At 38.5% G+C, this 116,241-nt stretch overlaps 6 protein-coding genes across 12 annotated transcripts; all 6 read left to right on the top strand.

The window, feature by feature from the left end:
• The first annotated feature begins 5,857 nt into the window (after positions 1 to 5,857).
• matr3l1.2 (matrin 3-like 1.2) lies at positions 5,858 to 22,935 on the top strand. The gene is made up of 21 exons (XM_053235429.1): positions 5,858 to 5,994; positions 9,801 to 10,756; positions 11,195 to 11,256; positions 12,004 to 12,042; positions 14,399 to 14,499; positions 14,819 to 14,877; positions 15,030 to 15,143; positions 16,369 to 16,494; positions 16,830 to 16,985; positions 17,103 to 17,227; positions 17,320 to 17,869; positions 18,271 to 18,391; positions 18,653 to 18,672; positions 19,495 to 19,617; positions 20,380 to 20,508; positions 20,595 to 20,717; positions 20,807 to 20,937; positions 21,417 to 21,732; positions 21,843 to 22,020; positions 22,361 to 22,476; positions 22,591 to 22,935. The coding sequence occupies exons 2-21, from the start codon at positions 9,977 to 9,979 to the stop codon at positions 22,642 to 22,644; spliced, it is 3,423 nt and encodes a 1,140-aa protein (XP_053091404.1). The 5' UTR covers positions 5,858 to 5,994; positions 9,801 to 9,976; the 3' UTR covers positions 22,645 to 22,935.
• Positions 22,936 to 28,961: 6,026 nt separating this feature from the next.
• Positions 28,962 to 44,867, top strand: LOC113528874 (matrin-3-like). 4 transcript variants are annotated; one of them, XM_026917658.3, is made up of 22 exons: positions 28,962 to 29,149; positions 30,977 to 31,038; positions 31,127 to 32,014; positions 32,438 to 32,499; positions 32,669 to 32,707; positions 33,022 to 33,038; positions 33,469 to 33,575; positions 33,877 to 33,938; positions 35,547 to 35,585; positions 35,679 to 35,710; positions 35,812 to 35,867; positions 36,120 to 36,239; positions 36,588 to 36,712; positions 36,843 to 37,563; positions 39,786 to 39,867; positions 39,980 to 40,011; positions 40,193 to 40,387; positions 42,960 to 43,081; positions 43,406 to 43,703; positions 43,834 to 44,011; positions 44,307 to 44,422; positions 44,540 to 44,867. In XM_026917658.3, the coding sequence occupies exons 3-22, from the start codon at positions 31,235 to 31,237 to the stop codon at positions 44,591 to 44,593; spliced, it is 3,237 nt and encodes a 1,078-aa protein (XP_026773459.3). In that variant the 5' UTR covers positions 28,962 to 29,149; positions 30,977 to 31,038; positions 31,127 to 31,234; the 3' UTR covers positions 44,594 to 44,867. The 4 variants fall into 4 exon arrangements, with proteins under 4 accessions (XP_026773459.3, XP_026773461.3, XP_026773458.3 ...); XM_026917660.3 differs by having other exon boundaries at positions 28,963 to 29,149; positions 40,244 to 40,387; XM_026917657.3 differs by having other exon boundaries at positions 28,963 to 29,149; positions 39,974 to 40,011.
• Positions 44,868 to 46,172: 1,305 nt separating this feature from the next.
• On the top strand, positions 46,173 to 83,632 carry LOC113529108 (serine-rich adhesin for platelets-like). The gene is given in 44 exon segments (XM_053235281.1): positions 46,173 to 47,840; positions 47,929 to 48,816; positions 49,731 to 49,792; positions 49,951 to 49,989; positions 52,097 to 52,113; positions 52,529 to 52,635; positions 52,988 to 53,049; positions 53,521 to 53,559; positions 53,654 to 53,685; positions 53,769 to 53,824; positions 53,906 to 54,016; positions 54,110 to 54,225; positions 56,126 to 56,252; positions 56,611 to 56,735; positions 56,893 to 57,613; positions 63,077 to 63,158; positions 63,264 to 63,301; positions 64,051 to 64,184; positions 64,462 to 64,759; positions 64,867 to 65,044; positions 65,384 to 65,499; positions 65,613 to 65,664; positions 69,166 to 69,250; positions 70,548 to 71,376; positions 73,883 to 73,944; positions 74,130 to 74,168; positions 74,509 to 74,525; positions 75,449 to 75,555; positions 75,858 to 75,919; positions 76,387 to 76,425; positions 76,520 to 76,551; positions 76,637 to 76,692; positions 76,770 to 76,889; positions 77,235 to 77,359; positions 77,742 to 78,639; positions 79,448 to 79,529; positions 79,641 to 79,678; positions 79,865 to 80,059; positions 80,225 to 80,356; positions 80,865 to 80,998; positions 81,281 to 81,326; positions 82,721 to 82,805; positions 82,911 to 83,032; positions 83,158 to 83,632. Coding segments are annotated over 43 exon segments (6,639 nt in total). The 5' UTR covers positions 46,173 to 47,840; positions 47,929 to 48,036; the 3' UTR covers positions 83,200 to 83,632.
• A 928-nt stretch (positions 83,633 to 84,560) lies between these two features.
• tmem216 (transmembrane protein 216) lies at positions 84,561 to 86,927 on the top strand. 2 transcript variants are annotated; one of them, XM_053235430.1, is made up of 6 exons: positions 84,561 to 84,900; positions 84,984 to 84,997; positions 85,114 to 85,207; positions 85,916 to 86,008; positions 86,126 to 86,327; positions 86,552 to 86,927. In XM_053235430.1, the coding sequence occupies exons 1-6, from the start codon at positions 84,612 to 84,614 to the stop codon at positions 86,565 to 86,567; spliced, it is 708 nt and encodes a 235-aa protein (XP_053091405.1). In that variant the 5' UTR covers positions 84,561 to 84,611; the 3' UTR covers positions 86,568 to 86,927. The 2 variants fall into 2 exon arrangements, with proteins under 2 accessions (XP_053091405.1, XP_026774148.3); XM_026918347.3 differs by having other exon boundaries at positions 84,869 to 84,997.
• A 695-nt stretch (positions 86,928 to 87,622) lies between these two features.
• Positions 87,623 to 108,222, top strand: shtn3 (shootin 3). Of its 3 annotated transcripts, none has more exons than XM_026917496.3 (18): positions 87,625 to 88,159; positions 88,308 to 88,366; positions 89,564 to 89,624; positions 96,479 to 96,573; positions 96,707 to 96,869; positions 98,720 to 98,817; positions 99,110 to 99,191; positions 99,594 to 99,688; positions 99,929 to 100,075; positions 101,833 to 101,986; positions 102,775 to 102,934; positions 103,924 to 103,994; positions 104,105 to 104,208; positions 104,340 to 104,354; positions 104,781 to 104,843; positions 104,956 to 105,076; positions 105,601 to 105,844; positions 106,623 to 108,222. In XM_026917496.3, exons 1-18 carry the CDS (start codon positions 88,138 to 88,140, stop codon positions 106,765 to 106,767), a joined length of 1,899 nt encoding a protein of 632 aa, XP_026773297.1. In that variant the 5' UTR covers positions 87,625 to 88,137; the 3' UTR covers positions 106,768 to 108,222. The 3 variants fall into 3 exon arrangements, with proteins under 3 accessions (XP_026773298.1, XP_026773297.1, XP_026773296.1); XM_026917495.3 differs by having other exon boundaries at positions 87,625 to 88,165; XM_026917497.3 differs by lacking the exon at positions 104,340 to 104,354 and having other exon boundaries at positions 87,623 to 88,165.
• Positions 108,223 to 109,998: 1,776 nt separating this feature from the next.
• thoc3 (THO complex 3) lies at positions 109,999 to 113,573 on the top strand. Its single transcript, XM_026917564.3, has 6 exons — positions 109,999 to 110,234; positions 110,666 to 110,822; positions 111,447 to 111,651; positions 112,322 to 112,483; positions 112,619 to 112,719; positions 112,926 to 113,573. The coding sequence occupies exons 1-6, from the start codon at positions 110,055 to 110,057 to the stop codon at positions 113,087 to 113,089; spliced, it is 969 nt and encodes a 322-aa protein (XP_026773365.1). The 5' UTR covers positions 109,999 to 110,054; the 3' UTR covers positions 113,090 to 113,573.
• Positions 113,574 to 116,241: the final 2,668 nt, after the last annotated feature.

Raw genomic sequence — 116,241 nt, 5'->3', positions numbered from 1 at the left:
ACACTTGACTTATGCTGTAGGCTGTCTAGTGAATTTTTAGAGTAACCACGTAATAGGCAGCATACGATCTAGCAGCTCATTCTGTTTGTTCAACTGTGTATGAAGTAATATCATTAACCAAAGTTGCCAGATTTCAGCCAAATTGCCACCTGAACTACATCTGAAAAATTACACAAAGACCTGAAACTAGTCCAGACAATTTTGGCATTAGATGGAAGACATTATCCACTCCACAATCTCCCTTTCCCTTTCCCAATCTTTGCAATATATCTTACAATAGAAATGGTTTTGTACGTCATAGACACACATAGACACATGTCTACACACTTATACTTTGCCTTTGTTTGCAGAAATGTATTAGATATTTCAGGTTATTTGCTATAAAACAAGATCTGGGCTGCTGAAGAGTACTTTTAAACTAGCCAACCTGGCAACCCTGTCATTAACCATCCTGTCTCCTGCTCCTCCTCAACTAGACTGAGACATGAGGCAGCATGACTCCTGCCCCAGTGGGCTTTTATTTAGCCCTTGTTGCAGTTTCTCTTTTTTGGCCACTAATTTAAAATGTATGCATTTGTGAATTGTTAATATTTGTTGAGTGGCTGATATAAATGGTAAGCTTTGCTCCACCTGCCCCTGTGGTTGAGCCACCATTGCTTCTATCTCTATGAAGAGAAGTATAAGATTTAGAAATGGACAATATGCTGGAAAGGTTTCAATTCACCTATGCACTGTCGATGAATAGTGGAACTGCACAGGAACCACCACAAACTGCCTCAATTCCAGTTGTTCCTGCCCTTATTGTTGTGGAGGATGTCACTGAGGGAGTTCAGCAAAACAAGTCATCATGCTGTGTTGTATGGTCCCAAGACAGTATTCTGGTCTACTACTGAATTAACTGTTGTTGTTCATCCTTTGTGGGGCAAAGATGACCATGATTTCTTTAGGTTAGAGAAGTGGCTAAAGAGGCCAGGCTGAGTCAAAGTCATGACTTGCTTCATCAATATATACTCTAAATGTATTTGTAATTTGTTTTGCTGTCATATACAGTAACTTCAACATCCTCTGAGAACACAAAACAAAATTTACAGCTGACAACAGACAATAATTGATATGAGCAGTAACTTTTGCCACCATGCAGCAATAGACATTTAGGAATACTCTGCAACACCACCCGTTTGACAGTGTCAGACTCCATACTTAAATTAAACAGACATGTACAGAAACACTATGACCCAAGTGCACTCACCCGTTTTCTCTCTGGAACATTCAGATCTGAAAATGTGGATCTGCTTACAATAGGATAAACTTTTTTCTCTCATGAGAAATTAGAGTGACTCTTATCTCATTTGAGATCCCTCCTCTTTGTGTTTTTCCTCCTCTTCTGCTTTCTCTCTAATCTCCTCTTCCTACTGCCTGTCCTCATCTCTCTCTTCCTCTTCTTCTCTGTTCCACTACTCTTCGCTCATCCTTTTCTAACTGCCATACCTTCTCTTGTTTTTACGCCACATATCCTCACCAATTTTTCTTGTTTGTTCAGGCATCAGTGAATGACACCCCCTGTTAAAATTGCGGGGTTTTATGATGTAAAAAAATGAAACCAAGATAAATTATGTGACATGGCAACCAACAAAATTCAAGTGAAAAACAGAAATGTTTTGGGAAGGGGATGGGGAGTGTACAATAACCTGGTTGCATAAGTGATCACACACGTTTATAATGGGGCATATGACTATCCTCAGACTGTGGTCTGCAAAGATCTTACAAGGCAAGTCAAAAGGTATTGGAGAGGGGTACAAAAGAATTTCCTTAACATTAGATGTACCATGGAGCACCATGAAGGCTTTCATCAACAAGTGCAGAAAACAACACACCACAGTGACACTACCAAGAACGGGACATCCCTCCAAAATAGATTAAAGGACGAGAAGAAAACTTACCAGGGAGGCTGCCAAGATACCTACAGCAACATTGAAGGAGCTCTCTGCATGTGACAACAATCGCTCATATTCTTCACATGTCTGGGCTATGGTGTAGGGTGGCTAGATTGAAGCCCATTCTCATCCAAGCTAGCCTAAATTTTGCCAAAATATGTTGCAAAATGTGTTATCTTCTGGTGAGACCAATGTAGAACTTGTTGTGCATAATTCTAAAAGATATGTTTGCTTTGAAAAAAGACAGCTTATCACCCAAAGAATACCATACCCACAGTGAAGCATGGTGGTGGCAGCATGCTTTGGGCCTGCTTCTCTTCAGCTGGGACTGGGGCTGTAGTCAAGATAGAGGGAGAGATAGCTCCAAATACCAATCTATTTTAGCACAAAATCTGCAGGCCTCTGTTAGACAGCTGAAGAAGAAAAATGTTGACCTTCCAGCACAATAACAACAACCCAAAGCAAAAAGTGCAGTATTACAAGCAAAAAGTGCTTTAAAAAAATAATAGTTAAGGGATGTACACACTTATGCAACCAGGTTATTGTAAGTTATTTTCCTTTTTTTCCTTAAACATTTCTATTTGTTTTTCATTTGAATTTTGTTGGTTGCTATATCACACTAAAGGTGGAAAAAGATCTGACAAGACTTTTTTATGTACTGTATATTTTTGTGATTTTTGTCAATCAAACCTATCAAAAAGTCACTACGTATTTTATAACCATACCAAAGGTTTTTGGTGGCTGGGTTTTAAAAACATTGACACTTGGCGTATGGTGTTTCGCATGTAGTGTCTTTGTAATTTGTTTGAAATCACTGAATATGTATAATGAGGTCTGGTAAAGGTTAAGAAGAACTGTTACCATTCTTAACATTCTCACGGACCACTGCACAACTCTAGATGTCTTTATTTACACATCTTGCCAAGTCTTGCCATGATTAAACAGAGAAAAGGGGAGGGCAGAGCTAATTGACACCTTTATTAATATTGTGCAATTTAATAATAGGTGACACAACTCTCCTCTAACAAAACCAGGCCTTGTGGCAGTTATTTGAGTATATGAGTCATTCAAGATGAGGATTTTCAAGGCTGTATACTGTGTAATCTGCTGCCATGGCCTACAGGCAACCTACCCAGGAACCTATTATCTTCACATAGTTTTAGATCTGAGGTGCGAGCACTTTTGCAGAAAGTCTGTGGGCATATAAATGACTCCCTGCTGTTATTTCCACATCTTACTTCCACAATTTTAAAGTCTGCTGTTTAATCAATGAAATGCATCACATTTATAATTCTGATTTTGTAACTGCCTGCTACAACAGATATTTTTCCTAGGAGGAGAACTGCTGGAGCACAAAGACTGTAGACGGTGAGTAAACATTTTATTTAAGCTTTCATCTTTAGATAAATCAGCTCGATCCACACGCATCAACTCTGTTCTGAAATAGACATTTTCATGTGTTTTTAATGTGTGGTGTAACCTGTCACTATTTACAATCAGACCTAGGTGTTATTGAATGGACAGCAGGTTTTATCATCAGATTTATAACATGCAGATGTTATTTTTATAGCCTGGACTCTCCTCCTGCTCTTGTTTTAAGATAGGATGCACAGGATAAAACCCCTGAGGAATGATAATCTGCAGAAGAACCCCTTAGGCCTGAACTTGCTAAGGGTTTTGGCATTCGTCTGAGAGAGAAAAGACATTTTTGACAACTAAATTGCTTCTTCTTATTCTGCCAATCATAAACACTTCCCTCCGCTGGTCCAGAGGACCCTCACAGGTCAGCTGGTTGAAAATGTTCTTCTTGGATTGCTCTGAAGTAGTGTTCTAACCTGGTTTATTTATATTTCTAACCTGGTTTATTTATATTTCTTGTTTATTTGTTTTTTAAATACGTTTGTATACTTTGCAGGAATTTGAACAGATTTCCAGTATAGTTAATTCTGCACTGATTATAGATTTTATTTTATAAATATACTTAATAAATAAATGAATAAATAAATAAATATCTTGTTGAATCTTTTACTCTTTTCCATGTAAAGCACTGTGAGATACATTTTGAATACATTTTTGATTAACAACAATCATCAACATCTTCATTGTGCTTTACATGAAATATTAAAGATCAGACAACGAATGAAACAGTCCACAATCATAAATAATACGTATAAGGATAAAATGACAAGAACTTGAAAATAAATGAATACCAAAGTCACAATGAAGATAAATGGTAAAGGACAGTAGTACAACAGGTAATAAATAACAACATTAATAAAACACGATTAATAAAACAGTCAAAAGGTATTAACGAAAATCTCAGTGGATTTATTACAGTCATACATGGTATGCTTAATGACAGGAACTATGCCTAGGCCAGGTTAAACAGGCAGGCCTTTATTCTGGATTTAAAAGAAGTTGTGTACTTAATATCCTCTGGAACAGTATTCCAATGTTAAGGGCCAGTATAACACCAGCTGAGGTGCAGCTGATCCTAGGAATTAATAGTAAACCTGCCTCAGCTGAGCAAAGTGCTCGAGATGGGTTATTTCAGAAGATCAGTGAGAAATGCCAGAGCTAAACCATTTAGTACTTTACAAGTCATAAGCAAAAGTTTGTGGTCTTAACAGGCAGGCAGACAGCGTAAACTGAATAAAACTGGAGTAAAATGTACTTCTTCTCATTATTATCATTATTATTATTATTATTATTATTATTATATGTAGTTTATAATACTCTCTATTTACATTTTTTGCAATAATGAAAGAGGAATAATGAACTATTCTACACAGTGATGTACGTTGTGTGCAGAAAGAAAGCCCTCGTCTGCCCTCTGCTGTTTCATTCTGTAATTACAGCTTTGAAAACGGGATTAATCAAGCAATATTAAACATTTCGCTCCTTGTATATCCGCTAATAATTACGTGTCAAGTCTGTAATATATTGTAAGAAGTTGTAAATGTTGTGTTAGATGAGTCTGAGAGTGCTGACATGACTGTTATGGTTGATTGGGTGTGAATTAGAAAGGACTACACACCAACCATTACCCTGTTAGCATGACTTAATTTTAAATCTATTCTGATGTTGAAAGGTTGTTAACAAGAAGTGCAGAAAAATATGAATATGTTTTATAATATTCTTCATAGTTGGTTTGACTAGTTTAACTGTATATAGAATAGAATAGAATAGAATAGAATAGAATAGAATAGAATAGGTCCTCAAAAAGCTGCTAAGATTCCTCTTTTCAAGCTATCATCTATATTTCATCTATATTTTGTCTAATAGATTCTATTCTATTCTATTCTTCTATTTTATTCATTATATTCTGCTTCTATTATTTTCGGCTTTTATTATATTATGTTTTATTATGTATCACTGCTGCATTGTGGGACGAGGCACTAAGCAAAAACATTTCACTACATTAATACATCACATGCATATAATGTATGTGACAAATAAAGAGCCTTGAACCTTGAACCTAGAATAGAACTCTGCAACAGACTGGCATCCCATGCAGGGTGTATTCCCACCTCGACACCCTGTTCTCTCCGGATAGACTCTGGATCCGCAGTGACCCTGGTCAGGATAAAGCGGTTACTGAATAGAATAGAATAGAATGGAATAGAATAGAATAGAATTCTGCAGTAGACTGACATTCCATCCATGATGTATTCCCACCTCGTACCCTGTGCTCTCAGGACCAGAGTAAACCAGCTACTGAAGATGTATGAAAGACTAGACTAGACTAGAATGGAATAGAATAGAATAGAATAGAATAGAACCTTGTGATGGACTCCAATCCCATTCTGGGGGTATTCCCACATTATGTCCTGTGTTCTCTGTATCCACAGCAAGTGAGTGAGTGAGAATAGAATAGAATAGAATAGAATAGAACAGAACAGAGGGCCGGTACGCTAGGGGGCAGTGTGCGCCTCTGACTGGGAGAAAAGAGTCGCAGATGTAAAACCGGGTGACCGGAAGTGAGTCAGTCAGGTGATCTTTTCAAGCCCGACTAAAACATTTTCAACGCTTTTGCAGCGTGTAAGGGCATATTAAAACAGTAAGTACTTCGCGTTAATTATTTTATCATTGACATACGGATAAGTACTTTCTTCTCCATAATAGATAAATAAATAAAAATTATGCATGAAGGCATAGTTATGATTTGCATTTGCAAAATGTTTACCCTTTTTTCGGTCCGCCATTTTTTTTTCCCTATTAGCATGCTAGGCTTGACTAGCCAGTTGAAAAGCTTAGCATTGTGGCAGTGCCACATTTTGCATAGTAATGCATAACAAACCACTTTGTTAATAAGTTAATAATTGTGTTATTACATAAGCGCCAACCTTTAGTTAGATGCAATCAGCCTGCTAGCTAACATGATCATTGTCTTTTTTAACAGTCCATTCAGTGAGCTAGACTAGGCCTTTCTCTAACATGTCAGACTCGGCTCTGAGAGAGCTGGCTTCTGCTTAAACTGTTCCACTTCATTTTTATCTGTGGAGATTTATCCAAACATGTGGCAGTTTATACATTTATTCAAGTTTATTCAGCTTTCTTCACATGCAGCAGCAGCTGTCCCTGGCTGAAGGCCAGAATGTCACACTCGCAGCACGTGAATCTCTCCTCACATCCTACAGCTTTACAGCTAAAAACATCTCCCACACACACAAAACATTAACCTCCTCTGTCTTTTTACTTCCATCTCACATTTCTGTTCCTCACCAGATTTGGTCCATTCTTAACAACAAAACTCAGAGTGCAGTGGATTTCAGGTGGCTCTCTCTGCACTCGGGCTGAACTGGCATCCCAGCTGATTGGCATGAATTTCCAGCTGCAGTAAACAGTGCAGTAAACAGTGCAGTAAACACCATGCTGGAAAGAAATGTTAGATATCATGTTAGCCGTCTTGGCTTTTCTCAGCAGCTACAGCTGACAGACCAGTGAGGATAATCTGCATTTAAAGGTGCTATAGTCAGTTTTTTTTAGCTCTTACTAGTACAAATGATGTGTAAAATTATGTAGAAAAAGCAAAATTAGTTTGCTCTAAGGTTCTGAATATTTGTATTTAGATTAACCTCTTGTCAGTCATTTTATAGACACACCTCCAACACCCCTTCACATCCTCAGAAATCATTGAGTTGAATTTTGCATGTTTGTAGACTTGTAACTTGGCTTTCAAGCAATTGAGTAGCAGTAGAGTGTGCTTAAAAGTTATGCCAATCCTGATGTTATGATGGTAACTCTAGTTAGTATACTAATTCCAGTGAAACCACCATAAGTTTTAAGGGCGGAGCTTTGTGTACATGGGTGGAAATGGAGGCGGGATCAGTGAGAAAAAAAATTCTGATCTTACTCAGCTCAACCCACTTAACTGCTAGAGACCTATTTTTCACAAATCTTACCTAATGGACCTTTAAGATGAAACTGAGTCCTTTACAAGTGTCGTAAGAAACTGCTGGATGTTACATTACTGCCAAACGTCAAGAGCACAACAGTTTTAAGTCAAGCTGAAAGAACGCTTTTAGATAATGTTCCTGGTGATACGCTGGATTCAACAATATCAGTGCCTTAAATGACAAAGTTTCTTGTTCTCCTGAGTCCTCCACCAAAACGAAATGAAATATCTTGCTATTTTGTGACTGTCATAATGCACACATTACTAAAATTGACCAATAATATGATTCATACTTCATCTCCAACGCTAAGTCTGTTACACTTGGTAATACATTACGGAAGACATTTTTGTTTTTCCTCTCACATGCATTTCCTCAACCTTTTCCTGTAATAGTCATTTCTTTTCTCTTTCTCCAGTGGATTTTCAGTGTAACAACCAGGATTTGAGTGTATTAAAGGTGCATTAGTCAAAAATGGAGCTCTAGTGGTTAGACCTTTTTTTTTTTTTTTTTCCTCTCCACTCAATGAATCTGCCTCCCTGCCCCGCCCATGTACACAAAACCACACCCCCAGAATCTACAATTCAGTTAGATGGGTGAAGTTATTAAAATTTTAGCCTGACCTGAGGTTTTGCCCACTCTGCCATTCAGCTTCTTGATATCCAAACTGTAAACATGTGAAGTTCGACTTATACTGATTTTTGAGAGAAAGGTGGGGTCTCTAATTTTTAAGTCAGATATCTGGTGAACTTCTCATTCAGGACAAGGAAGTGTCTCAACTTGCCATTCATGTTACCTGTCAATTCAGAAGGCTCTGCCATTTGCACTAGTAGTTACGCTGCATTCGACTTGCCTTGTAAGAGGTAATTTACAGGTGAGAATGATGTTATTTTTGACCTCAGCACGTTTGACTTCGAAGCGGGGGGGAAATGGACACCTCCATGTTTGTCTTTTGTTTGCTAACTGATGAGTGATGTATATTTTCCTCCTCAAACAGTGAACTGTATAGTCAATGGTTTAGATTTAACAAGATTTAACAATATGTCTATATGTTGACTGATCTAAAGCAGTATTTCTAAAACATTTTGTAGCCAAGGACACCTTTAACGCTTTCTTTGGCTTTTCCTGGTCGGAGGTTGGGAATTACAAGTTATGACTTTGAGTGGAATGCAGCATTCCAGAGACAACTAGATAGCTTAACCTTGTCATCTTCTCCCATGAAACCACCAGCAACAACATGATACTTGCCAACGAAAGAGTTACCAGCCCCTTTTGGCAGTAGAATCATGCCATAAAAACATTACTAGCATAAAGAAATGAGGAACAGAACTGCTGGCTCACTTCAGAAACATTTAGGCTTAACTGCCTATGATAAACCAGTTACTGAAGACGAGGGAATGAATGGAATGCTAGTGCATATTTAGTGAATGTACAACAGGGTGTGTGTTCATCACTGTTTCACTTTCTTTTTGTCTGATATTCTGTTGAAATTTTTTTTTTTGGTCCTTTGGAAGCATTTTAATTCACCTGAACTTGTTCACCGATCACCTCTCGCCAAAATTACGCCGGTGGAGTGAAATTTGCAGGTAGCCAGTAAGGCACAGTTTGTCACACATTCAAGTGTTGTGGAAAATGCGTAACTCTCACTTCAGTTAATGAACATTATGAACTTCCCAGTGGATGAGATCCAGTCGGTCAGCCAATTTACCCAAAGCCATGTCTTCAGAATAGTTTTTCTGCAGCTAGACGAAGAAGCTGAATTCTGTGATTTTTGTTCTTGCCATTTATTCTGTTCATTTGCTACTTAGTTAAAAGAAGTCTGTTCAGAAGAATTCTAAAAAAAATCCCCCAATATGAAAGCTGTTCTTTTATTATTATATTTAAGGCATACATTAGTTCATTAACTTTCTCTGGGCGAAGAAACCTAATTGGATTTTGATCTAGTGAAGTAATTCCATGTGCTTCTTTCACATGCTGTTTCTAAATCATCTGCTTAGGGATTATGTGCAATATCACAGACTCTCTTGTTCAAATAAAAGGACACCCCTCCTGGAGTCAAAGCATGTAAAGCACTTTACATTGTTCTGTCTTCTCCTGACACATTTCTACTCAATTGAAGTCGATTGTCATTCCCGTGATTCTAATATTTAAAAAAAAATTAAGCTGGTTCATGCCTCCGTGGTTTTCCTGTCCTGGCTGTGATATGCAATGCTTTCTTTCATTCCTGGTCATTTTAAGGATGTTCATAGTTCTGTATCTTAACAGTTCTCTATGATGATCTTTTGCTCAACTCTGTCATAAAGTCCATATAACTTTTTCTGTAAACCTTGATATTTTGGGGCATGTTGCAATGTATTGTATTGTCAGATGTTACTTCTTTTCACTGTCTAAATTTCACTGACTTGTTTAGCTGTGGCACTGCTAACAAATAGAATAGAATAGAAATCATTGCTCCATTATCTTTCTGCAGACCCGTTTCATTCTGTCATAGAAGAGGATCTGTCCATTCTCACCGTTGGCTTATCTTTGACATTTGGAATTTTATCCACGGACCGTCCTTTTTTGGGACAAATCAATCAGCTACATCGTTCTTTACTTTTATTGCCTGTCTGAGGTTGTGTCGCCTCTTCCTGTCATTTTGAAGCCATGTCTCAGAAGCTGACACCAGATAGCGCTCAGAAAGGCTTTGCCGTAGGCCGGGGGCTCTTGGCCGCTGCCGAGACTCTGAACTTTAGCATGGGCGAGTCCCGGCCTGATCCCTACGGCTCCTCATCCCAGCAGCATGGAGGATTGATGGGATTGGGTGGAGTAGACAGCCAGGATTCCCAACTGGCCCCCCGTCGTGTGGGCAACCCTCTCAGCAATACCATGAAGCTTTTTGCCAGCCTCGGTCTCTCTCCCAATGACTTGGACGCACTGGCCCAGGTGCCTGAGGAAAACATCAGTGTGGAAACACTACCACATCTTATCATGCAGCTGAAGAACCGAAAGGCTGAGGCCAGTCGACATCTGACCAGTGACCTGCTATCTCAATCACTTTCCCCAGACCCCTCTTACAGAGGAGGTCGAGATGAGTGGAGAGATGTGCAGGGAGGAAGACTGGACCGTTCCGCAGCTTCCGCAAGTCAGAGCCGCACTTCTCAGGCTGATTTTGGCTACAGTTCTACTCAAGATTTATCCTCTCGCAGCTATGATATGGTCGATTATGGGAGTGGTGGTAGCAGTCGGGATCGCCAGTATTCCGAGCTTTCCACTGATCGCTATCGTGGCTTAGGCACGACCTCATCTTCAACGTCTGATGATCTCTTTATGCAGCGGCGGATGGGATCCCCATCTCAGGGCAAAATTCAGGATTTCTTGGGTGTCATGCCGCACATGTTTCCCCATGTGTGCTCCCTTTGTGACTTTGATGTGCATTCTTCCATGGTGAGTAGTTCAGAACAGTTTCTTTTACACATCAACTTTTTTCCCCTCCTGAACATATCAGCCACGTGATGGAGAACACCTGTGTCCAAAACCGTTTGTTCAGTTTGCTCATCAGTACATCTTGGTGTTTGTCCAGTGTGTTTAGTGTGTGGTCCCCATTTAGAGCTTATAGTAGTCCATATTCACTACAGATCTTTGCTACAATGATTAAAGTAACTGTAAATATTGCATTTAAAAAATATTTAGTAATGGGATAGATGTTATCAAATATCCACTTTAATTTAAATCCATTGTCTTGTTTGGGAGGTCAACATGTATCAGAGCACATTCTTAAGCATTTTTTACTGTTGATTTAGAGAAAATTAAATTTAATTTCTATCAGCTAGACAGCATTATATTTCAATTTAAAAACAAAAAAAAAACTTGGTGTCTTTGCAGGAATGGACTCAGCACACAACTGGGATGCGGCATGCAGAAAACCGGAGGGTCCTTCTGCAATTGTATGTCCACCACGGTGTCCTTACGTTTCATTTACCTTTAATTTGTATTTTAGTTTTAAGTTATGACTGAGTGATTAAACGACGGAGCTGAGTATAGTTGTCTGCTACTGATACCATTATATATTAAGCTTCCTGGGCAAAAAATTAGTCACGTGTCAATTCTTTCCTAATATTTGGTTACGAGTCCCCTCGCCAATCGTGTCAGGTAAGGATTCCACCAGTACCTTGACATGGTCCGTGCCAATTTTAGCTCATGCTTCCCTTGACTGCGTGCAGTTCTACTGAATTCCTGGGTGACATTTGGTGTTTCAGCTGCAGTTCCAAGTAATACCACATGAGATTGATGTTTGGCGATTCGCAGACCAAAGTGCCTCTGTGTTTCATTACCCTTCTTAAGAAAAAGTCACACATAAATTTGGCCCTATGCACCCTACAGTCTTCCTGGAGCATGGGAGTTTGAATGTTGTTCTGCTTGGACATGAAGCAATAACCCAAATCTCAGAGTCGGGCCAACAAACAGACCATTGGGTTTTAAGCTAAGTTACATTTCTCCTTTTGCACAGCCTGTTGATATTGTACAACAAGGCACTGCTGTTGGTGAATGTGACTCATTTTTTTTGTCTGGGAAGCTTATGATTTCTGATTTTGTATCAGGCATACAATTATACATTATTCTTCCTTCATACAAATATTTATCTTCCATCACTGCAAGCAACTCAAATGTTTTTTGCTTTTCTCTTTCTGTAGGTATCCAGATTGGGACCCTCAAATGCCCTCTGGCCGAATGTATGTAATTCATATGTTTATGTGTGTATGTATATATGTGTGTGTGTGTGTGTATATGTGTATATATACAGTCAGGTCCATAAATATTGGGACAGTGACACAGTTTTGGTCATTTTGCCTCTGTACACCACCACAGTGGATTTGAAATGAAGCAGTCAAGATGTGACTGAAGCGTAGACTTTCAGCTTTAATTCAAGGGGTTTAACAAAAATATTGCATTAACCGTTTAGGAATTACAGCCATTTTTTACAGAGTTCCTCCATTTTCACAGGCTCAAAAGTAATGGGACAAACTAATATAATCATAAATATTAGGATTATTTTTATTACTTGGAGGTAAATCCTTTGCAGTCAATGACTACCTGAAGTCTGGACCCCATGGACATCACCAAATGCTGAGTTTCCTCCCTTGAGATGATTTGCCAGGTCTTTACTGCAGCCATCTTCAGTTGCTGCTTGTTTGTGGGTCATTCTGCCTTCAGATTTGTCTTCAGTAAGTGAAAAGCAGCTCAGTTGAGTTGAGGTCAGGTGACTGACTCGGACATTTAAGAACATTTAATTTCCAAGCTCTTGGGCTGCTTTCACAGTATGTTTTGGGTTGTTATCCGTCTGTACTGTGAAGCGCTGTACTATCAGTTTTGCAGCATTTGACTGAATCTGAGCAGAAAGTATAGCTCTGTACACTTCAGAATTCATCCTGCTACTTCTATCAATGGTCACATTATCAATAAACCCCAGTGACCCAGTTCCATTGGCAGCCAAACATGCCCATGCCATAACACTGCCTCCACATGTTTGACAGATGATTTGGTATGCTTTGGATCATGAGCCCTTCCTTTCCTTCTCCATACTTTTCTCTTCCCATCATTCTGGTACAAGTTAATCTCGCATCAGAACTGGTCAGGCTTTTTTTTTAGAGGTTTTTTAGCAAAGTCTAATCTGGCCTTTGTGTTCTTGAGTGTTACCAGCGGTTTGCATCTTGAGGTAAACCGTCTGTATTTACATTCATGAAGGTGGCTCTTGATTGTAGACTTTGACAATGATAGGCCTACCTCCTCCAGAGTGTTCCTGACTTGGCTAGATGTTGTGAAGGGGTTGTTCTTCAATAAGAAAAGAATTCTGCTCATCATCCACTTTAGTTGTTTTCTGTGGTCTCCCAGGCCTTTTGGTGTTGCTGAGCTCGCCAGTGCATTCCTTCTTTTTAAGAATGTACCAAATTGTTGATTTGGCCCTCCTAAAGTTTCTGCTATCTCTCTGATAGGTCTGTTTTGGTTTTTCAGCCTAATGATGGCCTCCTTCACTTGCATCAACACCTCTTAGGACGGCATATTGAGAGTTCCCATGAACAGCTACCAAATGCAAATTCAACACTTGGAATCAGCTCCAGACCTTTTATCTCCTTAATTTATCATGATATAAGGAGGAAACAGGCCACAGCTGGCCATGAAACTGCTTATCAGTCAATTGTCCCATTACTTTTGAGCCTGTGAAAACTCTGTAAAAAATGGCTGTAATTCCTAAACGGTTAATGCAATATTTTTGTTAAACCCCTTGAATTAAAGCTGAAAGTCTACGCTTCAGTCACATCTTGACTGCTTCATTTCAAATCCACTGTGGTGGTGTACAGAGGCAAAATGAGCAAAACTGTGTCACTGTCCCAATATTTATGGACCTGACTGTGTGTATATATATATATATATATATATACACACACACACACACACACACACACACACACACACACACGCACGGGTGACAAATTAAAGGAAAAAACTTTGGCTCTGTTATGTTGTTGGTGCATTATGTTGGCATGGTTTTGATCCACATTTCCACATTTAAAGGGAACCATCACTTCAAATCAATACAGTTCTTCTTACTAAAAACCTTTGATGAGAAGTGATCCTGTGATGAAACATTTCTATCCCGAAGGGCATGATCTCAGGATGACCTATGGAGTCATTTCAGGATGACCCTGTCCCCATCCACAGGGTGTAAGGGCTCACTGAATGATTTGATGAGTATGAAAATTGTTATGTTATGGCCACTTGATCATCTATGGGAGAATTTCTGTGTTACACAGCACTCTACGTTACCATCATAAAAATAAAAAAAACACCAACTGAGGGAATAGCTTTAAGAAGAGCAGTGTTCGTCCTTCCAGTACACTTTTAGAGACATATAGAATCAGGGCCTAGATGTATTGAAGCTATTCTGTATACTTGTGGACCAACACTTTACTAAGACATGTCATGGTGTTTTTCCTTTAATTTGTCACCAGTCAGTATAGGTACTAGCATAAATATTTTCAGTACAGAGCTTTTTTCCAGTGTTCAGAGCATTTACATTATCTCTCTCAGGTCAGACTCTCTCTCTCTGAGCTCAAAGAGCCGATCAGATGGACTACTGGGCGCTGCTCCATCTTCTATGAGGCAGCGAACAAGCATGAATTCAGGCTGGGGTAATTAGTCTGTATACAGTTTTGGTTTTGTTGTTTATTACTGGTTTTATTTAATTATCTATACTACATGTAATCATGTTATGAACCTATAAGTCTATTCAGGAATTTATACATTTTTAAGTACCCCCTGTCACAGTATTGTATTTTTTTGTGTGTGTGCAAAGGATTGAAGTGTGTGACATGATTGGTCAGAGAATATTATGACATAATTCATCCAGAAATTAATTATATGTATAGACAAGATGTGTATGGATCCTGACTGATGTTTTTTATTCTGTTGGTGTTGGGTAAATTGACTAAGGATTTCTCTTTTTTTAAGGATCTACTTCAAGCATGAGTATGTCAAGCAAAACATCGTCATATTCTGTGACACCAAAGGTAATAATGCTGTACAAATTGCTGCTGAGATAAAACAATCAAGCTTCATCTTAGACATTATCAAATAATTATTATTATTTTGTGCTGCTTGTATTAAAATAACATTGTTTTTCTTTACAAACCTTTTATTTTTTTCTGTTTTTGTATTTCAGATCAGAAGCAGGGTGGTGGTGGTTAAATACGATGAGAAGCCAAAGTTATCTGCTCTGTTTGCTTTAGCCAGTCGTTTTGGTGCCATCCGTGAACACCTTGTACTCAAGAATAAGGTAACAAACGCCATTTAACTTCTCCCAGTTTTTACACTTCACTTTGAATTACTGGCTTTATCTACATTATGTTGTTTGATTTAAGTAACTCGTCTGTATTTGGCACATGTCTAAAATTAACATACAGAGAAAGCGACTGTGTCACAGACAGTGACCAATCAACGTGCAGCAGCACTGACACAAAGGCTGCACACCCACATGCAGTGCATACTATATGAACCAATGCCTGATGGTGCACTATTTCACATCCAGTAGGCTGTCCTGTGATTTGGGATTATAGATATAGTTCTCTAGTGAGCCTACAGTAAGAGCAAGCTCAAAAATATGAGAGAAAAGAGCCTGGACAAATATTGCCTTAAATCTGTAAATAAAATGTTCAGATGATCCGTAACCTGTGTGTGTGTGTGTGTGTTCATTTTCAGTGATCCTACAACTGCTCTGTCACCATCTTATGCTCACAGAGCAGCGCAACAGTGTGTTAGGACACATCGATTGCACATAGATTAATTAATCTTGTGGTTTAATGACATGAGATTATGAATCAGCATATTCCTGCCAGACTGAGTTTTAAAGAAGATATCTGCTTGTATTGATTTGTATTGATTTTGTTACTGTTGAACAGGTTTTTAGTTAGGTAATTTACCATTATACTCGCATCAGCTAATGAATATTAATGACGATTGGTGTATGCTGGCGTGTACTTATAAATATTATTAACTCAGTTATTAACAAAGCCAGTAAAAAATATGCCAGAAGTATATACTTGACTCAGTTTTTCCACTTGAGAGGCTGGAAGCTACCTTGTCTGTTAAGATGCAGATGCTAAAATAGTCCACATGCATGCTTTCTAATTAATTGCCAGACATAGCATTTTTTTTTTCTTTTCTAGAATGGGAAGAAAAAGTTGTACGTAAGCTTTTCTAGTGCCTGCTTTTTCCTCATAGTTGCCTGGTAGTTATTGTAAAAGCCCATTTAGACATGGCAGTATCTACCATTGACATATGGTTTGTGAAAAACATGTTCAATTGAATCGTATGAGATTTGTTTCATAGACATTCAAGAATAATTATATGTTTATTTAAATTAGAGTAAAATTTCTCTCTTGATGACATTTTGAAAGTTATTGTCATTAAAGAATTAAATAGAGTATGCAGTCTTTTAGAATTATGAATATTATATTTTTGCTGTCTTTGCTTCAACATTGGCACTGTTGTTTCTCTGGTAGGCCTTTCTGGAGCTTACGACACACGAGGAAGCTCTTGCAATGACCAATCACTACCAGAATAAGCCTGCCACTTTGCATGGGAGAGAAGTGAAGATTTACTTGTCCAAGGAGCTGCTGGTGATTGAAGTAAGACCACAATCTGAACTAGTTAAAAGAAAAAAAGTTCATTATCATAATTCGTTTGATGATATTTGAAATACAGTAACTGAGCACAGACATTGTAATTCAGTAGCTGTAGGCATGCAGTCTGTTACATGTTTAATTAGCATTTTGTTTACGTTTGAATGTAATTTAGACAGTGAAGCTTAATCTTTAAAGCAATAACATGTATAAAATTATAATAAGGAAATTGATTGTATAGAGATGACCCAAAAAAAACAATGTGAAGACTATAAGAAGGTAGTGAAGACTGCATATGTTAAAATATTTTGACCGTAAATGCAAAACATGTTTCACCTTAGAAAAACGACAGACCAGATAGAGAGAACAGAAATCGAGATTCTGGTCCAGTGGTGTTCTTTTCCAATTTGCCAAGAGAGACTGAGAAGAAGGCGGAGTTGCTCACAGTAGCCCGCAGATTTGGCACCGTTGTGAACCATCTTTTTTTAAATGATCAGGTAAAATTTACAATGAGTCCTATCTTCTAATGGTCAGTGTTTTAGGCTTCAGTGTAATGATTCATATTGTCAGGCTTCTGACAGTGTACACTGAAATTTCTAATTTCCTTGTCACAGGCATTTGTGCAAATGAGCAACTCAGAGGATGCAGAGATGTTAGTAAAGTACTACACTATCCATCCACTGACTATTAGTCGTAGGACCATCCATATGAACATCTGCACCAAGTACAAGACCTTAACGTGAGTAACATATCTGTTTAAAGTAGCCTTGTCTGTAACAAATCAATTGAGAAATCAGACAAAAATGGCCTAAAATCTGGAATGTGTTTTAGGGTCATACCTGGTAAAGGAGAACAGTTAAAAGAGGAGCCGGAAGAATCTGGTCAGAAGAACAGCAGCAGCAGAACAAGTTCCAAAAGCTCATCCAAGCCTCAGAGAAGCTCAAGCTCCAGAGCCAAGGAGAGCTCATCCGAGAAGGCACAGGAGTCGAAGTCTAAGGAGGGTGAAGAGGAGGTCCGGGCTGAAGCAGGCTCTGGTGATGAAGGCCAGGGTGTTGTGGAAGCACATGATGAAGAGGAAGAGGCCCTTGGTGAAGATCAGGTGACAGAGGAATCTGTGACCGCACAGCCAGATCAGGAAGCTGCCATGGAGTTTGAGGATTCGGCTATGGAACAAGAAGAAGAAGGAGAAGAAGAAAATGCACATGATGGTGAGGACACAGAGATTCCAGAAGAGGAGGCATTTGAACAAGAGCATCAGACAGAGCAACCAGTTGAGCATGAGGAAGATCAGAAGCAGGAGGACAACACGGAACTCAAAGAAACAGATGGGCAGGATGATGTGGAGCAGGACGAGGGTGCTGCAGATGATTCTGTCGAGCAGGTGAGTGGAAAGATTAGTTAAATTGTATGTTATCAAGAAAACCAAGTTAAACATTGTTCCAACTAGAATCAGCTGTGCAGCGTGCTTAAGTCTAAATTCAATCATCACAACATTTCTGGATCCGCAACTGGACACAGCTCTCCGTCAACAAATCACAATTCACCTCGTGGCCAGTCAGTGCACAAAGTATGTCTGTATGTGATGTTTACCCATTATCCCTCTCTCTGCGTCATGACGCAAATGCGCATTAATGCAGAAGTATAAACCTGGCCTTAGACACACTGCTCTGCACCCATCACAGCTCACACAACACATTGTTGAGCCTTCCTGTTTGTCATCAAATGCTATGGTGTCAAAATTCTTAACGGAAGTCATGTATGTCTCCGTCTGTGTGATAATAGGAGGTGCCTGAAGAATCTGATTTCCCTGAAGACTTGGATGAGTTTGTCACTCTGGATGAGCTGGCAGAGGAGGATGAGGCTGAACGGCATGATTCGAGATCTAGAGAGAGAGCTTCTTCAGGTTCTGCTTCTAAATGTTTAGTTTGCCTAGCAGAATTCAGTAGCAGAAATAGATTATTTTGGCTAATTAATGTTTTTCAACAGGAAATGTGTGGTGTTTAATGTTTGGTGCCCAAATAAGCTGCCTATCTGCAGAGTGTTGTAGATTCTGTGTTATGTGTTATCTGATTATGTATTATTAGCAAAACAATCTGGGCAAATGAATATGAATATATAAAGAGCTGTTTCAAATCTAAATGTAAATTTTCTTATCTGCTTTTAGGTAGATCCAGGGAGAGTGGAGTAAGTATTCACTTTTTAACAATAACTTCAAGTGTTTGAAGTTATTCAAGCTTATTTGACTTTCTTTAACATTGTGTTAGACTTGTCTTACAAGAACCATGATAATCTGTGTTTTACATTTGAATATTTAAAGTAGTTTGGACAAAAATAACATTTAGACTTATTTTACCACTTATCTTAAATTTAGGCGATCAGTAAGGTCATGTCTGGTGTCCAAGTCTCCAAGTTTCATTATGCAAAGCTATTAAGTTGATGTAGCTAATAAATAAGGGAAACTTGTAGCTGTCAATTTAGAATTATTCGGACAGCATGTCTAAATGAAACAAAATAGATATCTTATTCATAAAATAGCAAAATGAAGCCAGTATATGTGTTCAGAATGATTCCAGCTTCTAAATCTTTAGGTATATGACTTACTTTTTTCACCTTTATAGCTTTATAGTGCCTTAAACGATATTAGGAAGTATATTCAAGATTAATTAACAAACAAACTCATTATTTTGAGGCCAATATGTGATCATGTTCAGAAGGCTTTAACTTGCCTTACTTCGTAGCTAAATTTACCTTGTAACACCCTTGAAAAATACCAAACATGCCTGGGTTGGTTGATTACATTTAGGTTAAGGGGAAATTTAAATGTATATAAATATAAATGTAACTTTTTGGACAGATTCTGGACATTGATCCAGTTCTAAATGTTATGTAACGACTGTTGTAAATGTTATAAAACATCTAAGTGGAGTGTCAAGGCTTTTTACCTGTATGTGAATTTCTTGGACTTTCCTGAGGAAACTGCTGTAATAAGCCATATTTCTTTTACAGGGGTTGAGAGTTGTCAACGTGGTTGGATTTAAACGTAGCTATGGGTATCTGGATGAGATTCTGGCCCTGGCAAAGCCCTTTGGGAAAGTTGTACGACACTTGGTTCTGCATTCCAGACCCGAGGTGAATTTTCTTACCTTTCTCATCTTAGTAATATTCTGTAATTAGGGTTTTTGTTTTTACTTACTCATACTGTTGCCTGTTAATGCCTGCCATCCATTTAGATTCCTAACAAGGTTGTGTCTGAGTATACATTTAAGACAAAAAGTTTAGTAGAGTTGCATGTCGATCAATAGCAGATAAAGATTGAGCCATGCATAACTATATGCACAGAAAAGGAATTATGCTATAAACCAGATCATAATCATTGTGGCTTAAAGTTTAATGAAAGTTGAGTGGGGAGTGTTCAGCTACAATCATAACTCATACCATCTTATGTAAGATTCCCTGTATACATTATGCTATAAACCAGATCATAATCATTGTGGCTTAAAGTTTAATGAAAGTTGAGTGTAGCTGAACACTCCCCAATCATAACTCATACCATCTTATGTAAGATTCCCTGTATATGGGTCAAAGATGGGTGGTGCCCAAGCTGATCATTTACAGAAAATAATAATATTCATATAATTCCACTCTTTGTCTACAGAAAAAAAGTACATATTAAAGTAGGAAAAAGGTTTAATCAGAATAACTGTCTGTATTACTATTTTAACATCAATTAAAAAACTATTTTCAAAAAGTTTTTCAAAGCCCTTTCTGTTTTTCATCTATTTACTAATAAAGCTCTTATTTGTACTGCTTCAAAGAGTTTTATGTCAGGCATTATTTCCCAGAATATTTACAGGTTTGCTTATGTAATTTGTATCATGTTTTATTGTTAAGGCCTTTCTGGAATTTAGCAGTGAACAAGAAGCCAGATCAATGGTTCGTTTCTACAACGGAAATGTCATCCCTTCTGTGTGTGGAAAAACAGTCAAAATTTACCATTCGATGACCTACGCGACCATCCAGGTGAGCAACATTATTCTTCTGCACAGTGAAACAATGCAGCTAATTAGAAGAGAAATGTCTGATATGTTTTTCCCTAAACGTGACAGAGTGGCAAAGTCGTCTACATTGGGCACATCCCCCCATTTAAATCATCAGACGCATCCTTCCTGAAGGTTGCAGAGCCGTTTGGGAAAGTCAGACGTTACTATTTGAATCGGTCACGCTGTGAGGTAATTGCCTAATCAATGTAATGCAGAATGTCTAATACCTTATTATTCACTATTCACTTGGCATAATGTTTTGGTTTGTTTGCTTTCAGTGCTTCATTGAAATGGAGAGGGGTGAGGACGCAGAGAGATTTGTGGAGTCTGCTCGGCTGAATCCGCTCAAATTTGAAGGCAAACGCTTGCTTGTATACATCAGCAGGAAGTACAAACAACTCAAACATGGGTTAGTGCTTTCTTTCTATTATTCTAATTAATTGGTCATGTTTTGCTGAAATGCTGGTTATGTCTGTACACAAAGATTTTCTCCAATCTGATTGAATTCATCCTGATTGCTGATTCGCAATGAATTGTATGTATCTTAAACTGGATACACACTGTAAAAATAAATAAATTGACCACTGACAGGTGAAGTGAATAACATTGATCATCTTGGGATATATCTTGGGATACATACATACATACATACATACATACATATCTATCATATATATCAAAGCACACACATTCTGTAGCTACTCGCTAAAGATTTTTGCCCATGTCCAAATGTGTATCTTGTACATTTATCCTGGACACTCTGTAGACAGTCTCCATTGTTTTGCACATTACATTTTTAATCCACTGCATGTGTGTGTATATATATATATATATATATATATATATATATATATATATATATATATATATGACTCTTTCACATGGCAGACACAGACCCCCAACCTCAGAAGACAAACGGCCAGCCAAGAGGGAGCACTCTGAGGAGAGAGAGGAAAGCCAGAGCAGTTCCTCAGCAAAAACTACCACTGTGAAGGAAGAGGAACCCCCATCCAAAAAAGCTAAAGAGGAGAAGCCTAGTGAGGAGAAAGCTCTGAGTGTACCGGAGGAGGAGGAGGAGGAGAAGGAAAAGGAGGTGGAAGTCAAATCTGAGCCTTGTGAGAGTGTAGCTGAAGTGAACAATGAGCACACAGAGGAACACAACACAGATACAACAGAAACTCAGAACGTGGAACTCAAACCACCGGTCAGCTTTCAGTGTCCTTTTTTTTTTCTTATTTGTTTCTGCATGTGTTGGAAACGGTTCAGCTTCCTGTTAACTTTGCTTTTAACTTTATTTCTGTCTGCATTGAGCAGAAGGTTGAGAATGACATTGATGTTCCTCCTACTGAGTCTTCATCTGTTGCATCCTCTGCTGGTGTGTCTGAGAAGAGCCAAGAGCCAACTGAAGCCCCCACGCCTCCAACTGAGTCTGTCAGAAAACCTGAAACCATTATAGATGCTCTTGGCCCATATGAGCCAAACGTCCCTGTAGGTAAGTCATCATTTTAGAGTCAAAGGCAAAATTAAAATGAGGGCCTGATCCTGATTATGGATAAATTACAGTGCCTTGGATAAGTATTCACCCCCTTGAACTTTTCCACAAGTTGTACTACTACAACCTGGAATTTAAATAGGCTTAATATACAAAATTTGAAAATTGCAAAAATATTCAGAAAGCAAAATAAGCTGAAAAGTATCCGATTTAGTCTGATCCAGAATGAGGAAACATTATTAGGTGAAAATGTGCCTGAACTACATTTTTTTCCCCCCTCTGTTTGTGCATAGAGAAGTGGTGCTGATTAATCACTAACAACAGTGCCCTATTATTTCAGGTGTGGAGTTTGTGAAGATGGGCTACTACTGTAGAGTGTGCTTCCTTTTTTACTCCAATGAAGACACTGCTAAAAAGGTTCACTGCAGTAGCCAAGCACACTACGAGAAACTCAAGGTGATTTCATATGGCTTACATGTTTTAATATGTGATAAATCTGTAATAAATACAAAAATATACAAATCCAGGCTGTATTCTTTCAAATTCAACTTGTTTTGTTCTGCTTTCTAGAAACACTTGGAAAAGGAGAAGGCCAAAGCACAAAGTAATCGTGAGAAAAACTGAATATGGAGGAGTGTAATTGTACAGTATTTGGTTGTGCATGAGCCTTAGTTTGCTTAGTCTCTCCTACTGGAGGATTGATTTTAGTGTCTTTTTTTTTTTTTAGGTTGATTCTATCATTTACCCATTTACTGTTTTTCTTACATGTGTATTAGAAAATTTGCCCTATTCTCAGTAGAGGAATATGGCTGTTTGCTTGTTGTGAATTATTATTATTATTATTATTATTTTTTTTTTTTTTTTTTTTTGGTGGTGTTCAACTTGTTAACATTAAAAACATTCCTCACACTGGCCGTTTCCTGGTTGTGATGAATTCATGTCTCCTGTCATTTTAAATGCGATGGATATTTATTAAAATGGCAGGTTTTTGTTAAGTAAAATGTTAAGTAAGAATGACACTAAAGATAGAGTCATTCTTACTTAACAACAAGATAACACATTGTTAAGTAAGAAATCTTTCCCTAAAATATATGATTGTTTTTCAGTTAATTTTAATAACAATGTTAATGTTGTAGTTTCACATCAGTGGTGGGAAAAGTTCTGACATGATTTATCTTGGTTTAATTTTATTCATCAAAACATTTTAACAGGGATGTGTAGAATCTTTATATCCATTGTATTTTTGCATTGCTTTATTCATTTTAGTCATTTCAGAAACTCTAGTGCAGAGCAGATGACAGGTAATTCCCTTTCTTACTAACCATTAACTGAAATATATGGTTTTCAGGTCAGATAAAATGTTTATGTACAGTGCTTTCTAGTGCTTTACAAATTTTTCTCAGTTTCTCAAACGTTCTTACAAATATTTATTTTCCTTTGAAATACTGGTTTTAAATGATTGCAGTATGAAAATTCTCCCACTAACTAATCATTAAACATCTTTATTGTGTGCTGCAACAGCCCTTACAACAGCAAAAGATTACAGTAACTAATCCTGATGAACATTTATTCACTCAATGATACCAATTTTTCCCTTTCTTTAGTATCACCATACAAAATTTACCATGATCATTTTTGGTGAAGAAAAAAGTTTATAAGGTGCTCTTTTAGTTTTATTTATTATTTCAGTGCAGGGTTAAAGCATAGTCAGAACGGTCTGCAATAGTAATTTCTTGTGTTACAATACACTGTATATTAATTTTGGGACACCACGCTTGTTAAAATGTTTTCAATATATAGGTGTTTTCTTTGTACATTGTGGGCAAAAAATAGCATCATATTCAAGACTAGCCATCACCCAAGTGCTCTGGGGAATTTTTTGGCCTTCTGTGTCAAACCACTTTTGGTTCTCTTTCATCATGTGTTCGAGATCCACCTATGGGAAGGGCATCCATACCTGACCTCTTCAGAAGCATCCATTTCCACCAAGGCTGGCTTTGACATACAGGAGCACAAGTCCAATGCCAGGTAGAGGCACGCCCCTTACCTGAGTGCATAAAGGACCTGCACATGCTACTCTTCCCCCATTGACATTTGCTTCTTGTGACCTCTGGTTTTGTGTGCACAGCTCGCTGGATTACTGACTTGCACTTTTTTGTCTGCAGGAGGACAAATCCCTTGGATCAGCCTCCACTAGACGTGTTTGTCTTGCTAACCAGGTTAGGTGGGGATGCCCACCTTACGGACTCAACTGAGCTCTGTGTTTTGCGACCATGGTGCATTCTAAACCGGCTTCAGCTTCCACCGGGGATAACCAGTCGCATGCCTGCCCGGCCACGTGCGGTGCTGTTATCGCGACTAGGGATTCTCATCCCTTCTGTGTGGTTTGCATGGGCCTCAAACACGCGGAAGAAGCCCTTCCCTGAAAAGTGTAGCCACTGCCTAGCTCTCCCCAAAAAACTCTGGCGCCGATGGATCACAGTGGCCACGACCCAGGGCATGGATTTTGAACAATCCGACTCTGACAGGGGAAACAGTGATGACGGCGCACTCCCAGGGACCTCCCAGGGCACGGCTTCACTGAGCTGGGCCGACCAAAGCGACCCAACTCTCCTCGAGGACATCTTACCAAGTGAACCCTCCTTCGTTAATGAGCCACCCGGCTCCGGGGTTGAGGACGATGCAGGCCTTTTAGAGGGTTTGGAGGACGAGGATGCCATCCTGTCTTCTTTAACTCCCCAGGCTAACACTCCTGCTGCCTTAACTCAGTCCATCCTCTTCGAATTTTGTGAGTGAACGGCTGCTCACCTCAATATCGAATGGCCGGCTCTACAAAGTGCCACTGACCAAGAGAGGGAAGTTTATGATGGGAAACTCCTGGGACCACCTCCAGGCCTGAGAAAACAGCTCCTCCCAGTCCTCCCCGCATGTGCCAAGCACATGAAACACTGCTGGGAAGACCCTCAAGGTCTCAAGGTTAAGGATATGGCGACTCTCGGCATGGGTGACCCCGTCCTGCCACTGAGCCCTCTATCGCCAGACATCTTAATCCCTCCCAAGGCGACCTGCTTGTTCCCCCCAAGCCCACTCTCCCCAGCAAAATGGACTGTTTTTCTGTGTCCATCCACCAGGCTTCTTATAAGGCCTCAGCCATGTCTCTCGGAGCGTGCTCTAGCTTAATCTTTCGGGTCTCCCCGATAGCAAGAAACGGCACATCGCAGGAGCACAGTGGAGCCTGGCCAGGCCCATTTTGGTCCTGCTGTCACTTTGATGCGACAGCGCTGCAATGATGAAAAGAAAGAAGGGAGAATCCACTCTACAGAGACTGGCATCTCCACCCTCAAGTAGTGGGTTTGCTGTGGGAGAGATTCGGTCAGGCAACCGTAGATGCCTTCACCTCAAGCGAAAACACCCACTGACCTATGTTCTTCTCGCTAAGGGACGGGGATGCACCCCTCAGCGTGGATGCACTAGCCCATCCGTGGCCCAACGTGCTGCTCTACGCATTCCCTTCCTTTGCCTAATAGCACCCACCATGGCCAGGGTGAGAGTTCAGAGCTTGACCCTCATTCTGGTGGCACCCAGGTGGCCCAAAGCACCGTGGCTGGCAGAGTGGCCCCTCCCATTACGCACAGACCTCCTGTCTCAGGTGAACGGGGAAATCTATTACCCTCACCCAGACAGGGTGGCCCTCTGGGCTTGGCCTGTGAGAGGGCAAACCTGAACACAGTGGGGCTCCCTCCATGTGTGGTCATCACCATACAAAGTGCTAGGGTCTCCTCCACATGCTCCCTATATGACTGTAATGGTGTGTGTTTGAGGAGTGGTGTGATGGGCGCCGGCTGATATCATATCAGTGTTCGGCTTCTGATGTTTTATGCTTTTTTCAAGACCTTATGGATGGTGGTAAATCCTTTTCCACTTGTCTACTTCCACAAGGTCTACTTAGCGGCTATTGCTGCATGCCACGTTGGGTTCGATGGCACGACGGTGGGACAACACCCCCTCGTTCACAGGTTCATGAAGGGCGCTTGCCATTCCCTTCAAGTCACTAGAAGATCTGTTCCAGAGTGGGACCTTTCCATGGTGCTGGAGGCTCTGTCTCAACAGACTTTTGAGCTGCTGGGAGACATTTCCCCAAAGATTCTGTCCTTTAAGACAGCTCTGCTCTTGGCCCTGGCTTGAGCCAAACATGTCAGTGATTTACATGCATTGTCTGTTCATCCCTTGTGCACTAAATTCTCTCAGTAGAGATAAGGTTTTTCTTAGGCCCAACCTGGCCTTTATGCCTTAATGCTTCCCAGCATTCACCTGTGAGGTGATCTGAGTGTTCCGCTTTTCATCCGCCTCTCTTCTCCTCTGCAGAGGATCAGAGGTTGTATGCTCTGTGTCCTGTGACCAGCCCTTTCAGTTTCATTACATGACATCTGTTCTGCTGCAAGCTGGGCTTCTCCCCATATGTTTGTCAGATCCTACTGGCTTGATGTCACTGGAACCCCAGTAGCTCATTCTATCCTAGGAGTGGGCTCCTCATAGCCTCCCTCCCTTAAGCCCTCTACTTCCCCTTTAAGCTTGGGCTGTCAGGCTCTGCTTATTCATATCACCAGCATGTCTTTTTTGTCCTTGCCTGGATGCCACCTTCACTACTGTGTGGGCGTCGCAAGGCTTGTTTGCATCTGTATGTCACTACATGTCCTTCATGTTTCCGCCTGTGTACCACTATCACCTTTGTGCATGGTGTTACCAGGAGCGTTATTATGGGATGCGTCAAGCACCACCTATCTAGGTGACCGTCCCCCATTACAGGGCCTCACTGTGAGTGTATTGGGCAACCGGGGGGTTGTCTGTTTCTCCCATAGGAGGATCTCAAATATGAAATGATGAAAGAGAACAACAGGTTACTGTCCATAACCCCGGTTCTCTGAAACATCACATGGAGAGATCCACCAAGCTTGCCCCGCTTACTGTACGAGAAGTGAATATGCTCACTGGGGAAGAGTAGCACATGCAGGTCCTTTATGCACTCAGGTAAGGTGCATGCCTCTACCTGGCATTGGACATGTGCTCCTGTCTGTCAAAGCCAGACTTGGTGCAATTGGATGCTTCTGCAAAGGTCAGAGACGGATGCCCTTCCCATAGGTGGACCTCTCCCCTCGATGTTTCAGAGAACCGGGGTTACGGACAGTAACCTATTGTTTTCTCAGTTTGTTTCTTGTTTTTTTAACAGGTTTGGGTAGTCCTAATACAAATGTAATTGCAGAATATAGCAAAAAATGGACCTCCTCAGAGAACATACTCGTGTCCTACCCTTGACGGTGTACAGACCCAGGCTGTTTCTGAGCTGCAGCAGGTCTTTCCCCTTACTTTACTGATCTGCAGGTCAGAGCTGTCTGTAGTAGGGAAGGTTTGTATCATTCCTAGGGTATCTGTATCCAAATATAAATTTGTTCCCACAGATCACCAGAGCATGGAGCTGGGAGAACACATCTTACTGTCCTTTGAGGTGTCTAAAACATTTTTATTTTAACTACAAACATGGGGCAGCCCAGGAAAACCAGTTAAATATCGCTCCAGCTGAATTCTGAAAAACAGACAAAAATGACAAAAAGTTAGATTTTGGACAAAAATTGAGTGTTCCTGTCTATAATGTAATTTACCTTCAACTTTAGCCGTTTTTACCAAAATAACTTGGGAAAGTTATATTGAGGCTACTTTACAATCTTGTATGGTGCCCTAAGGTGCAAAACACTTTAACAAACCAAAAATGCAACATTAACTCAAAATGGAAAGGTAGGTCCTTACTGAACATCACATGCTCGTTTCTGATTGGACACGGAGTATGACTATCAAAGTTTTCACAAATTGAAATGTTTTGCCCTTACTTTGGCAATAGCTTTGAAGCCGCTCCAAGCTTCACTGCGGTTAAGCCGCTCTTCCTGAAACCACGGTTATTCTAGCTGCACATAAAATTTCATGGGCATGGCTTTTAGACACTTAGCGGTAATAGCGCCGAATTCGGAAAAACGAGCGTCCACGAAAACAAAACAAACACAACAATTCACAGTATCTATGAGTATACAGGCTAAAAGTTTACATAAAAAAAATGGGCAATTCGATTTCAAGTTTAAAGAGAGGCTATAAAGCATTAAGCCAAATAAAAATAAATTTAAAATAACATCATCAAAAGTTTTTTGTGTGTGTACCAAGTTCCGAAGTAAAAAGTACTAATGTTTCCTGTTAAAAGTCGATCACAACCTTGTGACAGCTTCCCGATCCGGCCATGAGAATTATTTCAGTATGATGTTCTTTTGTCAAAGGCATTCTTAAAGGCTATCTGAAAGAAAAAAATACAATATAAACTAAGTATGAAAAATTTTGGAAGACATTTTGCTAAAAAAGTGTTAATTTCCCCTATGTATTGAGGCTTTTGGGACATCCTATAGTTATTAATTTTAGGACACATGTGGGGCGGCCCAGGAAAACCCCTCGAATGTTGCTCCAGCTGAATTCTGGAAAACAGAAAAAATGACAAAAAGTTAGATTTTGGCTAAAAGTGATTTTTGACTAGTAAACCAAACAGAAACTGGGGGGAAAATGGGCAAAAATGGGCAAAAAACTTTTCGGGAAACAAAAACAAATAATCCCAGAACTTTTTTGTTAGCTGGTTTCCCAGAGAGAATCCGGATCCACCGCAACCCTGAGAAGGATAAAGCACTTAGTGAAGATGAATGAAAGAAAAATTCGGCTAATACGAGACAACATTATTCAAAACTCCATATTAACATAATGTAATTGGTTTTAGTTTTGTGTGTGTGTAAAGTTCCTGTGTGACAGTAGTATTTACCTCGTGTCAAAAATTGAATACCTGCTCTGAAGTAATAATGTTCCATATAGTGAACCTGTTATGCAATAAAATGTGCAACTTTTTAAAAAAAAAAAAAAAAAAATCTAAAATGACAACTTTCTTGTAGTGAATTTCAACCCCTCGGAGTGAATATTTGAGTGTGTTATGTATTTTTAATCCGTGTCATATGGAGGCTTTTACTTTGCCTCATGTTCCATTTTTCTCTTGCGGGAGGAATTCACGTTAGCTGTCCTGCTAGGCTACATTCACTAAATTCAACAAAAGGTAAGTTATAGTTGTTTGTTTTTAATTTGTTTGTCTCTATCGCTTTTGGTGTTTAATCGAAAGGTACATGGCTGCAGATGAAAAACCAATGGCTTTCAGTCAAAAGTGTAAAAAGTAGCTAGATAGCTAGCTATGTAGGTACCCTGAAGGGACGTGTGAAGCTAATGCATGAAGCTCATATAGTCTTACTGAAAATGTCGATATTTATCCCTTTCATGAATAGTTTGTAGGGAATAGTTCGTATATCCATTTGTAGGAAAAATATAAAATATGAAATATCTCTAAATCACGTGAGACCATTGTGGTAATTTAATATAAGCCATTATCCTGATTTCTGTTGCTCTTTATGACTATTTGCCATTCTCAGTGCAGCATTTCTCTGTCATCTGTGGAAACTCTCTGCACAAAAGCCTAAATCAAGTAAAAAACAAAAATGGTGTCAAATAAGCTCAATTGAACGCTGCAGCCTTTTAAAATGGAATATTTTTAAATCTCCAACCTCCGTTGTGTCATGTAGCAACAGTCATAAACTGCATAAATGTAAAGAATATTACTATATTTTGTAAATATGGCAAGCAAAATGTAGAATAGAAGTAAAAATGTTTTCACTGGTGTCTTTGATGCATTTTATTCCTACACATGGACAGTTCATTTATTTTAAAATAAGTCATATTTTTGGGGAAAAGTCCAAATTTATATGACATGCAATTTTGAGTAACAAAAACCTTCTAAAGAATCTGAGTATGTGTTTTAATAATTTACACATGAAAGGGTGATATTGATATTTTAAGCTGCTCTACTTTTGACCAGTGAAAAAAGTAAGATGCAGGAGTGTCCAGTAGTAGTAAAGATAGTAATACCACAGTACTTTTAACTACTCAGATCTGATTCCGGTTGTAGTTCAAAGCACAGGTTTATATTAATGTACTCCTTAACAGCTCATTCACAGTATACCATATACATATAATCATTGACACGATGAAGGTAGCTTTGAGGAGAAGCTTATTTACCATTCATGGAAGGATTGTCGGGTGTCAGCGCTTTATAATGATGGAAAGTTTTAGATCATGGGAGAGTCCTCAGGACAGAAGAGTTTACGCTTTGTGGTTTCTCTGCATTTTTGACTTAATAACTTTAAAGTAAAAAGAAAGTAAAAAGAAGATGGTGAGGGAGTGACTGTTTATAGCTGTGGTAACTTAAGTGACAGGAGCTTGTGTTGTGGACGTTCCACAACATTAAATGTAACTATAAGCAGTTAAACAGTATGACCTGTTGTTCATTAATAAATGTAAAAATTGTAATTGTTGACAAATTGCTGTGGTATAAGAGGAATAACACTTCGGAACTTAGCGTTATACGAAAATAATCAACTTTGGGGTGATTACACACCACCACGTTATTGATTATTTGCTAGAACAGCATACCCGTCATGTTTTCTTCCTCATTTAGTAATCAGTGCAATGCTAGTAAGGTATTTGTGCAGTTCCGGCAGTGAAGTGACTTGTTACATTCTTATCACTGTGGGTAGGAACCACCTGACGTGTAGATCTATCAAGTGAAGTAGCCAGCCAGCTAGAGAGTCTCAGATGTTGGGATGGTCTGGTATGCAAAACGATAGCCTCTATTTTATTCTAGCTGCTATTTCTTTGTTTCAAGAGGAGAATGTGTTCCAATTTGGTGGACTTGTTTGGGCGACAGCAGGAGTCTAGTCTGCAACACACTTTTTTATTGTGAGAACTCCATTAATCCTTAAACAGTCCAGTGAAGAGGAGACCTTGGTTTGCAGACCTTTACTAAACACATGCCTGCCTTGAAAATTTCTTCCAGAACAAGGAACAGCATCATTATGCACCAGCATCTGAATGATTATGTCTCACTGATGCTTGGCGGTAAGTCAGAGTTTGTTGACTCGTTACTTGGCTACGAGAAGGACCTTGAGTGCATGATTTTCTTCTCATCTACAACCTTTATCAACAGGTGAATGATAGTCTGCAACTCAACCAGCATCAACACCTCTTCTTTGAAAATTGCTCTTGCTGAGCAGTTGCTTTTTCTGCTGTTTTGTCTTCTCACCAGCCCTGCAGCATGTCACAGAAATACCCCTACATGAACACAGGCGATGACTTTCTATCACATCAAGACATGTATGCAGATTCGTCCCAGAGACAGTCCAATACATACCGGCCAAGCATTAGATCCTCGTCTCAGGAGCAAAAATGCTCTACAACATCTTCCAACAGAACTGTAGACTCTCCTGTCCACTTACCTGGGAAGGCTTTGTCATTTCTTCACAGCTGTGGACTGGACTCGAGCGACATTGCCCACCTTGCAGAACTTCCTGAGCATCTCTTCACGGTCGAAACACTTTCCAAAATGCTTTTACAGATCAAAGAACGTAAAATGTCCAACGCTTCATCATCTAGGCCCAGCACAAGTCAGCCTCTTGACAATACCTCGACTCGTCCCTGGGACGGTAGCAGCCACACCAAACCTGTTGAGTATCTGATTGATCGACCTGGAGATCCAATGTACCCTCTTCCTCCAGAGCAAGTTCAAACCTGGCAAGACCGCTGGGGGAATCCTCGAAGAATGAATTCTTTAACCACTGCTACCAGCGGTCCCAGCAGTAAAAGCAGCAGTGTTTCAGACTACAGCATCTCTGGCCCATATTGCAATACCACAGACTCACCAGGGGCTTCGTCACGCTCTTTTGTTGATCTCAGACCGAGGCCTCTCCTTTCTCTGAGATTAGAGCCACCTGTTATCGCACCTACTAGGAAGGAGGCCTCAGACTTCACTTGCAGAATTCCCCCGGCTTTTCCTCATACGTGTTGTCTCTGTGACATTTCTGTCCGTTCTACAAAGGTAAGTAGCATCTTGAGTTTTCATACAGCTCTCATTACCATCTTGTCACCAAACCAGCTAAAGATGTAAATTAATATCAGCTTTGAACACTCCGGTAAGTTTAAGTAAGTTTGGGAAACACTGTTGCTATAATATCTGTACTACAGCCCATGAGTGCAGTTATATATATTTTTTCTTTTTATTTAATATATATTTCCATTTGCACTTTAAGTAGTTGTGTTTTTTTTGTTTGTTTGTTTGTTTGTTTTTTGTAGTATGAAGTTAATTTTTGCCAGATCTGTAGAGAATAAAAATACACAGATTTGTGTAACAAGAGGTAGTCAGCTGCGAGGCTAATTATCTGAAACATGCTGCGAGATATATTTATTGTACTGTTTGTTGGAGCTTTATCTAATTCTATGCAATGTGGATGTATTTTTGTAGGAGTGGCTTTTTCATGTTCGAGGTCGTGAGCATACTAAAAGTCAGCTTGAACTTGTGAAAAAGTAAGTGCATGCCTCAACCATGAAAGCTGTGTGGTTTACATTATATTTTATTATATTATATTATATTATATTATATTATGTTATATTATATTATATTATATAGTTTTAAGAAGATAACAGATGGTCAGCCATAATTTGTTGGTGAATTTATCATAAATTTTTTCTGTAGGTACCCAAAGTGGGCACAGACTGTTGAATCTGCACGAAGGTAAATAAATCTTGGAAAAAGAACTTTAATCACGGTTCAGTTGTTTTTCACTGATTTGAACAGTTTGTCCAACAGAATCTTGGACAAAACTTGGGACATGTTCGTGCATTAATACAGGCATCTGCTTCATTGCCCCATTTATTTTTATTACTATTATACTGTTAAACATTAACAAATGACTGTCCTTTGGAACTGTGTGTTTCTCCTTGTTTCTGACTCCTTCTGTGTCCTCCTTTTTTTCCCTATTAAAATGTGTAATACTGTTTCAGAAGGAGAGATACATTAAGTCTAATGTTATATTCTTTTAATTTCAGGAATGAAAGCTCGGAAGGTAAAAGTCATCATCTCTTCTTGAACTTATCAAAACGTTATATAATATAATAATGTTTTGAGGGTGCATTATCACTCAGCCTGGGGTTGTACTTGCTTTTAACTACATGCACACAAGATGCGCCCTGCATATTTTCTGCATTCATTCAGTGTGTTGATGTTGCATGTGCGAAAGTATTAACATCACTAATGCACGTGGTGTGATACCATCGTAAATAGTAGGGCTGCTATAGTGCAGTATTGTGAACAGACTGACAAACTAGAGTGTTGTTTCAGAATAGTTTTTGAATATTAACATGAACCAATTTCCTCCTATGGTTTGTGTAATAAATTTTAAATAAGTACAATTTAGGCTTCATACCCATCAAAGTCCATTACTGTACCAATCACTGAGTTTCTTAATGTATTAATTTATTTCAATGTCCTGTAAGTTTACAAGGTGCCAACCAGGACAGAGGCCTCAGACTTCAATGGCACCGTTCCCCCAGTTTTTCCTTACTTGTGTGCTCTCTGCAACATCACTGTCTTTTCTGAAAAGGTAAGTAGTTTTCATAGGCTAATATATTCAAATTAACACAGATTTAACACAGAAAAAGCAGATAAGCTAAAGTAAGCTTTAAAAAGAAAGGAAGAAAAAAAGAAAAAACTACTATTTTGCAATCTGTGATGGAATCTGAACATTTCTGTCCTAGGCTGAATAACTAGATCATGTTGCCAGATACATACATACATGCATACATTGCACAAAATGTTTTTATTCAAGCTTCCTGCGATTGATACGATAAACACTACTATAATTCTGTGCTATCTGATGTATGCAGTGTATTTCTTTTTTACAGGACTGGTCTGTGCATGTTACAAGTGGTCAGCATGCTAAGAGCCAGCTTGACCTTATGGAAAAGTAAGTCAATCATTCAATCAATTCAGCAGCCCTATTACTGAATGTACTGATATGATATTTAAATATTTTTTTCAGTTTTACACTAGAAAACATACTTTTACTAGTCATTTGGAAGCTGTAAACATGGTGTGTAATATGCATTGTAGACTCTGTTTATTTCTCTGACTACTAAAATACACTATATTGCCAAAAGTTTTGGGACACTCCTCCAGATCTTTGAATTCAAGTGTTCCAATCACTTCCGTGGCCACAGATGTATAAAATCAAGCACCTAGGCATGCAGACTGCTTCTACAAACATTTGTGAAAGAATGGGTCGCTCTCAGGAGCTCAGTGAATTCAAGCGTGGTACCATGATAGGTTGCCACCTGTGCAATAAGTCCATTCGTGAAATTTCCTCACTACTAAATATTCCACGGTCAACTGTTAGTGGTATTATAACAAAGTGGAAGCAATTGGGAACAACAGCAACTCAGCCACGAAGTGGTAGGCCACGTAAAATCACAGAGCGGGGTCAGCGCATGCTGAGGCGCACAGTGCGCAGAAGTCGCCAACTTTCTGCAGAGTCAATAGCTACAGACCTCCAAACTTTGTGTGGCCTTCAGATTAGCTCAAGAACAGTGCGTAGAGAGCTTCATGGAATGGGTTTCCATGGCCGAGCAGCTGCATCCAAGCCTTACATCACCAAGTGCAATGCAAAGCGTCGGATGCAGTGGTGTAAAGCACGCCGCTACTGGACTCTACAGCAGTGGAGTGCATTGTGCCAAGTGTAAAGTTTGGTGGAGGGGGGATTATGGTGTGGGATTGTTTTTCAGGGGTTGGGCTTGGCCCCTTAGTTCCAGTGAAAGGAACTCTTAATGCTTCAGCATACCAAGACATTTTGGACAATTTCATGCTCCCAACTTTGTGGGAACAGTTTGGGGATGGCCCCTTCCTGTTCCAACATGACTGCGCAACAGTGCACAAAGCAAATGTCCATAAAGACATGGATGAGTGAGTTTGGTGTGGAGGAACTTGACTGGCCTGCACAGAGTCCTGACCTCAACACCTTTGGGATGAATTAGAGCAGAGTCTGCGAGCCAGGCCTTCTCGTCCAACATCAGTGCCTGACTTCACAAATGCGCTTCTAGAAGAATGGTAAAAAATTCCCATAAACGCACTCTTAAACCTTGTGGAAAGCCTTCCCAGAAGAGTTGAAGCTGTTATAGCTGCAAAAGGTGGGCCAACTCCATATTAAACCCTACGGATTAGAATAGTATGTCATTAAAGTTCACGTGCATGTAATGGCAGACGTCCCAAAACTTTTGGCAATACAGTGTATCTTCAGAGATGACCAGACTTGACAGACTCAACTTAATGGCTTCAAATATTTAACTGATTAATGACTGGGTTATAGTGAATTCAGTTTTCATGGCATGTAGAAATCACCAAACTGTACTCAATCTGGATGTATAGCCCCTTCACATGCAGCTGTTAAATACAGAGAAAGAAGAACAATAGTCTGTGCCAGTGTATTTATTAAAATACTTTAAATATTTATAGTATTATAATACATCTGTAATATAGATTACAGATGAATTTTACATTAAAATTGATTACATTTCTGTAGGTACCCAGAGTGGGATGGGACTGTTCAATCTTCTAGAAGGTAAACAAATCTGGTCAAGAATTGGAAATGCTCTTATTACACAAAGTTTTAAAATGCACTTATTTTTTGATCAATTCTTTGTAATTTTATTAGAAATGATGGTCACACCTCCACAGACAGAAGAGGTAAAAGTCTTTTCCTGAAAGAGGAAAAATCTTTTCCTGAGCATGTTAAAAATGTTAGTTCTCATAATATCGCATAGTAATTGTGCTGTATCTCATACCAGATGGAACCTCAAAAGAAAATACTTCAGACATGAAGATATCACAAGTGAAAGATAAAGTAAGTTGTATGTTGCCATTTCTGTCTTTCATCTTTCATTTTATATGACTTAAAATAATTTACAGTTGCATGTGAACACAGGGCAAAGTGATCTGCGTTAAAGTTGAAACCAATACAGTGGAAGAAAAATACTTGAGAAAATTGCTTGGACAGTTTGGAGAAACTGTGCAAATAAGAATGTTCCCTAGAATGTTATGGCTTGATGTATTTTGTTTCTGCAGTTGACCAGTCGTTTTTGTTTCTGTTTTTTAGCTAAGTTCTCGAGTTGTAAGCTTCACACCATTACCTGCTGGAGATGGTATCACTGCAGAGTTGACTGCCATTGCTAAACGTTTTGGATCTGTCAAAAAATCCTTGTTTCTGCCAAACCGGGTAACACGTTCATTGCATATGTGGATGTTAAATATTCATTAGTGTGGAAATTGGGATTTTATGTTGAAGTATGAATATGAACAAAATTACCATACCTTTAGCACTCACTGTTAAAATCGTTATTAGTTTGCAAGATAACGTGCTCCTGCTTATTTGAATGTGTGATGTAATTCATTTAAAATCACATATGACTATAAAATGGTCTAAACTCTAAAAAAGGAAATGGAAAAATGGAACTTTTTGGGCAGTTAATACATAACTGCAGTCCTGAACCAAACTGTCAGGTGTTCCTTTTTTCCCCCCAAGTTCACTTGTTCTTTCTAATACTTAACTTCATCTGTTCCTCAGGGTTTTGTGGAAATGACTTGTTTAGCAGAAGCCAAGAAATTGGTCGAACACTACTCAGCCAATCAACTGAAATTAAAAGGCAAATTAATTCAAGTCACCTTCTCTTGTGAATATAACTCACTAAGGCAAGTAGTTTTTTTCATTTTTTTGAATATAGGTGGTCTTCATGCATTTTGTAGCCTCTAGCATGATGAAATGTTTATCAGTTGTCTTCAGTTTTTGTAATTTGGTATCCTTTCCTTGCTCATGGCCCAGAGATGCAGAAGTTAGTGACAAAACACAATCCCGGCGCTCTCACACCCACAGGAGATCTAGCCCAGGCAGGGATAGCATTCAGAGGGACTCTCCTAGTCCCAGGAGAAGACGTTCGTCAGAGAAGACCCACTCTAGCCCTACAAGAAGGCTTTCATCAGAAAGGACTCGCTCTAGCCCCAAAAGAAGACGCTTGTCAGAGAGGACTCATTCTAGCCCCAAGAGAAGACGCTCGTCAGAGAGGACCCATTCTAGCCCCAAAAGAAGACATTCATCAGAGAGGACCCACTCTTCAAGGAGTCACAACGTAAAAGAGCGAAAAGATTCTCGAAAATCCAAGGAGAGCTCTAGTACTTTCTCAAATTCGTGCCATTTTTCAAGCTCTGCTGATAAAGATGAAGCTGCAAAATCAAGCGCAGATACAGAAGAAAACAGGAGTGTGAGCAACAACTATGTTGAAAGCATGGATTCAGACAGTGACCTTGAAGGGCAGGAAGTGATAGAAGATGATGGTGAAGAATTGGTGCATGACATTGATGATTATGAGCCCACAACAAGTGACCAGGAGAATTTACCATCAGAACCTATGGATATAACAGATGTTCATACAGAGGAACAAGGAAAGACTGGAGAAGGTTCTCCAAATGCTGATACAGCAGAAGCATCAAACAGTCTGAAGGAGAGCCAAAAGTTTGAAGAACATGAAGACCAGGAAATAACAGAGGTACTTTTACTGAAACTCTGATGGAAACCATACCGTATATACACTGACTGGCCACATTGTTAGGAACATCAGTACACCTGCTCATTCATGCAGTTATCTAATCAGACAATCATGTGGCATTTACATTTATGGCATTTGGTAGATATCCTTATCCTTACAAAAGTGCTTTGAATCAGTAACTACATCCTGATACTGGTTGTCTAGGTCACGGAGAATACCATCAGTCTAAAAACCTGTTGGGGAGGTAATTAAAGTGTTAATTTAAGTTAAATTAAGTGGTCTGGAGCATTGTGGAAGGGAATGGATCCAATGGGCAGGTGGTAGAATTGCAGGACAAAATGACTTGCAAGATCTCTCCTGTTGCTAGATTAGAAAAATGTGCCAGTGAAGGAGAAGGGGAATCCTGACTGTGTAGTGTAGGAGTTTGGGGTAGGAGTGAAGGTCTGGTAGATTTGGAAGGGATAATATGGTGCAGGAAACTAAGGAGGAAGGGGAGATAGAGTGGAGGTTTCAGCGAGGAAATATTGATAGCTGGTTGTAGGCAGGATAGGGAGGGTGATGGTGAAGGATACCAAGTGATGATCGGAGATGTGGAATGGGGTAGCATTGATGTCTGTAGCTGGAGAGGGGTGGCTGAAGACCAGGTCCAAGGCATTTCCTCCCTTGTGTGTGGGAGGGCAGCTCTTGAATGTCAGGGAGAAGGAATGCAAAAGAGGGAGAAGGCAAGAGGACTGGAGCTTGTCAGAGGGGAGGTTGAATTCTCCGAGGACAGTGAGAGGGGTGCTGTCTGAGGACTTGTGAATAGCTAATCCATTTCTTCAAGAAGGTCTCCAATTCCAAAGCCCACCTACCACCGCTGTTTGAGACTGAGACAACAGTGGAGGGTAGATGAGGTTACTGGTAGTTCAGCCTCTGGTTTGTGGATGAGACCGTCTGGGTCTGTGAGATTTGACGAAAGATAGGTTTGAAGCACATGTCTGCTGTGTAGTCTGGAGTGAGGTCAGTGATTTTTAAGTAGCGCTGAGAGGGAAGTGGTAATGCTAACTGAACAAAAAAAGTAACAAACACTACTAAACCTAACACTTTCTATCTAACACTTTGTATCCGAATTTATGCTTCTAACCAGTGCAAAATATGCTTCTGGCAGCTAACCTTCAATATATCTTAGTAAGCCCTGCCAACAAGTCACACCTTAAGGGAGACTGCAACTACTCTTGATTAGCCACCTGAGAGCGCTAATTAAAGTAGACCAATAGACAGTTCCAAACAACACTAAAGAATCAACAGTACTAGTGGAAGAATCTAGATCCAGCTGAGTCAAGTAGGTAGTACAGAAATGTCAGAATCCTTCCTTACCAGTAGAGAATAAATTCAAGATAAAACAACTTAAATCACACATGATAGCAGTGCAATGCATAAAATCATGCAGATACAGGACAATAGTTTCAGACAGTGTTGAGATCAATCATAAGGATGGGATGAGCTCAAAAATGCAATCTCAGTGACTATGACTGGGGCATGGTTGTTGGTGTCAGACAGGCTGGTTTGAGTTTTTTAGAAAATCTCCTGACCTCCTGGAATTTTCACACACAGCAGACCCTAAAGTTTACACAGAATGGTGTGAAAAACAAAAAACATCCAGTGAGTGGTAGTTCTGTGGGCGGAAACACCTTGTTGCTGAGAGAGGTCAGGTAGATGTAGTCCATCTGCCTTAAGGTGTGATGTGTTGTATTTTCTGGGATGCTTTTCTACTCACTACAGTTGTAGTGTTTTTTTTTTTTTCAACATAGCCTTCCTGTCAGCTCAAAACAGTGTGGCGATTCTCCATTGACCTCTCTCATTAAAAAGGTGTTTTTGCCTGCAGATCTGCTGTTCACCAGACGTTTTATGTTTTTTGCACTGTATAGACTGTTGTGCGTAAAAATCCTAAGAGATCAGCCGTTTCTGAAATAACATCTGGTACCAACAACCATGCCATGGTTAAAGTCAATAAGATCACATTCTTTCTTCATTCTGAAGTTTGATGTGAACATTAACTGAATCTCTTGACCTGTATCTGCATGATTTATGTATTGCGCTGCTGTCACCTGAATGGATAATTGCATGAATGAGCAGGTGTACAGGTGTTCTTAATAAAGAGGTTAGTGAATGTGTATAAATTTTTATAAGAATTTTAATATAAGTTTTAAACTTGTCTTTGGGTTTGTTTTGATTTTTCACAGGAGGACCATGACTTCCCCAAGATTCTTGAAAATTATGTGACCTTAGATGAATTCATAGAAGAAAATTCTTCAGATTCTCAAGGTCTTCTTTTCACAACTGTCAGAACATGGCAGCTGTTTCTTGTTTGTTTAGCTCTTGTAAGGCAGGTGTATAGACTTATAAATAACTGTACTTATATGCTTTTCAGAAACAGATGAAGCAAAGGTGTCAGTCCCAAAAACTGAGGTTAGTCTTTTTTTTCAGATTTTGGAAACTGGTGTTTTATTTTCAGTGCTCACCTGAAGGGGGGTGAGGACAGATTAAGTCTTGCCCCATACAGGTTCATGCAGATTTTTAATAGTCTGTGACTAAATTTCATCTGTTGGGGTGTATATATATATATTTAACTATATATAAAATATTTAAGGAATCATCAGACGAAGTAACCACCTCCACAAATTTTGTACCCTATACGAAGCAAAGTGATAAAGAATCCAAATTGCCTAAAGAAGAAGGTACCAGCAAAACAACTGCAGAACCCAATGCCTCAGAGAACCTAGAAGATGGTGTTGATCAGCTTAAAGAGGAACAGGACACTGAGGGAGTGACGGACGACCTTAAGGTAAACAAACCTCTTACACTCTCATTTTTATGTATATAATTCCATTAAGAATTCAGAATAGGATTTCTTCATTTGTTATTATTATCATCATTATTAGGGGCACGAGCAGCAAAGGTGCATAGGCACCCTATTGTTAGGTATGTCCGACTCTCTATCCATAGCCTAATGGATAGAGAGTCGGACTTGCAACCCGAAGGTGAACCTGAAGGTTGTGGGTTCGAGTCTCGGGTCCAGCAGGGATTGTAGGTGGGGGGAGTGAATGACCAGCGCTCTCTCCCACCCTCAATACCACGACTGAGGTGAGACCCTTGAGCAAGGCACTGAACCCCCAAACTGCTCCCCGGGCGCCGCAGCAAAAAAAGGCTGCCCACTGCTCTGGGTGTGTGTTCATGGTGTGTGTGTGTTCACTACTGTGTGTGTGCACTTGGATGGGTTAAATGCAGAGCACCATACCATACTTGGCCACAAGTCACTTCACTTCACTTATTCTACCTTTTCTTCTTATTATTATTATTGTTGTTCTGCGTCGTCGTCTTATTATTCTACTGTATCTTTTTCTTCTTCTGGCTAGGGTGTCTATGGCAGCCCATAGAACCATCTGGTAAAAAGTTGTGAAATTTTGCACACTGATTTGGCCAAATTTGGGCCAAGTGCTGCCAACACTCTAGCGCCACCATCGGGTCAAATTTGGGCCTAATTTGGATGTACGTATATGGGTGTAACTTTTTGTACAAAATTTAAAAGCCAGGATTCCCTGGGTCAAGATGAGTTCAGTGCACCCTATCATGTCAATTTCCGCCTAATTAGATTTTCTGTCAAAAACTGTTTTTTCGCTACTCCTCCTACAACTTTTGTCCAATCAGTCCAAAAGAATTTTGATTACTCCAAACGGTTTGCCGGTAATGGGCCAACCAATCTGACGGCAACGCTGCCAAACAGGAAATGAGGCTGTATCTCAGCAACGACTTTGCACACTGACACAAAACTTGGTAGGCATCTTCAGGACCATGACCTGAGGCTATGCAACAAATTTCGTGACAAAAGTTACAATAACATACTAAAAATGCTTACATCTATCTGCCTTTTTTGCTACTCCTCATACAAATTTTGTCCAATCTTCACCAAATTTGGGTCACATCATCTTGAGACCTGTCTGAGGAAAAGTTATCAAAGAAAATTGATATTCAAAGCTTTTCTCCTGTAATGCTCTGGCAAATGCAACAAATAGGATGTAAGTGTGTATCTCAGCAATGCATCTAGGTATCATCATGACACTTGCTAAGTATATTCAGGACCATGCCCTGAATGTACCCAAGATTGTGACTGTGCTACCTTGTGGTCAAGAACTGTAATAAAAAAAAATTTTTTCCCCTTATATCAGACTGATGAAAAAAAAAAAACAGAAATACCTTAGTTTTTTTTAAATTGCAAGAAAAGAAATAATAAAAAATTAGGTCAGAGCAGTAGCAGTCATGACCAAAGGTCAAAGTAGCAACAGACAGCTCCACAGGTCACAGCAGTAGTGGCAACTGCAGCAGCAGTGCCACCCTGCTGCCCATTTGTTCATCTAGACCTTTCCTCTTACAGTCAGAGAATTGCATCACTGTCCATGGTCAAAACATTCACATCATGAGTGAAACTACAAATCACTCTTGAATCCCTTTGCCAAAAGTTATTGCTCTGCTTTCCTGTGATTGCTTAGGCAACAATTGTAGTGCATCTGTGAAAGTGCAGCTCACCAAGTCTGTTTGTTTGGCCACCGAAAATGCTACTTGCAGCTTTGGTTATTGTTGTTGTTTGTTTGTTTGTTCTGGATTTATAATGATGTATTTATAACAGCTGTAGAATTTGGAAATGTGTAAAGAGGGTAATGTTTAAAACTACTGTAGTTTGTACCACGTGCATATTGCAGCATCAAGGGACATATGTGAGTAAAGAATAAAACACAACGGGGTGTTTGAAGTTGAAAATAATCAACTCGAAGTCTTAGTTTCAAGTAACAGCACATGCTGTGAAGTGTTTTATTTCTGTTATACCACAGCAATTTGCCAACAATTAATTTTTTTTGTATTAATTAAAGAATGATTTATCATACTTTTTTAAAATCAGTTTATAATTTCTGTTTAATGTTGTGGAACATCTGCGAAACAAGTCAGTTTCTGTTACCACTTACATTGTATCAGTTATAAACAGTTATTCCCTCACCAGTTCTTTTTTCTTTCTCTTGAAGTTAGTAAGACAAAAAAGACAGTTTTGCTACTGAGAAATTTTCTCTGTACATGAAAGCACTATTGTCAGTGCTGCTGTTATATAGAATAAATCAACACCTTCTGACCATTCAGATCTGAGAATTCAGCAGTGCTGTGGTATAAGGTGTATTTAAAGAACAGATGCGTTTGCCTCTAGCATACAATCTTGAGTGTGTTTCTTTTTTCTTACTCCCCCCGCCAATAGATGTATTTTAAGACTTTTAATAATTATTTGCCTGTTTGAAAAGTCTATCATTTTATTCACTATGTTCAGGACTGTAAATTGGTTGTTAAACTAACTTTTCTTATATTGTTTTGTTGAGATGGCACTCGCATCTGATGCTGAGAGAGTCGCAGCTGATTCTAAAAATCAAGATATTGTACTACGTGGTAACGTCTTGAAGATTACAGTGTCGGAGAAGTACTGCCATCTACCAGAAGAAGGGTAATTCTTTTAAAGTATATTAATCCTATATACAGTGTGTGTGTATGTGTGTGTGTGTGTATATATATATATATATATATATATATATATATATATATATATATATATATATATATATATACATACATACATACATACATACACACACACAAACTGTAGCTACCGGCTAAAGATTTTCGCCAATGTGCAAATGTGTATCCTGTATATTTATCCTGTTTATCCTAGACACTCTGTAGACAGTCTTCATTTATATGCACATTACATTTTTAATCCATAGCCTGTAAATGTAGCTACTTTATGCTGATTGACTCTTTCACATGGCAGACACAGACCCCCACCCTCAGAAGACAAATGGCCAGCCAAGAGGGAGCACTCTGAGGAGAGAGAGGAAAGCCAGAGCGGTTCCTCAGCAAAAACTACCACCATGAATGAAGAGGAACCCCCATCCAAAAAAGCTAAAGAGAAGAAGCCTAGCGAGGAGAAAGCTCTGAGTGTACCAAAGGAGGAGGATGTGGAGGTCAAATCTGAGCCTTGTGAGAGTGTAGCTGAAGTGAACAGTGAGCATACAGAGGAACACAACACAGATATGACAGAAACTCAGAACGTGGAACTCAAACCACTGGTCAGCTTTCAGTGTCTTTTTTTTTTTTTTTTTTTTTTTTTTAATTATTATTCTTCATGTCTGCATGTGTTGGAAACGGTTCAGCTTCCTGTTAACTTTGCTTTTAACTATATCTCTCTGCATTGAGCAGAAGGTTGAGAGTGACACTGATGTTCCTCCTACTGAGTCTTCATCTGTTGCATCCTCTGCTGGTGTGTCTGAGAAGAGCCAAGAGCCGACTGAAGCCCCCACGCCTCCAACTGAGTCTGTCAGAAAGCCTGAAACCATTATAGATGCTCTTGGCCCATATGAGCCAAACGTCCCTGTGGGTAAGTCATCATTTTAGAGTCAAAGGCAAAATCAAAATGAGGGCCTGATCCTGATTATGGATTAATTACAGTGTCTTGCATAAGTATTCACTCCTTGAACTTGGGACCTAACATACAAGATTTGAAAATTCCAAAATATTCAGAAAGCAAAATAAGCTGAAAAGTTTCAGTTTTACTCTATTATTAGGTGATTATTAGGTGGAAATGTGCCTGAACTACATTTTTTTCCCCCCTCTGTTTGTGCACAGAGAAGTGGTGCTGATTAATCACTAACAATAGTGCACTATTATTTCAGGTGTGGAGTTTGTGAAGATGGGCTATTACTGTAGAGTGTGCTTCCTTTTTTACTCCAATGAAGACACTGCTAAAAAGGTTCACTGCAGTAGCCAAGCACACTACGAGAAACTCAAGGTGATTTCATATGGCTTACATGTTTTAATACGTGATAAATCTGTATTAAAGACGGAAATATTATACAAATGCAGGCTGTATTCATTCAAATTCAACTTGTTTTTTTCTGCTTTCTAGAAACACTTGGAAAAGGAGAAGGCCAAAGCACAAAGTAATCGTGAGAAAAACTGAATATGGAGGAGTGTAATTGTACAGTATTTGGTTGTGCATGAGCCTTAGTTTGCTTAGTCTCTCCTTTTGGAGGATTGATTTTAGTGTCATTTTTAGGTTGATTCTGTCAGTTGCCTATTTACTGTTTTTCTTATATGTGTATTAGAAAAGTTGCCATATTCATAATAGAAGAACTTTCATGGCTGCTTGCTTGTTATTTTTTTTCTTTCTTTTTTTTTTTTGGTTGCCTACCACGTTTTGTTCTGTTAACATTAAAAACATTTCTTACACTGACTGTTTCCTGGTTGTGAATTCATGTCTCCTGTCATTTTTAAATATTTTTTGCATTGCTTTATTCATTTTAGTTTTTTCAGACAAACTAGTGCAGATGACAGGTAATTCCCTTTCTTGTTAAGCGTTAACTGAAATCTGTGAAAGTTTGGTTTTCAGGTCAGATTAAAAGTTTATGTACAAGGCTTCTTAGTGCTTTACAAATTTCTCTTGTTTTCTCAAATTTTCTTCAGTGTTTCTTTTCCTTTGAAATACTGGTTATAGATGATTGCAGTATGAAAATTCACCCTCTAACCAATCATTAAATATCTTTGTGTGCTGCAACCACCCTTACAACAGCAAAAGATTACAGTAACTAATCTTGATGAACATTTATTCACTGAATGATGCCAATGTTTCCCTTTCTTTAATATCGCCATGCATAATTAACCATGATCACTTTGGGTGAAGAAAAAAGTTTGTAAGGTGCTCTTTTAGTTTTATTTATCATTTCAATGCAGGGTTAAAGCATAGTCAGAACTGTCTGCAATAGTCACTTCTTACACTGTATATTAAGTTTGGGACACCACGCTTGTCAAAATGTTTTCAATATATGGGTGCTTTCTTTGTACCTTATGTGCAAAAAATAGCATCAGATTCAAGACTAGCCATCACCCAAGTGTGCTCTGGGGAAAATCTTTGGCCTTCTGTGTCAAAACACTTTTGGTTTTCTCGGTTTGTTTGTTGTTTTAGTTCACAGGCTTGGGTAGTCTTTACAATCTTTCCTTGGATGTCTACTTGCAAAAATCACATCAGGTTAAGGAGCCAGTTTTACAAACGCGGTGGTGAAAACAGTCAGTCTGCCTAAAGGTGTCTAAGACTTTGCTGGAAAAATGAGATTCAAACTATTCATTTAAAGGGTATTTCTCTAAAGAAAACCTGACTAGTAAACAAAACGGGAACTGAAAGAGAAAAAAAAAAAACTGTTATCAGAACTTTTCGGGAAACAAAAACAAATAATCCCAGAACTTTTTTGTTAGCTGGTTTCCCAGAGAGAATCCGGATCCACCGCAACCCTGAGAAGGATAAAGCACTTAGTGAAGATGAATGAAAGAAAAATTCGGCTAATACGAGACAACATTATTCAAAACTCCATATTAACATTATGTAATTGGTTTTAGTTTTGTGTGTGTGGAAAGTGCCAGTGTGACAGTAGTATTTACCTCATATGTCTAAAAATTGAATCACCGCGCTAAAGTGTTAATGTTAACTTTCTTAAAAAAAACCTTAAATGACAGCTTTCTTGTAGTGAATTTCAACCCCTCGGAGTGAATATTTGAGTGTGTTATGTATTTTTAATCCGTGTCATATGGAGGCTTTTACTTTGCCTCATGTTCTATTTTTTCTCTTGCGGGAGGAATTCACGTTAGCTGTCCTGCTAGGCTACATTCACCAAATTCAACAAAAGGTAAGTTACAGTTGTTTGTTTTTAATTTGTTTGTCTCTATCGCCAGTTCAGTTTTGGTGTTTAATCGAAAGGTACATGGCTGCAGATGAAAAACCAATTCAGTCAAAAGTGTAAAACGTAGCTAGTTAGCTAGCTAGCTATGTAGGTACCCTGAAGGGACGTGTGAAGCTAATGCATGAAGCTCGTATAGTCTTATTGAAAATGTCGGTATTTATCCCTTCCAAATTTATATGACATGCAATTTTGAGTAATAGAAACTAATAAAATCTAAAGAATCTGAGTATGTGTTTTAATAATTTACACATGAAAGGATTATATTGATATTTTAAGCCGCTCTACTTTTGACCAATGAAATCCTGCAAAAGCCTTATGACTTTGTATAGCATCTTCATTGTTGATGATGGCCTTCAGTAAAAAAAAAAAAAAAAAAAAATTAAACTGTTACTACTCTGTCTCATTCCGGTTGTAGTTCAAAGCACAGGTTTATATTAATGTACTCCTTAACAGCTCATTCACAGTATACCATATACATATAATCATTGAAGAAAAAGGTTGCTTTAAGGAAAAGCTTATTTACCATTCATGGAAGGAATGTCAGGTGTCAGCGCCTTATAATGACGGTAAGTTTTCCATCATGGGAGAGTCCTCAGGACAGAAGAGTTTACGCTTTGTGGTTTCTCTGTTAAATAGCAAGCTGCATTTTTGACTTAATAACTTTAAGTGAAAGTAAAAATGTGGTGGTGAGGGAGTGAATGTTTATAGCTGTTGTAACTTAAGTGATAACAGGAGCTTGTGTTGTGGACGTTCCACAACATTAAATGTAACTATAAGCAGTTAAACAGTATGCCCTGTCATATTATTAAATGAAAAATTGTAATTGTTGACAAATTACTGTGGTATAAGAGGAATAACACTTCGGAACTTAACGTTATACGAAAATAATCAACTTTGGGGTGATTACACACCACCACGTTATTGATTATTTGCTAGAACAGCATACCCGTCATGTTTTCTTCCTCATTTAGTAATCAGTGCAATGCTAGTAAGGTATTTGTGCAGTTCTGGCAGTGAAGTGACTTGTTACAGTCTTATCACTGTGGGTAGGAACCACCTGACGTGTAGATCTATCAAGTGAAGTAGCCAGCCAGCTAGAGAGTCTCAGATGTTGGGATGGTCTGGTATGCAAAACGATAGCCTCTATTTTATTCTAGCTGCTATTTCTTTGTTTCAAGAGGAGAATGTGTTCCAATTTGGTGGACTTGTTTGGGCGACAGCAGGAGTCTAGTCTGCAACACACTTTTTTATTGTGAGAACTCCATTAATCCTTAAACAGACCAGTGAAGACCTTTGTTTGCAGATCTTTACTAAACACATGCCTGCCTTGAAAATTTTTTACAGAACAGGAAACAGCATCTAGCTATCCTCGCAATTATCAACACACCCATTTCAGAATCCCTGTGTCATGGTGTGTCAGACATGATTGCATAATGCACCAACATCTGTATGATTATGTCTCACTGATGCTTGGAGGTAAGTTTGAGTTTGTTGACTCGTTACTTGGCTACGAGAAGGACCTTGAGTGCATGATTTTCTTCTCATCTACAACCTTTATTAACAGGTGAATGATAGTCTGCAACTCAACCAGCATCAACTTCTCTTCTTTGAATACTACTCTTGCTGAGTAGTTGCTTTGTCTGCTGTTTTGTCGTCTCACCAGCCCTGCAGCATGTCTCAGAAATACCCCTACACGAACACAGACGATGACTTTCAATCACATCAAGACATGTATGCAGATTCGTACAGGAGACAGTACCGGCCAGGCGTTAGATCCTCGTCTCAGGAGCAAAAATGCTCTACAACATCTTCCAACAGAACTGTAGACTCTCCTGTCCACTTACCCGGGATGGCTTTGTCATTTCTGCACAGCTGTGGACTGGACTCGAGCGATATTGCCCACCTTGCAGAACTTCCTGAGCATCTCTTCACGGTCGAGACACTTTCCAAAATGCTTTTACAGATCAAAGAACGTAAATTGTCCAATGCTTCATCATCTAGGCCCAGCATAAGTCAGCCTCTTGACAATACCTCGACTCGTCCCCGGGAGGGTAGTAGCCACACCGAACCTGTTGAGTATCCGATTGATCGACCCGCACATCCAGTGTACCCTCTTCCTCCAGAGCAAGTTCAAACCTGGCAAGACCGCTGGGGGAATCCTCGAAGAATGAGTTCTTTAACCACTGCTACCAGTGGTTCCAGCACTAAGTGCAGCAATGTTTCAGACTGCAGCCTCTCCAAGGAAACTGGCCCATATTGCAATACCAAAGAATCACCAGGGGCTTCGTCACGCTCTTTTGTTGATTTTGGACCGAGGCCTCTCCTTTCCCTGAGATTAGAGCCACCTGTTATCGCACCTACTAGGAAGGAGGCCTCAGACTTCAATTGCAAAATTCCCCCGGCTTTTCCTCATGTGTGTTGTCTCTGTGACATTTCTGTCCGTTCTACAAAGGTAAGTAGCATCTTGAGTTTTCATACAGCTCTCATTACCATCTTGTCACCAAACCAGCTAAAGATGTAAATTAATATCAGCTTTGAACACTCCGGTAAGTTTATTGGGAAACACTGTTGCTATAATATCTGTACTTCAGCCCATGAGTGTTATATTTTTTATATTATTTAATATATATATTGCTATTTGCAATTTAAATTGGTTTCATTTTTAGTATGGATTTATCCATTTTTTTGTTTTAAGTTCATATTGATATTTCTCCTCCATTTTATTTATATTTTAGTTAATAATTTTAGTTCTATGGGCAGAGTTCATTTTTGCCAGATCTATAGAGAATAAAATACACAGATTTGTATAACATTAAAAAAAAATGCTAATTTTAATTTTAACAGTAATCAGCCCATTTATTCTGATATTATGAGGTACTCTGTCAAAATCATGGTTAGATTTTGGAAAACTGGCAATCTCTATTGACAATTTCTGCTGAAGTTATAAATCCAACCAGAACTCAAGCTTTTTTCAGTAGGCTAATGTTTTTGTATCAAGTGGGTGTGGCACGAAATGTTGCCATCAAATACAACTAAACTTCGCTAATTTCCTTCTGCATTTATTACCTAAAATTCACCATATTTTTAAGAATTAAAAACAAAAAATTATTTATGCCCCCTTGTATTTAATTTCATTTATTTTCAGGAGCATTTTTAGTTTTGCTTCATTGTCATTTTCAGGTTAGTTGTTGCCATCTTAGTTTACTAAATGGTTTGGCATTGTTTGTTAACAAATATAACCTTGGTGTAAGACACAAGGGGAAAAAATCCTGTCAGTTACGAGGCTAATTATCTGGAACATGCTGCGAGACATATTTATTGTACTGTATTTGCTGTAGCTGTTTTTTCCCCCCTGCTTTTTTGTAGGAGTGGCTTTTTCATGTTCGGGGTCGTGAGCATACTAAAAGTCAGCTTGAACTTGTGAAAAAGTAAGTGCATGCCTCAGCTGTAAAAGCTGTGTGGTTTATGTTATATAATATAATATAATATGATATAATATAATATAATATAATATAGTTTTAGAAGATAACAGGTGCTCAACTAAAGTTGGCATTGTTGGTGAATTTATCATTAATTTTTTCTGTAGGTACCCAAAGTGGTCACAAAATATCGAATCTGCGAGAAGGTAAATAAATCTTGTGACAAGAACTTTAATCACAGTTCAATTGTTTTTCACTGATTTGAACAGAATCAGAACAGGTTTCACAATTTACAGTAAAATCGCACTGATTTAAAATGATGTGTATTGGACAAAACTTGGGACGTGATCGTGAATTAGTACAGGCATCTGCTTCATTGGCCCATTCGTTAGGGGGCAAAGCACAGAACGTGCGTAAGCTCCCTATCGTTCTTCTTCCATTTCTTATTATTAGATTGTTGTTGTTCTTCTTTTTTTCTGGCTAGGGTGTCTATGTCAGCCCATAGAACTGTCTGGTAAAAAGTTGTGAAATTTGGCACACTTATTGGAAAGAGTCTAAGGAATATTCTGACCAAATTTGGGCTAAGTGCTGCCAGTGCCAATGGGTCAAATTTGGGCCTAATTTGGAATTAGGTTTATGGTCATAACTTTTGAACTGTTTGTCCGAAATTTAAAAGGCATCCCTGGATTCCCTGGGTTGAGACGAGTTCAGTGCAAACTATGATGCCAATTTCCACCTAATTAGATTTTGTCAATTTAATTTTGTCAGACATCTTGGGATTTTTTCACTACTCCTCCTACACATTTTGTCCAGTCTTCACCAAATTTGGCTCACATCATCTTGAGACCTGTCTGAACAAAACTTATCAAAGGAATTTTGATATTCAAAACTGTTCTCCTGTAACACACTTGCAAATGCCAAAAAACAGGATGTGCGGGTGTATCTCAGCAATGCATTTACATATCATCACGAAACTTGATAAGTACCTTTAGGACCACACCCTGAATGTAGTCAAGAAGTTTCGTATCTGCGCTACCTTGTGGTCAAGAACTGTGACAGCCTTCATTTTCTTTTTCCTTATATCATTTGAAGAATTTGTGCTAAATTCACAGTTCATTTTTCCTATAATTCCCTGGAGTATGCTGAAGTGAATGCACATCAGCGTCTGTAATTCAAATGTACTTCCTGTTGACCATCTTGGATATTGTCAAAAACTGTTTTTGCTACTCCTCCTACAAATCATATCCAATCAACACCAAATTTGGCATACATCATCTTCAGACCAACCTGGACAAAGGCTGTCAAAAGAAGGATATTCCATAAGGTTTGTAATGTGCCAACATATCAGACGGTGAAGCCACCAAACAGGAAGTTAGGCTGTATCTGAGCAATGACCTTGCACACTGACACAAACCCTGGGGCTATTTCATGACAGCGCCACTTACTGGTCAAAAGTTACAATAACATGCTTCCATCTAAGTGCCATGTTTGCTACTGCTCTGCCAAATTTTGTCAAATCTTCAAGAAATTTAGCTCACGTCCTTTTGAGACCTGTCTACACAACTGCCTACTGCCATTCTAGACATTCAATGTGCTATTATACAGACAACATATGACTGACAGGGTTTCATATCAAATAGCATTTTTATTGAGCAATTTTTAATTAAAAAAAAAAAAACGCAAACATAATATAAGGCAGATATAAGTTTGGTGCAGATACTTGCACAGAGTGGGGGGAAAAGGCCCAGACTGATGAGAGAAACCATAAATACCTTATATGTTTTTAAATTGCAAGAAGAAAACATTTTCAGGTCAGAGCACTAGCAATCATGACCAAAGGTCAAAGTAGCAACAGACGACACCACAGGTCACAGCAGTATGCCACCCTGCTGCCCGTTTGTTTATCTAGACCTTTCCTCCTACAGTCAGAGAATTCCATCACTGTCTGTGGTCAAAACATACACATCATGAGTGAAACTACAAATCATTCTTGAATCCCTTTGCCTAAAGTTATTGCTCTGCCTTTCTGTGATTACTTAAGCAACAATTGTAGCGCATCTGTGAATGGGCAGCTCACCAAGTCTGTTTGCTTGGCCCCCAAAAATGCTGCTCGCAGCTTTCATTTTTATTACTATTATACTGTTAAACATTAACAAGATGAATTTCCTTTGGTACTGTGCATTTCTCTTTTTCTTCCCTCACTCCTTCTGTGTCCTGTGTCCTTGTCCTGTGTTTTTTTTACCCATTAAAATGTGTCATACTGTTTCAGAAGGAGAGATGCATAAGTCTAATGTTATATTCTTGTAATTTCAGGAATGAAAGCTCGGAAGGTAAAAGTCCTCATCTCTTCATGAACTTGTTAAAAGTCACATAATCTCATGTTTTGGTGGTGCTATATCACTCAGGCTGGGGTCGTACTTGCTTTTAACTACATGCACAAGATGGCTCTGCATATTTTCTGCATTCATTCAGTGTGTTGACGGTGCACATGCGAAAGCATTAACATGACTAATGTAAGTGGTGTAATACCGTCTAAAATAGTAGGGCCGGTATAGTGCAATGTTCTGAACAGACTAGAGTGTTGTTTCAGAATAGTTTTTAAATAATAACATGAACCAATTTCCTACTATGGTTTGTGTAATAAATTTACAATAAGTATCATTTAGTCTTCATACCCATCAAAGTCCATTGTTGTACCAATCAATGGGTTTCTTAATGTATTAATTTATTTCAATGTCCTGTAAGTTTACAAGGTGCCAACCAGGACAGAGGCCTCAGACTTCAATGGCACCGTTCCCCCAGTTTTTCCTTACTTGTGTGCTCTCTGCAACATCACTGTCTTTTCTGAAAAGGTAAGTAGTTTTTGTAGAGACAGCTTTATTACATTTTCTCATATTTATGTACCTAGAGTGCCAGCTAAGATGTTCAAATTAACACAGATTTATCACCGAAAAAGCAGATAAGCTAAAGTAAGCTTTAAAAAGAAAGAAAGAAAGAAAAAACTACTATTTTGCAATCTGTGATGGAATCTGAACATTTATGTCCTAGGCTGAATAACTAGATCATGCTGAATGTATTGCTGAATACATACATACATGCATACATTGCACAAAATGTTTTTATTCAAGCTTCCTGCGATTGATATGATAAACACTACTATAATTCTGTGCTATCGGATGTATGCAGTGTATTTCTTTTTTATAGGACTGGTCTGTGCATGTTACAAGTGGTCAGCATGCTAAGAGCCAGCTTGACCTTATGGAAAAGTAAGTCAAGCATTCAATCAATTCAGCAGCCATATTACTGAATGTACTGTTACAATGTTTAAATATTTTTACTCAGCTCTAAAATGGACTTTCCATTTTACACTAGAAAATATACCTTTTCTAGTCATTTGAAAACTTTAAACACAGTGGGTAATACTCTTTGTAGGCTCTTCTTATTTCTCTGACTACTAAGATATCTTTAGAGATGACAGGGCTCAACAGACTCAACTTAATGGCTTCAGACATTTACTTGATTAATGACTGGGTTATAGGGAATTCAGTTGTCATGGCATGTAGAAATCACCAAAACTGTATTCGATCTAGATGTGTAGCCCCTTCACATGCAGCTGTTAAATATAGAGAGACAAGAACAATAGTTTGTGCCAGTGTATTTATTAAAATACTTTAAATATTTATAATGTTAAGTGGATTACAGATGAATTTACATTAAAAGTGATTACATTTCTGTAGGTACCCAGAGTGGGATGGGACTGTTCAATCTTCTAGAAGGTAAACAAATCTGGTCAAGAAATGGAAATGCTCTTATTGCACAAAGTTTTAAAATGCACTTATTTTTCTGACAAATTTTTTGTAATTTTATTAGAAATGATGGTCACACCGCCACAGACAGAAGAGGTAAAGGTCCTCATCTTTTCCTGAGCATGTTAAAAATGTTAGTTCTCATAATATCACATTAATTGTGCTGTATCTCATACCAGATGGAACCTCAAAAGAAAATACTTCAGACATGAAGATTTCACAAGCGACAAATGAAGTAGGTTTAATGTTGCCATTTCTGTCTTTCATCTTTCATTTTATATGACTTAAAATAATTTAAATTTGCATGTGAACACAGGGCAAAGTGATCTGCGTTAAATTTGAAACTAATACAGTGGAAGAAAAATATTTGAGAAAATTGCTTGGACAGTTTGGAGAAGTTGTGCAAATAGGAATGTTCCCTAGAATGGTATGGCTGGATGTATTTTGTTTAGTATGTATACTTATTTACATGTCTGCTAATTACTTACTCACTTACTCATTTGCTTATGTATGTATTTAGGCGTATGTGGAAATGCAATCAAAAGACCAGTCAGAGGATATAGTAAAATACTTTGCAGGAAACCCTTTGAAAGTTCAGGAAAAGCAGGTTGAATTTTCTATCTTTGCAGACTTCAGATAATAATAATAATAACTCTTTTTTTTTTTTTTTTTTTTTTTTTAATTATTAGGTATTATTATATTATAGCCATACTCTCAAATTTATTTTCTTTTTAAATAGTAGTGTGTATGTGATCACCCTACCTCATGCTTTAATATTACTTTAATAATTTTTTTAGTATTACTTAAAAAAAAAAAAAAAAAAAAAAAATATATATATATATATATATATATATATATATATATATATATATATATATATATATATATATATATATAAATTTAAATGTTTCTACATTAAAAAAAAGAACCAGCCACAGTTCTTCTGGAGACTTTGATGTCACAGTTGCTTCTTCTTTTTTCAGCAAAACCCAGCAGCCTTCATTATGTTTTTTGTCTGAAAAGTGGTCTCTTACGTAATATGCTGCTTTCTTTACTGACATACAAACATTTTTCTGTAACATTAAATTTTGTGCTGGAAAACTAATGTTTGGAATCTAAAAAGTTTTTGTACTGAATCAATAATGTAGAAGTAATAAAATAAATAATAACAGTTTTATTTTAACAAAATTTGTACTAAAAAATAGGGTGTCTAAGACTTTTGCACAGTACTGTGTGTGCGTGTGTATGATTTTACATGTATGTATGTATAATTATTATTATTATTATTATTAAATATTGTATACACCGATCAGCCATCATTAAACATTAAAACACTTGCCTAATAATCCGTCGAGGCATGGACTCCACAAGACCTCTGAAGATGTTCTGTGGTATCTGACACCAAGACAGAGCCTTTAAGTCCTGCAAGTTGCGAAGTGCGGCCTCAAGGGATCGGACTTGTTTATCCAGCACATCCCACAGATGCTTGATTGGCTTGGGGAATTTGGAGGCCAAGTCAACACCCTGAACTCTTTGTCATGTTCCTCAATCCATTCCTGAACAATTTTTGCAGTGTGGCAGGGCACATTATCCTGCTGAAAGAGATCACTGCCATTAGGGAATACCGTTGCCATGAAAGGGTGTACTTGGTCTGTAACAATGTTTAGGTAGGTGTTATGTGTCAAAGTAATAGCCACATGAATGCCAGGACCCAAGGATTCCAAGTAGGACATTGCCCAGGGCATCACACTGCCTCTGCCATCTTGCCTTCTTCCCATAGTACATCCTGGTGCCATCTCTTTCCTAGGTAAGTGACACACATGCACCCAGCCGTCCACATGATGTAAAAGAAAACATGATTCAGACCTGGTCACCTTCTTCCATCGCTCCATGGTCCAGTTCTGATTATCACATGCCCGTTGTAGGCACTTTTGGCAGTGGACAGGGGTCAACATGGGCGCTCTGCCCGATCTGCAGGTACACAGCCCCATATGCAGCAAGCTGCGATGCACTGTGTGTTCTGACACCTTTCTCTCATAGCCAGCATTAACTTTTTCAGCAGTTTGAGCTCGAGTAGCTCTTCTGCGGGATCGGATCAGACGGGCTATCAGTGAGCCTTGGGTCCAAAAGTGGCAACAGGGTCATGGGTGGCCAGTTCACCGGTTGTCCTTCCTTGAACCACTTTTGGTAGGTACTAACCACTGAATACCAGGAACACCCCACAAGACCTGCCGTTTTGGAGATACACGAACCCAGTCATCTAGCCATCACAATTTTGCCCTTGTCAAAGTCGCTCAGATCCTTACGCCTGCCCATTTTTCCTGCTTCCAACACATCAACTTCAAGAACTGCTGCCTAACATATCCCACCCCTGACAGGTGCCATCGTAACGAGATAATCAATGTTATTCATTTCACTTGTGAGTAGTTTTAATGTTATGGCTGATCAGTGTATATTAAATATACATACTGTATATACATACTATAAACACTGTATATTTTAATTCCGCAGTTGACCAGTCATTTTTGTTTCTGTTTTTTTAGCCAAGTTCTCGAGTTGTAAGCTTCACACCATTACCTGCTGGAGATGGTATCACTGCAGAGTTGACTGCCATTGCTAAACGTTTTGGATCTGTCAAAAAATCCTTGTTTCTGCCAAACCGGGTAACACGTTCATTGCATATGTGGATGTTCAATATTCATTAGTGTGGAAATTGGGATTTTATGTTGAAGTATGAATATGAACAAAATTACCATATCTTTAGCACTCACTGTTAAAATTCTTATTAGTTTGTAAGATAACATGTTCCTGCTTATTTGAATTTGTGATGCAATTCATTTAAAATCACATATGACTATAAAATCATCTAAACTCTAAAAAAGGTAATGGCAAAGTGGGCCTTTTTGGGCAATTAATTCATAATAACTGCAGTCCTGAACCAAACTGTCAGGTGTTCCTTCGCGCCCCCCCCCCCCCCCCCCCCCAAGTTCACTTATTCACTTCAGTTCATCTCTTCCACAGGGTTTTGTGGAAATGACTAGTTTAGCAGAAGCCAAGAAATTGGTCGAATACTACTCAGCCAATCAACTGAAATTAAAAGGCAAATTCATTCAAGTCACCTTCTCTTGTGAATATAACTCATTAAGGCAAGTAGTTTTCCTGTATTTTCCAGTAGTTATATGAATATAGGTGGTTGTCATGCATTTTGTAGACTCTAGCATGATTATATATTTATCAGTTGTCTTCAGTTTTTTTTTTTTCCACATATATATATATAATTTGGTATCCTTGCTTATGGCGCAGAGAGGCAGACGTTAATTACAGAACACAATCCCGGCGCTCTCACTCTCACAGAAGATCTAGTCCAGGCAGGCACAGCATTCAGAGGGACTCTCCTAGTCCCAGGAGAAGACGTTCGTCAGAGAAGACCCACTCTAGCCCTAAGAGAAGATGCTCATCAGAAAGGACTCGCTCTAGCCCCAAAAGAAGACACTCATCAGAGAGGACTCATTCTAGCCCCAAGAGAAAATGTTCATCAGAGAGGACCCATTCTAGCCCCAAAAGAAGACATTCATCAGAGAAGACCCACTCTTCTAGGAGTCACCACGTAAAAGAGCCTGAAGATTCTCAAAAATCCAAGGAGAGCTCTAGTACTTTCTCAAATTCATGCCACTCCTCAAGCTCAGCTGCTAAAGATGAAGCTACAAAATCAAGTGCAGATACACAAGAAAAGAGAAGTGTGAGCAACAGCTATGTTGAAAGCATGGATTCAGACAGTGACCTTGAAGGGCTAGAAGTGATAGCAGATGATGGTGAAGAATTGGGGAATGACATTGATGATTATGAGCCCACAACACATGACCAGGAGAATTTACCATCAGAACCTATGGATATAACAGACATTCACACAGAAGAACAAGTAAAGCCTGGAGAAGTTTCTCCAAATGCTGATACAGCAGAAGCATCAAACAGTCTAAAGGAGGGCCAAAAGTTTGAAGAACAGGAAGATCAGGAAATAAAGGAGGTACATACTGAAACTATGACGTGAACCATACAGTCACTGACTGACCACATTATTAGGAACATCAGTGCACCTGCTCATTCATGCAGTTATCTAATCAGACAGTCATGTGGCATTTACATTACATTTACATTTATGGCATTTGGCAGACGTCCTTATCAAGAGCGCCTTATGGAACTGCTTTGAAGTCTCTATCAATAAATACATCCTGATATTGGTTCACTAGATCACGGACTAAGAATACCATCAGTCTAAAAAAAACTCTCTTTGGGAGGTAATATAGTAAGAAAAGAAAACAGACAACATGAGATAAGTACTTCAGGAAGAGGTAGGTCTTTAGACAGCCAGTGACTCAGCTGTTCATTCATAGGGGAAGTTCATTACACCACCTAGGTGCCAGAACAGAGAAAAATCTTGACAAATGCCTTGAGAGGTGGGGGGACCAGTTGAGCAGTGGTAGAGGATTGGAGGGAGCCTGGTGCAGGAAGGGTGTGATAAGTGCTTTGAGGAAAGTGGGCTGCAGTCTTTTAAATCTAATGCTGGCAGCTACATGAAGCCAGTGGAGGGAGCGTAGCAATAGTGCGGTGTGGGAGAATTTCGGAAGGTTGAAAATAAGTTGTGCAGTTGCATTCTAGATCAGTTGCAGAGGTCAAATGGCCCTCAGAGGCAGACCTGTCAGAAGCAATTTGAGGTAGTCCAGACTTGAAATGACGAGGGACTGAACAACTACCTGAGTGGCCTGTATGGATAGAAATGGACAACTCCTCCCAGTGTTGTAAAGGAGAAATGGTTGCGTACAGTGACCAAAGGTGAGATCTGAAGAGTTGTCCAGGGAGATCACAGAATCCTAACATAGGGATGAATCAACTGGGATGAACAGCAGTTCAGTTTTGCTGGGATTAAGTTTCAGCTGATGGGCTGCCATCCATGGTCAGATGTTTGCCAGACATGCTGAGATCTGAATGGAAACATGAGTGTCTGAGAGAGGGAAGGAGAGGATGAGTTGAGAGTTATCCACATAGCAGATCAAGTTGCGACGAGCGAGACCTTGGTACACAAAGGAACACAGCAAAGAGAGGTTGTTGGTTGGGGGAACGTGCTCTTTTATTTACAGCGACAAGTTGTGCAGCAGTAATTCAAATGTGAAGGGACTGGTGAGGTTGAGTGCAGGTGAGGTCGTCTCCGAGGTTGGTGTGGCAATCTCCATGTAGCGGCACACTGAGGAGACAGAGGATTGGTAACGGTAGCTTTTAGAGAGCCCCAAGGAGTGATGTGCACCTTTTGTGTGCGGGCCACCCGCCCGCCATCACAAAGTATAGAGGGAGAACAGAAGAGGACCAAGCACTGAGCCTTGTGGGACACTAGTGGAGAGTCTGTGTGGTCAGATGTGGATCCCCTCCACATCACCTGATATAACCAACCCTCAAGGTGGGAGGCAAAATGCCATCCTTTGCCACGAACTCCAAGACAAGAGAGTCTTGTGGTTGACTTTGTTAAACTGAAAGGTTTAGGAGGATGAGGACTGATGACAGTTTGGCTGATCTAACAGCGTGTAGCTTCCCAGAGATGGTCTGGAGCATTGAAGAAGGGATTGGATCCAGTGGGCGGGTGGTAGGATTGCAGGATAAGATGACTTGCAGGACCTCTTCTGTTGCTAGTTTAGTAAAATTTGCCAGTGTAAGAGAAGGGGAATCCTGAGTGTGTACTGTAGGAGCTGGGGTAGGAGTGATGGTCTGGTAGATTTTTTTCAATCTTTGCATCACAAAAGGTGGCAAAGTCTTCAACAGTCAGGGAAGACGGAGCAGGAGAAGCCCTCGGGTTATGTAGTGAAGTGATGATGTGGAGAAGGCACTTCAGAGGAGAATTTGGACAGGAGAGTGCAGTAAGAGAAGATCTCTGTCGAGTTGTGATTTCTTCCACTTTCAGTCTGCTGTTCTTAATTCTCTCCGATTGCTGCGCAACACATCCGATAGCCAATGAACAGGGCTAGAAATCTTCCTGGGTTTAGAAGGTAGAGGGCAGAGGAGGTCCTTGGATGAGGAAAGTGAGGAGAAGAAAGTGTCTCTAGTTAACTCCAGTGGTGGGGAGGAGAAGGAGTCAGGGTCTGGAAGGGATGATATGGTGGAAGGAAGCTCAGGAGGAATGGGAGATAGAGTGGAGGTTTCGGTGAGTGGCAGAGAAATATTGAGAGCAGGTTGTAGGCAGGATAGGGAGGGTGATGGTGAAGGGTACCAAGTGATGATCAGAGATGTGGAGTGGGGTAGCATTCATGTCTGTAGCTGGAGAGGAGCAGCTGAAGACCAGGTTCAGGACATTTTCTCCCTTGTGTGTGGGAGTTCAGCTGTTGAATGTCAGGGAGAAGGAATGCAAAAGAGGGAGAAGGCGAGAGGACCGGAGCTTGTTGGAGGGGAGGTTGAAGTCTCAGAGGACAGTGAGAGGGGTGCTGTCGGTAGGGAAAAGAGTGAGGAGCTTGTCCATTTCTTCAAGAATGTCTCCTAGGGGACCTGAAGGGCGGTAGATCACATTGATGAGAAGGCTGATCTGAGAGGTAACTGTAACTGCATGGTTTCAGTGCCCACCTACCACCGCTGTTTGAGACTGAGACAACAGCAGAGGGTAGATGAAGTTACCAGTAGCTCGGCCTCTGGTTTGTGGATGAAAGCTTCTGGGTCTGTGAGATGTGACGAAAGAGACTGTTTTGAGGCACCTAGGTAGCCTAGTCAGGTGTGAGGTCAGTGAGTTTAAGTAGGGCTGAGAGGGAACTGGTAACACTAACTGAACAATAAGAGGTAACAAACACTACTAAACATAACATTTTCTATCTAAATTTATGCTTCTATCCATTGCAGCATATGCTTCTGACCGCTAACCTTCAATATATCTTAGTAAGCCCTCCCCACAATTCACACCTTAAGGGAGACTGAAACTTCTGTTGATTAGCAACCTGAGAGCACTAATTAGCAAAGACCAACAAGTCCAAACAACACTACAGAATCAGTAATACTAGTGGCAAGAATCTGGATCCAACAGAGTCAAGTAGATCACAAAATAGTAGTTCACAAAATTCAGAATTCTACCTTACCAGTAAAGAATAAATTCAAGATAGAACAGCTTGTGCAATGCATAAAAATATGCAGATACAGGACAATATTGTCACACAATGTTGACATCAAACATAAGAATGGAGTGATCTCAAAAATGTGATCTCAGTGACTTTGACTGGGGCATGGTGGTTCGTGCCTGACAAGCTGATTTGAGTTTTTCAGAAAATGATCCTCCTGATCTCCTGGAATTTTCACACACAGCAGAGTCTAGAGTTTACACAGAATGATGTGAAAAACAAAAAACATCCAGTGAGTGGCAGTTCTGTAGGCAGAATCACCTTGTTAATGAGAAAGGTCAGAGAAGAATCACCAGACTGGACTGTTGTAGTCCATCTGCCTTAAAGTTTGATGTGTTGTATGTTCTGAGACACTTTTCTTCTCAACACAGTTGTAAAGAGTGTTTTTTTTTTTTGTTTTTTTTTGAGTCATCGTCACCTGTCAGCTCTAACCAATGAGGGGCGATTCTTGAGGCAGGTGTTTTCGCCTGCAGATCTGCTGCTCACCAGATGTTTTTTGTTTTTAGCACCATTTGATGTAAAGTTTATAGACCAGTGGTTCTCAACTGGTTTGGCCATGGGACCCACATTTTCCCATGGTAATTAAGCTGTGACCCAAATTTATTTCTCAAAATGGTTCACACACAATACTAACATGAACTGTTAATAAAACATATTGACACTTATCCTGATGAATAGAATGATCACACCTGCATGCTAATCCTTAGCGGTAGACTGATGAAAAGAATCACAACTGCATTTACATCTGATATGACAACTATATCTCATAATAAACATTAGCTGTTTCACTTAACAGACATTTGGGAAGCTAATGAGATAATTTGGCGATGTGCTTTACTCCTGATAAGAGTTTCAAAGTCTGAAATGTTTAATGTTTAAGACATGTTTAATGTGTTGAGGTGCTCAAACACATCAGCAAAATAAGCAGCTCGTGTGAGCCAGACTTTGTTGTTTAACAACTCAGCATAAGGAGAGTTATTCTCCAAAAGGAAGGCAGCGATTTCTATTTTAAGTTAACCGTGACAACACCTTTCCCCTCGAAACCCCGTGAACTTCTGAGTGGTACAACTCAGAGTGTACGTGCTCAGAGCCCAGGTCTCTGCACAGATTTTTAAAACACCGGGCGTTCTTGGCACTTCTTTTAATGTGGTTCACGACTTTGACATCTTTTAATGTTTCCTCAAGCACTGGCACCATATTCTTTGCTGCTAATGCCTCTCAATGCAAAAAGCAGTGATTCCAGGTCGCTTTTGGTGCCCTCTCAAGAATTCTTTTCACCACCTCTCAGTGCTTCCCGGTCAACTGTCAGTTGTGATTCCCACACACTTTTCTCAGCCCAGGTCCACTGATCCCAAGTATAAATCCACAGTGTTGAAAATGTCCTCTGCCATTGTAGTAGTAGGGAGATCTCTGCTGCAGAGAAATTGTTCCTGCAAATCCCCTTCCCACACGTCTCACGTAAACAAGTAAAGTTGCTTGATTAGCAATGTCTGTGGATTCATCCATCTGCAAAGCATAAAAAGCGCTGACCTGTACATGAGCTATAGTCTGTCATTTTTTTTATCAGACATTTTGCAATGTGCCTACCTATGGTATCATTTAACAGTGGTTTGTTCTTCAGCTTACCCACTGCAGATTGATCTAGCACCTCTCTGACAATGTCCATGGCTGCAGCAGAAGCTCTTTTGCTATTGTGTGGGGCTTCTTTGCCTTTGCAATACGGTGAGCTACGTAGTAAGATGTGCTGAGTGCCTCTGAGGGCAAATCCATATTTTATATATTCAGGGTCATACTTGTGCTTCGCCATATTTATTGCTAGAATAAAATTATTATTTGACATTGTCACCTTTCAATTAGGGGTAACGTCAGCAGCTTTCACGCACTTCTTTCAAAATAAAAGTCCCACATCAGAAAAACATTTAGAATTAAGTCTTCTTTTGTTGTTGTTTTTGTCTCATTGACTACACACTCCACACCCCACTCAAAACAGTCCTGCAACCCACTTTTGGGTCATGACCCACTGGTTGAGAAACACTGCTATAGACTGTGTTGTGTAAAAATCCTTGATTATCAGCAGTTTCTGAAATAATGTCTGGTACTAACAACCATGCCATGGTTAAAGTCAATAAGATCACATTTCTCCATTCTGATATTTGATGTGAAAATTAACTGAATCTCTTGACCTGTATCTGCATAATTTTATGAATTGTGCTTCTGTCACATGAATGGATGTTTGCATGAGCAGGTGTACAGGTGTTCCTAGTAAAGAGGTCAGTGAACGTATATAAATTTCTATATGAATTTTAATACAAATTTGTTTTTGGGTTTGCTTTGCTTTTTTACAGGAGGACCATGACTTCCTGAAGATACTTGAAAATTATGTGACCTTAGATGAATTCATGGAAGAAAATTCTTCAGATTCTCAAGGTCTTCTTTTCACAACTGTCAGAACACTGCCGCACTTTCTTGTTTTTTAACTCTTGTAAGGCAGGTCTATAGACTTATAAATAACTGTACTTATATGCATTTCAGAATCAGTTGAAGCAAAGGCCTCAATCCCAAAAACTGAGGTTAGTCTTCTTTTCAGATTTTGGAAACTGGTGTTTTATTTTCAGTGATCGCCTGCAGGGGGATGAGGACAAATTAGATCTTGACCCATACAGGTTCATACAGATTTTTAATGGTCTGTGACTTATTTTAATCTGTTGGTCTTATTTATTATTATTATTATTATTATTATTATTAACAACAACTTTCTCTGAAACATTTCAGGAAACTTTTTCGCAGGTGTAAAAAGTAAATAAAAATAAGTCTTCTCCACATTTTAGCTAAGCTGTCAGTTTGTTCTGCATACGCACGGGAATGCTTAAAAAAGATAATGTTTAAAACTACTGTAGTTTGTACCACATGCATATTTCAGCATCAAGGGCCTATGTGAGTAAGGAATAAAACACAGCGGGGTGTGGTGTTAGAGGAAATAAACTAGAAGTCTTATTTTCAAATAACAGCACATGCCGAAGTGTTTTATTGATTTTATACCAAGGCAGTTTGCATTAATTTTGTATTAATTAAAGAATGATATATCATACTATTTAACCAGTTCATATTTATGTTTAATGCTGTGAAATATCTGCGAAACAAGTCAGTTTCTGTTACCACTTACATTGTGTCAGTTATAAACAGTTATTCCCTCACCAGTTCTCTTTTTTCTTTCTCTTGAAGACAGTTTCGCTACTGAGAAATTGTGTCTTTATATGAAAGCACTTTATTAACTATTTTCAGGCCTGTAAATTGGTTGTTAAACTAACTTTTGTTATAGGGTTTTGTTGAGATGGCGCTCGCATCTGATGCTGAGAGAGTCGCAGCCAATTCTAAAAATCAAGATATTGTACTACGTGGTAACGTCTTGAAGATTAAAATGTCTGAGAAATTCTGCCATCTACCAGAAGAAGGGTAATTCTTTTAAAGGATATTAATCCTATATATATGTGTCTATATGTGCGTGTATGTGTGTGTGTGTGTAATTATATATATATATATATATATATATATATATATATATATATACACATACATACATAAAATAATATATCCGAATGTGTATTCTGTATATTTATCCTGTTTATCCTAGACACTCTGTAGACAGTCTCAATTTATATGCACATTACGTTTTTAATCTATTGCATGTAACCGTAGTTACTTTATGCTGATTGACTCTTTCACATGGCAGACACAGACCCCCACCCTCAGAGGACAAATGGCCAGCCAAGAGGGAGCACTCTGAGGAGAGAGAGGAAAGCCAGAGCAGTTCCTCAGCAAAAACTACCACCATGAATGAAGAGGAACCCCCATCCAAAAAAGCTAAAGAGAAGAAGCCTAGCGAGGAGAAAGCTCTGAGTGTACCAAAGGAGGAGGATGTGGAGGTCAAATCTGAGCCTTGTGAGAGTGTAGCTGAAGTGAACAGTGAGCATACAGAGGAACACAACACAGATATGACAGAAACTCAGAACGTGGAACTCAAACCACCGGTCAGCTTTCAGTGTCCTATTTTTTTCTTATTTGTTTCTGCATGTGTTGGAAACGGTTCAGCTTCCTGTTAACTTTGCTTTTAACTATATCTCTCTGCATTGAGCAGAAGGTTGAGAATGACATCGATGTTCCTCCTACTGAATCTTCATCTGTTGCATCCTCTGCTGGTGTGTCTGAGAAGAGCCAAGAGCCAACTGAAGCCCCCACGCCTCCAACTGAGTCTGTCACAAAGCCTGAAACCATTATAGATGCTCTCAGTCCATATGAGCCAGACGTTCCTGTGGGTAAGCCATCATTGAAGAGTCAAAGGCAAAATCAAAATGAGGGCCTGATCCTGATTATGGATTAATTACAGTGCCTTGGATAAGTATTCACCCCCTTGAACTTTTCCACAAGTTGTACTACTACAACCTGGAATTTAAATAGACTTAATATACAAAATTTGAAAATTGCAAAAATATTCAGAAAGCAAAATAAGCTGAAAAGTATCCGATTTAGTCTGATTTAGAATGAGGAAACATATTTTTAGGTGGAAATTTGCCTGAACTATATTTTTTCCCCCCTCTTTGTGCACAGAGAAGTGGTGCTGATTAATCACTAACAATAGTGCACTATTATTTCAGGTGTGGAGTTTGTGAAGATGGGCTATTACTGTAGAGTGTGCTTCCTTTTTTACTCCAATGAAGACACTGCTAAAAAGGTTCACTGCAGTAGCCAAGCACACTACGAGAAACTCAAGGTGATTTCATATGGCTTACATGTTTTAATATGTGATAAATCTGCATTAAAGAAAGAAATATACAAATGCAGGCTGTACTCATTCAAATTCAACTTGTTTTTTCTGCTTTCTAGAAACACCTGGAAAAGGAGAAGGCCAAAGCACAAAGTAATCATGAGAAGAACTGAATATGGAGGAGTGTAATTGGTACTGTACAGTATTGATTTTGGTGTCATTTTTAGGTTGATTGTGTCATTTATCCATTTACTGTTTTTCTTACATGTGTATTAGAAAAGTTGCCCTATCCTCATTAGAAGAACAGAGCCCTTTTATGGCTGTTTGCTTGTTGTGAGATATATATATTATGTTCAACCTCTGTAACATTAAAAACATTCCTCACACTGTTTCCTGGTTGTGAATTCATGTCTCCTGTCATTTTAAATATTTTTTGCATTGCTTTATTCATTTTAGTTTTTTCAGACAAACTAGTGCAGATGACAGGTAATTCCCTTTCTTGTTAAGCGTTAACTGAAATCTGTGAAAGTTTGGTTTTCAGGTCAGATTAAAAGTTTATGTACAAGGCTTCTTAGTGCTTTACAAATTTCTCTTGTTTTCTCAAATTTTCTTCAGTATTTCTTTTCCTTTGAAATACTGGTTATAGATGATTGCAGTATGAAAATTCACCCTCTAACCAATCATTAAATATCTTTGTGTGCTGCAACCACCCTTACAACAGCAAAAGATTACAGTAACTAATCTTGATGAACATTTATTCACTGAATGATGCCAATGTTTCCCTTTCTTTAATATCGCCATGCATAATTAACCATGATCACTTTGGGTGAAGAAAAAAGTTTGTAAGGCGCTCTTTTAGTTTTATTTATCATTTCAATGCAGGGTTAAAGCATAGTCAGAACTGTCTGCAATAGTCACTTCTTACACTGTATATTAAGTTTGGGACACCACGCTTGTCAAAATGTTTTCAATATATGGGTGCTTTCTTTGTACCTTATGTGCAAAAAATAGCATCAGATTCAAGCCATCACCCAAGTGTGCTCTGGGGAAAATCTTTGGCCTTCTGTGTCAAAACACTTTTGGTTTTCTCGGTTTGTTTGTTGTTTTAGTTCACAGGCTTGGGTAGTCTTAATATAAATGTAATTGCAGAATGTATCAGAAAATGGACCTCCCCAAAGAGTATCCTACCGCTGACAGTGTACAGACCCAGGCTGTTTCTGAGCTGCAGCAGGTCTTTCCTCTTACTTACTGATCTGCAGGTCAGAGCCGTCTTCTTAGGGTATCTGTGCCCGAAAATATACTTGTTCCCTTGCTCTGAACTAAGTCCAGGTAGAGAGCTGGTGCTAGTGTTTAGGTCCCCACAGATAACCAGAGCATGGAGCTGGGAGAAGATCTTACTGTCATTTGAGGTGTCTAAAATATAGGGTGTCCCCAAAGTCTCCATACATAGGATACTATGTATGCCACTACCACAATGTTTGTGTCTTCGTAAGTGGATTTTCATGGACATCCACTTCTCGGTTGGTCCACAAAACCTCCAGTCTTTTTTAATTTGTTAATAAGTTTGGCAACAGTGTCATGTGTGATGTGTTTTCCATGTTTCCTATTAAAAGTCGATCACAACCTTGTGACAGCTTCCCGATCCGGCCATGAGAATGATTTCAATATGATGTTCTTTTGTCAAAGGCATTCTTAAAGGATATCTAAAAGAAAAAAATACAATATAAAGTATGAAAAATTTTGGAAGACATTTTGCTAAAAAAGTGTTAATTTCCTCTATGTATTGAGGCTTTTGGGACATCCTATAGTTATTAATTTTAGGACACATGTGGGGCGGCCCAGGAAAACGAATGTTGCGCCAGCTGAATTGTGGAAAACAGAAAAAATGACAAAGTTAGATTTTGGCCAAAAGTGATTTTTGACTAGTAAACCAAACAGAAACTGGGGGGCAAAAATGGGCAAAAAACTGTTATCAGAACTTTTCGGGAAACAAAAACAAATAATCCCAGAACTTTTTTGTTAGCTGGTTTCTCATAGAGAATCCGGATCCACCGCAACCCTGAGAAGGATAAAGCACTTAGTGAAGATGAATGAATGAAAGAAAAATTCGGCTAATACGAGACAACATTATTCAAAACTCCATATTAACATAATGTAATTGGTTTTAGTTTTGTGTGTGTGTGTGTGTGTGGAAAGTTCCTGTGTGACAGTAGTATTTACCTCATGTGTCTAAAAATTGAATCCCTGCTCTGAAGTAATAATAGTGAACCTGTTATGCAATAAAATGCGCAACGTTAAAAAAAAAATCTAAAATGACAACTTTCTTGTAGTGAATTTCAACCTTGGGAATGATTATTTGAGTGTGTTATGTATTTTTAATCCGTGTCATATGGAGGCTTTTACTTTGCCTCATGTTCTATTTTTTCTCTTGCGGGAGGAATTCACGTTAGCTGTCCTGCTAGGCTACATTCACTAAATTCAACAAAAGGTAAGTTATAGTTGTTTGTTTTTAATTTGTTTGTCTCTATCGCCAGTTCAGTTTTGGTGTTTAATCGAAAGGTACATGGCTGCAGATGAAAAACCAATGGCTTTCAGTCAAAAGTGTAAAAAGTAGCTAGATAGCTAGCTATGTAGGTACCCTGAAGGGACGTGTGAAGCTAATGCATGAAGCTCGTATAGTCTTATAGAAAATGTCGATATTTATCCCTTTCATGAATAGTTTGTAGGGAATAGTTCGTGTATCCATTTGTAGGAAAAATATAAAATATGAAATATCTCTAAATCACGTGAGACCATTGTGGTAATTTAATATAAGCCATTATCCTGATTTCTGTTGCTCTTTATGACTATTTGCCATTCTCAGTGCAGCATTTCTCTGTCATCTGTGGAAACTCTCTGCACAAAAGCCTAAATCAAGTAAAAAACAAAAATGGTGTCAAATAAGCTCTATTGAACGCTGCAGCCTTTTAAAATGGAATATTTTTAAATCTCCAACCTCCGTTATGTCATGTAGCAACAGTCGTAAACTGCATAAATGTAAAGAATATTACTATATTTTGTAAATATGGCAAACAAAATGTAGAATAGAAGTAAAAATGTTTTCACTGATGTCTTTGATGCATTTTATTCCTACACATGGACAGTTCATTTATTTTAAAAATTTATATGACATGCAATTTTGAGTAATAAAAACTATCTAAAGAATCTGAGTATGTGTTTTAATAATTAACACATAATTTATTCATATTTTATTAATCAATAATTCAATCAGTATCAATATTTATATTTTAAGCCTACTTTGACTTTTTACAATGAAATCCTGCAAAAGCCTTATGATTTTGTATTGCATTTGAAAACACAAGCAAATATTGGCTTTGTTACCATCCATCATTGCTGATGATGGCTTTCAGTAAGACTCTAAATTGATAACCAAATAGATTAGATTAGAATAGATTACATGAGACAGCTTAGATACTTTGTTGTGATCATGAAGCAAACTACGATGTTAGAGTATCAACCAGAGCAGACATACACTTGGTGGCCATTCAGTATACTGATACTGGACCAACACTCACACACACCTACAATATATGTCACTTTGTAGGTCTATAATTATTGACTGGTGCCCAGCTGTTATGCAGCTGTGTCATCTCCCTCTACTTTGTTCGTCAGTGAACAAGGACTACCAAAGGAGCACCGCTGACCTGAGTGGTGGACCACTCCCAGAACAGCAGTGTATGGATTACAAGGCACTTGGGTGCAAGAGTGTCCAGTAGTAGTAAAGATAGTAATACCACAGTACTTTTAAATACTCAAATCTGATTCCGGTTGTGGTTCAAACCACAGGTTTATATTAATGTACTCCTTAACAGCTCATTCACAGTATACAATATACATATAATCATTGATATGATGAAGGTAGCTTTGAGGAGAAGGTTATTTACCATTCATGGAAGGAATGTCAGGTGTCAGCGCTTTATAATGACAATAATTTTTCCATCATGGGAGAGTTCTCAGGACAGAAGAGTTTACGTTTTGTGGTTTCTCTGTTAAATAGCAAGCTGCATTTTTGACTTAATAACTTTAAGTGAAAGTAAAAATGTGGTGGTGAGGGAGTGACTGTTTATAGCTGTTGTAACTTAAGTGATAACAGGAGCTTGTGTTGTGGACGTTCCACAACATTAAATGTAACTATAAGCAGTTAAACAGTATGCCCTGTCATATTATTAAATGAAAAATTGTAATTGTTGACAAATTGCTGTGGTATAAGAGGAATAGCACTTCGGAACTTAACATTATACGAAAATAATCAACTTTGGGGTGATTACACACCACCACGTTATTGATTATTTGCTAGAACAGCATACCCGTCATGTTTTCTTCCTCATTTAGTAATCAGTGCAATGCTAGTAAGGTATTCGTGCAGTCGTGGCAGTGAAGTGACTTGTTACAGTCTTATCACTGTCGGTAGGAACCACCTGACGTGTAGATCTATCAAGTGAAGTAGCCAGCCAGCTAGAGAGTCTCAGATGTTGGGATGGTCTGGTATGCAAAACAATAGCCTCTATTTTTATTCTAGCTGCTATTTCTTTGTTTCAAGAGGAGAATGTGTTCCAATTTGGTGGACTTGTTTGGGCGACAACAGGAGTCTAGTCGGCAACACACCTTTTTATTGTGAGAACTCCATTAATCCTTAAACAGTCCAGTGAAGAGAAGACCTTTGTTTGCAGATCTTTGCTAAATACATGCCTACCATGAAAATTTCTTCAAGCACAGGAAAAAGCATCTAGCTAGCCTCGCAATTATCAACACACCCATTTCAGAATTCCTGTGTCATGGTGTGTCAGACATGATTGCATAATGCACCAGCATCTGAATGATTGTCTCACTGATGCTTGAAGGTAAGTCAGAGTTTGTTGGCTCGTTACTTGGCTACGAGAAGGACCTTGAGTGCATGATTTTCTTCTTATCTACAACCTTTATCGACAGGTGAATGATAGTCTGCAACTCGACCAGCATCAACTCCTCTTCCTTGAAAACTGCTCTTGCTGATCAGCTGCTTCCTCTGCTGTTTTGTCATCTGGAAATCACCAGCCCTGCAGCATGTCACAGAAATACCCCTACACGAATACAGGGGATGACTTTATATCACATCAAAACATGTATGCAGAGTCATACCAGAGACAGTACCGGCCACGCATTAGATCCTCGTCACAGGAGCAAAAATGCTCTACAACATCTTCCAACAGAACTGTAGACTCTCCTGTCCACTTACCCGGGATGGCTTTGTCATTTCTTCACAGCTGTGGACTGGACCTGAGCGACCTTGCCAACCTTGCAGAACTTCCTGAGCATCTCATCACGGTCGAGACACTTCCCAAACTGCTTTTACAGGTCAAAGAACGTAAATTGTCCAAAGCTTCATCATCTAGGCCCAGCACAAGTCAGCCACTTGACGATACCTCGACTCGTCCCCGGGAGGGTAGTAGCCACACCGAACCTGTTGAGTATCCGATTGATCGACCTGCGCATCCAGTGTACCCTCTTCCTCCAGAGCAAGTTCAAACCTGGCAAGACCGCTGGGGGAATCCTCGAAGAATGAGTTCTTTAACCACCAGTACCAGCGGTTCCAGCACTAAACGCAGCAGTGTTCGAGACTACAGCATCTCCAAGGACACTGACCCATACTGCGATACCACAAAATCCTCAGAGGCCTCATCGTGCTCTTTTGTTGATTTTGGACCGAGGCCTCTCCTTTCCCTGAGATTAGAGCCACCTGTTATTACACCTACTAGGAAGGAGGCCTCAGACTTCAATTGCAAACTTCCCCCAGCTTTTCCTCATTTGTGTTGTCTCTGTGACATTTCTGTCCGTTCTACAAAGGTAAGTAGCTTCTTGAGTTTTCATACAGCTATCATTACCACCTCGTCACCAAACCAGCTAAAGATGTAAATTAATATCAGCTTTGGACACTCCGGTAAGTTTATTGGTAAATGCTATTGCTATAATATCTGTACTTCAGCCCATGAGTGTTGTTATATTTTTAAAAATTTTATTTAAAGTGTATAAAAAGTCTACACACTCCTGTTAAAATGTAAAAAATGAAACTAAGTTAAACCTTGTCAGAACCTTTTTCACCTTTATTGTGGAATTACAACATATGAAAATCAAGTGACAAACACCCAGAAATGTTTTAGGGAAAAAAGAAAAACCAAAAAATCCAATACCCAGCTTGCATAAGTATGCACACCCTTTTATACTTGGAAATGTGGCAGTGTTCAGAATCAACCACTACATCTGTCATCAATTAATGTTACAGATTAACCCCAAATAAAGTATAGCTGTTCCTATTGGTTTTTTTCCTGACATCTTCTTGGTAACATCCAACTGGAAAAGCCCTGGGCTGCAAAGAGCTTACAAAGCAGGTATGGGATCTCATTGTTGAAAAATAACCATCAGGAGAGGGTTCCAAAAAAAAAAAAAAAAAAAAATTCCAAGGCATTGAATATACCATAGGACACTGTAAAGACAATAATCAACAAGTAGAGAAAATATGGCACGACAGTGAAATTACTCAGAACAAGACATCCCTCTAAAAGTGATGAGAAGACCAGGAGAAAACTGGTCAGGGAGGCTGCCAAGAGGCCTACAGCAACATTAAAAGAATTGCAGCAATTTCTGGTTGCTCCTTAGATGTGTCAACAATCTCCTGAATTCTTCATATGTCTGGGATATGGGGTAGGGTGGGAAGACGGAAGCTTTTTCTAACCAAAAAAAAAAAAAGCCATCCAATCTCCCAAAACCATGTGGAATAATGTGTTATGGTCTGATGAGACCAAAGTTGAGCTTTTTGGCCATAATACCAAAAGATATGTTTGGCAGAAAAAAAACACAGCAGTTCACCAAAAGAACACCATCCCCACAAGGAAGCATGGAGGTGGCAGCATCATGCTTTGGGGCTGCTTTTCTTCAGCTGGAACTGGGGCTTTAATCAGGGTGGAGGAAATAATGAATAGCTCCAAATACCAGTCAATTTTGGCACAAAACCTTAAGCCATCTGCTAAAAACACTTAAGATGAAGAGGAATTTCACCTTTCAGCATGACAACAACTGGAAGCAAACCTCCAAATCAACAAAGGAATGGCTTCACCAAAACAAGATCAAGGTTTTGGAATGGCCCAACCAGAGTCCATACCTAAATCCAATCCAAAATCTGTGAGATGACCTGAAGAGGGCTGTGCACAGGAGATGCCCAGCCAATTTGACAGAGCTGGAATGCTTTTGCAAGGAAGAATGGCAAAATATCGCTAAGTCAAGGTGTACCAGACGGACTGACTCTTACCCAAAGAGATAGAATGCTATGTTAAAGTCTAAAGGTGCTTCAACTAAGTATTAGTTTAGGGGTGTGCACACTTATATAACCAGGTTATTGTACATTTTTTATTTTGCATTTTTTTCCTAAAATGATTCTTATTGTTTTTCACTTTAATTTATAGGTTAAAATTTCACAATAAAGGTAGAAAATGTTCTGACATGATTTATCTTGGTTTAATTTTTTTTTTTACATCACCTGCTATTTTATTAGGGTTGTGTAGACTTTTTTATTACCATTGTAATGTATGTTTCCATTTGCAGTTTATATTGGTTATATTTTTAGTATGGATTTATTGATTTCTTGTAGTTTTAAGTTCATATTGATATTTTCTCTCCATTTTATATGTATTTTAGTTAATAATTTTAGTTCTATGGGCAGAGTTAATTTTTGCCAGATTTAAAGAGAATAAAAATACACAGATTTGTGTAACATTAACATGTTTTTTTTTTTTTAAATAATGTTGTCTTTTAACATTTTTAACAGTAATCTACCCATTTATTCTGGTAGTATGAGGTAGTATGAGATAACCGTGAGTCTGACAGACTAAGTTTTGGAAAGTTGGCAACCTTTATTGACAATTTCTGCTGAAGTTATAAGTCCAACCAGAACTCAAGCTTTTTTCAGTAGGCTAATGTTTTTGTATCAAGTGGGTGTGGCACGAAATGTTGCCATCAAATACCTAAAATTCACCATATTTTTAAGAATTAAAAAACAAAAAAATATTTGTGTGCCGTTTTATTTCATTTAGTTTCAGGAGCATTTTTAGTTTTGTTTCACTGTCTTTTTCAATTAAATTTTTGCTTATTTTAGTTTACAAAATGGTTTGGCATTGTCTGTTAACAAAAATAATCTTGGTGTATGACACAAGGTGTTATGACACATCCTGCCAGTGGTGAAGCTAATTATCTGGAACATGCTGCGAGACATATTTATTGTACTGTATTTATTGGAGCTTCATCTAATTCTATGCAATGTGGATGTATTTTTGTTTTTTTTTTCCCCTGCTTTTTATAGGAGTGGTTTTTTCATGTTCAAGGTAGTGAGCATGCTAAAAGTCAGCTTGAACTTGTCAAAAAGTAAGTGCATGCCTCAGCTGTGAAAGCTGTGTGGTTTACATTATATTACATGATATTATATATTATATTGCATTATTAAATGGATTACTGATAAAATGTTGTGTATATTGATAGGTTTAGGAAGATAACAGATGCTCAGTTAGAGTTTCCATTGTTGGTGAATTTATCACAATTTTTTTCTGTAGGTACCCAAAGTGGGATCAGACTGTTGAATCGGCGAGAAGGTAAATAAATCTTGTGAAAAGAACTTTAATTACAGTTCACTTGTTTTCCACTGATTTGAACAGAATCAGAACAGTTTTCATTATTTACAATAAAATCGTTCTAATTTAAAACAATGTGTATTGGACAAAACTTGGGATGTGTTCATGCATTAATACAGGCATCTGCTTCATTGCCCTATTCATTTTTGTTACTATTATACTGATAAAAAATAACAAATGATTTTCCTTTGGCACTATGCTCTTCTCTGTTTTCTTACTCCTTCTATGTCATCCTATTCTGCACTTATTTATTTATTTTTACCTATTACATAAGTCTAATGTTATATTCTTGTAATTTCAGGAATGAAAGCTCGGAAGGTAAAAGTCCTCCTCTCCTCTTGAACTTGTTAAACCTCATATAATCTAATGCGTTGCTGGTACTATATCACTCAGGCTGGGGTTGTACTTGCTTTTAACTACATGCAGACAAGATGGCTCCGCATATCTTCTTTATTCCTTCAGTGTGTTGACGGTACATGTGCGAAAGTATGAACATGACTAATGCGAGTGGTGCAATACCATTGTAAGTAGTAGGGCCGGTATAGTGCAGACTGATAAACTAGAGTGATGTTTCGGAATAGTTTTTTTAATATTAACATTAACCAGTTGCCTACTATGGTTTGTGTAATATACCATTTGTCATATCCATCAAAGTCCATTATTGTACCAAGGCACTCATGACACCTCATAACAGTTTTAAAGAGAAACAAACTTTATTATTAATATGCACAGTATATTAGATATATACCGAAGTTGGACACCATGTAAGCTGGTGCAGAGCAACAAGTGTGTGTCTCGTAACAGTTGGCATGAAATTGCTAAAGAATTTACAGGTTGACAGAGAACCTGATGGACAGGATTGTTTTGGCTCTGACGTGCCATCTAGTAGATGCTGCTATTATTACTCCTGATGAATAAAGGGTACACAGGCAAGTGTACATGCCTTTAGGCAGCACCAGCAAATGTACAGTGAGAGAGGTTTTAAATTCTTTAGATCTTGATTGTTTGAATTGATTGTTTGATCTTGATTGAAACCATTCTTTCAGAAAAAAATAGAGCAATGTTAATTGTGTGTTGTTTCTAAGGTTGTATTTTTTATTAAGACTTGATCATGTTTTCTGAGCCATTCTTGCAGGAATGTAGATAATGGCAAAAGCCTCACAGACTTTATTTTCATAGTTATCAGCTGTATGATGAAATCACTGGGTTTCTTAATGTATTAATTTATTTCAATTTCAAAGTTTACAAGGTGCCAACCAGGAAGGAGGCTTCAGACTTCAATGGCACCGTTCCCCCAGTTTTTCCTTACTTGTGTGTTCTCTGCAACATCACTGTCTTTTCTGAAAAGGTAAGTAGTTTTCATAGAGGCAGCTTTACTACATTTTCTCATGTTCATATACCTAGGGAGCCAGCTAAGATGTTCAAATTAACAGAGATTTAACACCGAAAAAGCAGATAAGGTAAAGTAAGCTTTAAAAAATATATATTTTGCAATCTGTGATGGAATCTGAACATTTCAGTTCTAGGCTGAATAACTAGCTCATGTTGCTGGATACATACATACATGTTTTTATTCAAGCTTCATGTGAATGATGAACACCACTGTAATTATGTGCGATCGGATGTATGCAGAGTCTTTCTTTTTTATAGGAATGGTCTATACATGTTACAAGTGGTCAGCATGCTAAGAGCCAGCTTGACCTTATGGAAAAGTAAGTCAATCATTCAATCAATTCAGCAGCCCTATTACTGAATGTACTGTTACAATGTTTAAATATTTTTGCTCTGCTCTAAAATTTTACATTTTACACTAGAAAATATAATTTTACTAGTCATTTGGAAGCTGTAAACACGGTGTGTAATATGCATAGTAGGCTCTTCTTATTTCTCTGACTACTAAGATATCTTCAGAGATGGCCAGACTCAACAGACTCAGCTTAATGGCTTCAGACATTTACCTGATTAATGACTAGGTTACAGGGAATTCAGTTGTCATGGCATGTAGAAATCACCAAAACTGTATTCGATCTAGATGTATAGCCCCTTCACATGCAGCTGTTAAACATAGAGAGACAAGAACAATAGTTTGTGCCAGTGTATTTATTAAAATACTTTAAATATTTATAATGTTAAGTGGATTACAGATGAATTTACATTAAAAGTGATTACATTTCTGTAGGTACCCAGAGTGGGATGGGACTGTTCAATCTTCTAGAAGGTAAACCAATCTGGTCAAGAATTGGAAATGCTCTTATTACACAAAGTTTTAAAATACACTTATTTTTTTGACTAATTTTTTGTAATTTTATTAGAAATGATGGTCACACCTCCACTGACATAAGAGGTAAAAGTTCACATTTTTTCCTGAGCATGTTAAAAATGTTAGTTCTCATAATATCATATAGTAATTGTGCTGTATCTCATACAAGATGGAACCTCAAAAGAAAATACTTCAGACATGAAGATGTCACAAGCGAAAGATGAAGTAGGTTTAATGTTGCCATTTGTTACTGAATATTTTAATTCTGCAGTTGACCAGCTGTTTTTGTTTCTGTTTTTTAGCAGAGTTCTCGAGTTGTAAGCTTCACACCATTACCTGCTGGAGATGGGATCAGTGCAGAGTTGACTGCCATTGCTAAATGTTTTGGATCTGTCAGAAAATCCTTGTTTCTGCCAAACCAGGTACAAAGCTCATTGCATATGTGGACGTTAATATTCCTTAGTGTGGAAATTGGGATTTTAGGTTTACATATAAATATGAACAAAATTACCATACCTTTAGTGCTCACTGTTAAAATGGTCATTAGATTGTAAGATAACGTGCTCCTGTTCATTTGAATGTGTGATGTAATTCATTTAAAATTACATATGACTATAAAATGGTCTAAACTTTAAAAAAGGAAATGGCAAAATGGGCCTTTTTGGGCAATTAATTCATAACTGCAGTCCTGAACCAAACTGTCAGGTGTTCCTTATTTTTTCATGTTCACTTGTGCTTTCTAAAACTTTACTTCATCTCTTCCACAGGGTTTTGTGGAAATGACTTGTTTAGCAGAAGCCAAGAAATTGGTCGAACACTACTCAGCCAATCAACTGAAATTAAAAGGCAAATTAATTCAAGTCACCTTCTCTTGTGAATATAACTCACTAAGGCAAGTAATTTTTAATCATTTATATGAATATAGGTGGTCTTCATGCATTTTGTAGCCTCTAGCATGATATTTTTATTAATTGCCTTCAGATTTGTAATTTAAATTCAAATCTGATTGATCACACACAAACATACACAGCATGACATGCAGTGAAATCCTTTTTACGACTGTCTGTGACATCAAAATAGAATTTACTTTTATACAGCTAGAAAAGGAAAAATATAAAAATATAAGGGATATAAAAGATAGATGGCAGCAACAGTATGACTATATTTGGAATAAAGTGCAGATGTGCAGTTGTATGTGCAATACAGTGCTGTGCAAAATCAAGCTGAGGTAGTTGTAGTGAAATTTGTGTCCTTTCCTTGCTTTTATGGCGCAGAGAAGCAGAAGTCAATGACAAAACACAGTCCCGGAGCTCTCACACCCACAGGAGATCTAGCCCAGGCAGGGACAGCATTCAGAGGGACTCTCCTAGTCCCAGAAGAAGACGTTCGTCAGAGAAAACCCACTCTAGTCCTAAGAGAAGACGCTCGTCAGAAAGGACTTGCTCTAGCCCCAAAAGAAGACACTCATCAGAGAAGACTCATTCTAGCCCCAAGAGGCAACGTTCATCGGAGAGGACTCATTCTAGCCCCAAAAGAAGATGCTCGTCAGAGAGGACTCATTCTAGCCCCAAGAGAAGACGCTCATCAGAGAGGACTCATTCTAGCCCCAAGAGAAGACGCTCATCAGAGAAGACTCATTCTAGCCCCAAGAGAAGACACTCATCAGAGAGGACTCATTCTAGCCCCAAGAGAAGACGCTTGTCAGAGAGGACCCATTCTAGCCCCAAAAGAATACGCTCATCAGAGAGGACTCATTCTAGCCCCAAAAGAAGACATTCATCAGAGAGGACCCACTCTTCTAGGAGTCACCATGGAAAAGAGCGAGAAGATTCTCGAAAATCCAAGGAGAGCTCTAGTACTTCCTCACATTCATGCCATTCCTCAAGCTCTGCTGCTAAAGATGAAGCTACAAAATCAAACGCAGATACAGAAGAAAGGAGAAGTGTGAGCAACAGCTATGTTGAAAGCGTGGATTCAGACAGTGACCTTGAAGGACTAGAAGTGATAGCAGATGATGGTGAAGAATTGGTGAATGACATTGATGATTATGAGCCCACAACAAGTGACCAGGAGAATGGAGAAGATTCTCCAAATGCTGATACAGCAGAAGCATCGAACAGTCTGAAGGAGGGCCAAAAGTTTGAAGAACATGAAGACCAAGAAATAAAGAAGGTACTTTTACTGGAACTGTAATGTTTACACTGACTGGCCACATTACTGGGAACATCAGTACTCCTGCTCATTCACGCAGTTACCTAATCAGAATATCATGTGGCAGCAGTGCAATGCATAAATTCATGCAGATACAGGACAATACTTTCAGTCAATTTTGACATCAAAAATCAGATTGGGGTGATCTCAAAAAAGTGATCCCAGTGACTTTGACTGAATGGTGTGAATGGCAGTTCTGTGGGAAGAATCACCTTTTTGCTGAGACAGGTCAGAGGAGAATGGCCTTATTGCACTGTTGTAGCTCATCTACCTTAAGGTGCAATGTATTGCATGTTCTGAGATGCTTTTTTGCTCACCACAGTTGTAAAGAGTCACCATAGCCTTCCCATCAGCTCAAAACAGTGTGGTGATTCTCCTCTGTCCTTTCTCATTAGCAAGGCATCTGTTTCTCACTAGATATTTTTCACACCATTTGATGTAAATTCTATGGACTGTTGTGTGTAAAAATCCTAGGAAAAGTTTGATACCAGCAACCATGGCATGGTTAAAGTCAATAAGATCACATTTTTTCTTCATTCTGATGTTTGATGTGAACATTAACTGAATCTCTTGACCTGTATCTGCATGATTTATGTATTGCACTGCTGTCACATGAATGGATATTTGCATGAATGAGCAGGTGTACAGGTGTTCCTAATAAAGATGTCAGTAAATGTATATACATTTTTATATGAATTTTAATACAAGTGTTTAAACTTGTGTTTGGTTTTTTTATTTATTTGTTGTTGTTTGTTTTGTTTTTTCACAGGAGGACCATGACTTTCCCAAGATCCTTGAAAATTGTGTGACCTTGGATGAATTCACGGAAGAAAATTCTTCAGATTGTCAAGGTCTTCTTTTAGCTTCATAGCTATCAGAACATGACAGCTTTTTATTGTTTGTTTAGCTCTTGTAAGGCAGGTCTATAGACTTATAAATAACTGTACTTACATGCATTTCAGAATCATTTGAAGCAAAGGCCTCAATCCCAAAAACTGAGGTTAGTCTTTTTTTTTTTTTTTTTTTCAGATTTTGGAAACTGGTGTTTTATTTTCAGTGATCACCTGAAAGGGCGTGAGGACAGATTAGGTCTTGCCCCATACAGGTTCATAAAGATTTTTAATAGACAGTGACTAAATTTAATCAATTTAATCTAATATTTTTTTGGTTTTTTTTAATATTTAAGGAATCATCAAATGAAGTTACTACATCCACAAATCCTGTCTCCTATATGAAGCAAAGTGATAAAGAATCTGATTTGCCTAAAGAAGAAAGTACCAGCAAAACAACTGCAGAACCCAATACCTCAGAGAACCTAGAAGATGCTGTTGATCAGTCTAAAGAGGAACAGGACACTGAGAGAGTGACAGACGACCTCAAGGTAAACAAACCTGTTATACTCTCATGTTTATGTATATAATTCCATTAAGAATTCAGAATAGGATTTCTTCATTTATTATCATTATTATTATTATTATTATTATTATTAGTAGTAGTAGTAGTAGTAGTATTACATATAGGAATAATATTCTCTGAAATATTTCAGGAACCCTTTGGCAAAGTCCTTGAGGTCAAAAATCTACCAAGGGCTGAAAACTATACAGACTCAGATTTTATGAATATCATAAAGCGATATGGAGACGTAACCCACCACGTGCTGTTTCGCAGTTGCAAAAAGGTAAATAATAATAAGTCTTCTCCACATTTTAGGTAAGCTGTCAGTTTGTTCTGCATTTATAATTATGTATTTATAACAGCTGTAGAATTTGGAAATGTGTTAAAAGGTAATGTTTAAAACTACTGTAAGGAATAAACCACAATGGGGTGTGCTGTTAGAGAAAAATAAAAAAAGTCAAAGTCTTATTTTCAAATAACAGAACATGCCAAAGTGTTTTATTTTTTTATACCATAGCAATTTGCCAATGATTACAATTTTTTCCATGAGTTATTGTACTTTATCAGTTTATATTTATGTTTAATGTTGTAGAACATCTGCGAAACAAGTCAGTTTCATTGTGTCAGTTATAAACAGTTTTTCCTTGCTTCTGGCACACATTCTTGAGTGTGTATTTCTCTTACTCCCCCCACCAAGAGATTTATTTTAACACTTTTTATAATTAAAGTCTGTCATTTTATTCACTATTATCAGGACTGTAAATTGGTTGTTAAACTAACTTGTCTTACAGGGGTTTGTTAAGATGGTGTTCGCATCTGATGCAGAGAGAATTGCAGCTGATTCTAAGAATCAAGATATTGTACTACGTGGTAACATCTTGAAGATTAAAGTGTGTGAGAAGTACTGCCATCTACCAAAAGAAGGGTAATTCTTTGAAAGTATATTAATCCTATATAACTGCAAGTAGGAGTATTCATGAGAGATTTTTGACATGGTCAAACATACTTGAATGAGAAGGCTAACAAGGGAATGTACTATTAAGATGCATCCTGTCATGATTATAAAGGATTTGACCCATGTTATCAGATGGCTTTCAACCTCACAGTGCATAATGCAAATGTTCAAGGGCCAAGTTTTAGCACAGCTTACCATGTCTCCTTAAGATAAATTTTAGTCTTGCTTGTTTTTGTCTTTCTCTCGGTTTAGTGTTGATTCTGATGATGAAGAGATTAGAAGAGGAGAAATATCTAAGGTGAGTACCGATCCTTGTTGAGGACACATGGTGTAGATTTAGGTAAAAAGTAACATTATACAGTGGATTTGGAAAGGATTCAGACACTTTACTGTGTTATTGATTTCATTTAAAATTGAATCAATAGCTTCCTTCCTGTTTGTCATACAAAGATGTCACTTACATGTTCTTAACGTTCTTCCCAAACTCAAGGCTATTTTTTTGGCTTGCTACGATTTTTGCCACCAGCCTATTGGTGTGTCTTTGTGTGTCTGTCTGAGATTCTTGTTAGTACGTTATGTCAAGAATGAGAGGTTGAAAGTTTTAGGATTTATATGGAATTATCATTGTAACCAGAAGAGGAACTGATTAGATTTTGGAAATCAGAATGGGGTCAAGGTCACAGCAAGGTCAAATGTCTGAAATAGTTTTTCTTCCAGAGCTGCCTTCCTGTTTGTCATACAGAAGTGTTACTTACATTTTCAGTTTTAGGAACTCAGGGTCAAGGTAACAGCAAGGTCAAGTGTCTGAAATAGTTTTTCTTCAATAGCTTCCTTCCTGTTTCTGAAGTATAATTGAAGGGTACCTCTGGCATACAGATTGTTTGACGTTCTACTTGCTGGCCATTAATCTATACACAATAATCCATAATGACAAAGCAAATATATTTTTTAGAAATTCTTGCAAATTTATTAAAAATCAAAAACTGAAATATCTCATTTAGCTAGGTATTCAGACCCTTGGCTAAAGCATTCCAAATTGAGCTCAGGTTCCTCCTTTTTGGTTTGATTTTGATTTCTCTAGAACTTAACTGAAATTCAATTGATGAAATGACTTTGAAAGACATACACCTGTGTGTATAAGTTCCCACAATACACAGTGCATGTCAGACCCAAAGCCAAGCCATGAAGTCCAGGGAACTCGGGGTACAAGGACCTGAATACTTTCCAAACCCACTGTATGTGAAGACGTTGACAAGCATCTGAAAAAGAATTGAACAGTCATGACTCTTTATTGTTGCGACATCTTCACTGCCACATTGCAGAGTTGCTACAAGCTGCTGTGTTTTCCTTGGGTAGTCACAACAATATGCACTTAGACTACAAATGTTTCTTGGAAATTATTTGTTGTATGTATGGAAGAAAATAAATGAAAGAATAAATAAACAAGTTTGGTGATATTTGTGCTGAGATAGTGCTAGATGTGGTTAGGGCATATATTTTACCTTCATGTTGCTCATTTGCATAATTACAGCAACACAAGAATAATTCTTCAGAGCGTTACTGTCCAACTGTGTGTCCAAATGTTTTAGTTGTTGAAACTTTTTGTATCTCAATTTTTTTTATTTAATCCCAAATAAACGTATTGCTACGAATGTATTATTACTATTATTGCATATTATGTTCTTGTTGTAGGAGTCCAATAATAAGCAGCAGAGTGGTGCACTCAATGGTATCGCAGAGTCTTCAAATGAATCTCTCAAAACAGACGAGCCAGTAGGTAAGTGATAGAGTATCCTGTTCTGCTGTTACATATTACTTTGTATGATTGGTGAAGTATGTGGTGTGCTACTTCACAGAACCAAATTCGGGTGTTTGTTCACAGGAACTGAGTTTGTGCGGCCTGTAGTGGGATACTTCTGTTCCCTGTGCAATGTCATCTATGCCAGTGAAGAGGAAGCAAAAGACGAGCACTGCAGAAGTCCATCACACTATGAGAAAGTGAAGGTAAACGTTCAGGTGTTTGTTTCTTTTAACCAGATTGCTCTGAATTTTAATTTTCATGTGATTTTTCTTACCAAAAAAATACTTTTTTGTACTGACCCTTTGTATGTTTTCTTGCACTTTCTTAGGAACACAAGGAAAGAAGTGGCTCTGTGGAAAATAAAAAGTAATGTGTGTATATAACTGAAAGGCTGTGAGAGAAAGAGAGGACAGTTTCAAGGGCGCAGAGTGGACCGGCCCCCCGACCCTAGGCCAAATGAAGACTGTCCGGAGTGGGGAGGAGGAGGGGTGTACAACTTGACAGGTGCCTGACTCCAAAGGCTTCTGGTTGTCCCAGTTAGCACAGATAATATAGACAGGTGTCAGCCTTCTCTTGTTGTCATCATATACTGTCCTGTATCATAATTGTGTTCATGTGTTTTAATAATAAAACAATTTTGCAGGTACATTTTATTCATTGTATGCCAAGGAGGCCTCATGTTCAGCTGAATTTGTTGTTGAAATGTTTTAACAACAATATCCAACTGAATAAAATGGCATATTTATTTTACTGTTGAAATTGATGCTATTTTTAAATGTGTATTAAACCATGTTTCCTGTTTATCTATGTGCACATTTCTTTCTGTTTTGGGAGTAGAAAAAGCTAATTGCAGAAGCCATGTGACAGGTGATATTATTAAGAATACTATATGGATGGCATGGTGATGTAGCAGGTAGCATCGCAGGCTCACAGCTCCAGGGTCCCCAGTTTGATCCTGAGCTTAGATTACTGTCTCTCTTCTCCCAGTGTTGATGTGGGTTTCCTCCGGGTTCTCTAGTTTCCTCCCACCTCTCTAAAACATGCAGGTAGATGGATTGGCTATGCTAAATTACCCATAGGTGTGAATGAATGTGTGCATGCTGCCCTGCAGGGAACTTTTACATAAAAAAGAGAATGAGAAACCCACAGCTGTAAAATGGTATATTACCATAAATAACCATAAAATATCTATGAGAATGAATAGATACGTTCACTGAGAGACACATTCGTACATTAGTGCATAGAACTAATGTTAAAAATGGAATGAATGGAGAGTTGGGTGTTGTTTTATATAAAAGTTTAAGAGATTATACTGGGTGTCAGAAAAGTCAGGAACTAATAAGAGTACCAAGAAGCACTATCTCTTCCCTTTCGTCCAGTGTTAATTCCATTTTTCACCTGAAATGAAAAAATAAATATAAAATAATTGTAAATAAATAATACAAATACAAAATCACATATATGTAGTTTAACTCCCATTGGTTCTTGACTTTCTTGGTTCTTGACGGACATCCTGAGATATAAGGAGCTCATCTCTTCAAGGAAACCGCTGATTTAGCAACACTGAACTTGTGTTTTATTGCGCATGCCCGTCCTCTGAGTTCTGATTGGCCCGCAGTCACATGTATATTTCGCGAATTTTCATTGGAGAAGAAGTAACGGTCGCTCCCATAATACGACGCCGTCTCCATGGTATTCCAATATGGCGGCCAATGGTAAGTGGCTTGTAAAGAATTAAATCGTTAGCTGTAACTGGTGTTATCTTTGGCTAAAAAACTAGACATGGCCGTTATCTGCAAATACTTTTATTGTGGATATCAAGTGAAACAAAGGGATTTTTTTTTGGCTTTGTTGTGCCTGCCGTTAAAATTGCTTATAGTTATCTGTGTAGTTATCATCGTACTTGGTTTTGCTCAAGCAATTCTAAAGCCTTTGTCTTTTTTTTTTTCTTTTTTGAAGGGATATACTTTACCTCAGCAGTTATTGTATGTGGGGATTGTGAAAGTTGTTCAGCGATTTTATCATCCCCATTTTATATGGGCTGCTCAAACTAACGATCTTCATAACCTCAGTAGATTATTAATTTCTCTAATTTCAGTATATAAGTCATCAGTTAATGTGAAACAGCACTGTAACCATTTTTTCCCTTTGTAGGACGGCACCCCATTGTATCCTTTCAGTATAGTATTAACTCCTGCTCCTCTATCTGTACTGTACTGTTTCATTAAATGAACGTCTAGAGTTTTTCAGCATTTTGACATTAGCCTTCTTAACCAAATATCAGTTGTCCTCCATGCCCCTGCAGGTCCTGTTTTATTTGAACTGCTGGTATTATGCTGCCTTCTTTATAGCTGAAAGTCTAATGTTTATCTATAAAGGTAAATGACCATGATTTCTTTCTTATTTCTGAATTCAAGAGTGAAGTGAGCTACACACTCAGTTTGGTAGTTTATTAGGTACACTTACCTTGTATGTTCACTCATTGGCCCGTATTATACTCCCTCCATGGGGCAGTATGAACATAGGGCCACTGCTGCCCCGACATGAGGGACACGGATCATTCTCAGAACAGCAGTGAGCCTAACATGGTAGTGATGTAGTATGACTGTACCAGGAGCAACAGTACTGCTCCAGTTATTAAATACCTCAATGTCACTATTGCTCTGCAAAATACTAGAGGAAAATTAACCCAAAATGCACATGGAAAAAAGGCTACAGTCTCTAAATGTGCATGTACAAGGTGGATGATAAAGTAGGATATGAGAATACACAGTGTTTAAAAACCCTGGCAACACTTCTGTGTTTATGCACTACAGTGCCACTCACTACAAATTGATGGGCTACTGTCAGTAATATGTACATTTTAGCTATATAGAAGATAAAATTGTAAGTGGGTGTATCTACAAGATAGGAATTCCTAATAAACTGGAAACTAAGTGTACGTATGTGAAGCAGGTTTTATTTTACCTTGTTTAATTGACCTTGTATTTTATTGCGTGAATAGATTCGATTTTATGTAAATTTGCACCATTGAAATTTAACAAGTGATGAATATTGATGATATTCATGATCAATTGCCTCTTCAGGAATATTGCTGCCATACCCCCAGGATAATCTTATACTGGATATTGTTCTGTTGCTTCTCTACCTTGGTCTGGAAGCTCTGCGACTATTTTATGGTGAGTGTAAAATAATGCTCAGGTGTATTAAATCATGGATAAGCATTTCACGTGCTTTGTAGCAATTCTGACTTTAGTTGATGACTTGGTGATTGATGACTTGGTGACCTTTTTCAGGCTGGAAGGGAAACCTGTGTGAGCGCTCTCTGATGCTCGTTGTTAGTGTTGGTGTCTTGGTGCCCTGCACAGTACTAAGCGTCTACTATCTGCTGCTGCAGACTTTTATACTGCGTCTTGAATTTATCCTCAATGCTATCTTACTCTGCTTCTACGCTTTGGAGCTGGTTCTGGCTCTAATAACCATTGCAGCTTTTTCCAGGTAAATTTTATATTTGTGTGTTTAACATCTATTTTATTTGACAGACAAAAGCATTTTTTTGAATCTTGAGTAGGTGACTTACCATATCATTTAACTCATTCATTCATTTGGAGGAGTGGTAGGGTAGTATGTTTGCAATATCTGGACCATTTATGTTAAAATTGTTTTAACATGTTAATCTTTGTTGTTTGAAAGTCTGATTATCTTCCTTTTCATTCTTTCAGGGCCAGTGTTTATTAAGGATGTTTATGACAACAAGGAAATATTCGTTAGAATGAGTTCGTTAGTATTCTTGTGTGGTATCCAGTTTTCAGCATAGCAATGTTTCTCATCATTGTGGATCCGCACCACTTACTGCACTTCTCATCCTCTTTTAACGGCAACTGAGATCACTATCAGACATGTCCTACTTTAAATGCGTGTGAATGAAGTACTTCAATATTTCTGAAGTACTTTCATTATTGCCACAAACCTTTTTTATTGCTATTTTTCCTGCACTATGTCTTTCTGACTGTTTTGTATTTGATTAGAGATTGTTTGTATTTTGATAGTACCAAACGCACTTTTAAATAAAAGGAAATTATTTTTTACTAAACATAATTTCCTTGTACAGTACTTTTATTGTGTTAATTTATTAGTTCAAGTTCACTTGTGAGTAATTTTTGTTTTATTGTTTACTGAAGCATGTCTTAGCTTTCCATGAATTGCAAATATGCCCTAAGGGAAAAGTTTCCTGTGTTAGCTCTGCAAAGGTTTAAAACGTCTCTGGAAATAGACAATATCAGTTATCAGGATTCTTCTGAAATTTGGAATGAGGGATAACATGTCTTTAAGCTTAACAGGTTAATTAAGCTTTGTATATATGCCATTATTAATGTACTAAATCTGTATTCGTATATTTAATATTGTTATGCAATTAATAATTTGTGAATATAAAGCAAGAACTTACAGGTGAACAGGGTAATATTTTAAACAATAGATATCGTAAAGTCAAATCTAGTCTTTCAAGAGAAATACTCTCAAGAGAAAGAATTTTTATTTGGGGGAAATTCTTATATAATATCATTTTAATTAAAAATAGGTTTAAATGTAAATTTTCATGAATGCATTATATTTCATATATTTTCACAAGCGGATGGACAAAATAGTGAAATAAAAAATGTTTCTGTTGAATTTTGATTTAAAAAAAAATACTACAGTTCATGAAAAGACATGTTATAGATGCAGTTTTTTTTTTAAATTGTCTATTCTACCTGAAGTGCCTTGCCTTGATGACTGAGTCTTTAAAATTAAACTCTTTATAAAAATGAAACTTCAGATGATAATAGGTAGTTTGTGAATTTTTCCTTTTTTATAGTCAAAACAGAAATCAGTGGCTCGTCTTGAGAATGTCTCTCAAACAAACTAAAACCTCACTGTATGATCTGTAATAATAATAATACCAGGCTGGATATGATGGAAAATGCATCAGGGTTTTGATCCTGTGGGCGGAGCCACGTCTGGCTGAGCTCGGTCACGTGCTCGTCTGTATGGTAACAAGCAATTCACTACATTCACCAGGACCACGATAAATTAAGATTTATTTTTCCTTGTACTTATTTAGCTTTGAACTGGTGAATGTATTAACCTGTAACTTGCGGTTTGAAGGGGCGGAGCTTTGTCTAATCGTTATTTCAGAACTGGCACGCGGCTCATCATTGCGCGGGCGCGCGCGCTCCCGTCTCGAGGCTGGCTGCGCGCGCACGCTGGGAGAGCAGAGGGGTCTCTCTCATCCTTGCGGGTGGGACCGCTCACCGTCTGCCGAAGGGCTATGGATGCGAGGCGGCTGTCTGGTAATGGTAATATTTTTAGCACACGTTTAATTTCTGTTTATTGAACAGGTTTTTAATCAGGTGACGAGTTTTTAAACGATATTAAACAGAACCAGTGTCCGTTTCTAACGGTCTATTGTGCGCGCGCTTACCTTGTTCATCATTGCAGACGCGATGGAGGCCGGTGGAGGAGGCGAGCAGGGAGAGGCTCACAGAGTCAAGACTGAGGTAAGGGATGTTCTGGTTGAAAAACTAAATAAAACACATTAGGAATTACACTGCTGGTGATTATAATACGTGTACGAAGCGTATTATCGAGTTTCTTTAGGTCACACAGCGCTCACTATGCCAGCTAACCGGCATTTTGATTTATTGAGGCCACAGTGGCACACACCCATTTGCAGCTGAATTGTGTGTGCCTCATTCATTTTATACACAGATGGTTACATTTCACTGCATATAACAACACATTCTACATACACTCTAAGACATTTTAAGGTATATAATTAGACCTTAAGGACCACTGATGTTTAAAAAGGTACTCAAAAAGCTAAACCATGTGCACCTTCCCAGGTAAAAGATACACACTAAAGGTACAATAGAATGGTTCCACATGGATGCTTTAAAAAAGATTGCACTTCCAAAAACACTTTGTGCCCAACTCGAACCCTTTCTTCAGTGGACAATCTCACCTGGATACTGTAGACTTGTACCTAATAAGTGCTGCTGTAATCATAAAGACTCTAGTGAACACGCATACGCACTTAGTACTGTTTTAACTTTTAAGTGTACAGTTATGGAAGAGTAATGATTTATAATCCCACTATCCAGTGTCACCTCAAGTCATCTCAGGGAGTTTTTCCTTTCCACAGTCGCTTCAGGCTTACTCATTGGGGATCAACATATAAATCTACGTTTGAACTTCTGTAAATCTGCTTTGTGGAAATATCTATTTTTAAAATTGCTATACAAATAAAATTGAATCAATGGTACTACTCCAGTAGAGTTTAGTACCTTTATTTCTGGAGAACGTACACTGACACAGATTAGAGCTTGATAACTTCAAATATTACTGCAGGGTAAATGCAGCACTTCATTCAGACAGTTCATTCTCAGAGCCAATGGCAGCCTGGTAGATCCCATCACTTTTATTTGAAACTTTGGTTTTTGCATAAAATAACATTGATTACATATCATGGCAGAGTTTCTCGTGGACAAGGTTCACACAAAACATATTGAACAAAATAGCAAAAGAATTTCTGTTGCTTTGCTGCTTTAGCAGAGCATGTAATTTGTTAACTATTGTATAGAAAGGCAGCTTATTTTCAGTTTGTCTTAAAATGCTTTTCATTGTGACACGTCTAACACAAAGTGACTGAGTCTGTCATGGTAAGTGATTGTCATCCCCTTTTATAAATTCTTCAGTGCCTGAGACTGACTGAAGAGAGAGACGAAGCTGAAAGACAGCTTAAGCACATTAAGAGAGGTAAGTTCACGTGAAAGCTGTTTGAGGTGAGTTAGTGCTATAATGCTAGTAATCTTTTAACAACTGAATAATTTTCATTGCTAAATCAGCTGGCAACAAGTAAAGAAAAAATGCATACAGAAATATATTTATTTGGCTGACACTTTTATCCAAGTTGCCACTGAAGTAGAATCCAATCCCGGCATAGAGCTGCGTAGTTAAAGGTTAAGGGCTTTCCTCAAGAACGAACAGCAACTCCTGGGAAAAGGTTCAAATTTATTTATTTCAGATTTTTGTAAAAGGTTTATTTATGTAAAAGGTTTATTTAAAGTGAAGTGAAGTGAAGTGAAGTGACTTGTGGCCAAGTATGGTGACCCATACTCGGAATTTGTGCTCTGCATTTAACCTATCCAAGTGCACACACACAGTAGTGAACACACACACACACACACCGTGAGCACACACCCGGAGCAGTGGGCAGCCTTTTTTTGCTGCGGCGCCCGGGGAGCAGTTGGGGGTTCGGTGCCTTGCTCAAGGGTCTCACCTCAGTCGTGGTATTGAGGGTGGGATGGGTTCCCTTTGTTCCAAGGAAACCCCATTTAGAAACCTAGACACAGTGATGATCCAAAGAACCTATGAGGAACCCATTTTTTCTAGAGTGCACTCTTGAGCAGGGGTGTCCAGTCTTATCCACAAAGGGCCAGTGTGGGTCCAGGTTTTCACTGCAATCAAGCAGGAGCTACACCTGATTCCACCTGTTTAATCAGTTGAGCTTTGCTTCCAATAGACTCAGGTGTGGCTTCTGCTTGTTTGGATTGAAAACCTGCACCCACACCGGCCCTTTCCCGATAAGATTGGACACCCCTGCTCTAAAACATATTCTTTACCTTCCTAATTTCTTGGGTTTTCCAGACTGTGTGTTTTTCTTAAATGGGTCAGGGAAACTGTGTATAGTAGTTGTAGAAGTAATTCATCATCAGCATTCAGGCTTAGCCAGCTTCATTTGACAGCTGAGTAAGATTTGTATTGTGCAAAGTCAGCATTCTCCACTCGTGCTCTTTTACATTTACAGCATATATGTGTGTGTGTATGTGAAACTTTGATATTTTCTGCTGTTTGTAGTGCAGGCTTTCCTAATATGAAATACAGTATGTGTTTCTTTTGCATGTATCCCCAATCACAAGTTACTGTATAGGCTGTCATTTTCAAATCCAGTTGCCTCCAAAAGTGAAAAGGAAGCAAGTTGCATTTTAAGATTCCATTACAATGGCGGTATAGATGCATCATGGACATTTTCACAGCCAGTATCTGATTACAAACTGAACTGATTAGGCTTATGTCATTTTCACCTCTGCTATGCAACAGCTTGAAAAGGTATATCATGTAATATATCATGATATATTAAATTTTTTGTAAAATTTATGAAATAATTATCTGTACAAAATAACTGCATGCATTCATGACTGTGAACTAAACACCAGTGAAAGGCACTTTTTCTTTTTTCTTTTTATTTGGAAGTAACATTGAACAGAACTGTCACAAATGAGAACAAGAAAAACATGACACTGTCAAAATGGGAGCAATATCAATACAAAATATAAAACGTAAATATTAAAACACTATTAAATTTCAAGTTTTAGGAATCCAAATGACAGTACCTCCCTTTTTAGATACAAGTTCCTTATCTTTTAGTTGGGCTGATGTCTGTTCTGTGCCAGAGTGTTGTGGGGAGTCATGCTCCTCCATGCTTGTGTTTGTTACAGCACACCTCTAGTAGCTTCCTGGCTCCGACCTTAGTGATATAAATCGACTGCTGCAAAGTGGCTTTTGTGACATTGGTGATATAGAAAATATAGGAAAACATATCTCAATAGACAGTTATCTATCATCCTAAAATATATTACACCATAATGCACAGGAAGAATGGCAAGATTAAAAAGTAAATTTTAAAAAGTTGAGGTGTCCAAAGTTTTCATCTTTTTTGGTTGCTTGTCAGAATTCAGCCACAGCAGCCTGTGTGTTCTCTCAGGCCACCACATGTATTTAGATTTAGGCCATGTATCAAACTACAAATGGGTGTGGTGACGGGCACCGTCAGCATCCACTTTCCCTTGAGAGCGCTGTAGGAGACGATTACTTCATTATGCCTATAAACTGACACTTGATGTCTTGGCTGTGTGTTTAATGTCATCTCCTCCCTAACCTATCTCATTATCATGCTGCCTCCAGGCTGTCTTCTGAATGAGCCACTGTTCCCAGGTGTAAAGTGGTATCCCACACCCCATGACCACTTGGAACCAATCGTAGTGATGGCTTCTCATTTTGGTGCCATTTCTTAGTTGTACCTAGTGCCATATAAGGATGTATAGTCACCTTTAGGTCCTGTTGCTCATGCACTGTCTGTTGGATTATAGACTCAGGTGAGCAGGTTGCTATATAGTACCATATTTCCCCTTTCTAACTTTTGACTTGTGCCATGTTGTTCCTCCTGCTCTTTTCAGGTTTAGTGCAGTTTATGTTTTTCAGTCAGTTATGATTGTACGTGTAAGTATACATGTGCCAATAATCAGTTATTTGATTATTATACTGTGATATTTAACATGATCTGTATCGAGATGTACTCGTGTGGTCCATTCAAATAGAGGCTGCTTAAGCAAGCAGCCTTTTTCAGTGATGTTTCTAAAGAGATACAGACTGTCCCATTTGGAAGCCAACTTAAGGACACCTGTCTTCGAATGACAGCAGGTACATGTAAACCTAGGTTTTTTTTTTGTTTTGTTTTGTTTTGGTTTTTTTTACATTTTCTAAATGTGATAACATTGCAAACAATGATAACTGCTTAGGAAATAAACATGATATGAAAATCTAATATCAGCACATGTCTGGTTATAACTGAAAATTCTGCTGTCTGGTTTGAGGGTTTTGAGGGAGTTATGCAATTGCTGTTACCTTTCTACTATCGTGTGATAAAATACATTCTACATTTAGATGCATATGCCTTAGTGTTATCATGCACATAACTGTCTTTCTGCTTGAATTATGAACGATTTAGAGCTGGAAGTGAGCTGCAAGTGTGCAGAAGTTGACATATGACTTATGTTACTGCTTGAGCTACAATCCTGCTGAAAGCAGCAATGCAGCAACCTGATGTGGTTTGAAATGTTGGATTGTATTGGACATATTTTGCAGATAGCTCCATGCATTTTATGCCATGAGTGCATGTCATCTTAACTGAGAATCATTGATATTGTTATTATATTCAAAATGGAAAAGTGGGAAGAGTAAGTTCCTATATTAAAGCTTTTAACCTGGTTTAAATTTAATAGAAACTCCCTTTTGTTTCTTTATTACATGTATATAGTACATGGCTCATCAGGACATGCTGTATGGATCAATAGAGCTCAGACAAATGAAGCACCAGACTCTTTCTGAAACAATCAAAGCTTCCTCCTGGAGCTACCATCATCCCCAGTGGAGGGTTAATAGATTCTGAAAAATACTCTACTCATCTCTGCCATGCTCTTTTCTTTTGAATCATTTAAGACTACAATTATGAATTATTTACTAATTGAAAGTGCCTCTGTTGTCACAGGATTTTTTCTGTGATTGTATTTTCCTGCAGTCCATGTTGAAAATAAATTGTAATTGTTTTACATGTACAAATGTACAAAATATGTTATGTGTATGAAGTAGTATCTTGGAGCCAGTGTGCAGTAGGTCAGTTCATTAAGCAACACACTCCCTGCTATGCTATTTAAATCTCCTGCTATGCTGTTAAATGCTGTTTAATCATTGGCTGTACTGGAGAAACCACTGAAGTATATAAAAGGTGGAATCTGGCAAAATAACTGCTTCCCACTAGTTTTAAAGATGCTTCAATGAGTATTAGTTATTATTCCCTCACCATCTAATGGGTAAAAAGGAGTCAGTATATACAGTATCACTATATAGGCTCTTATCAAATGTAAAGCTAGAGTTCATAGATTTTTTTTTTTTGTTAAAATGATAAATATGATAATTGAGCAAAGCAAGTACAAATACTCAATAATAAGATGTTCCTGAGCAGCTGTGAGTACCCTTGACAATCCTTTTAGTAATTCACAGTCAGCTTTGTATCAAGGGTGTCAGTTTGGAATTAATGGGATATTGGTACAGTGATTACACTGTATCAATACACAGGATCTGCATCCAATCAGGAGAAGTTTGTTCTGTATGTTATGTGCTATTTATGATACTACAGAATGAGCACAGTTAACACTGAGGCAGGTCTGCGCTGCATGGGCACTGCTGCTTGATCAGCAGTCACTGTTAGAGCTAACTGGCTGTGGCTAAAAGACAGGTTCTTGAGAGGTACTCAGTAACTGTGAAAGTCACATTGATGTGCACAATAATGTAATTTTATGCTCATAATATTCTCTGTAATACTGAGCAATATTTCAAACTACATTACTACTACCATACTATTTAGTATGTCACTAAAGCGTTAATATCGTTGCTTATTGTGCATTGTACAGTTTGGAACACAACCTTGCATTATATTTAAATGTGCATTTGCAGCTATGTGATTAGGGCACACAGTGGAGGAAGAGTACAGCACAACCCATGTTATAAAATATTCTTGTGCAAGTATCTTGCAACAGATTTTTCTATCAGAGAGCTTGAAACTCTAAAATCTTACATCTTTTAGCTTTAAAATAAATACATTTAGAAAGGATCCATTTTATGCAAGTGATTCTTTCTGATTGGAGACGAGAGATGGCTTAGAATAGATGCAAGGCTGTGATCTTTGTGTGCAATTAAGACTCAAGTCGCAAACAAAATTGCACACTTATTAACAGGAGACTGTTCACATTTATCAGCAGACCTTAATCACTGTCATCAAAAGGGGTACTCGGTGTTAATTTCAACTAATATTAGCTTAACAGAAGCAGACTGTGTCAATATGGCTGATAGAGTGAATCATGAGCCATATTGTCCTCACACAGCGCAACACAGTTGCTGACCTAGAATCTGAACAGTCGAGCTCAATCAGTCATTAGGAAGCTAAAAGAGCAGAGCTAATGTCCAGAGGGCTTTGTTAGGATGGAGAGCCTTGACCTTTTTAAAGAGCGAAACGATAGTCCAGCTGAATGTTCATTACTACCAGCCTGTACATCCTATCTCATTCTGATGAATAAATTAGAAGGTATGAATGAACCATTCTCAGGTCAAAGTTTTTGCACAATATTGAATCACATTGTATCATATTACAACAGGGCATTTTGCACTAAAACTGCTCTAAATCGTATCATAAATTATTGACTACATTAAATGTCACTTTAATAACACCGATTGTTGGTAATATATTGAGATGAGTTGTCGTTCATGAAAATGCAAAAATGAATAAACAGCAAAAAACATTTTTATCACTACGCTACCTCCTTTAGTAATGGGTTTCTGAAAGGCTCGGCTTAGATGTCAAGCACAATTTTTCACCAAAGTGTTGCAGAGGTGATTATCGTCTTTTAGTGAAATCCCATCACTTTACTGGCGGAATACAGTTCTGCAATACTGTTTGGCACAAATGATTATAGCTGTTATTTAATACCTGTGTCAACATGATTTAATTACTTGCTTCACTTAATATACACTCACCATCCACTTTAATAATCATCCTTTAATACAGGAACACCTGTACACTTGCTTATTTGTGCAGTTATCTGATCAGCCTATCATGTGGCAACAGCACATTGCATAAAATCATGCAGATACAGGTCAAGAGCTTCACTTAATGTTCACATCAAACATCAGAATGGGTAAAAAGTGTGATCACTGTGACTTTAACTGTGGCATGGTTGTTGTTGCCAGATGGGCTGGTTTGTGTATTTCAGAAACTACTGATCTCCTGGGATTTTCACACACACAAAGGTGCAAAAACAAAAAACATCCTATGAACGGAGAGTCTACAGGCTGAAACACCTTGTTGAGAGGGATCAGAGGAGAATGATCAGACTAGACTGTGCTGACAGCAAGTCTATAGTAACTCAAATAATCAATTACAATCGTGGTGAGCAGAAAAGCATCTCAGAATGCACAACACCTCAAACCTTTAGGTGGATGGGCCACAACAGCAGAAGACCACATCAGATTCCACTCAAGAACAGGCATCTGAGGCTATCATGGGAGCACTGTGCCTTACAATCTCACGGTGTGCTCAGTTGGCTTCAGTGTGAAAAATGTTTGTTGAAAGATGAAATAATAAAATGTATTCAGCAGCCTTTGAGCAGGCTAATGATATATTCCAGTCTGACAGCATACTGAGAAGAGCATCCTGCATGCATTATTCACTAGCTACTTTGTAAAAGAATTGATGATTCTTTTAGAGTCCCATAGAGTCACAAATGAATCATATGTAGAATTTGGTTGATTGATTTCCGTGTTGCGTTTGCAACGCAATGCTCATGCATTAATACATTTTCTACTGTTTCTTAATGCACTGTGATGGAACAGTCAAAGGCCTGAATGGTAGACTCCATGCACATACCGTGGTACCCTACTGAGCAGGCATTTGAACTTGCTTGACTTTGCAATGTGCTATGGCACCTGATCTGCTGTTGTAAGGCTTCCACAGGGTGTAGAGTTACTCTAGTAGTGTTCTGTGACAGCAAGGGTATTAGTGTTGTCAAAACTGTTGAGAGGCACTCCATTGTGAACATGTAACAGATAACCATCTTGGTGGTTCCTCTTGCATGCTAGAAAAGAATGCTTTGCTTTTATCATCATACTTACAATGTAATGTTAAATAACACAAATCTGTTTAATTCTGAAAGTGTGGTATAACCAATTTTATTTATTTATTTATTTATTTATTTAAAATCTGTTGTTGTTTCATATAGTTTCCCAGATGGTAATTGAGGAGGTGAACGTGCTGCAGACTCAGCTTGAGATTGAGAAGTCCTGTCGGGAAAATGCTGAAGCACTGGCCACCAAGGTAAAGCACCCACCCTTTACTCTATCTTCAGCCTAAATGCATGTTTATTACAGAACAGCATGTTTATTAATCACAATGAATTTCCATGCAGCATCACTGTTTCACTGTTAGTTGTGTAATAATATTTTGACAGCTGAACAATGAGAACAAGAAGCTAAAGTATCTGAGTCTGTCGTCTCGACCGTGTCTGGATGAGCTCCTGCCCAGCATATCAGACTGCATCTCTCTGGAGGAGGAGAGCGATCCACAGGAGCACAGCCCAGACCCCTACACCCAGTACCAGCAGCAGGTCAAAGGTACACCTTGCGAATGCCATTTTAATGCTAGAAAATGTCAGAATTTTCAGTCACTCTAAGGTAATACCAGCAGGTAATATTTCTTATACTATATATAGGTAAAAAGATATACCATTTTGTTTTTTCTATACACTGAAGACATTTGATTTTTAGATCAAAAGATGAATGAGATGATAGATCAGAATTTCATTCCCTGATATTTACATCTAGATGTGTTAAACAACTTAGAACATGGCACTTTTTGTGCCAGACCACCCAATTTTTGGATGAGCAAAAGTATTGGAACGGATATTCTTAAAGTAAATAACACTTAATATTTGGTTGCATATCCCTTGCTTGCAGTGACTGCATCAAACCAGCAATCCACTGACATCACCAAAGAGTTGCATTCTTCTTTTGTGATGCTTTTCCAGGATGTACCACAGCTTCTTTCAGTTGTTGTTAATTTTGGGAGTTTATCCCTTCAGTCTCCTTTTTAGGAGGTGAAATGCAGGCTCATTTGGGTTAAGGTCTTGTGATTGACTTGTCCAGTCTAAACCTTCCATTTTTTCCACTGATGAAGTACTTTTTTTGTGTTGGCAGTGTGTTTTGGGTCATTGTCTTACTGCATGATGAAGTTCCTCCCAATTAGATTGGATGCATTTCTCTGTAAATTGGCAGACAGAATGTTTCTGCAGACTTCTGAACTTATTCTGCTGCTACCATTATGAGTTACATCAATAAAGATTAGTGAGTCCATTCCAGAAGAAGCCTTGCAAGCCCAAGCCATGACACTACCTCCACCGTGCTTGACCAATGAGCTCGTATGTTTTGAGTGTTTTGCTCGTATGGTTGAGTAGATCTTTTCTTTCTCCACACTTTGGCATTTCCTTCACTTTGGTAGACGTTAATCTTGGTTCCAGAACTTTTCTGGATCATCTCTGTATTTCTTTGTGAATACCAGTCTGATTCTTACTGATGATGAATGGTTTGCATCTTGTGGTATGGCCTCTGTATTTCTGCTCTTGATGTCTTCTTCAAATGGTGGATTGTGATACTTTCATCCCTGCCCTGTGGAGGTTATTGGGGATGCCAGTGACTCTTGTTTTTCGGTTTTTCTGTACAGCACTCACAATGTTTCTGTCATTGACTGCTGTTATTTTCCTTGGCCAACCTGTTTGATGTCTGGTTGTTGGTACATCAATGGTTTCTTTCTTATTCAGGACATTCCAAATTGTTGTATTGGCCATGCCTATTGCTTTTGGAATGGCTTTGATAAATTTTCTCTCTTTTCTCAGCTTCAGAATTGCTTACTTTTCTCCCATATACAGCTCTCTGTTCTTCATGTTTGTTTATCCTTTTTAACAACAAATGCAGACTTCAAAGGTGAAACACAGGGCTAAAACCAAGAGTGGACATTCAGAGCTATTAGTTGTTTAAACAATTAATCTAATAGGGCACAATTAGGCAACAAGAAACACTTGTCAGCTACATGTTCCAATATTTTTGATCACTTCAACAAATGGGTGGGATCAAACAAAAGGTGCCATGTTCTAAGTTGTTTAACACATCTAGATGTAAATATCAGGAAATGAAAGGTGAAATTCTGATCTATCATCTCATATTCATCTTTTGATCTCAAACTCAAATGTCTTCAGTGTATAACAAAAACAAAAGAATTGGCCTTGCCGTTCCAATACTTTCAGAGGGGACTGTGTATAAATATAATGTATTTCTTATATAAGAACAAATGTGATATCATACAAATCTTTTCAGGGTGTTGAAAATGTGCCAAGTTCAGGAAAAATTCAAGTATTCAGCAAATCAAGACAACCACTGCTTTCTATAAAAACACTGCTTTTTTTCTGTAGATCTTCAGGAAACAGTCAACTCTTTACTGGAGGAAAAAAAGCAGTTAGCCTGTCAGTTACAGGAGCAGCAAAGACAGATTGAGGAGCTGACAGCACTTGTAAGTACCTACTGGTTTTGTCACAGGAGAATGAGTTCACTCATGCTTGACAGAACTGTGTGGGGGACTTAGGGATGCACTACATACATGAGCCTTTTGAATAATAAATGAATTAGTAATGAAGTCTTATAGTAACCGTTAGTATCTGTCCTCAAGCTTTATGGGAGAATTAAAAGAATATTTCAATTAAATTCTTCACTTTACATTTTCAAAATATATTTTTTATTTTGAATTTGACTTGACTGTGTAACTTGTATGGTATGTGTTTTAAAGACTTTTTACTGTTTACTAGACTGAAAAACAGCAAGCAGAAATGAAGGAGCTTTACAAGACCATCGAGCAGCAAAGCAAGACCATCAAGAGATTCAACAGAGGTGAGCGTTACTCTAGTGCCCTTTGGTCATGAAATACAGTGGCTGCTGATTATCAGTGATGTTCTAATTAAGTTTAATTAAGTACTATTATGTGGCCTTTTCTTTTATTCTATGGAGCCAAGCATTCAACTGTCTGTGCATGACATCACAGTGCCTGAGATGTTTTGCATCCAGCATCCTTTCCTCCCAGCCTACTCAGTCCTGGTTCCCATTAAATACCATAATGGAACTAACAGGACGAGATCCAACACAGGAAATCCCTTAGCTTTGGCTAGGGAAAAGTAATTTAACCTGATATCTACTGAACTCCCTCCCTCTGTGTTTGTATTCACTTTGACTGTGATGGGTTAGCTACAGTACAACAGGGTTGGGTTACTATTCACATAATGTCTCTCTTCTCAGTGTCCATGATGGCTGCTAATGAATTTGAAGGACTGAAGGAACAGTTGGATCTGGAGCAGAGCCTGAGGCAGAAGGCAGAGACCTATGCACATGAGGTATGATAGAAGATGTAATAGTTCTGACTGATAATACATACATCACTAGTATTATGACTGTTCAATATAACTTTTTTTTTTTTTATATGCTTTTCTAAATACTCAGCATAATACATGTCATGGTTCCTATTGTGGCATTATTTGTTATAACTGATCTGATATCAGTTTTAAGGACAGATATGGAACTGGAGCTGAAATGTTCAGAGAGGAAAATTGATGGTCTGGTTTTTCCTCCTTTAGATGTTGGTGAAGCAAAAAGAAGCTAACAGGCAGAGCATGATTCTCCTGCAGCAGGCAGACCCCAGTGTTCAGCTGCTCAAAGCACTGGAGGATGTAGCAAACGTAACCAAAACACTGGAGCAGGAACGTCTGCAGCACCAAGAAAAGGTAGATCATCTCACTGTCTTCACCAGCAGAAAACGCTTATAGCGCAAAATGACATATCACAAGATAATATACTGTGTGACTGTGATACCCTGGTTGGTGTGAGGAGAATGAGGACTCAGTAGGCAGGCATGAGAGAATGCCAACTCACGTTTATTATTGGGCTTTCTGCCTGTGCTTTTCAGCACGGCAATCTTCTTGACTGAAAAAAACCTTCAAATTTCACACACGCTCAGCAGGGGGAAGTTGCGTTGCTCTGCACCACCAGCTCTCTCTACTTGGCATGCAGCACCTTACTACCAGACACACAGTGTATAAATAGAGCATTGTTAATCACACACAGGTGTACGCTCATTCATGAAATTACCCACTCCTTCTCCCAGACTCCGCAAACCATTCACAAGCGACTCTAGACCACGCCCCCCGCTGCCACAAAGATATGTATCCTAATATATAGGTTTGCTAACAAGACTAAGCAGATATCAGTGCCACATTTTAAAAGCTCTCTATTGTCTACAAAAATAAACCCCTTAGAGAAAAAGGAAAGACTAAGCAACTGATACAAAAATAGAAACATTTAGTTAATCAGTTGCTCATTTATGAACATGGCAACAGATATGGACAGTGTTGTAAAAGTACTGATGATACCAACAATGCATTCAAAAAAGCACACTGTGATGTAATTTCTTGTGATTTCATTATTGTATTGTCATATTGACAAGCCCTACTATGAATGATGTTTAAATAAAGGGTGTACATATATAAACGCCTAATTCCCTGCTGTTTTCATGTGCTATTTTAGGGTAAAGCTGAAGAGTAAAAAGCTACAGTTGAACAAAGGACTGAACGAAATGAATTAAACGTCAGTGTCTCAGATGTGCAGTAAACCTTGTAGATCTGTTATGAGTGTATTTTGCTCAGTAGGCCAACAATACAGTAGTGTTATTTTATTTCTGAGTATTGCACCTCAGTTGCTCTGTGTTTGCAGGCTCAGCAGATTGATCATTTCCTTCAGGAGCAATAACAATTGAGAGGATGCAAGTGGGAGGCTTGCCTTGCCTCCACATCTGCACTGCATTAAGTACAGCCTCAACATATCGGAGGGGAAATCCAGCGGCTCTCAAATAATATAGAGCATTAGAGAAAGTGCATTACAGAAAGTGCTGAAGTCCACTCGCAATTTCACAGATGCGTCTCATGATCCGCTCACATATTCTTCACACTGAGAAAAAAAATCAGCTGTTCCCAGGTTAATGACAGACTGTAGCCCTGCTGACAGAACTGCTGTTCCAAGCAGGCAGGTGCAGGGTGAAGTATGGCTAGTGGGACATCAATAAATCCGCAGCTGCCCAGGGCTTGCATGCAAATTTTGGGCAAGGTTAAATCAATATTCCGCAATGATGCCAGTTCTGTGGTATAACATTGCAGATGGTCTGTCGGTTCTTTGGTATAACATCTGCAATGTTATACCACAGAACTGGCAGTTCTGTGGTATAACATAGCAGGAGGTCTACCACAGAACTGCCAGTTTTGAATAGGGTCTTATTTAAACAACTGTTTTGTTGTTGTTGGTTTGATTTGTTTACTGTAAGTCATTTTACTGTAAAGTCTGACCCTGGATGTACTATATGTTGACGGTTTATGGTTAATTTACATCTTCCAAAGGTTGACATGTTAAAAAATGGAGCAGGGATAAACCTTGATTCCCAGTGAAATGTCTTTGTAGTTCCTACACGTTCCTTTTTTCTCTCCTTATGTAGATGAAGGCTTTGGAGGTTGAGCTGGATCAGAGTGCCTTGCGAAAGCAGCTAGAACAGCTGCAGAAGCAGCTGAAGTTACTGGATGAGGAAAAAAAAGACACAGAAGAACGTCTCCAGCAGGAGGTGAAGAAGTGCGGTGACTTGGAGAGCAGAGGTGAGCTTACATCCTGTAATTCTGGTAAAATAGTCTCTAGTCTCAATTGCACCTCCATCATCAGGCCAGGTTGATGGTTAGATTACATCCTTATTATCTATAGAACATTGCAGCATCTTCATCAGAGATATACTAGAGATAACTAAAGAGATCAAGCTAACTATCCCTAGTTTGTTCATGTAGACAATTTCTTCTGTCATCAAACTGCTAAATAAATTTGTAGAAAATCGATATAGGTTGTTCTGCTACCAGATAATGCATTACTATTGTTTTTTAAAAATAATGTTTTTAAAAAACAATAGTAATGCCTTATGTATAAGCTTTTTGTCAATCTTCGATGATGTATAGAATATTTTAGTGAATTTTTTATTCTTGACTCACATAGGTTACACCACTCAGAGTATTGCACCACTGCAGCCAATCAGAGTATTTTATTCAGTAGTGTGAGTAAGTATTAGTATGTTAAGTATAGAATTATTAATAGTATTAGTATTTTAAGATAGCACAGTGAATCAGATTGCCATTTGACTGATAGGAGGATCTTTATTTGGATCTGGGATGTTTTTTACACAAAACATTTTTGGTTTTAATATGTGGCTCAAGTGGTTAACTTTTTTGCTCCGGGTTATGGGTGATATATTCAGAATTTAAGACTGCATAGCATTTAAAAATAACCAGTCAAAAATAATAGAGGGTCCCTGAGAAGTACAAAACATAATTTTTAACACTGTCCAAACATGGTCCCAAAAAAACTGCTGCAGTAACGCCCCCCCCCCTGTTTTCTGCAGTGAAAGAGCTGCAGGAGTCTCAGAGGAAAAGTGAATCAGCGCCAGCTCCATCTCCTGGGACTGCACCTCCCCCTGCTCCTCCTCCTCAGCCTCCTCCACCTCCCCCACCTCCTCCTCCCCCTCCTCCACCACCACCTCCCTCCCGCTGCAACCCCCTCAGGTAATGTTTTGGCCAGGCCATACACAGACTGATGTCTTCATCTCTGTTAGTCCACAAAATGCTTTTAATTACTCTGTGAAATATACACTTACCATCCACACATGTCCACCTGCACATTCATGCAGTTATCTAATCAGCCAATCATGTGGTAGCAGTGCAGTACAAAAAATCATGCAGATACAGGTCAAGAGCTTTGGGTAATGTTCACGTCAAACGTCAGCATGAAGAAAAAGTGTGATCTCTGTGACTTTGATCATGGCATGGCTATTGGTATCAGATGGGCTGGTTCTGCTTGTTGATAAGAGAGATCAGAGTAAAATGTCCAGATTGTTTAGAGCTGCCAGGAAGGATATAGTAACAGATATAAGCACTCTTTGCAACCGTGGTGAGCAGAAAAGCATCTCAGCATGCACAAAACATCAAACCTTGAGTTGTGTGGGCTACAACAACAGAAGACCACATCAGGTTCCACTACTTACAGCCAAGAAAAGGAAACTGAGGCACAAGCTCAATCGTGGGCACAGACTCAGCCAAACTGGACAAAATTACAGTTAACAGTCTGGTCATTCTTCTCTGATCTCTCTCATCAACAAGCTGTTTCATGCTGCAGACCCTCTGCTCACAGGATGTTTTTTGTTTTTCGCACCATTCTGTATAATCTCTAGAGACTGTTGTGTGTGAAATTCCCAGGCGATCAGTAGTTTCTGAAGTACTCAAACCAGTCCATCTGGCCATGGTTAAAGTCACAGAGATCACATTTCTTCATTAACTGAAGCTCTTGACCTGTATTTGGGTGATTTTATGCATCGTGCTGCTGCCACATGATTGGCTGGTTGGATAACTGCATAAATGTGCAGGTGTACGGGTGTTCCTAATAAAGTGGATGGTGAGTGTATATACATATATTTTTGCAATGTATATGTTTCAGTGGTGGGTTGATGATAGACACAAATCTCAACTTTTGATTTTACACAATTCTTGTCTAACAGCTCCCTCATCGCAATCATGAGAAAATCTTCCAAGGCCGGAAAAGGCTCTCCAAAATTAGAGCAGGCTCCAGGTGACTTTGCCTTTGTCTTCACGCAGTCCAAACAGCACATGATTCTGTGTTGCCCTGGCTTTTCTTATGTTCTGACTTGACCTGCCAAATGCTGGCACCTCTCTGTGCAGTGCCAGAAGCTGTGGATGATGTCAAAGTAAAAGCTGTGAATGAAATGATGGAAAGGATCAAACATGGAGTGGTTCTCAGACCTGTGAAAGGACAGGACACAAAGGTGATGCTCAGTGTCTTCATTAAGTGGATTGTTGTTCAATGCTTTGTATTTTACTGTATGTTCTGATCCATGATTCGCAATCTTATATTTGTGCTGCATGTGACCTGCTGAATTGATTGGCACATCTGCAGAGATTTGTTTCAAAGGTAAGTGGTAAGCCTGATGAATGAAGCACTTATAGAAAAGGACTATTTGGTCATGCTCCCAGAGGAATAGTCTAGTTATTAAGCTCGTGCTGTAGGCGGACACCTCATATGGAGAAAGTAAATTGCCTGTGTTTAAGGCATTGATTGACTGAGCCTCCATGACAGCACTGTTTCTCACTAGGGCTGTAGGGGTTAAAATCAATAGTTTGGACCCATGGTCAGGATTTTAATATATACCATCTGTTCAGTGCTTCAGTGCCAGAAATTGCCTATGTCTTTCTTATATATCATTCAAGTATAAAATGTAGAAGATATTGATAGGGAACATTTGTGGTTTTATAGCTTAACAGTAACATATGCCACCAAATTACTGTATTGTATCTTAAAAAGTGCCACACAGTACTGTATGTACTTTCTGTTCAACAGCAAAGTCCAGTTAGTGAGGAGAAGCACCAGGAGAGTGCTATGGAGGAGCTAAAAGGCATCCTGGTACTTTACTTTTCTTCATATATATATACTGTGTATGACAGATTAAAATAATTATATATATATAAATATATAAATAAATATAAATATAAATATTTCTCATTTGATTTCATAGGATGCTGTAAAAAAGAGTCCCAGTCGTGGCTTCCAGGAAACATTGCCTGTTAAGAAGGACAGTGAACTGGAAGTGATTCTCAGGAGGAGACGCAAACAGGCCTGTGAACCAGCTTCAGCAAGTTAGTCTGATTATGATGTGGGACTACTGCTTAGAACATTGAGTTCAAATCCCACCACTGCCAAGCTGCCACTGCTGGGCCCTTGAGCAAGGCTCTTAACCCTCAACTGCTCTGTTGTATAAATGAGATAAATGAAAGGTGCTCTGGATAAAGGTGTCTGCCAAATACTGGAAATGTAGATGTGTTCGCTCATGTTAACTTAATATTGTATATGATCCATGCATGCACATCTATATGATGTGGCTTGTTTTTTATGAATGTTATTTATTTGAAGATCTAATTCTTTAAATGTAAAAAAAAAAATTCAACTATTTAGTACAATCAGAGTAGGAGATCAGGGCTGTTTAATTGGAAATGAACTGCAAGTGAATAATGTTTTTTTTTAATTGTTGCTATCTGATAACACAAGACTGATTAATCTCAAAACTACTTAATTCAAACAGTTTAACCCTTACATGTGCCTACTTTATAATTTTTATAAACCTTTAGCTGAATTTGATTGGACTGCTCTCATACTTTTTTAGATGAGGTGGAAGGTCAGATCAGCAAAGTGTCTTCATTTGATAGTCTGAACGGCCGGCACAGTTCAGACTCGGGAAAAGACATGGACAGGCCAAGCAGCAGCTCTCTCTCAGGGAGTGATTCCAGCCCCAGAAGCAGCTCCGATTTGGGCACTGAACCAAATGGAAGCAAGCAAAATGCTGCTGTGCGTACACCTCTCTCAGAGAAAGAGAGAGATGAACTGGTCATCAATGGTCCTTCTGCACGGTAAAGTTCTACAATCATCACCATATATATATATATATATATATATATAGAGAGAGAGAGAGAGAGCTATAATAATATAGTACATGCACTATTGTAAGAGGCCATGCTACACCGCCGGCAGCCAGCAGAGGGCACAGAGCGGCCATGTGGGAGAACTCTGTTGCCCAGAATTCTCCAGGCTGATTAACCTGGATTGCCCGCACCTGCCAGGCAGAGGGTTGTAGAGGGTTGACTGGTACAGTATGTCAGTATGCCCTGTGGTAAGAGTAAAAGGAAAATAAGAATAAAAAAGAATTAGAAAAGAAAAGCAGAAAGAAATTGGAGGAAGAAACTAAAACAAGATGTAAGACACAATTGGGAAAAAAAAAAAAGAAAAAAAGATAGAACTAATAGATAAAAAGTATCTCTGAAAAAAGTGTGTGTGTGTGTTTTTTATATATATATATATATATATATATATATATATATATATATATATATATATATATATATAAATATATATATAGAGTGAAAACGACTACCCTGAAGATTTCTAAGTTGTGTGAGCCTATTGCCATTTTTGGAGAATTCTGCGGAGATTCCCTGTTCGAGCCCCAATGTTTTTCAAAGTGCACAAATCACACCTAAACTCTTCCCTAAATCTTCACCTTACTTATATATAAACCCTGCTTGCCCATTTATTTACAAGTAAGCAGGGGTTTTCACTCTGCAATTGGGTCCACACTGAACCGTTTCGTAACAACTATAAAGCTCAAAGATCTTTCATGGTGTGTTTCAGAGATCTTAAGGATGAGGAGCAGGAGAAAAGTAAACAGTACAGTGGCCTTAGCCACCCACCGCAGCATGAGGACCCGCAGGTGACTATCGGCTCCTCAGCAGACAGTACCAACGCAGCAAACAGCAGCATGGATGCTGAGTGTTAACAGCAGTGAACGGCACTAGCAGGACAGCTGCAACATTTGCACAGAATCTTGTTTTGTTTTTCAATTTATTTATTCCAAAGTCCACATATATTCTTCAGTTCTAGTTACTTACTGTCCACTTATGGAATGAAACAGTATTTACTTTTTCTTTAGAAATGTATTTTAACACTTAAAAGGGAACAGGCTCAATTACTGTTTTGATATTATTACTTGATCCTATGGTAATTATATTTGCAAACTAGGTATGGCCACAATGAGTACAATGAACAAAGATTTCAAAAGCAGCATATGAAATTTCATATGGAACACTAATTCTCTTGTGAATTATTGTTCCATCTCCATAAGTAGACTGATATGGGGACATTTAAGTAATTCTAATGCTTTATGATGGGTTACAATTATTTGCCTTGATCTTATATTTGGTCACCCATCTAAAACCTCTTCTTTCAGTCACACAAATCCAGTGCTGATTAGTGCTGAACAATATGTCCTAAAATAATGTTATGATTTTGACCGTAATGATATTTTATCCTGATAAACACTACACAGTGAACCAGTCTGAGAACAATACTGCACATCAAGGCACTTTTGTTGTCCTTTTTGAGGATTTTTGGTTCATTCTGTGAACTATCCTCTTGAGATGCAAATATAAGCCATGTAAGAGCTCACACTGATGTGGATAAGCATGAAGGAGAAAAGTGAAGGTCTGTTCACTCTACCTCCTCTAAGACAAACTCACCTCCTAGCTATCTTTAATTGTACAGCTTCTCTACATCATAAAACGTGAACACCCTCAAGGAGTGAAGTGTTTTCCTCTGATGTCTTCCACCTGTGTTGCCCAACTTTTTGCACTGCAATGGACGTACAAGGGTACTACATTTGCTTAGTTATGCTTTAATACAATGTAAGGGTAGAGCTAGGTGTGTTGAGGTTTGTAACCTCCACAGACAATGCAATAACATCTGCAAATTGTAATGGTGTGCACTAAACCTAATGCACATTGAGGCACTTTTTCCATCTGAGGTACTGTGGTTCAGTCTGTGACCCATCCTCATAAGATATTAATCTTTGCAAATTGTTACTGTATCAGCTGTAAAATAATTTGCCTGCTGGACTTTCATTTTTGTTTCAACACCCATTGAGAACTAGTTTTAATATATATGGCACATTAAAATACTCCTCTCTAACAATTTTAGGATACATTCTTCTGGAAAAATGACCTATTAATTAGTCAGCACCTTTGGAATGTTTACTGGCCTTATTGTGACACCATTCGTTCCTCTTCAGCCTTATTGGCTTAACTTTGTAGGCTACAATGAATTTAGATTATCTGACTGTTGTGATCATATGTGTGTGAGTGTGTGTTTTTAAAATGAGTGCACCTTTTCATCTGAAACCATGTCATTCTGCTGCACCATACCTTTTAAACTGAACTGAATAAAAATGAAGATACAATGAGAAGGCTTGTGATATATGTAATATTTTTGATATGACTAGCATCATTAAAATTGAAGTTAGACTTGTGCCAGCACATTTTTTACTTAAATAAAGTCAATAAATAACTTCATAAATTATGCCAGTTTGATAGACCATTTGGAAAATGAAATCTTTCCGTTCCACCTCTAAACAAGATTTAATGTGTTATAGAAAAAAGTGACTGACAAAAAGCTCTCCACCTCCCAATATACCTTTCTGGGATGAGTCAAAGTTAAAACTACTAAAGTAGAAGTTTAGTCTAGCCCGAACAGCTCAAATATGAAAACTAAAATATTAAAAAGTGTAAAGAGCTCAGTGTGTAGCTTGTAGTGACTATTATGTGTGTAGATACAATCAAGTGCAGAAAGCATTGAACAGGCAAGTGCTTTGCTCAAAAACTGAATTTCTATATATGCTACACTCTGTATGGAAATTAGAAAAAATGTCAAATCTAGAACCCTTAGGATCAGAATCATTTTATTTGCCATATACATTTACATGTATTAGGAATTTTTCTTGGTGTTTGGTCACAACACAATACATTCAACACACACATCACATATGACAACACAGTTACCATCCTAATATTCAAATATTGCACCTTAAGCAGAAATGGTCAGCTCAGTTGTAATTTACATTACGACGGAGGTGGAAGTATTTGGTTAAACGCTCAACCCTACAACAGAGTGCTTCCCTGTTAGAGGGATTCAAGCAGAACACTTTTATGAAGCTAAGAATCCTAAACTATTCAAAGGAGCCCTAAGGAACCTCTTTTTGTGTTTTCAAGTGAGCAGCTATGATTCTAACCACTACTCAGTATAAATAAATAATTTATGATTATTTAAATCAAGATTAATAACAGTAAGAGGGTGTGCCTGTTTTCGTTCTTTTGTCATTTTCATTAATTTCATGGCTCCACCTAAAAACAAGACCAGAATCGGTCCAGCATATGGATTTGAGCAATCAGACTAAGGACTGAATATTCAGGAGTGAATATTGGATGGTGTATTGAGAGTATGAATATAACGTATGAATAGTGAGACAACTGTCTCTTTAGTGGTGTCTGTTCAGTTCAAACATTAACAGGTTTAAATTACGTAATTTTGTAGATGTTTACACTTTTTTACACTTTGTTAAAATTAAAATTATATAAGATATATAATTTTTTTGAGATTGCTATGAATTTTAACTTTTGAAATGTTTGTCAATTTTAATTGTCAGATAATTTGTTTAACTCTTGTAATATTAAGTGACCTCTGGAGAACCCTCCCACTTCTGTGTGGTGAGTAATGACTATGATGTCGGTGTTAGGAATCTGTTCTTCATGTTTAACCATTAGATCTAACAATGCTTAGATGTCCTCTTAGATGGTGTTCATTGGGGTTGAGGTCAGAGCTCTGTGCAGGACACTCGAGTTCTTCCACACCAACCTTGGCAAACCATGTCTTCATGGAGCTCGCTTTGTGCACAGCGGCATTGCCATGCTGGAACAGGTTTGGGCCTCTTAGTTCCAGTGAAGGGAAATTGTAATTCAACAGCATATGAACACATCCTATACAATCATGTGCTTCCAACTTTGTGGCTACAGTTTGGGGAAGAGCCACACATGGGTGTGATGATCTGGTGTCCACATACTTTTGGTCATATAATGTATGGTATTAGAGAAACAATAGACTAAATAGAGAAGAAGTATATAGAAAACAGAGAACAAACAGACTAAATAGTCCTCCCACACGCTAGGTGGCGCCTTCATTTCATTCAGGGCTTTTTTAACAGTCGGCGCAGTGAGTAATGAAGTAGCGGATGGCAACATGGCGTCCTCCTATTATCATGAAATGCACGAGAATTTCAAAAACAACAGCAAAAGTCGCGAGTTTCCGGCACACAGCGCTAAAGTTCACTCTGTCGCCTGGAGCTGTGATGGAAAAAGACTAGCTTCAGGTTCATTTGACAAAACTGCAAGTGTTTTTGTCCTGGAAAAAGACCGCCTGGTAGGTGCAAGTGTTACTCGCTAGCTGTGCTTCCCATCCTCCTGCACTAAACAGTACAAACAGTCAGATAGCACATTCCATTACATTACTCCTTTATCCTGTAGTGTAATGTAGTGCAGTAGTATGAGAGTTTATATAAGCTACCTCATTTCTCCATTAGAGTAAGAGTCAATAAAAAAGCAGTAATACCAGCCACTAAAGCTAATGGTTGCTTGTCATTTCTAGCCTCGTTCTCAAACTGAACCAGGATTTGTTGCTAGTCACTGATGCAGTGTTTACCACAGGTCTAAGCCTATAGGTTATTTATTCATATAGTATAGTTTCTTTTTCTTAAATTTATTAAGCATTATTTATTGGATGGCAGAAATATGATTGTTGGGTTACAGTTTGTCATTGTTTTAGGACTTTAATTGTTCTTCGGCTCAACACAGGTGAAGGAGAATAACTACAGAGGACATGGAGACAGTGTTGATCAGCTGTGCTGGCACCCAACCAACCCAGATCTGTTTGTTACTGCATCAGGAGACAAAACCATCCGGATCTGGGACGTCCGCACTACTAAATGCATGGCCACGGTCAGCACGAAAGGTAAAGATCTTACACAGACAGCCACTTTTTCTTGCTGTGAATAAAATAAGGAATAAACCACAGCAGGGCATGCTGTTATAGAAAAACCATCAGTGACCATCAAAATACACATATGTTTTATCATTTGTTGTTGATCTGTTTTATATGGTGGCCGATAGGGGCCAATGCACTGCAACTGCAGAAAACGGAAACGCATGCATGCATGTGTTTTCTGATTTTGAATGTGTTTTCTGCATTTGCATGTGTTGTCTGCATTTGCATGTGTTGTCTGCATTTGCATGTGTTTTCTGCATTTGCCTGTGTTTTCTGCATTTGCCTGTGTTTTCGGATTTTGCATGTGTTTTCTGCCTTTGCATGTGTTTTCTGCATTTGCCTGTGTTTTCTGCATTTGCATGTGTTTTCTGCTTTTGCATGTGTTTTCTGCTTTTGCAGTGCGTTGGTGCCTGACTGCCAGTGTAGTTTTGTAGCCCACCTCATGTTCATAACTATTTCCAGTTTTGTTTTATCATAGCCTTTGCAAATGGAGCACTATAATTGTGCATTAACTAAGGGAGAATATGTGATAATGTCACTCAGTTCTTGTTAAAAGAAAAAGGTCTTTTTTGATATCCTGTACTTTTTTAGGAGAGAACATCAACATATGTTGGAGTCCTGATGGTCAGACCATCGCTGTTGGGAATAAGGATGATGTGGTGACTTTCATTGATGCAAAGACTCACCGTCCACGTGCTGAAGAGCAGTTCAAGTTTGAGGTCAACGAGATTTCCTGGAACAATGACAATGATATGTTCTTTCTGACAAATGGCAATGGCTGCATCAACATTTTGAGGTAATGCCGAAGTATTCTGTGGTAAATAATGGAACACAGCATTTGGTTAGTTTGAATCGGTTCATGCTTCTATGTCTTGGGTGCAGGTATAAATTTGTCAGTTGCAGTTGGATCTAAACCTGCTCTCAGACTGCACTTGGTCTGAGACTGTTTAACTGTAGTGAGAACATAAATCTCTTGCAGGAAGGGAAACACTCCTGCAAAGTATTATGGGTTTTATATGTATTTTTTTTTTTTTTAACAAACTGAATGCCAGAGGACAGACCTGCTATGCTGCAGAAGCATAAAATATTCTGTTTCTCTCTGCCAAAGGACACAGTGAATTCTGGATTGAGGTTCACAAATCTGTAATAAATTATTAATTATTTGTAAATTATATCTATATGTGTACATATTAGATATATTTAGATTTTTGATTTCTGCACATGCCTGCAAATCAAAAACCGCCAAAAGCATTAATTTCACTCTGATTTTCAGACTAATAGGTCAGAAAGCACCCATAGACAGTATTTGCTGATTGCATTGCCTTCAGTACACATAAAAATATTGGTGATAGTCTCTGTAAATAAGGTAGTGCATTTAATTTTGTTATCATTCAAGCAGTTTACAGATTTTTTGTTCATGTACTTAGGTTTTTGACATCTGCTTTGTGATTGATTTTCTCTTCCAGTTATCCTGACCTGAAGCTTATCCAGTCAATTAATGCCCATCCATCCAACTGTATCTGCATCAAATTTGATCCCACTGGAAAATATTTTGCTACTGGAAGTGCAGATGCCCTGGTTAGTCTGTGGGATGTCGAGGAGCTGGTGTGTGTTCGCTGTTTCTCTAGGTAAATAGATTTTAAGGCAGTTATTCAATTTGATGATATTTATTATATATATTTTTATAGCCAAAATAAAGAATGCACACATGTAAATGTATTAATATAGAGTAATTTTTCTTCGATTGATTGGGTGTCCTACAGGTTAGACTGGCCAGTGAGAACCCTGAGTTTCAGTCATGATGGAAAAATGTTGGCGTCAGCCTCTGAAGATCACTTTATTGACATTGCTGAAGTAGAGACGGGTAAACATTTTTCTGTATACTGTAGTTGGTTTTACTGTCAGTACACACTGACTTTCCATTTTTACAACTCAGTTGTGCATTTAAATGGTTTTCTACATTCTCTCTTCATTGTCTTTTTGTTTTGAGCACACAGAAGATTTCAGTATTCACAGTATTCAAACTTTATCTGACTTTCATTCAGATGTTTGTGATATATTTATGTGTAGGGGAGAAGCTTTGGGAAGTGCAGTGCGAGTCTCCAACCTTCACTGTAGCCTGGCACCCAAAAAGACCCCTGCTGGCTTACGCCTGTGATGATAAGGAAGGCAAATACGACAGCAATCGGGAGGCAGGGACCGTGAAACTGTTTGGCCTTCCTAATGACTCTTAAAGAGCAAAATTGAACATGGACATGACTTTGTAACTCTTAATCCATCTACAAACCATCTACTGTTACTCTGCATTTTTCTACATGCCCATTGCTCTTTTAAGAGAAGGAGATAATCCTTACTCATTAACTTTTCATTGGAACTATTTTCTAATATATCTTCCTATTTTGGTAATCACAGGTGCTTTCCCTTGTAGTGATTGTTATATGTCCGAAAACCTTGAAAATCTGTACATATGAAATGTTGTGGTTCATACATAAACTGAAATTGTCAGTAATGTAATTTATTTTACAGGCCTGTATGAGTATTTTGTCATATTTTCACAAATAATGTCTTGCATTTTATAGGATACTGTGCATAAGTTTGGAAAATAGACACTAGAGGGCACCATTTCCACAGTAGCACACATTTGCTGTATATTTTCCCAATGCAGGCATTCCACTGTTTTTTTTTTTTTTGGACTGTTTTATTAAACATTTTATATAATATTGTTCATTGCACCATCATACAGAAAAACTGCACACGGATGTGTATCATTTGCTAAAGCCTAGTAATTATCATTCTGTTTGCTACCAGCACTGAGAGGGAGTTCTAGCAGTATTAAACACAGCTGGTTTCTTATAGAGTAAATTGCTCTGCTTTTCGTGTTAGCATGAAAGCAGTACTTTCACTGTATTATCAGTAAACTGTGTATAGCAAAGTCATTTTAGAGAAGGGCTTTGTATGTGAAATTAGGATGTAATATACAGAACGGATATGTACTTTGGATCCAAAAAAGCTAAACATCAGTACTCACTACTCAGTTTGAGGTACACCAGTTGGGAAAAAAATAAAATCAAGCACCTTATACGGTTTTTCAGCTTACCCCTATAAAAGAAATCTTAGTTTCTATGTAGAACCCTGCAGTAATGGGTTTCCATTTCATCAGTGTGTTCATAACTGTTGATCCTGAATGGAAGACCCATGCATCCATTAGTCATGTATGCTTTTAGATGGACCCTGTTCTGTGTATTATGTACACCTCATAGGTTGGGCCTCCATATACAGTATGCTTTACAGGTGTCTGTGAGAACTGCTTTTGCTAGCGATTATATCAGCAAAGGAGTGGGAGAAGCTCATGCCCTGGCTATAAGCTTGAATGTGTTAGTGGTTAGATGCCTCTAGAGTGACACTGTGGTTGAACATATGAGTTATGCCCAATGTCATATCACCCAAATTGGTAAATTATATTGAATGACCTTTAAGAGTTCCATGAAGGCAAAGCTGGATAGCATTCCTTGTTGCACGCAGTATTATTTAGACCAGACAGTGAACATCTGATCCTTAAACCAACTGTTCATCTGTCACAGACAGAAGACTTGTCTAAGCAGAGCCTGATCCACTGGTGGTGGATGTAATTGTGATGTCCTATAGAGAGATTAGACACCTAGCACCTTACCATGACGTGCAACTCTAAGAGAGCATTTACTTAATGGGTGTTACTTGGAGTTGTGCTGCTCGAGGAAGTCTGCGCTGCTCCTGCCTGGGCATCACTGTGCACCTTCTCCTGATTCTACAGGGTTAACATCATCCATTCTAGTGGCATGAGTGCAACAGGCATCTGGGAACACTTTTCCAGTTAGTCCTGTGTAGGTTTCTCATGACAATGCCCCTCTGCACTAAGTGGCATGAAGACATGGTTTGTCAAGATCGGAGTCGAAGAAATCCAGTGGCCTGCACAGCCCCCCTGAACACCTTTGGGATGAACTGGAACACTGACTGCATCCCAGGCCTCCTCGCCCGACATCAGCGTCTAACCTCACTAATGCTCTTGTGGCTGAATGTGGAGAAGAGTGGAGGTTATTATAACAGCAAAGGGAAAATAAATCTGGAATGGGATGTTCAAAAAGCACATATAGGTGTGATGGTTAGGTGTCCACAAACTTTTGGCCATATATTGTATCTGCATCAAGAACCATGATGTCCAAAATGAAAAATGTAACTCAATGTTCCTGTACACTGACCTCTCTTTGGGGCCCTATATACTTTGAAATTAGTGCTACTTCAAAAGATTTTAAATCAGTATTTAAACGTTTAGTCTCACTTGCTGTTTAACAGTATATAAGGTGTACTCAGATATATTTTAAAAAAAACGTGATGTTAGATGGGCTACTGATTTGGCATTATTATTATTTCAGCTGGACTGAGTTTGAATGGATGGTTTAGGCCTGCTGGGAAAGCAAAAGATATTTGGCAGCTGTGCCACTTTTCTGGTACTAGGAAACTGCTGCTACTGCAATGTGGCTTCTCCTCTACTCATTGCCTCTTATTACATGCTGAGGTCAACTGTCACTGTGCTCAAGTTGTGCCATGCATTAAATAAGAGTGCAGTAGAGGGCTAACATTGATTAAGTAAACACTGGTTGCCTGTAGACTTAGAGTCTCTGGTCACTGGGGAATGAGGCACAAAGTGAGATTAGACACAGACGTGTAGTTAATCTTCTTCAGCGGTGACAGACTTTCCCAGCATGAACGCTGTGTGTCCACGCGAGCTGGTGGCAGCTGTCCTCACCCCATTCTCCAGTGACTCAGCCCTGCAGGCTCCAGGATGTCTCACTTCTTCACTTCCTACACACTGCAGGGAGCTTCAAGCACCTTCTGAATACACCTTAATTACGCTTAATTTAGCAAGAGCCATATCTCTTTTCTTGTCCAGGTGAGCGTAGGAGGGTTGGACAATCTGCCTTTTTTGTTCTTCCTGCCTGGTTAACTGCATATTTATTACTGATTATAATGTAAGGTTGAGATATTAAATATATCTTATATGTTTTATACAGCAGGTTTTTATAATACTATGAATTATGTGCTCAGAGACATTTTAAAAGGAGATAACAGTAAGCTGAGAAAAAGAAGTAACTCTATACTAAATTCTAAGGATCTTCTGAGTTCTATATTGTTGGATACAATATAGACAAGAGCTTAGAGCTTGCCAGTGTGCAAGTATGAGAAAATGAGAAGGAAATGTCTCCTAGAGAAATGGATGTAAATATAGACCAGTGCTTAGAGCTTGTCAGTGTGCAAGTGTGGTGGAAACAGAAGAAAATGTCTTAGAGAAATTCAAGGGCATTTGAGTGTAACCATAGACTGAGGCTCAATACAAAATGTTCTCCATTTG

This window comes from Pangasianodon hypophthalmus, chromosome 7 (genome assembly GCF_027358585.1).
Source record: "Pangasianodon hypophthalmus isolate fPanHyp1 chromosome 7, fPanHyp1.pri, whole genome shotgun sequence".
NCBI classification, from domain to species: domain Eukaryota; kingdom Metazoa; phylum Chordata; class Actinopteri; order Siluriformes; family Pangasiidae; genus Pangasianodon; species Pangasianodon hypophthalmus.
This window is presented reverse-complemented; position numbering and strand designations above follow the sequence as displayed.

Coding starts and splice junctions, on each gene's coding strand:
- matr3l1.2 (XM_053235429.1), top strand. CDS start 9,977: ATGTCTCAGAAGCTGACACCAGATAGCGCTCAGAAAGGCTTTGCCGTA. Junction 10,757..11,194: donor TTGATGTGCATTCTTCCATG/GTGAGTAGTTCA, acceptor GTGTCTTTGCAG/GAATGGACTCAGCACACAAC. Junction 19,618..20,379: donor TTCTGCATTCCAGACCCGAG/GTGAATTTTCTT, acceptor TTTATTGTTAAG/GCCTTTCTGGAATTTAGCAG.
- LOC113528874 (XM_026917657.3), top strand. CDS start 31,235: ATGTCACAGAAATACCCCTACATGAACACAGGCGATGACTTTCTATCA. Junction 32,500..32,668: donor CAGCTTGAACTTGTGAAAAA/GTAAGTGCATGC, acceptor TTTTTTCTGTAG/GTACCCAAAGTGGGCACAGA. Junction 43,082..43,405: donor TGCCATCTACCAGAAGAAGG/GTAATTCTTTTA, acceptor TTCACATGGCAG/ACACAGACCCCCACCCTCAG.
- tmem216 (XM_053235430.1), top strand. CDS start 84,612: ATGGCCGTTATCTGCAAATACTTTTATTGTGGATATCAAGTGAAACAA. Junction 85,208..85,915: donor TCTAATGTTTATCTATAAAG/GTAAATGACCAT, acceptor TTGCCTCTTCAG/GAATATTGCTGCCATACCCC. Junction 86,009..86,125: donor AGCTCTGCGACTATTTTATG/GTGAGTGTAAAA, acceptor GACCTTTTTCAG/GCTGGAAGGGAAACCTGTGT.
- thoc3 (XM_026917564.3), top strand. CDS start 110,055: ATGGCGTCCTCCTATTATCATGAAATGCACGAGAATTTCAAAAACAAC. Junction 112,484..112,618: donor TGTGTTCGCTGTTTCTCTAG/GTAAATAGATTT, acceptor GGTGTCCTACAG/GTTAGACTGGCCAGTGAGAA. Junction 112,720..112,925: donor CATTGCTGAAGTAGAGACGG/GTAAACATTTTT, acceptor ATTTATGTGTAG/GGGAGAAGCTTTGGGAAGTG.
- shtn3 (XM_026917495.3), top strand. CDS start 88,138: ATGGATGCGAGGCGGCTGTCTGGTAATG. Junction 101,987..102,774: donor CGGTGACTTGGAGAGCAGAG/GTGAGCTTACAT, acceptor TGTTTTCTGCAG/TGAAAGAGCTGCAGGAGTCT. Junction 105,845..106,622: donor ATCAATGGTCCTTCTGCACG/GTAAAGTTCTAC, acceptor GGTGTGTTTCAG/AGATCTTAAGGATGAGGAGC.